The following is a 131156-nucleotide window of genomic DNA, read 5'->3' on the forward strand; positions in this document are numbered from 1 at the left end:
CTCCTCTCTCGGTGTCCCTTTCCCGGTGTCCCCCTCCTCTCCCGGTCTCTCCCCCTCCCCCTGCCGGGCCGGGCCATGGCCCAGGCCCGCCCCAGGCCCCGGGCGGGGCCGCCCCCTCCCCGGCCCCGGGCGTCCCGCCGCGGTCTCGCCTCCGCCCGGCTCTCGCTGTGGCTGTGGCGCTGCCGGGCGGGCATCGGTGCCCGGGGCTGGGGCGGCATCGCCACCCTTTGGCTCCGCCTGTCCCGAGCCCGGCCCCGGCCCCGGCCCCGGCCCCGACGCGGAGTCCGGCTCCGCCCTCGGCTCCGCCCTCGGCGCCGGCCCCGGCTCCTCCCGGGGCCCGCGGAGGACACACGGGGCGCGGCCGCTCCCGCCGCCTCCGCTGCGGCTTCCCCGGCCCGAGCTCCGCCGCTCGGCAGCGCGGCCGCCGACCCCGAGCCGCCGGTGTTCCGTTCGGATGGGGATGCCCGGGCCGGGGCGGTCGGGGGGCGGTCGGGAGCCGTGTCTGGCCCCGGGCCGAGCGCTGACGGCCGCGTGTCGCCCGCAGGGAAGGCGCAGGAGGCCCTGCAGGAGCGGTACCGGGTGGGTTCGCTGCTGGGCAGCGGCGGCTTCGGCAGCGTCTTCTCGGGCACGCGGCTCGCGGACGGCGCCCCGGTGAGTGGCGGGGCCGGCGGAGGAGGAGGAGGGTGCAGGAGGAGGAGGAGGGTGCAGGAGGAGGAGGGCGGAGGAGGAGGAGAAGGAGGGTGCAGGAGGAGGAGGGCGGAGGAGGAGGAGAAGGAGGGTGCAGGAGGAGGAGGGCGGAGGAGGAGGAGAAGGAGGGTGCAGGAGGAGGGCGGAGGAGGAGAAGGCCGGGGTGCGGCGGGGCGGGCGGTGAGCTCAGCCCGCTGCTGCCCCTTGCTCGCAGGTGGCCATCAAATGCGTGCCGCGGGACCGCGTCCGGCACTGGGGCGAGCTGGTGAGTGAGCGGGGCCAGCGGCAGAGCCGGGGCGTGCCGGGCGGCGAGGAGCCGGGACCCGGCGGGGTGGGAGCCGCCGGGAGCCCCGGAGGGAGAGCGGGCGGGGGCTGAGCGGGGGGCGCAGAGCGTCCCGGGCTGGGTGAGGGGTCCCAGAGCCCTGGCACGGCCTCAGCCCCGCTGACGGCACCGTGCTCCTCCCGCAGCCCGACGGCGCCCGTGCGCCCCTGGAGATCGTGCTGCTGGACAAGGTGTCCACTGGGTTCCGTGGTGTCATCCGGCTCCTGGAGTGGGTTGAGCTGCCCAGCAGCTTCTTGCTGGTGCTGGAGCGTCCGGAGCGGTGTCAGGACCTGTCGGGTTTGCTGGCGGAGCGGAGGTTCCTGCCCGAGGAGGAGGCGCGGGGGCTGTTCGGCCAGGTGCTGGAGGCCGTGCGGCACTGCACCAGCTGCGGGGTCCTGCACCGGGACATCAAGCCCGAGAACATCGTGCTCGACCTGGCCACCGGGCAGCTGAAACTGATCGACTTTGGCTGCGGCGCCTTCCTCCAGGACACAGCCTACACTCAGTTTGCAGGTGAGCCCTCCCAGGGGATGCTCCTGGGCATCTCATGGCCCAGCCTGGGTGTGGCACCGGGGCTTCCCCTCATTGTTGCCGGGATGGGATTAATTCTTAAGCCAAGTTGCTTTTGGGTGGGGCTGGGAGGGGGCAGTTCCCAGCCCTGCTGCCAGCCTTCAGCACCCACTCTGCCCTGGGCTGGGGCTGGAGCGGGGGCAGCCAGCCCAACAAAATCTCCCGTGGGGGTAGCAGAGAAGGGGGTCAGACCCCGTGCACCGGCCGGTTTGGTGTGCAGGTGAGGAAGGGCCTGGACTATTCTGCTGCCCTGGTTTGCCTTGGCTTATTGATGTTTCTTGGGGCGCTGGAGGCAGGGAGGAGAGTGGGGTTTCACCACCACTGGGCGGGTTTTTCATTTGCATGTCATGGTTGGGCCTCCCCAGGGCTTCCACTGCCCTTTTCCAACACCAGCGGCCTCTTTTCCAACCCCAAGTTTGTACACAAGTCACAGGTGCTGGCAGGAGGGCAGCGGGTCACCCCATGTGCCACTGGTGCAGCCCCTGCGTGCCCAGGGATGCTGGGGCGAGGCTCTGGGAGCAGCAGCATCCCCTGATGGACTCGGTCTGTGTTCCACAGGAACCCTGTTGTACAGCCCACCCGAGTGGATCCACCACCAACGCTACCACGGCGAGGCAGCGACGATCTGGTCCCTGGGCCTCCTGCTGTACCACCTGGTGGTGGGGAAGCACCCGTTCAGGAGGGGCCAGGAGATCATCTGGGGGCGGATCCTGTTCCCACGACGGCTCTCTCCAGGTGGATCCTCATCTCTGCAGCACGGGGGGAATTGCAGTACTGGGAGACAGCAGCGGGCTCAGGAGCATCCCGCTCTGGCAGCTCTGAGCAGGTGGCACATGTCCTGCTCTCCTGCTGCCCTCCAAAGCACAGAATGCATGGGCAAGTTTAGGCACAGCTCTGGGCACAGCCAGCATGGCCTGGGCACGGGAACGGGGGGCAAAGCGGGTGGGATCCTTCTGCAGCTGACTGGTGGTTTCTGCTTTCTGTGCCCAGAATGCCAGGATGTTCTGAAGAGGTGCTTGTCCATGCAGCCCTTGGCCAGGCCGTCCTTGGAAGAGCTCTTCCGTGACCCTTGGCTGCAGGGTGTTCATGTGCCCTAGAGGATGGCAGAGAGCCACGGGCACAGTGTGATCCAGGGGCCTGGCAGGGAACAGCCCCACCCATCTCTTGGCAATCAGTGGCAAAGCAAAGCAGACTCTTTTGTCCTGCCTGTAGCTGTGAGCAGGGAGCATCAGAAGGGAACACGCAGCTCTTGGGCTGCAGCTGAGCTGGAGGCCTGCTCTGGCAAACACTGGTGGCCACCATCCCCTCTGGTTTTGCTTGTCTGGTTCATTGATTGTCTGCTGGGGCCCTGGGCAGAACGCTGAGAGCCTGGTGTGGCCCCAGGGAAGGAGAAGGAGCCCCTGGAGAAGCTGTAGCAGGTGGGGCTGCTGCTGCTGGAGCCACCAAGGCCGAGCTCAAGGCCGACAACCTCTTCCTGGAGCTGGCCAGCGGCAGCTGAAGATGATGGCCTTTGATTGTGGCACCTTCTCCAAAGACACGCTCCACGGCCAGTGTGCAGGTGAGTCCAGAGCCAGGGGGATGCTGCCAGAGCTGGGCATGGCACGGCCTGGCCGGGCACCAAAGGTTCCCCCTTTGCTGGGGCGGCTGCAGGGAATTCTTCAGTGGCTGCCAAGCTGCTTTTGGGCTCTGGGCAGCTGCTGAGGAGGTGGCTGTGCCATGGCTGGCTGCAGGCTGGGCACATGTCCTGCCCTGCTGCTCTGCTCCCAAAGGCAGCAATGCTGGGCAGCTTTGGGCCCAGCTCTGAGCACGGCCAGCACGGCCTGGGCACTGTGGGCGGCTGGGACAAGGGGACAGGAGGCTTCAGCTGACGGGTGGGTTCTGGTTTCTCTCCTCACAGCCGGGCTCTGCCGATGCTGAGGCTGCTCCGGGCTCTGCCAGGGCTCTGCTGGGGCTCAGCCCCGGGCACGGCTGGGCCTGCTCTCCCCTCACAGGGCTCTGACAGCTTTGCATCAGACGAGCCCCTTGCGAGCACAGCGACGGAGCTTTCTGCTTTTGCAGGTGAGTGAGACTCTGGTGCAGGCCAAGAGATTGCAGTCAGGGACACACATCCCACTGGCAAGAACCCAAATTCTGCACAGTCCCAGCTGAACGCCTGGATCTGCACAGGGTGTTCTGTCTGTCCCACTCTTCCTTCCTTTTGGGCTGGAATTGTGCCATTGCACTTTCTTCCTCCTCTGGAAGTGCCACGAGTGGGCCCAACCTGGCGAGTGGGCCGTGTTCCTGAGGCAGTGCAGTCTGGAGCTGATGGATGAAGAATCGCCCTTCTCCAGTGCCAAAGCAGAGCAAAAAGCCCTGAGTGGGACTTGGTGTCTTTAAGAACCCCCTGACAATTTCCAAGGGAATGTACAGCTCATTGCAGGGTGAGAAGGAAGGGCATCTTCTCCATGAGTTGGGGTGGGACAGAGTTTAGATTGCCAGTCCTGCTCAGAGCTGGCAGGGCACAAGCAATTTCCTATTGCTTCAACCACAATTTAAAATAACAATGTTGGAAACAAAGCCCAAAATCTTTAACAAAGGACTGCTGAGGTCAGTAAGATGGATCAATGCCCTCAGCATATTTACAAATACCTGAGTTGTCTTTTTGAAAAGATCAGTTACCTCTTAATCTAGAGTTACAAAAGACTTTTCACTCCACATTTGGGTTTTGGTTTTATGTTTCATAATATTTTCTGGGTTTTTTCTTTTTTGTTTTTCTAATTATTTAAACAGAAAACATATCCTAAATGATGGAGCAGCACTGCTGAACATGGGGACATGCAGAGGGAGCAGAAGCAGCTGCCTTTGTCCCCCTGCAGCTCCAAGGCCCAATCTCTGAGCAGACAGGGCTGGCAGAGACTCGCAGGCTCCCTGTTTGCTGTGCTGCCCCACTTGTGAGCGGCCCAGCTCTGCGTGAGGCACAGGGAGAACAAGGGGCAGCTCCCTGCCAGCCCCGCAGCCCAGGCACCCCTCGGGCCCCGGGGCTTGGGGCACTGTCAGCACCCGCTGCTCCAGCGCCCGCTCCTGCTGGCACTGACAGCAACACCCAAACTGTGCCTGATCCCGAGGGAGCAGCAGCAGGGCCTGGATCTGATCCCTGGCTCTGGGGCAGGGCTGGACAAATGACCCCCACAGCAGCAGCAGCAGCAAATGGAGCTGACTTTCAGCACAGCCCCTGCCACTGTTCCCTCCCGTTGGCAGCGGTGTCACAGCAGCCTGGGGCACCTGGGAGCCCTCAGTGCCAGCAGGGACTGCAGATGGCAGCCCTGGGCTCCTGGAGGGTGTGCAAGGAGCAGAGGTGGGCACTCCCTGTCCATGTGGAGCTTCCAGGTGGAAAAGGCTGCTGTGAGCAGGCAGCTCCGAGGGCAGAGAAAGGAGGGTCTCGAGCACTGGATCTGTGCCAGTGCCACAGCCCTGGGCAGCAGCCACCGAGCCCCGGGGGCACAGAGGGCACAGCAAGAGGGACAAAAGCAGCCAAGGGCAGAGACTGGGAAGGGCGAGAGCTGGGAGCAGGAACAGCTGCTCCATTGCACTCTTGGAGAAAGCTCTTGGCTGTTTCAAAGCGCTGAAAGGCGTGAAGGGCACAGAGGAGGCCACAGCAAACAGTGCTCCTGTTTTCACAGCCTCCCCTCTCCGTGTGCCAGAAGGAATTGGATGAACTGTATTCTTCTCTCCGAGTCATCTCGTTCAGCATGAGCAGCTCAGCACCAGGAGCTGAAGGAGCTGAAGCCTTAGGCCACAAGAGCTGAGCCAGAGGAGACTTTTGACCAAAGTAATGCTGGTGCCATGGACCTGGCTGAATGCAGCAGACAGAATCCTGGAATGACAGAATCCTTCCTGTTGGAAAAGACCTCTGAGCTCATCGAGTCCAACCATTAACCCAGCACTGTCAAGCCCAGCACTAAACCACATCCCTGAAGTGCCAAGGCCTGGACAAGAGGCCCTGAGCCAAAGGTGACCTCTGGATGAACCTTCCAACCAAAGGTTATCTTTGTATCTGCTCATTACCGAAATATGCATGATCATTAGCGTTGATTGATGTATCCTCTCATTAGTGAAACATGTATTGACCTTTCTGTGTTTAGACACCAGACAAGGCCATGAAATCCAACATCTGGCCTTGTTTGGGGCTGTATGGTCAAAGGCAGCTGCCTTGGCTCCTCCTTGAGCCCTGGCCAGGCTTAGGAGGAAGCCAAGAGGAGGATGAAAGCAGATGTTCCCACACTAGAAGTGCTGTCAGTTTGTTTCTCCAGCACTGTCAAAGCTGGGCCCTCTCCCAGCGGGGTTGGAGCCTCAGCTGTGGCTGGAGGCAGCTGCAGGAATTCCCAGTGTCCGCGAGTGGCTCTCCAGTCCTTGGCTGGGACAGCTTCCCCCAGCTGATGGGTGGCTCTGGGTGATGCTAAAGTCTGAGGGGAACTGGGGTTGGATCTTGGTTAATCACTGCAGGCAATCTTTGGCAGGGATGATTGGGGGCATTGCTGAGCTGCTCCTGCTCTGATTCTTTGCTGCTTTGAGCTGTAGCAAATGACACAGTTCCTTCAGTTGGTGTCTGTGTCTTTGGTGCTGGCCCTGCCCACTGGTACAACAAAACTGGCGTAGTCTGGCTGGATCGCACCAAAATGTCACTTTTTAAATGTAAATGTAAGGAATCAGTCCTGTCCGAAATCCCAGATGGGAAGAGCTTCCCTGGAGTTCGCTGGCTCTGGAGTGGGCTGCAGTCGGAGCACCGTGCGAGCAGTGGGGCAGTCGGTTAAAAGGAGCTGAAGCGCTGGATGTCTTAAAATGCATCCCAAAATTGGATATGGAAAAAGGAAAAGAGCTTGTGGGTTTGGGAAGAGGAGGATGGATTTTGTTAACAGCGTATTGGAAGCAGCACCAACAGAAGGAACAATTGTTGTTGGAATGCTCCCACATGGAGCAATAGAAGAAGTTTTTAATCTTGAGCTCAAATGTCTTTGTGCAAGTGAACTAATAATAATATCCTAGTTTATATATATATAAAAGAATATTTATATTGTATATAAATAATAATGTGAAATAGTGCTGACAATACGAATTCTTTAGATGTAACACTATTATTATTATATAATACTACTATATAATTAGATGTAACACTAAATACCCTCCAGAAAATGGTTGGCCAGGACCCAAAGGTTACTGGTAAACTCTGTGAGATTGCATACAATGAATAAAGGAGGAAGGGATGGAATTGGCTGTTTTTATAGGGTTTGCTGATACTGTGATCTGGAATGCTTTGTCTGTTCCTGTGAAAAAGAGAGTGATGAAGACTGCTGGGTTTTTCATATCCCAGACTATGCACAAGCTGCAGGATTGGTTGAGCAGATGAAGGGGTTGTTAAAAGAGCAGCTGAAAAAATGCGGAGATGGGAACCCGTCCTGATGGAGAACCCATCTCCCAGATGTGCTCCATAGCCTTAACAATGGGCCCGCTGGGGAAATGGAAACCCCTGGGTGTGCCCGGCTGCACCCAGTCTGCAAATCCACCCATGGACAGGGAGACTTGGACTTCCTGGGAAATCGTTCTGGGTGCGATGGGCCCTGACAGGGCCACCCCAGAGGCTGCAGGGCTGGGCCTTCCTGCATTAGGATTAATTGGGATAAATCAGGAGCAAGGGAGAGTTATCAATGCAGGAATAGGAATTCAGATTCCTCCGGGACACTTTGGTTTGATAACTGCTTGCTGGAGCTTGGCCTTGCAAAGTGTTCATGTCATGGGAGGAGGAATTGATGCAGATTATCAAGGAGAAATCAAAGGAATTCTGGTAAACAATAGTGAACAAGATTGGATTATTTAACTCCATGACAGGCCAGCACAATTACTGATACTGCAGGTTTATAAACAATTGTGAAAAAAGGAGATCCACCTCAAATGACCACTGTTGGTGGAGAGAAAGGGTTTGGATCCAGCAGTCCTAATAATGGAGCCCGAGTGTGGGTCCAGAGGCCCAATGGCCCTCCCGAGGCAGCTGAAGGAACAGCTCCGGGGAAAGACAGCACTGTTTGAACCCTGGAACCCGGGCAGGAACGATGGGAATGTGTCCCTGCAGCCAAGTGTTCTGTGTGAGAACAAGGAGATGTTACAGGATATTGTTTCACAGATCCTGCCAGACCCAATCTCCCTGTTTGCCCCCACGGCCCCTCTGGAAAATGCTCTGATCCACGGGGCTCCATGTGAAGGCTGATGTGACTCTGAGTGACTTCCACATGGATTCCAGCCAGGAGCCTGGGTGCCCCTCAGGGACTGGGACCCGGCACCTCTCCAGCCGAAGGGGAAAGGGCCCCACCAAGCCTTGTTACCCCCAGACACGGCGGTAAAGCTGAACAGCAAAGGACCTTGGGGGCATTATTCTGGAATTAAAAAGGTGCCAGCTCCATGGACAATGGAATTATTGTTCCTAACCCCAATGAGACTGAGGAAAAAGAGTGATGCCTCCCTTTAGGGTGCTTCAGCAACAACTGCAAGGAAGAGTTATATGTTAAGAGAACATTTTCCACCCAAAGAGTGCCTTGGATTTCAGAAAGCCAAAGATTCTGGTTCACCCTGTGCCCCACGTGCGCTGCCTCGTCCTGTGGAGTTCACATTAACGAGCTGAATCGATTATTAGAAGAAGCAGTAAATGATACTGTTAAAATATCCAACAGCACATCCTGTGAGCTCCAACAAACACGAACGGGGGCTCTGCAGACCCGCATGGCCTTGGATTATCTGCCTGCTGGCCAAGGAGGAGCCTGGGCTATTCTAGGACAGGAATGCTGCACTGTTATCAGTGATGGGTTTGAAGTCCAACAGTCAGGAATCACCTCGATGGAAAGAGCAGTGGAAGAGTGGCAGAAAGAAGAAAATTCTCCTTGCTGGGATTGGCTTTGGGGCTGCCAAACTGGAGGCTGCTGCGAAATGCATTTGTGGCAGTCACTGTAATCACTGCAGTGTGAGCACTTGGTGTGTTATGATTCCATGTTAGAGCTGTTGTGACACTTTGTGCTGGGAAATGGAGCACTGAGACTTGTCTAAAAAGAGACACAGTCTCACGAAAAAGGGGGATTTGATAAAGAACAGAGAATAGCAACTAATGAGGCATGTTTTAAAAGGAATGTGAATTATAGCTCTGAGTGATGACCTTGAGCAGCACTTAATTGGAGAACAAGAGGTGATGCCTTTATGCCTGATACCTAAATCTAAGACTCCATTATTAGAAGAATTGTTATGAAGGTTGCAGTTCATGTCTAGGTCAAAGCACTGATTGAAATTCCAAGGCCTGAACACCAGGCCCTGAGTGAGGCCTGAACAACAGGCCCTGGGCCACAGCTGACCTCCCGATGAACATTCAAACCAAATGTTATATTTGTATCCCACTCATTAACTCATTAACAAAGTACTTTTAACAATATGTTCTATGTAACCAGGCATTGGTGAAACACAGATTTACCTTTCTGTATTTAGAAACCGGACATGAAATCCAACATCTGGCCTTATTTGGGGCTGTATGGTCAAAGGCAGCTGCCTTGGCTCCTCCTTGAGCCCTGGCCAGGCTTAGGAGGAAGCCAAGAGGAGGATGAAAGCAGATGTTCCCGCACTAGAAGTGCTGTCAGTCTGTTTCTCCAGCACTGTCAAAGCTGGGCCCTCTCCCAGCGGGGTTGGAGCCTCAGCTGTGGCTGGAGGCAGCTGCAGGAATTCCCAGTGTCCGCGAGTGGCTCTCCAGTCCTTGGCTGGGACAGCTTCCCCCAGCTGATGGGTGGCTCTGGGTGATGCTAAAGTCTGAGGGGAACTGGGGCTGCATCTTGGTTAATCACTGCAGGCAATCTTTGGCAGGGATGACTGGGGGCATTGCTGAGCTGCTCCTGCTGTGATTCTTTGCTAATGATTATGTGCTTTGCTGAGCTTATGCTTTTGTGACTTTTTGCAGATTTGCATTTTATAAATGGCACAACCCCTTCAGTTGGTGTCTGTGTCTTTGGTGCTGACCCTGCCCATCAGCAAAACAGGGCCCCATCCTGCCTGAGTGTTACCTGGGAAGAGAAAACCCCTCACTCCAAATGTCCCCCCTTCCTCCTTGTTCCCCCCACTTTATACACTGGCCATGATGTCCTGTGGTCTGGGATATGCCTGGGGTCAGTTGGGGTCAGCTGTCCTGGCTGTGACCCCTGCCAAGCTGCCCCGCACCCCCAGCCCCTCGCCAGCGTGGCCGGACGAGGGGCAGGAAAGGCCTTGGCTCTGTGCAAGCTGAGCAAGAACAAAACCATCTCAGTGTGAGCAACGCTGTGCTCAGCACCGAGCCCAACACAGCCCCAGAGAAAGGCCTGGCAAGGAAATTCCCTGTGGCCCAGGCCACAGCAGCACCCCATGGCCACCCAGCATCACCACGGCTCCACGGGTTCCTTTCCATGGCCCCGGCCCTGGCCACGGGACCTTGGGCTGGTGGCCACGGCAGCCGCCTGTGACCCAGGGCTGCGTGCCCGTGTCCATGGCAGCAGTGCCCGGCCACGGGCCCTGAGTGCAGGTGACCGTGCCAATGCCCATGGCAGCGGGGCCAAGCGTTGGTGTCCGTGGCACCCAAGTGAGGAACGGGTCCCTGTGGCCGCTGCCGTGGCACCTGAGGGCATCAGCGAGTGTCACTGCAATTGTAGCTGGCACCAGCCCGGCACCGCTCTGTCCTGAGGGCTGCCATGGCAGCCGAGGGCAGCCACAGCTCTGCGGGCAAGTGGCCACGGAGCCTGACTGCAGCAATGGGGCCTGGGGGGGTTTCCAAGGGCACTGGAACTGCTGAGGGTTGCCATGGCATCCAACCCCCTGGGATGTCACACAGCCACCCTGGGATGTCACAGCTCACTCTGTGATGTCACACCAATACCCTGTGATGTCACAGCACCACTCTGTGATGTCACACAGCCCCTTTCTGACATCACAGCTGCTCTGGGGTTCTGTGACACAGGCACAGAGGTGTTACCAAAACTTCAGTGAAACAAAACCTCCTCAGCACCACCGCAGCACGAAGCAGCAGCATTCTTTATTGGGCCGGATGCACGAGGGGAGAGCCCCTCCCAAAGCCGTGGGTGCCGAGTTCAGGAATGTTCCTGTTTGCAGACTGTGCTTCACAGACACATTCCCAGATTGTCCCACCAGAAACACACACACGATCATCATTGCCCCAAAATCATTGCAGATTTCCCCCACCCCTTTGCACATCCCTTCTTCTGCCCTGGGGGTCTCTTTGGGGGTCCCTGGGGGTCGCTGACCCCAAAGCCAGCCCTGACTGCCCGGTGAACTGGTGAAAGTTGGCACACCTGGGCTGGTTGCTGCCTACAGAATCAGCCTTGGGCGGGTCCATGGCCAGTGGCTTTTGGAGAAGAAGCATTGTATGAACCCACCAGGTGCAAACGGTTTTTCATCTGGCAAATTTCCCCCCCTTGGAGGGCTGTGAAGCTTCTCTTCCCTTCAAGCCTTCAGAAGCCTCACTCTGCTCCTTTACTCACATCCCATGAGTTCCTCAGCTGCTTTCACAGCCATGTTCTTTACACAGCTCAAAGCAAGTGTCATAAGCACAAGTAGTGCTGTGATCCCAGTTAGACTTTGCAAAAGTGACACCAGCCATCAGTCAGGGAAAATCCAAGTCCTCTAAATATTTTATCCAAACAGTTACTGTCTAACCCTCCCCTTAATTCCCTGCTGGATGCAGCAACCAATTTTATCCTCTCTACCTGATCATCCAACCCAGCATCACATTTGGAATGTGCACACAACAAGTGTTGCTGTTTCAGTTCAAGAATCCACACACTCCCTGTCCATGTAGCAGCAATAGGGCTAAAGCCAATCTGCTCTGGAAGGTCATTTTAGCTGGGGCTGCCAATTGTTCCTTTATTTCAGCAAACCCCAAATGAGCTGCATTCACTGAAGTTCCCATTTGCAGAGCCCAATGGTGTGGGGCTGGTCTGTTCCTAAAGGCAGATGTTTGCGGAGCAGGGATGGATTCTAAAATCCATCCCGCTGGAGTTCCCGCACTGGGATGTTTCCCAGTTCCATCCCCTTTAACCTTTCCCCACAGTCGGGTTCCCGGTGGTGACTCCTTGCACGAGGGACGGAACGTTCATACCCCCAGTGTCCGTGGTGCTCCTGATTCTCCCAGGGCAAACGTGTGCTCCAAATTCCATCCCTTCCCACCCATCCTGGGGCTCCTAAGTATCTGACCGTGTCCTGCTGACACTCTGTGCCTCTCCAAGGCTCCTTGTTTGTTGGCTCAGCCCACGTGTCCCTGAGAAAGGCAGAATCATTTCTACAAACACAGCCCAGCCTCAGAGCCTGGGCCACAGCCAGGAGCCACTGGACCTCAGCATTCCAAACAGCTCAAGTGTCTGTCCCAGGGCAATCCCACTTTTCCTTGGTCCTGGGATCCTTTGGCCTTGACCTTGTTAAATCTGGATATTTTATACCCACCTCTAAGGGGTCCTGTGGGAGGCCTGGGCTCCCTGCCCAGCCCAGACACCCCTGAACTGGCTGGAAACATTCCCAGTGTCCTGTCTGAGAGCCATTCCATACTGCTGGAATTTGACAGCCCCAGGGGGTATCAGTGCAATCTGTCAGCTGATCAATATTTCCTGAGGTAATTTCCAGATCCGCTTTGGAGATGTTACAATTCTCAGCAGTATTGGTCTGATGTGTCCATGGTAAGGAATATTCTCCTTCCATCCCTGTCCAGGTGCCCTGGGTGCTATTTCCTTCCCACACGCATTCCCAGATTTTTGTCAAATTGCTGACTGAAGCTCCCCATGGCACTGGATTTTCTGCAGAGGTTGGTGTTGGCAAACAAGCTGTTACAGGGGTTACATTCTGTCATCTGCCAACATCTCGCACTGACTTTGAAAACCGCATTTCCCTTCCCAGAAGTCAGGAACATCATTTCGATTATTATTATAAATACACAATTATTGATCATCTCCATCTAGATCCAATAAATAGTATCCCCTTAGAAAATCATATGCAATACCTAAAACAATAGGATTTATGTAAAACCCCAAACCCCACGGTGTCAGTCAGTCTTGTTTCTGCTGTGTTTAATGTGGGCTCGCTGGTTTTACCCACATGTGATGAAGCCCGAGTTGGATTCCTTCTACCTTGAGTGCAGGGTAGGTTACCAGGAGGACTTGAGATGGTCCCTTCCACTTTGGCTGGATTGTTCCAGAATTCCAGGTTCTGGTGCACACCACATCTCCTGGTTGGAAAGGATGTACAGGCGAGTCCAGCCCCAATGATCTGTTGAGAACCATGCACCTTTTAAGGCTTACAAGAGTTAGGCCCAGTGCTATTAAATATTCATTTCTGCAAAGCTTCTGAGCCTTCCCTTGTCTTGTTGGTGCCACATGGGAAAGCTTCTGGCCATCCAGAAAAAGGATCCACCAATGCCAAAGTGTGCCAGTCCCCCTTCTGCCTGGGCACTTCTGCAAAATCAGTTGGCCAAAATCACCTGGTGATTCCCATTTAACGAGCCCTGCAGGCAGCCTTCTTCCTTCAAAACCAATCCCATCTTTCTCAACAACTGATCTATCATTTTTTGCCATTTTGGTGCTTACTAGATGCCTTTGTAAACTGGCCACCAGATTCTCCATTTCCTCCTGTGTTTGCTGATGTTTTAGTTCCGTTCTACATTAATTGTGGAGCTACAATTACCTGCCCACACGGGGTTACCAATCACCTGCTGGGATTTTCCGTAGCTGCTGCTGCTGCTGGGGCTGACTGCCTGTCCTGATCACTGGAATCTGGTTGTTGTTGCAGAACATTCCAGTTTTTGCTAGGTATTAGTGCAAGGAGAGCTTTTTCAGCCCCCTCTTGAGCTGCTTGGTCAGCCAATGGATTCCCTGGATTACCTGGGGAGTCTCCAAACCCATGGGCTTTACAAGGGCATCAGGGCCACTTCTTTTGGCTTTGGCACACTCTGCAGTAGGTGACTGATTTCTTTTTGTGCTCACTGGAGACCTCTGTGCCCTTTCCTTCCATGTGGCTCCCTGGGCGTGTATTATTGCAAACCCAGAGTTCAAATCAGTCCAGATGTTCACCTTTTGTCCTTCAGGGATTTCTAGGCAAGGTCATTCATTCTGCTTTTTGTGCTGCTCTGTTCAAAGCTAAAGCCTGGCCTTCTAGGACCTGGCTCGAGGTTCCCACTGCACACCCAGCTGCCCGTTTCCCATCCACACCACGCTGCTCCCACCAGGGTGCAGGGCCAGTGCTGGCTCCTGCATGGGATTGCTCTCGAGGTCCCAGAGTCTGCCAGAACACACTTGTTCCATGCATCCCAGGCAGTCATGGCACAAAGACTCCAAGCCTTCTCTTAGAAGGGACTCCCAACACTTCCCTGTTCCAACCTTGGGGACCTTGAACCAAACCCTGCAAAGCTTTTGCTGCACCTTACAGGCAGGTCAACAGTTTACACCAGGAAAGGAAAAGGAAAAGGGAAAGGGAAAGGAAAAGCAAAAGGAAAAGGAAAAGGAAAAGGAAAAGGAAAAGGAAAAGGAAAAGGAAAAGGAAAAGGTGCCTTGATCTGAGCAGGGCTCTTTCTCTGATGTCCTTTGGAGCAGGGATCAAAGGCTCTCCCCAGAATCCTTCCGTGCTGCCTGCAGGTGCTGCCATCCCTCAGATGTGTTGGAATTCCAGAGGATGAGGCCACGGGGTGTCCCAATGGTGCCTTGGTTCCATGGCCCCGCAGTGTAACCATGGTGTCCTTGGCTCTGCAGTGGCACAATGGACCCTTCATTCCATGAGGCCCCACAGTGTGGCAATGGTCCCTTGAGTCCAGGAGGCCCCACAAGGTCCCAATGGTCCCTTGGTTCCATGGCCCCGCACTCTCACAATGCTCTCCTTGGCTGCACAAGGTCCCGCAGTGGCACAAGGGTTTCATTTTCTCCTGGATTTCTTTTAGCTTGCTTTCTTTCTTCATTCTTTCCTCTTTTTTCTTTCTTTTTCCTATTTTTTTGTTACTTTCTTCTTTTATTTTTTCTTGTGTCTTTCTTTTTTTCCTTTTCTCTTTCTTTTTTGCTTCTTTCCTCTTTTTTCTAAAGTTTTTGTTTCACATTACTTAGTCTTCCTTTCTTCTTTTTTTCTTCACTTTTTAAATTTTCTTCTTGATTTCTTTTTGTTTTCTTTCCTTCTTTTTTCTTTCCTTCATTATTTTACCTTTTTTCTTTTTCTTTTTTTTTTTTTGGTGCTTTTTGCTTTTCATCTTTCTTTCTTTTTTTTCTTTCTTTGGTTCTCTTGTACTTTTATTTTTTCTCGTGTCTTTCTGTCATTTTCTTTCTTCCTTGTTTTGTTCTTTCTTCCTTTTTTTGACTTTTCTTAACATTTATTTTCTTGTTGGTTTCATGTTTTCAGTCTTCCTTTTTTTCTTCCTTTCCTTCTTTCATTTTTATTACCTTTTTGCTTTTTTCTTTCTTTCTTCATTTTTCAATATTTTTCTTGGTTTTTTTACTGCTTCTTGCTGCTTTCTTCTTCATTTCTTTTTTTTTTCATTATTCTTCCTGGTCTCACATTATTGAGTCTTTCTTTCTTTTATCTATTACTTTCCTTTGCTTTTTAAATTTTCGTGTTGATTTCTTTTAGCTTGCTTTCTTCATTCTTCACTCTTTTATCTTTTTTTCTTTCTTTTAAATTTTTTTTATTACTTTGTGTCTTTCCTCTTTCTCTTTTGGCATTCTTTCTGTTCTTTTGGTTTTTTCTTGTGTCTTTCTGTTCTTTTTTTCTTTCTTCCTTGCTTCTTTCTTCTTTTTTTTCTTTTTCTTTTATTTTCCTGTTGGCTTCAGGTTATGTACTCTTGCTTTCTCTGTTTATTTCTTTGTTTCTTTCTTCTTTTCTTTTTTTCTTCACTTTTTTCATTTTCTTGTTAATTTTCTTTCTCTTTCTTTCTTTCTTTCTTTCTTTCTTTCTTTCTTTCTTTCCTATTTTCTTCCTTTCTTTCATTTTTATTATCTTTTTGCTTCCTTGCTTCATTTTTTAATGATTTTTCTTTCTTTTTTAATAATTTTTTCTTGTTGGTTTCCTGTTATTTAGTCTTGCTTTCTTTCTTTTTCTTTTCTTTTTTCACCACTTTCATTTTCTTTTTATATCTGTCTTTTGATTTTCTTCCTTTCTTCTTTTCTTTCTTTCATTTTTATTATATTTTTCTTGCTTCCTTTCTTCATTTTTAATGTTTTTTCTTTCTTTTTTTACTTTTTTATTATTTCTTGTTGATTTCTTTTTTCTTTCTTTCTTTTTTTCTTCTATTTTACTTTCCTTCCTTCCTTCCGAATTCCTTCCTTCTTTCCTTCCTTCCGAATTCCGAATTCTGAATTCCTTCCTTCCGAATTTCTTCCTTCCTTCCGAATTCCTTCCTTCCGAATTCCTTCCTTCCGAATTCCTTCCTTCCTTCTGAATTCCTTCCTTCCTTCCTTCCGAATTCCTTCTGAATTCCTTCTGAATTCCTTCCTTCCTTCCAAATTCCTTCCTTCCAAATTCCTTCCTTCCTTCCTTCCCACACAAGCCACTTCTCACCACATTAAACAGGTGCAAAGCAGCAGGATTCCCTCCTAACTGGGGTCCTCTCACCCACCCAAAATGTGGGGACTTCACCTCAGCCCCCCAAATTGCAGGGGGTTTACGGCACCTTCCCAAAATTCACTGCAACCTCCCAGAAGCCACCTAGAGGCCCCAAAATTGTAAAAAGCAGCAGGAGTCTCCCCAAAAGCAGCTCCTGGTTTTCCTCCCTGGAGTGCCCCACTCCAAGTGCCCAAACCACCCCATCCCTCCCAAACTTCAGCCCAGCCCAATGATGCCACCCCCATCCCATCCCATCCCATCCCATCCCATCCCATCCCATCCCATCCCATCCCATCCCATCCCACCCCTCCTGGACACCAATTCCCCTTCTGTGCTTCCTGACTCCCCACAGCCGGGCCTTGGGGCTGACGGATCGAGCCATTTGGGGCTGCCATCGACACATTGGGGCTGGCATTGAGTTGATTGCAGGCACCCGCTCAATCCCTCCATCCCAAATGGGAGCTTGGAACCTCTCCTCAGGCCTTGCTGTGCCCATGGGCTCACCTCAAGTCCCAAAATGAGAGCCAGGGCCCCACCGGCCATTCAGAACCTCTCAACATTGCCAGAAACAGCAGCATCCTTCCCAAAATGGGCTCCCCGCATCCCTGACAATAGGTCCCCCTTCCAAGGAACAGAGCTCCCCTCTCACAACCCCTCCCGAAGCACTGGGGGCACCCCAAAACTGCCTCAGGACCGGGACATACCCTGAGATCCCTTCAGGAATGTAGGATACCCCAGAACCCACTGAGGAACGGGGTCCCCCCGGCCTCATCATGCGCAGCCTTCAGCTGGCTCAGGCAGAGCCCATCCCGCCCTCAGCAGCCCCAGCCCAGCCCAGCCCAGCCCTCCTGGGCAGGAAGCCCCAATGGCCGAGCCGGCCTGGGACACTTGCAGGGATGCGGGGGCAGCCGCAGCTTCTGGGGCCAGCCTGGGCCAGGCCCTGAGCGCCCTGCCAGGGAACCATTGCTGCCCCACATCCCATCTCAGCCTGCCCTCGGGCAGCGGGAAGCCGTTCCCTGGGGCCCGGCCCCGCAGGCCCTTGGCAAGAGTCTCTCTCAGCCAGCAATTGCTGCTCCTCCCTGCTGCGGGGCCCAAGCTGCAAGTTGATTTTCTGCCGCTGGCCCCGGCCCAGCCCCGAGCCAGGGCCAGGACCTTGCCCTGGAGCTCTGCGGGTGCTGCCTTTGTGCGGCCGCAGCGCAGCGGCCGCAGCTCGGAGCTGCCCTTTGTGTCCCCGCCGGCAGCTGCCAGAGCTGGCGGGGCCGGGCCAGGGCCGGGCCAGCCCCGGCCTTCCCGGCTCTGGGACACAGCGGCGGCAGCCCCAGCCTTCCAGCCCTGCACACGCTCCCACACAAGCCTCCAGAGCCGCGGCCACGCAACGCAACTGACCGGCCGCTGACCCCCCAGCCTGGCCTGATGGCCATTCCTCTGCCCACACCTCGGCCAAGCTCCCCTTGGCCACCTCCTGAGCCACAGTGCCACACACAAGTGGCACATACAGCTACAGAGCTCTGCCCAGAGCTGGCAGGGAACGTTCATTCAACAGAAAAACCACCAAGAAAAAGAGAACTGCCCCCAGCAGAGCTGTTCCCTCCTGCAGTAGTTACACCTGCACACCCACAGCGCCTGAGACTGCAAGCAATGAGCATTCCCTGGGCACATGTGCAGCCCAAGCAGCTCGAGGACAGCCTTGCAGCAGGACTGCTCTCAGCTGAGCCAAAAAGGCCCCTCTGGCAGCTGCAGGGCCATTGCAAAGGGCAAGGGCCAGAGCCTGGGCCCACGGCGGAGGAAAGGGCTCTCAATTCCCTTGCCCTGGCACCTCAACCCTGTTCCCAGGCTGCTTCCCACACAGGATTGCTCTGCAGGACTGCGGAAAGCTGAGAGGCAGCTCTGGCTTCTCCACTTTTCCTGTGCTAAAGCTGCCTGGCAGAAGAAATGGAGGGACAGCTCTGGTGGCACAATCCCTCCCGGCCCAGGGCACAGTGCTGGGAAGGTCTTTCCGTGCCGAGGCTTTGCTGCGGCCAAGGAAAGCTCCTGGCTCAGGGTCACCTTTCCTGCTGGGCCAGAGCCCCCGAGTGGCCCAGCAGCAGCAGAGAATTCCAGCACAGCCCCGGCACGGGCAGGGCGGCCCTGGGCGGGCTGCGGGAGCCGGCAGCGCCTGAGCTCAGAGCAGCTGAGCCCGGGGGCTCTTGGCCAAGGCCGAGGCCCAGCGAGCATTTCTCAGCTCGCAGGGAGGCCTGGAAAGGTGCTGGGGGGGATCATTCACCCCCCAGGGCGGTCCCAGTGGCTCCCAGGATTTCCATGTCCGTGCTCCCAGCGCTGCTCCCAGCCCTGATCCCTGGGGATGGCAATGTCCCGCTCCCTTCCCGGGGCAGGCTCACACCTGAGCCAGGTGTGCAGGGCAGGACCTTGCCCTGAGCCCAAGCCCTGTCCCCCCTGCAGGATCTGCTTCCCATCGGCCTCTTCCTCCTGCGGCCCCAAGCCCAGCTCGGTGCTGAACGAAGGGCGCTGGGCCGGGGTCATCCCCCGGCGGGGGCTGCGCACCCCCTCTGCCCCCTCCCCAAATTCCCTCCCGGGGCAGCAGGGGCTGCCTCAGGAGCCCTGTGGGCAGGGAAAAGGGGGTGACACCGGCATGGGGGAGGTCACACATGCTCTGGGGGGACACACACAGCCCCTGGGGACCCCCCCCCTCACCTTCTCCTGCAGTGCCAGGAGGATGAACCCCAACATGGAACCCCCAACTCTAGGCAGCATCTTGGGGGTGGGGTCTGGTGGCAGCTTTGGGGTCTGGGGGAGAGGTCACATCTGCCCTAAAACCCCCTCCCATCCCCACAGCCACTCCCAGACCCCTCAAACCACCCCACAGCTCCTGGCCAGGAACCCCCCCAACCACTCCCTGCATCATAAATGACCCCAAGAACCACAAAATTCTCTCCGAGCCACACGGCCCAGCCAAGATCACCAGAAGTCTCTCAGAGACCACTCCAAAAGGCCCCTCCAAGCACCACAAATGCCCTCAAGAGACACAAAAGCCCCTCCCAGTCCCCCAAGGAGCCCCCAGACCCCCTCCAACCCCCCATGGCACTGACCAGGACAGGCTGGGGCACAGGAACATCCACAGCCAGGAGCAGCTTGGGCACTTCAGCAGCGATTTGGGCACTTGGGAGGTCACACCCCAAAGGGGAAGACCCAGGGCAGGGACTGGGACAGACAACCGGAATTCCTGGAGAACAGAGGGGCTCAGGTGCACACGTTCTGCCAGCACAACTACGAGATTGTGGCCCCTATCTGGCTTCACAGCCCCACAACCCTCAGATCCTCCCGAATATTCCCCTGAACAGCAAAGTCACCCCCAAATTCCGGTAAAATGGTGCCGCTTTAGACCTCTTTGTTTAATTTCTTTATTTTTACCCCAATTTTGGTTGTTTCAGCAGGATTAACACAGAAGTTACTTAGGCTGCAGAAGATCTCCAAGATCATCCAGGGTTGCTTGATACCACCAGTAGAAACAATTGGACAGAGCAGATGAAAATTTTAGGGTGTAAAGGTAAAAAAATCAGCTCATCCCAATGGATCTCCAATGTTGCTCTGAGTCCCGATGGATGTTCCTGCCCCTGCATTCACCCAGGTGCCTACAGGGATCCAGGAGAACGTGGAGAGCACCAGCCAGGGCTCTTCCCAACCTGGATCACAGGGAATGTGGGTCACCAGGGCTCTGCCAAACGTGGCTCATCTGATGGGAGATGGAGTTGGAGCAGAGGACAAAGCTCTTGCCACAGTCGGGGCACTCGCAGGGCTTCCCTTAGTGGTACCTCCGTTGGTGTCTGGTCAAGTGAGAGCTCTGTCTGAAGCTCTCCCCACACTGGGGACACTCGTAGGGCCTCTCCCCGGTGTGGATGCGCTGGTGGGTGACGAGGTCAGAGTTGTACCTGAAGCCCTTCCTGCAGTCGGGGTAGCGGAAGGGCCTCTCATCCGTGTGAATCCGCTGGTGCCGGAGGAGAGTGGAGCTGGTCTGAAACCTCTTCCCACACTCCCCACACTGCCCCACTGAGGCACTGACTTCCTCCTCACCTGCCTGGGGCTCCCGGGGCATCTTCCTCTTCCTCACAGCCTCCTCCTCCATCTGGTCAAGGGTTGGGAGTGGGAAATCCTGGTTTGGGGAAAACAAGGGATGAGTGTGTTGGGTTGGGGCTTCCTACTGCCCAAGTCCAGCTCTAGAAGTCACCGGTGTCCATAAAAACCAACAAAAAATTGACAGTGACTCCAAAAGAATCCTCCAGGAGTCCCCCCTTTCCAGTCTCCTCACTTTGGGTTCTGGGGGTCCCCCTTGTCAGGGCTGCTGGGGGTCCCGTGGGTCCTGGGGATCCCCCTCTCCGGGGTCCTGCTTAGGGATGCTGGGGGGCTTTGGGGGTCCCACAGGTCCCTATTTTCCTGATTCTGCTTTGGCTCCCAGAGGTCCCAGGGTCCCCTCTTCAGCCTCCCTCCACTCCAGGCACTGGGGGCTCCCCCCTCTCCTCACCACCCCCTTTCAGGGCTGAGGGGTCCCAGCCCCACCTCATCTCCAGGCCCCCCCACCCCTCCAGGCTCTTTGGGGTCCCCCAGCTCTGGTATCGTCCCTCTCTGCTCTCCTCACTCCAGGGGTCCCGTGTTCCAGCCCCCAGCTCTCCTGGGGATCCCCAAAGCCAACGTCCAACCCTGCAAGTACCGGGTGATCCTCACATGGACCCCCAAGGGGCAATTATGGCTCAGCTTTGGAGTCCTGCAAGACCCACATATCCCCTCTGGCCCAAAAAATCCCTCCTAGGGACATGCAAGGACATCTGGGGCTCGATTCCAGAATCTGCAAGCTCCAAACACCCTTCCAAAAAAACCCCTCCTGCTGACCCCCCGATAGATTTGGGGTGAGCTCCCCCTCCCCGCTCACCTGCAGGATGGGGGGGAAGATGCTACCGGGGCTGGGGGCGCTGCGGACACAGTGGGCGGGCGGTGGAACCTCGTGGTTCTCCTGCTCCTCCTCCTCCTCTCTCCCTCCTCTCCCTCCCGCTCCTCCGCCACTCCCACCCTGCCCCCCCTTTCCCACCCCCTCTGCCCCACGGCTGCCGCAGCACCGGCTGCTGTGTGGGGGGAGCCCCGATCAGCCCCAGGCATGGACAGGGGGGTTGGGGACCCCCCCAGTGCGGATCCCTCCCTTCCCCAGAGCCCCAGGGAATCGCTCCAGGCCTCGGGTGCTGGGGGACAGGGCTGGACCCCCATGGAACCGCTCTTCTTCTGCCCCAACTCCACCTTTCCCTCCCCTCTCCTCCCCTTTCTCAGCGTTCCCCCAATCCACAGCCCCATTCCAGCTCAATTTGGGTGTCCCAGCCCCCTCCCGCTTTGTTTGCGGCTCCCAGGCCCCCTATCGCCCCCCCCCCCTTCTGCACCTTCCCCATCCCCAATCCCCACCTCCCCTCCCCCGGCCTTGGTTTTGGGGGTTCCAGGCCCCTCCTGCTCACTTTGGGGGTTCCATTCCCCATTTCGCTCAATTTGGGGTCCCAGACCCGCCCCCCTTCTCACCGCTCACCCCGCGGCCGAGGGGGCTCCCAGCACCACCAGTGCCACCAGTGCGGCCCCAGCTGCCCCCACACGCCCCATGCCCAGCGCCGGGCGCTGCCCACAGCCCCAAAGCAGCCGCGCTGTGCCCTGGGGGGTCCCCAGAGCGGCCCCGCCCCGCACGGCACTGGGAGCACCAGTCCGGACCAGTGCGGAGCGCGGGCGGGCGGCATCAGCCGTGCCCGGGCAGGGCCGGGCCCCGCGGGGCTCCCGCCCGCACTCGGCCCCCGCCGGGACAGCGCGGGGGGGCCCGGCCTGGCCGCCCCCACCTCCCCCTCCCCAAATTCCGCTCCGGGGGGCGCTGGCGGCGGGGGGGGCTCAGCTGGGGCCAGAGCTGCCGGAGCCACGTGTCCCCCGCTGCCGGCACCACCCCCTCAGGATTAGGGGTGCCCCAAAACTCCCTCCGAGCTGCCGGATACCCCGCACGCCCCTCAGGAGTGGGGTCCCCCCGGCCTCATCATCCCCAACCTTCGGCTGCCTCAGCCCAGGCCCCATCCCGCCCATCCCCCTCCGCCACACTTCATCCCACCCCCCAATCCACATCCCACCCTTCCCGGGCCCCATCCCGCCCCATCCCATTTCTCCCGGCAGCCGCCACCGGGACCCCCAAAACCCCGCGTGCCGGGGGCTCCCCAATATCCCCCAAGGGGCATTTGCGACTCACATTTGGAGCCCTGTAAGATCCAAGCATCCGCCTCCCCCCCCGCCCCACCAAACCCCCTTCCCCCAGGAACCAACAAAGATATTTGGGGCTCGGTGCTGGAGTCCTCCAAGCTCCAAAAATCCCCTCTCCCAAAAATAACCCCAGTGACCGCCCAAGATATTTGGGGCGAGCTGTCCCTACCCGGTCACCTGCGGGATGGGGGGAGCGAGGCCGAGAGCTGCGGACACAGAGAGCGATGGATGCACGTGGAGGCTCCTCTTCCTGCCTCCTCTGTCCTGCCTCTTCCTCCCGCTCCTCCCCTTTTATCTCTCCTCTTCCTCCCGCCCCTCCCCTTTTATCTCTCCTCTTCCTGCCGCTCCTGCTCCACCATCCGCCCTCCCCCCTCGCTCTTCCTCGTCCTCTCCTGCCCCTCCCCCCTCCTCCCGTGGTTTGTGGCTCCCATCCCGGCTTTGTCTGGCATCAGCCCTGGGGCCGTCCCGTGCTCAGCAGCAGCAGCAGCAGCAGCATCCTGTGCTCTGGCAGCACTCGCTGCTCCTTAGGGAAGGCTTTGGCATTTCTGCCGGGCACAGACACTGAAGCTCACTCCGACCTGCCCCGCTCCCATTGCTGTCCCCTGGGTGCTGGGCAGCTGCTGTGCCAGGGCAGCCAGAGACACAAAGGAAGCCAAGTCCAGCCCAGCTGCCCGGGCTGATGCAGACGAGCCCCAGGGCTGAGCTCCTGCAGAGCCCCACAGAGCCCTGGGCTCCTCGCTGGGAACGGGCTGTGCTGCGGCTGCCACAGCGGCCACAGCGAGTCCTGGGGCTCCCCCGGCGCCGCTGCAGCAGCACCCAGGTTCCACCTCCTGTGCCAGGCCCTGGCCAGGGGCCATCAGATCCATGGGCTCCGTGCCGAGGGGGAACACAACAACAGTGGATCGGATGCAGCCCCCAAGGACCTCGAGCAAATCGTGCAGGAACATCCAGACCTGGACCTGATGTTTGCAAAGCTGCAGCCGGCAGAGTTCTGTGGCGCAGGAGAGCCGGCTCGGGGAGAGGAGACCTGCAAGGAGCTGCAGGAGAAACACCCTGAGCCTCAAAGGCTGCCACAGCCTGAATCTGTGCTGGGGAAAGTTCTTCCTGTTCGGGAAGAGATCCCGGGATGAGGCAAAAGCCAAGTTCATGGCTGGTGACACGATTGCCGTGCAGGGAGGGCAGAGGAGGGACTGCGGGCGGAGACTGGGAGCCCGGGAAGGAGGGAGGGGTGGGGAAGGTGTTTCTTTAGGATTTGTTTTAGTTCTCCTTGTCCTGGTGTGTTTGGTTTGGAAATAAATTCCATTAATTTCCCCAGCTTGGGTCTGTTGTGGCCCTGGCAGTGAGTAGTGAGTGAGCTCTCCCTGCCCCGATCCCAGCCCACGAGCCTTTCCTTCTGTGTTCTGTGTGTTGCAGCTGTGAGCAGAGTGCCAGAGCGGCTTTGGTGGCCCCGGGCACCCGGCCAGGGCCAGCCCAGCGCAGCGGTGCCTGCAATTCATTCCCTCGGCTGCAGTGCTGAGCGGCCGCAGGGTGGGTCCGGCTGCGCGGGCAGGCGGCTCCAGAAGCACCAACTGCGCCCCACGGGACAGGAGGAGGAGGCAGGGGGTGCTGGGGGAATCTCCTTCCTCCGAGCCGGCAGGGCCAGGCGGGAGAGACTGGAGAGAAGGAAACGGAGAGGAGGGACGAGGCTGGAGCTGTGGAGAGCTGCAGGGATCCGGGGCAGCCGGGAATTTTGTTTTCCAAATCTCTGGGGTGAAAGGAAGCGCTGTGAAATCCGTCATGGAAAAGAGAGGAGAAATAGCGATTGATGGAAACCGACACCCCTTGGGACTCAGTTTCTCCCTCTGCATTGCAAAAGCTGACAGACCCCAGCGCCGACGGACACCCGTCCCCGGCGTCACGGCCCAAGGGATCGGAGCTGCGGCTGGCGGGGCTGGAAGCTCCGTCCAGCAGCTCCGCTGCCGCCCCCAACCCTCGGGCTGGACCGTGGGGTCTGGGACACAGCCCCGTGCTGGGGGGCGGCAGCGGGAGCCGCGGGGCCCGGCCCGTGGGGGCGGCCGGGCTGGAAAAGTGCACGGGGCCCCAGCGCGGTGTCCCGGTCTTGTTCCTCACCTTAACACAATGTCTTCAACTCCCTGCGTGCCCTTCATTTAATCAGCATTTCCTAAATGCTGACCCATCCCATCATCAGCTCTACCCGGAACAGAATTTCCCAGGCCATTCCAAGTCCTTTATAGTTCTGAAAATACTGGGGCCAAGCCCTACCCGTGATTTCCCCCACCCCCGCCTCCATGCAGACCTTGTTGTCTGCCAGCACCAGGATAGTTCCCACTGCCCCAGGTCTGCGTTTAGCAAAGCCAACAGTACTTCTACCACTGCTTTCTGCAAGACCCCAATTGAGTCTTTACATTTCAACATAACCAGATGATGTCTACTTAGCATGAAATGTAGTTCCTGTCCAAGAGTTGCATGTCCCAAGCAATTTCTTAGCAGAATAAATTTTAAATCCTTTGGGTTTCAGTGTTTGGAAATCATCTGCTAGCGTGTATAGCAACTTCACTACATTCTTATTTTCATTATCTCTGTAGAGCTAAGGAATTCCGATTATGAAAGGCTCTATTCTGTAAGCTCATTAAAAGTTAATATCCACCACAACACTGTCTCTCTATTTCATTGGTTCTTTGTAATTGCTTAGCAAAGATAACAAGCACCAGACTTTTTAAGAGAGACACACTTTCTTACATAGAAAGACACAATCTTGTTGCCACCAAAGCACTCACACAGGTGAAAGTCACAATTTTCCTGCCTCTTCCTTCCTTTCCAAACCAGTGCAGCATGAGAGAAAGCAGCTGTTTCCCGAGGCCGATGGGTCACAGACAGGTAAGATGACATTGAGGCTTGTTCCTCAGAGGCAGTCAGCAAGCAGCAGATGATGATCTCAAGGATCCAGGTGACACCATCACCCTCTCAAGGGAGGAATCCTTTAAGCAAGCACATTGCTCATCACTTCCATCCTGCTTTGGTTTAATGAACCAGCTCTTCCTGGCAATGAGCAGCAAGGGGATCTAATTTGACTGTTGCTATCCTTTTACATTTTATTCAATCATTCCATCAGAACAGGCATTTTACTTTTGTTTCAGTTACTCCAGAGGACCTTGGCACAAAGCAAAATGAAGTCAAATGAGAAATAGCTAGCTTAAATTTATATACACCAGCAAATCATGCTGTGTTTCAACAAGTGTAAGAGAGACGTGGGACTTTCCTTCCCTCTGAGCAGCTGCAAGCATAAAAAAAGCAATGATGCAACGTTCATTAATAAAACTTTCTTAGAAATCTCTTCTTATGGACAGATTCAACATCTGCAGGAGATACCCAAAACACACTCATTGTGCTGCACTTCCCCTTTTCCATTCACGTGTTATATATACTGAAAATATGTTACCGAGTAGCTATGAACACACCATGCTCCCAGATTTTCCCTAAGTAAAACATGTATCTGTGTATGTTATAAACGATCAAACACAAGGGAGAAAAGCCTGGCACAGATACTGCAGCAAAGGAAATTCATCACATTACAGATCTCCCCTGATACTGAGATTGGCCAGGACTTTGATCAGTGATGGGAAGGAATTTCTCATCTTCCCATTTTACAGCACCTGAAGCAAGAAGGACCCAACACCTTAAGCGGTGTCCAAGATAGCACAGAAATTCAAACAGAGCCATTTACAAAGGGCAGCAACTCATCTGGCCAGTTCCCACCTCAGATAACTATCTGCAGAACCCAGAGCAACACAATACTCCAAGGAGCAGTGAGATAGCCAGAAGGTTCTCAGCTCAAGAAAATCAAGCAAGAACAGGATGTTCCTTAGCCTGGCTAACCCAGATAACATCTCCCAGCCATTAGCATGAGATGAAACAGAAAGAGAGAGGCTGAATCACTTGCAGTGTACAGATACTGCCCGAGGGAAATGTGACAGGTGACCTACAACATAAAAAATGCACTTAACTCTAACAACTAGGAAGTGAAGCTAAAAATGAGAAAAATTAGAAGCTGTTCTTGGATATGCAGTAAAAAGCACACTGACATCATAAACGGGAGAAGGAACACAAAAGCACCCAGCTGTTCAAAAGCTGTGCAGTTAAGGTACAAAGAAATCAATGTTTTTTTAAAGAAAAAATCCCTCACAAGGTGAATGAGCTCAGTAACACTCAAAACAATATTATTTGTTAGAAAAATCATCTGCTCCAGTGCCTGAAGCAAAAGGTTTGCCATTTATTCCATCATTCCTTCAAATCCAGGGATTAGTGGGAACTTCTTAACAAATTCCTGCCTTGCCTTATGGTCCTTCAGCTTCACCAGGGCCAAAGCTTGCTGCTCAGAGTCAGTACACGAATCCCTGTGGTGTTACCATCCTCTCCGAGTGAGAAAAGCACTCGAGATGGTGAACAAAGAGATGGGGCAGTTTCCTGATGCCTGAGAAGGATGTTCTTAAGATAAACAAAATTGCCCAATCAAAATTTATAAAGAAATGACATTTATTATGTGACCAAAATATTGGTTTTAAAAGCCACGATCGAGAAAAGCAGCTCTGAGCCCGGGGTCGGAGCTGGGTGAACACGCATAGATCTGATCTCTGTCGCACCAGACCTCCCAAGTTCACGGATGCTGCTTTGGCTGGTCCCTTCTTATACATTTTTTGGGCAGAGTCCGAATTAATTCTATTCTTCTCGTCATTTTAGCATATTCATGAAGTTTTCTTGTCCCGGAGTTGGGCTGCACAAAGCCTTTCCTGGATCCCAGGAATTGTCCATCCTGGGTGATGAGTGGGCCATTTCTGCTGATGAATGGGCCATCTCTGCTTCCTGGAACAGTTATTTTTAGTTCCCGGGATGTCCAATTCCTTATCAGATGAGATGTAGATATCAGAAGGTGGCAATCAAGTCGTTATGGTGCAAATGTCCCGGTGATAAGATCTAACCCCACCTGGGTGGAATCCTCACTTATTGTGAGAGAACTTCTTTTAGTGTTGTGAAATTTTTCTCTCAGCCGGGCTGCTGAAGGGATTTTGAAACTCGGTCTCTGTAGGGTCTGATTACACTCCAATTTTATACATAATAGCACAAATTACATACCTTATTTATAACGTTCTCAACTCAGTGGCACAAAGTCTGCTTTTGTTCAGACAGGAATGAAGAGGAAAAATGGCAGAAATTCATAACAGGGACGATGAGGAGAAACATTGGGCTGTGCACACATTCAGTCCAAGCAACATCAATGCCAGGTGTGGTTTAAAATTCACGTTTGTGCTTTATTAAAGCCACGCACTGTATTTATGGCTCTCAGTGAATTCTGTATCCAAAAGGGACACGTTAGCTGATTCAAAATTAGTTGGATTTCTTTCCTTCTCCTGTAGCAGTGCCAGTAGGAGAGGTAACAAAGGGAGTTCCCTGGCCTTCAGACATTGCACAGAAGTGGGATCCATAGATACAAACTCAGGCAGCCAAACTGCAGGTATTTCATTCAGGGCCTAAGACATGAAGCTAGGCTTCTTTTAATAAATCACGGGCAGGGATGAGCTCCTGACATTAATATTGCACTCCTCCCTCTTTCTGCTGAGACAGTCTGGCCAACACGAATATCCCTAATACAGATCCAGGGCTCTGGTATAACAGCCACCCCAAAAAGCCATAGTTCCAGCTACCTTTCCTTTCTTTGCATCATACCAGGAGGAATCAAAAGAATGAAACCTATTTCATTTATTATTACAGGTGAGAACCCCTCTAAGTACATAGGAAGAGAAGTAGTTTGTAACCTTGTTCTCCATCTAGAAGTAAAACAGGGGCTGGTGTGAGGCAACGAGGGCAACAGAGAAAATGCTGAAAAGAAACTGAGGAATGTGAAGCCAAATTTTCAAGCATTCCAGGCAATCACACCACTCAGGGACAGTCTACAGCTCAGCAAATCACATGCTGGAATTCAGTGGAGTATGGAGTAGGGCAATAGGGAACTGCTCAACAAAATAGGTGCTACAGCCTCTTGTGCTCAGGCTCTTAGCCCAAAGTATGTTCCAGCTCCAACTGAAGGGCATTCTGAACCAGAAGAGCACTGACCTTTTTGATTTTGGCAGTTCAGAGTTCTCAGACAGCAGAATGTCTGTGGCTCCTCTCATCATTATTTTTGCTGTTTTCACTACTGGCCATCAAGTTTCCTGCAGTAGCCATCCATGAACCCCGGATCACTACTACATTAATAACACAGAACATGGCTCTCAGAGTGCATTAGTGAGGTACCAAGAGAAAACCCAAATGATGATCCTCCTCACAGAAAAGGTAACAGACAAAAAAAATAAAAGTGTGAAAATACTTTTTAAAAGATGGCTGAAATTAGGCAAATTCTTAAAATTAAGTAAATGTCTGAAATGAAATTTAAGCAAATTTAACTGTTGCAAAGTATTCTGAATACACATACAGTACAATATACTAGAGTCCAAAATTAGAAAAACTTCTGGTCATGGAAATATGGGGTAAGGGATATGTTTATTTGGAACAATGAGTTCAGCAGAGGTCTCTTTGCTGCAAATATCTTGAATTTAATTCTTCTGCCTTGATACAATCTCCTGAGAAAATAAAAAAATAAAATAAAAATCCTACAGGAAAAACTTGTGTTGGATGCAATCTATTCACTCAGACCTGATACAAAAGTCTAATTTATTCTCTTGATTTATTGTCTCAAGGAGAATGAATTAATTATTCTTCCACTCAGAAGTCTATGGCATCAATCCTTGAGTTGAATCAGAGAAAATTCAATCTCTCATGAGTTCCCACTCCATTTACTTTTCTTGTAAGTGTTCTGTTTTGTTGAAGTGAAAGCTCCTCTGGACTCAGGCCCAGAGGGAAGCCAAAGCACAGGGGTTGAATTAAAACCTTTGGACAAGCTGAGATACATGAAGTCACACCAAAGTGAAATAGAAATATAGATTTTTTAACCTTTAGTAGAAATATATGCTAAGTGCTTTAAACATTGAAAAGCTGCAGCAGAGACCTTAAACACAGTTCTTACTGCAGCAGGGTTACCTTTTCACAGAATTCTTTACTTTAGACAAAATATGGATAGAATGACACTGTTCACATTTTTTAGATAGAGCATTCACGTAAACAATAAGAGCTGATAGAAACTGCATCCACAAATCTGTGTAATACCTGTGTAACACTGGTGTGAGGCTTACGACTGTTAGAATTAGACCAGGATCGGTTAAGAAAAGGAAAACTGGAATCGTGTGTTAATCTTATTGGTCAATTAACAAATATAATCCATAATTCTGTAAGAAAAAATATAGAGTCTAGAATATAGAGCATATAGAGTATAGAGCATATAGAATATATAGGGCATATAGAGCATATAGAAGAAGAAAGAAGAAGCTGTTTTTGCCTGTTGTTGCTGTTGCTGCTTGCCTTTATCATGTAACCCCCTTTGAACTCTGCCTTCAAGAAAGCTGTGAGACTATGAAATAAAGAACTCAGCAGAACAGCAGCCTCCTCTGCTCTCTCACCCTGGTCCGGGAAGGAAGGGTACCCCGTCCAAAGCTCAACAGCGCAGAGCCCCAAGGCTGCTGTGGGCAGCAGGGCCCAGGGGCCGTTCCCACCCGCAGCGCTCCTGTCCTGGGCTGGGCCTGCACAGGGGCTGGGGCACCATGGCTGGGGCAGCGGGGCACAGAGGGGCCACGGAGCCGCTGCCGGGGCTGACAGCAAGGCCAGGGACACACAGGGAATTTCTGGGCATTGCCTGCGCTGGGCAGGGCTGAGTGTGGGGAAGGCAGAGCTCAGCTGGCCTCGGTGGCTGCAGGAAAAGCCGAGAGCCCGAAGAGCCCCCGTGGCTGTGCTGGAGAGCAAGGCTGGAGGAGGGAAATGCGGGGCTGCTGCGGGATGGGGAGGGGGATTGAATTCCAGCAGGCACCGACGGGGGGCTGAGAGACTCAAGGGCTCCTTGGCTTGAGCCTGTCCTGGAAAGGTCTCTCAGCCCTCTGTGCCCATGAAGGGCTCCAAGGAGGAGCAGAGCTCATCTTGGCAGGACCCTCATGGAATGCCTGAGGGACAAATGCCAGTGCCTGCGCAGCCTTCCCAACGTCCCTGACACCAGAGGCCTTTTCCACATCCCTCAGTTCCAGGTCAGTGCCCAGAACACAGCACAGGCCTGTCCAGGTCCTGGGGGCGATTCCCAAGGGAGGCAGCTGTGATTTCTCCCCACAGACCCACCACTCCGGTGTCTCTCTGTGCAGCCCTTGGCTGTCCTGAGCACTTTCCCTGGAGCCTCCCTGCCCTGGACGTTTGTCTGCATGCAGTTCTCAGCACAGCCCAGCAAAGAATTCAGGTGCTTTCCCAGAGGACATTACTCTGGCAGTGAAGTGGCCTCAGGGCACTGTTTGTGCCCCTGGAATTGTGCCAGCCCCGAGTGCTGCTGATGGTGTTTGTGCTCACTCGGGTTCATCTCCCCACACCCACTCGATGCACTGCTGAAGGCTCCTCAGGACACAGCAAACACGGACTGCTGGCCTGGTCACTTGGTGTCCCTCCGTGCAGGGACAAACAACCTCCTGCAGGGGAGGGCAGAGGCCAGTGCTGGGATTGCTGGTGGCAGGGGCTGGTGTGGGACACTTGCCCTGGGCACCTTCCCAGGCTGTGCCCGGAACAAAGGCACAGCCCAGGCCCTGCTCTGCTGCTCCCTCAGGTCCATCCCAGGAGCTCTGGCAGTGCCAGGACACTGCTGCGTGCCCCCCCTGCACACTCCCCCCTGCCCCTGGGCACTGGGGTTTGCTTTGCCAGGGCATTCCTGGGGCACATTCCTGGCAGCAGCTCTGGAGGAGAGCGAAGCCTTCCTGCCCTGGCCCCAGGAGATGCCCTTTGCTGATGGAGCTGCTGTGCTGGAGCCCGGCTGTGTCCCAGCAGTGCCCGTGGCCTGTCCCTGCCTGTGCTCACAGCACGGACACGCAGCAGGACAGTGACCGAGCTGCCCGAGCACTCCGGCCTTGCACCCTCAGAAGGGCTGGGAAAGGGAGTGTGGAGCTGGGAAGAGCAGAGGTGGGAAGAGGCTGGGCCATTGTCCCTGGCCATGCTGCTGTGCTGGGAGTCTCTTCCCTCCAGCTCTGCCCACAGGCACTGCCCCTGCAGAGCCAGAGAAGGGCTGAGGAACAAACCTTGGACACAAAGGTCAGGACAGCCCCTTGTTTTTATTCAAATGCACAGGGAAGAAGCCTCCTGAAAGTCTTTGTGTTTCAAAAGAAAGGTAGATGTTCATGTAGAAATGCTAGGAGTAGTACTACAGTACTTTATAAAAAGCAGAATAACACCAGAAAAAGAATAAGAAAAAGCACCAATGAAAATATGGACAAAGAGGAAAAAAAAGGCCAAGACTGTAAAGTTACATTCTGAAGGTTCTGGAGCAGGAAAGAGAGAGTTTATTGCTTCTGAGAAGCATCCTAGTCATCATTTTCCTTGCACGGCAGAAGGAAATAGAAAGATTTTAACTTGTGAAAAGTATCCAGTCATCACTTTCCTCAGGGCATCCTTGAGCTCCTGGTTCCTCAGGCTGTAGGTGAGGGGGTTCAGGGCTGGAGGCACCACCGAGTACAGAACTGACACTGCCACATCCAGGGATGGGAGGAGATGGAGGGGGGCTTCAGGTGGGCAAACATAACAGTGCTGAGGAACAGAGAGAGCACGGCCAGGTGAGGGAGGCACGTGGAAAAGGCTTTGTGCCGGCCCTGCTCAGAGGGGATCCTCAGCACGGCCCTGAAGATCTGCACATAGGAGAAAACAATGAACACAAAACAGCCAAAGAGCAAACAGGCACTGACAGCGATGAGCCCAAGTTCCCTGAGGTGGGATTTGGAGCAGGAGAGCTTGAGGATGTGTGGGATTTCACAGAAGAACTGGCCCAGGGCATTGCCCTGGCCCAGGGGCAGGGAAAATGTATTGGCCGTGTGCATGAGAGCGTAGAGAAAGGCACTGGCCCAGGCAGCTGCTGCCATGTGGGCACAAGCTCTGCTGCCCAGGAGGGTCCTGTAGTGCAGGGCTTTGCAGATGGACACGTAGTGGTCGTAGCACATGATGGTGAGGAGGAAATCCTCTGCTGAGAGGAAGAACAGAAAGAAAAACACTTGAGCAGCACATGCTGAGTAGGAGATGTGGCTGGTGCCCCAGAGGGAATTGTGCATGGCCTTGGGGACAGTGGTGCAGATGGAGCCCAGGTCGGTGAGGGCCAGGCTGAGCAGGAAGAAGAACATGGGGCTGTGCAGGTGCTGGCCGCAGGCTCCGGCGCTGATGATGAGGCCGCTGCCCAGGAGGGCAGCCAGGGAGATGCCCAGGAAGAGGCAGAAGTGCAGGAGCTGCAGCTGCCGCGTGTCTGCCAATGCCAGCAGGAGGAAGGGGCTGATGGAGCTGCTGTTGCACATTCCTTCACTCTGGGCATTGTGGGCTGTTGGAAGAAGGCATTGACAAGCTGGGACAGATTCCCCTGAGTCAATCCTATGCTATTTTCTTAGGAATTCCCGCAAAACCACTTCTCCTCTTGTGACAGAACTTGGCTAAGCTTTTTGATTTCTGAGCTCAGGTTTGTGCTGCTGCCTCATCCTCAGCATTGCTCTCAGCCTGAACACTGGGGGCCCAGAGGGAAAACAGGGCTCCCTGTGCCCCAGTGCAGTCGGACCTGCTGGTCCCCACACAGGTGCCCTTTGCTCATTTCACCTCCCTCTATTTCAGGGTGATTGTACTTAAAATGGGCTTGAAAAATAAAGTGACTTTTTGAAGGCTCCAATTTCAAAACCATTGCTCTAAACCCTTCTCCCTTTCCCTGAGCAGCTGTGGTTGCTCTGGCTCTCTGCTGCCTGGAGTTGTGCCTCCTGGCAGCTGTTTCTCTGTGTCCAAGGCTTGTCCCTGCCAGTGCTGCCAGAGCCCAGCCCAGCCCTGGGGGCTCAGCCCTGCCCTGCAGAGCCCTCCCAGCACAGGGCACTGCCCAGGGGCATCTCCCTGGCAGCAGGGCCTGAAGGGCAGCTCAGACAAAGGGAGATGCTGCAAGCCAAGGTGCTGCTGGTGCTGTCTGCAGGCAGAGGAGTGGGAGGAGGCACTTCCTGAGGGAGATCTGAGGCAGAGCTGCTGATCCCCGGTGTGGCAGTGCAGGAGTCTCAGTGACACAGACAAACCTGAGAGCCCCTTTCCCTTCCCTTGAGGAGAAAGCTGACAGCAGCCCTGGCCATGCAGCACCACCTCCCCAGCAGGAGGAGTCTGCCCTGAGGGGGGTCGCTCCTTCCACCTCCAACCCCTCCCCAGAGCCCATGGGGAGCTGCCAGGCAGGCTGAGAGCTGCCCCTGGCAGGTGGCAGATGCCCTGGCCTGGCAAAGAGCCCTCAGGGCTGCAGGAGCTGCTCTGCAGGACAGCCCTGGGCACCCCTGGCTGCTGCCCACCTTCACAGCCTGCAGCCGGCCCTGGCAGCAGGAGCCGTCCTGCCCTGTCCCTCTGACGGTGCCCAGGGCAGCCCCGCTCTGCAGCACATCCTCCCCCAAGGCAGGAACGGCAGCAGAGCCATCCTCACAGCCATGGCAGCCGTGCCATGGGCCAGCTCTAGAGGATCCCTGCAGCCAGAGACTCACTGTGTCCCACGCTGGGAAGGTTTCTCCAGGAATGAGTTCAGAGCTGCCCTCCCAGCTGCTTTAGCCAGCTCTCTGCTCACTCCTCCCAGGTACCTGCAGGCAGTGCCCTCAGCCCTGCTGGGCTGGCAGAGGAGCTGCTCCTCAGCAGAGCTGCCTCTTTGAAGCTCTCCTTGGTTGCCAGGAGCTTGAGAGTTCCCTCTGTGCCAGGAGCCCAGCCCAGCTCAGCAGCACAGCAGCAGCACAAGGACTTTAATGACCCTCTCGGGCCTTTGGTGTTGTTCACATCAGACTCAGTCCCTCAGAGTGTCTTCAAAAAACTTCTCAAGAACTCAAAGTCCGATTCAAAGTCCAAAGTTTCTTTAACTTTTAATGGGTCCCAGTGAGGGACACGACTCACGTGAAAGTGTCCCCAGGTTCCAGTGAGAGCAGAACTCTGGAGGCAGCGATGGCAGGGGGGGACAAGCAAGGGAAAGGTGTCTCTGGTGCTGAGCAAAGCTGGCTGTGTTCCATGAGTGCAAAGGGCCAAGGCCTGAGCCCCAGCCCCTGGCAAGGCAGATCCTGTCCCTCCCTCAGTGCTCAGGGCTCTTGCCGGGGCACTGGGATGTGGGGATGGGCAGTGCCCAGGGCAGCACCATGGGGCGGCCCCTGCCAGGCTGCTGGGCAGGGACAAGGAGGCCCTGAGGCCCCAGGGCTGCAGGGGTCACTTGTCCCCTCCTGGCCTCAGGCCAGGGCCAGCAGCCGTGGCCAAAGGGCTGCACAAGTTGGCTCTGTCAGGGCCTTGCAGCTGCTGCCCATCCCTCTGCCCTCTGCAGCCCAGGCTGTCCCACGGTGTCCCTGCCCTGCGCCTCTGTCCCTGCAGGCTGTCCTCATCCCCCCGGCTGCCCCACCTGGCTGGCCCCTTCCTTTGCTGGCAGCTCTGCGTCCTGCCTGCCTCTGCCTGGGCACACAAAGCCTTGGGCTGCTCCAGACTCCTTCTGGGGGACGTGTTGCACCCCAGCCCTGCCTGGGAGGGAAATTCCTTTCTCCTGGTGTCCACTCTGGGCCTCCCCAGCTGCCCTGTCACAAAGGACCCTCGGTTCTTTGGGGCCAGCAGTGCCACAGTGGCCCCTTGGTTCCATGGAAAGCCACAGGGTCACAATGGTCCCCTTGGTGCCACCAGCCCTGCAGGGTCACAACGGCCCCTGGGTTCCACGAGGCCACGCAGGGTCACAGTGGTCTCCAGAGGAAGGGCAGCACTGAGCCCCAGGGTTTCAGGAGCAGAGGAGACACAGCCACCAGAGGCCAAGGCCAGCCACATCTGTCTGTCCTGGCAGGTTTGTCTGGGAGCAGCCCTTGGATATTGGGAATTCAGGAGGTGGAATCCCAATTTTGGCCGTTTGTGCCTGGACAGGCAGGACGAGTCTTTTCCATAAAAAGGAAGCACAAAGCCCCAGTGTTGGCGTGACCCAGCCCACCGCGGGGCTGGGGCTCCGTGATGCCAATCAGTCCCCTGGGGCTCCGTGATGCCAATCAGTCCCAGCCCCTCCCCTGGATCGAGTTCCCCGAAGAGTCAGACTCAGGGGGCGGCTCAGAAGCCTAAGCTGCACCCCCTGGGCGGTGCCCGGCTCCAAGCCGCCTCCCCCGGTTCGGGAAAATTCTCGGTTACTCGGTTGTTCATTGGTTCTCTGTTATAACTCCCGCCTCTCGGTTTCTCTCAGTGGTTCTTGTTAAATTGTATCCTCCCCCTGGCTTCTAACTCATTGGTTGTTTTCCCTTTCCCCAGGGTTTTCAAATTGCCTCTAAAACTGAGGACGAGCCCCGGGCAGAGCCGTCCTAGTCCCATCCCATCGATCCGATCAATCCCATCACATTAAACCTGCTGGAAGCCAGACCTGAACAGCCTCTCTCTTCCTTTGTGTCCGAGCTAACGTGAGCCGATCCATCGGCTCCTGCTGTGTTCCCTCTGCCGAGAAGCCAGCTAGCTAGCCCAGCCAGCAGCTCTTCTCCTGATGCCGAAGTCGCTTCAGCGACACGCAGAAGTAACGCAGCTGGACTGACTCTGACCTGGGGCACGCCAGAGTTGGTGCCTCAAGCACCCAAACACTGCGTTACCCCAGTGTTTGGAAGGTGGGTGAGATCTGGCCCTCAGGAGGCCAAGCCAGCCAGACTTGATGGTAATGGCAGCTTTTGTCTGGGAGCAGCCCTTGGATATCTGGAATTTGGGAGGTGGAATCCCAATTCTGGCCATGGGCACCTTGTTGGGAAGGATGGTTTTTTTCCAGAGGAAAGAAAAGCAAAAAGTTCAGGTGTTTTGGAAGAAGATGAGAGGTGGCCACCATGGGCAAGGACAGCCAGACCTGTCTCTCATGGAAGCTTTGGTCTTGGAACAAGCCTTGGATAACTGGAATTTTGGAGGTGGATTCTCAGTATCGGCCATGGGCACCTGGACATGAAAGATGTTTAATTCCACAGGAAGAAAAGCACAAAGCCCCAGTGTTTCAAAGGCAGATGAGAGGTGGTCCCTGGGAGGCCAAGCCAGGCAGAGCTGTCTGTCCTGGAAGGTTTCACCTGGGAACAATCCTTGGATATACAGAATTTTGGAAGTGGAAACCCAATTTTGACCACAGGCACCTGGACAGGAATGATGGTTCTTTTCCATTGTCAGGAAAGGGTGGAGCACCAATGTTTTGAAGGCAGATGAGAGGTAGCCCCCAGGAGGCCAAGGCCAGCCAGACCCATCTGTCCGGGCACCTTTTGTCACAGAGCAATCCTTTGATAGACGGAATTTGGGAGGCAGAGTCTCAATTTAGGCCATGGGCCCCTGGAGGAGAAGGACAGTTCTGTTCCATAGGAAGGAAAGCACGGAGCCCCAGCGCTGCAGGGCAGGTGAGAAGCAGCTCTGGCCATGCCAAGGTCAGCCAGAGCTGCCAGGCGGCCCCAGGAGCCCAAGGCAGCCAGAGCTGCTCCATGTTCCCTTGGTTCCACGGGGCCCAGCAGTGTCCCAATGGACTCCGTGATTCCATGAGGACCTGCAGGAGCACCATGGTCTCCTTGGATCCACAGGGCCTCTCAGAATCACACCGGCCCCTTGGTCCATGGGGCCCAGCAGTGCCCCGATGATCCCCTCGGATCCAATCCCACAATTACAGGGCTCCCAAGCAAAAACGCAGGAAAAGGAGGAACAGTTCTTTACTCTAAGAACTAAACAAGGCTGAGGGAGGAGAATGAATCCACCAGAAAGCCAAGCCCAGAGCTGTCCTGAAAATCAGTCCTGGCTGGGGTCGGGCTGGGGGTGGCCCCAGCCCCCAGACCCATTTGCTGAGGCCAGGTTTGCACCCCCATCCCCCACCCAAGGGGGCAGGAGGAGTTTTGGGGGTGTGGGGTAACCCCTGCTCAGGGGGAGTGAACACCACCCCCCTTACCCTGACTGGCTCAGGTGTGAAACCCCCAGCCCGGGAAGGCCACACACACAGGGGACAGTGTCACACTCGCCCCTCCCCAGGGGCGGTCTCTGTCCCTGTCACCCCTTGCTCTCCCCCCTTTTCTCTCTCACAGGCTGGGGGGCTTTGCCAAATGGGAGAATCATTTTTCTCTTCCTCCCTGCCACCTTTGTGACAGCTACACAGAGTTTTCCTTCCTTTCAATCATCTGTATTGGGCCGAATTGTCACTTTTCTTTTACAGGAACCTGCAGCAGCTGAGCTGGAGCTGTGCGGGAACCACTGGAGCTTTGAATTGCCACCATAACTGCTTGTGCTGTCGGTTCATTCATGGTTGGGGTTTGTTTGCGTTTTCATCACAAGGGACTTGTGGGAAGAGCAAACATTACTCAAAGCATTTTGTGTAGAGTTGAGTTTGATTTCTGCCAAATTTATTTGGTCTGGTGCCCAGGGGATGCTGGGGAGGGGTTTGGGGGGGTTATCCCTGTCCCTCTCAGCCCAGGGCATTCCCGAGGGGGTGTCCCTGTCCCTCTCAGCCCAGGGGATGCTCGGGGGTCTCTGTCCCCCTCACCCTGGGGGATGCTCAGGGGTCTCCATCCCTCTCACCCCAGGGAATGCTTGTGCGGGGCGGGGGACCAGGGGCTCTGTGTCCCTCTCACCGCTGAGTGTGCTCAGGGGGTGAGGGGCTCTCCGACCTTCTCACACCTGGGGAGGCCAGGGGTGTCCCTCTCACCCCTGGTGTGACCCCACCCAAGCATCATCGGGGTGAGAGGGACAGAGACACCCCCAAACCCCCACAAGCACCTCCCGAGAATCCCGAGGGGAGAAGGACAGAGACCCTCACTGGGCACCGAATGGGGTGAGAGGGACAGAGACAGTCTCAGTCCTCCTCTGCCAAATATCACCCTGAACCCAAAATTCCCCCCAAATACCAGTAAAATGGTGAGACTTTAGATGTCTGTCCTGGGTTGCAGTGTATTCTATTACCATCCCCATCAGCCGTTGAAATCAGGTGGGGCAGTGTTTCCTTGCCTCCTCCCCCCAGACTATCTTGCTGTTAATGGCCCATCATTGTCCTGCCGCATGACTCAGAGATAACTCCCTCTGGACTATCATCTGTTAATGAGCCCAATCAACACCTGGCCTTATGACTCATTACCCCATTGTGAGATGCTCCACCCAGAGGGAGGAACCAAGCATCCCAGCGTGGATATAAGCTGAGGCTGAACACCAGAGAGGCGGCCTTTCCACTGGATTTCCAGAGGACAGGAGCTACACAGCCACCACTGGACCTTCTGAGGAAGAGCAGACCCTCTTTTCTACAGGATCACCGCTTCAGAGGACTGCAGCCATAATTCTAGCAGACTGCTACCACCACCCTGCCTAACAGGGACTCAGGTTGTATCTTGACTCTGTCAGTTTGAACCAGTGTTTTTCTTTTAGTTTTTTTTTCTTTCCTTTTCTTTAAACTTCCCCATTAAATTGTTATTCTGACTTGGTGCCTCCCACTGGTTTGTTTTCAAACTAGTACATAATTTGGCGCCCAGTGTGGGGCAGCTCTGAGAGAAAGTCAGAATTACAATTTTGTGTTAACGGAAACCTATTCACCATGGTGCTCAGCTTGTCTACGTGGGTACTGTATCTTGCTCTCTATATTTTTCCTCACATGGGGAACTACCTGCCTGTAGTATTACTCCTGTTAAAACCAGGGAATGGTATGAGAATTGCTTTAATGGTTTATTATGTCTACAGCATAATAACCTGCGAGGCGATGAATACCATTCGGAGTATATACTCAGTTTTGTTTGGCTGTCCTAGTCTGGGCTCCTATGTCTGGGGTCTCCTCAACAATCGCACCCAGCCCCTGGTGGGAGGAGTAGAGAGTGGTTTCTTCCAGCCTTTCAGGCCAGGCACAGCAGTTTTTGAAAATATTGAATTCCCTCTGGATGTCAAAGACGGCATAAACTTGCTGTCAGTTCTGCTTTGTCTTCTCTGTACAGCCTGCACCATGTACACCATGCTTAGGATCAGAGCCATGGCACAGCATCCTCAGGATGAGGGAGGGAAAAAGAGCAGAGCAACAAACATCATGCCTACGCAGACTGACACAGAGGAGAAAGGAACCAAATGCAAAGCAACAGCGTCCATGTCTACTCAGACTGTCACCGAGGAGAAAGAACTCAGATGCAAGACAACGGCGTCCATGTCTACGCAGACTGACACAGAGGAGAAAGAAACCAAATGCAAAGCAACGGCGTCCATGTCTACGCAGACTGACACAGAGGAGAAAGAAACCAAATGCAAAGCAACAGCGTCCATGTCTACGCAGACTGACACCGAGGAGAAAGGACCCAGATGCAAGACAACGGCGTCCATGTCTACGCAGACTGACACCGAGGAGAAGGGAACCAAAAGCACTCTCAGTGTCCCCATGCAAACCGTCACCGAACCAGAACAGCCTAAACCAATTGCAGTTGCCCCCGTTCAGAAGAAGAAATCAAAAAGCAAATCAGCCCGCATTGTGACTGACGAGGATGCAGCAGGACCTTCGCACCCAGCAGAAGAGGCAGAGCCAGAGATCATCACTCGGTCGCTATCCCTGGGTGAGCTGCGTGACCTGCGGAGGGAATTCACCCGCCAGACGAACGAGTCTATCCTGACCTGGCTGCTCCGCATCTGGGACGCTGCAGCCAATGACACCATTCTGGACGGAAGTGAGGCCAGGCAGCTGGGATCTCTGTCCCGGGATGTGGTCATTGACCAGGGGATCGGGAGAACCCAAGAAACTCTCAGCCTCTGGCGGCGACTGCTTACAAGTGTAAGGGACAGGTACCTTTGTAAAGAAGACCTCCAGGTGCACCAAGGAAAATGGAGCACAATGGAACAAGGTATCCGGTGCCTGAGGGAATTGGCTGTGCTGGAGATCATTTTCTCAGAAGACGAGAGATTTCCTAAGAGCCCAGATGGTGTCCAGTGCACGTCACAGATGTGGTTGAGGTTCGCACGCCTTGGACCAGAGATATACTCCCGTTACCTGGCAACGCTGCAATGGAGGGAAGGCGAGGACAGGGTGGGCGTCTTGGTGAACAAACTGAGGATTTACGAGGACACCGTCACAGCCCCGTTTCGCACCCATGTCTCATCCGTGGAAACAAGTCTTTTGGCTGAGCAAGTCCGGAGCTTGATTGAAGAAGGCCATCAGAAACTGAAAAAGGAACTTAAGGAAGAGATTTACCCGATCTCGCCAGAACCAACAAGAGTCTCTGCCATTAGGAGCCGGCGTCCCCCAACCAGGGAGAGAGGATACACCCCACGAGGTAACCTCTGGTTTTTCCTTCAGGAACATGGAGAAGACATGAGTAAGTGGGATGGAAAACCCACCTCCTCCTTAGCAGCTCGGGTACGTGAACTAAAAAGAGGGACAACTACCACAAGAAGCGCATCTAGAGTCAATATTGCTCCGGTCTCTCGCACACAGAACTCCAGACGGTACCGGAATGATAATATGACCGATCCTCTTGAAGGGACCTCAGGAACGTATTCACCGGAAGGGAGCAACATGCAACATGACCAGGAATAGAGGGGCCCTGCCTCTAGCCAGGTAGAGGAAAGGGAGAATCGGGTCTTTTGGACTGTGTGGGTCCGATGGCCTGGCACATCTGACCCACAAAAATACACGGCTTTGGTTGACACCGGTGCTCAATGTACTCTGATGCCATCAAGGTATGTGGGAGCAGAACCCATTTCTATTTCTGGAGTGACAGGAGGATCCCAGCAGCTGACTGTACTGGAAGCTGAAGTGAGTTTAACTGGGAACGAGTGGCAGAAACACCCCATCGTGACGGGCCCGGAGGCCCCGTGCATTCTCGGCATAGACTATCTCAGAAATGGATATTTCAAGGACCCAAAAGGACATCGTTGGGCTTTTGGGATAGCTGCTGTGGAGACAGAAGATATCAGACAACTGAGTACACTGCCTGGCCTCTCAGATGACCCCTCTGCTGTGGGACTGCTGAAAGTTGAAGAACAACAGGTGCCAATCGCCACAGCAACAGTGCACCGCCGGCAATACCGCACCGACAGAGACTCTGTGGTTCCCATCCATGAGATGATTCGCAAACTGGAGAGCCAAGGGGTGGTCAGCAAGGCCCATTCACCTTTCAACAGCCCTATATGGCCAGTGCGTAAGTCCAGTGGAGAATGGAGGCTGACGGTGGATTACCGTGGCCTGAATGAGGTCACGCCACCATTGAGTGCCGCTGTGCCGGACATGTTGGAACTTCAGTACGAGCTGGAGTCCAAAGCAGCGAAGTGGTACTCTACTATTGACATTGCCAATGCGTTCTTCTCCATTCCTTTGGCAGCAGAATGCAGGCCCCAGTTTGCTTTTACCTGGAAGGGTGTGCAATACACCTGGAATCGACTGCCCCAGGGGTGGAAGCACAGTCCCACCATTTGCCACGGACTGATCCAGACTGCATTGGAAAAGGGTGAGGCTCCAGAACATCTGCAATACATCGATGACATCATTGTGTGGGGAAACACAGCAAAGGAAGTGTTTGAGAAAGGAGAGAAAATCATCCAGATTCTCCTGGAAGCTGGCTTTGCCATCAAAAGGAGCAAAGTCAAGGGACCTGCTCAAGAGATCCAGTTCCTGGGAGTAAAGTGGCAAGATGGACGGCGTCAGATTCCCACTGAGGTCATCAATAAGATCACTGCGATGTCTCCACCGACCAACAAGAAGGAAACACAAGCTTTCCTAGGCGCCATAGGTTTCTGGAGGATGCACATTCCCGAGTACAGCCAGATCGTGAGTCCTCTCTACCTGGTTACCCGCAAGAAGAATGATTTCCACTGGGGCCCTGAACAGCAGCAAGCCTTCGCCCAGATCAAGCAGGAAATCGCTCATGCGGTAGCCCTTGGCCCAGTCAGAACAGGACCAGAGGTGAAGAATGTGCTCTACTCTGCAGCCGGGAACAATGGTCTGTCCTGGAGCCTCTGGCAGAAGGTGCCTGGTGAGACTCGTGGCCGACCACTGGGATTCTGGAGCCGAAGCTACAGAGGGTCTGAAGCCAACTACACTCCCACAGAGAAGGAAATCTTGGCAGCCTATGAAGGAGTCCAAGCTGCCTCTGAGGTAATTGGCACTGAAGCACAGTTGCTTCTGGCACCCCGACTACCGGTGCTGGGTTGGATGTTCAAGGGAAAGGTTCCTTCCACGCATCACGCCACCGACACCACATGGAGCAAATGGATCGCCCTCATCACACAGCGTGCCCGTATTGGAAACCCGAATCGCCCTGGGATTCTAGAAATTATAACAAACTGGCCTGAAGGTGAGACTTTTGGATTATCTTCTGAAGAAGAGGAAGAGCAAGTGACTCGTGCTGAGGAAGCCCCACCATATAATGAGCTACCGGAGACTGAAAGACGTTATGCCCTCTTCACTGATGGTTCCTGCCGAATTGTAGGCGCTAACCGAAAGTGGAAAGCTGCAGTATGGAGCCCCACACGACGAGTTGCACAAGCTACTGAGGGACAAGGTGGATCGAGTCAGGTTGCAGAGCTTAAAGCCGTCCAGCTGGCTTTGGATATTGCTGAACGAGAGAAGTGGCCGAGGCTCTATCTCTACACCGACTCGTGGATGGTAGCTAATGCTCTGGGGGGATGGCTGGATCGCTGGAGAAAGGCCAACTGGCAGCGCAGAGGGAAACCCATCTGGGCCGCTGAGATTTGGCAGGACATCGCCACCCGAGTAGAGAAGCTGACCGTGAAGGTTCGACACGTGGATGCACATGTACCCAAGAGTCGGGCTAATGAAGAGCATCGCAACAACGAGCAGGTGGACCGAGCTGCTAAGGTGAAAGTATCTCAGGTGGATCTGGACTGGCAGCACAAGGGAGAATTATTCCTAGCTCGTTGGGCCCATGATGCCTCTGGTCATCAGGGGAGAGATGCAACATACCGATGGGCCCGTGACCGAGGGGTGGACCTTTCCATGGACAGCATCTCACAGGTCATCCACAGTTGTGAGACCTGTGCCGCAATCAAACAGGCCAAGCGGGTGAAGCCTCTGTGGTACGGTGGACGATGGTCAAAGTACAGGTATGGGGAAGCCTGGCAGGTTGATTACATCACCCTTCCCCAAACCCGCCAAGGCAAGCGCTACGTGTTGACCATGGTTGAAGCGACAACTGGATGGCTGGAGACCTACCCTGTGCCTCATGCTACAGCCCGGAACACCATCCTGGGCCTGGAAAAGCAAGTCCTGTGGAGACATGGCACCCCTGACAGGATCGAGTCGGACAACGGGACTCATTTTAAGAACAGCCTCATCAACACCTGGGCCAGAGAACACGGTATTGAATGGATATATCATATTCCTTATCATGCACCAGCTGCCGGAAAAGTTGAACGCTGCAATGGACTACTTAAAACCACCCTAAAGGCACTTGGTGGGGGTACCTTCAAAAATTGGGAAGTGAACTTAGCAAAGGCCACCTGGATGGTCAATACCCAAGGGTCCATCAATCGAGCTGGTCCCGCCGAGTCTGAACCCTTGCACACAGTGGATGGAGATAGAGTCCCTGCGGTACACCTGAGGGGTATTTTAGGAAAGACTGTTTGGATCAATCCCACCTCAGGCAAAGGCAAACCCATCCGTGGGATTGTCTTTGCTCAAGGACCTGGTTGCACTTGGTGGGTAATGCAAAAAGATGGGGAAACCCATTGTGTACCACAAGGAGACCTAATCTTAGGTGAGAACGGTGCGTAGGGTTTCATTGTGTGTATATATATATATATATATATATATGTATGTGTGTGTAGAGTTTAAAGAAGGTATTGATTTGGGATGATGTAGATGGTAATAGAATAAGGGGTGGATAATGTCCTGGATTGCAGTGTATTCTATTACCATCCCCATCAGCCGTTGAAATCAGGTGGGGCAGTGTTTCCTTGCCTCCTCCCCCCAGACTATCTTGCTGTTAATGGCCCATCATTGTCCTGCCGCATGACTCAGAGATAACTCCCTCTGGACTATCATCTGTTAATGAGCCCAATCAACACCTGGCCTTATGACTCATTACCCCATTGTGAGATGCTCCACCCAGAGGGAGGAACCAAGCATCCCAGCGTGGATATAAGCTGAGGTTGAACACCAGAGAGGAGGCCTTTCCACTGGATTTCCAGAGGACAGGAGCTACACAGCCACCACTGGACCTTCTGAGGAAGAGCAGACCCTCTTTTCTACAGGATCACCGCTTCAGAGGACTGCAGCCACCATTCTAGCAGACTGCTACCACCACCCTGCCTAACAGGGACTCAGGTTGTATCTTGACTCTGTCAGTTTGAACCAGTGTTTTTCTTTTAGTTTTTTTTTTCTTTCCTTTTCTTTAACTTCCCCATTAAATTGTTATTCTGACTTGGTGCCTCCCACTGGTTTGTTTTCAAACTAGTACACAGAGGGATGGAGAAAAATGCATTGGCAATGTCAATAGTGGCGTAGCACTTCGCTGCTTTGGACCCCAGCTCGTACTGGAGCTCCAACATGTCCGGCACGGCAGCGCTCAGCGGTGGAGTCACTTCATTCAGGGCACGATAGTCCACAGTCAATCTCCATTCTCCTTCAGATTTGCGCACTGGCCAGATGGGGCTGTTGAAGGGTGAGTGGGTCTTGCTGACCACCCCTTGGCTCTCCAGCTCACGGATCATCTTGTGGATGGGAATCACAGCATCTCGAGTTGTCCGGTACTGTCGGCGATGCACTGTCGAGGTGGCAATTGGTCCTCTTTGTTCTTCCACCTTCAGAAGGCCGACTGCAGACGGGTTCTCTGATAGCCCAGGCAAAGTGTTCAATTGCTTAATGCCCTCTGTCCCCACGGCAGCTATTCCAAAAGCCCACCTGAATCCCTTTGGGTCTCTAAAATACCCTTTCCGGAGGAAGTCTATGACCAAAATGCACGGGGCCTCTGGGCCAGTCACAATGAGATGTCTCTTCCACTCATTTCCAGTCAGGCTCACCTCAGCTTCCACCAAGGTCAAATTTTGTGATCCACCTGTTACACCAGAAATAGAAACAGATTCTACCACCACATGCTGCGATGGGATTATTGTACACTGCGCACCAGTGTCAACCAAGGCATCATACTTTTGTGGTTCTGATGTACCAGGCCAACGAATCCACAGAGTCCAAAAAACACGGTTTTCCCTGACCTCTATCTGGTTAGAGGCAGGGCCCCTCTATGCCTGGTTATCCTTCTTTCCCTGGGCCTGTATCTTAGAGGTTCCTTCATGGGAATTGGACATGCCATCGTCTTTTCCATCATTTCCTGCAGTTTGGCTACAGGCAACTGGAGCTACTTCCTTTTTGGTAGATCCTCCTTTCTGAGACTTGCGCTCCTTCAATTCACTCACTCGTGCTGCCAGAGCAGAAGTGGGTTGTCCACCCCACTTCCTCATGTTTTCCCCACTGTCACACAGGAAATTCCACAGCTCACTTCGTGGGATGTACCTTCTCTCTGGGGAACGTCCGCAGAGAAGGCACTCTTTAATCTCCTGGTGATTCCTTTCCATCTTATCTTCCATTTTCTGCATATGTGTTTCCACAGCTGCGATTCTTGCATGTGTTGGGCCATGCACAGAGTCTGCATATGCTTGGAGCTTCACTGCCATATCCTGCACGGTCTCATTTGCACCGTAGTCCAGTTTCATTATTGCTAAAGCAGAAGCGTATTCTGGTGGCCCAAGCTGTATGAGTTTTCGCCACATGTATGGAATAACTCTGGCCTGGTCTGGACTTCTCAATCCTGGGTCATTTGTGAAGACAACCTCTACCACCCCTAGTTCTCTCAGGCGCTGGATCCCTTGTTCTATGGTCTTCCACTGGGTTTGCTGCATGTAGAGATCATCTCCGCACATGTATCTTTCAGTTACGCCTGTCCAAAGACTGGTAGAGTCAGCCCCCCTTTTCATCACTTGGTCGATCACTGGATCATGTGACAGGGATCCCAAATGCCTCACTTCAGCACCGTCCAGCATCACATCATCACCTGCAGCATCCCAAATACGGACCATCCAACTGATTATGGATTCATCGGACCGTTGGGTGTAATCCTTTCTTAGGCTGTGAAGGTCCTTTATGGACATGGACTCAGTAATGGTTTCTGTGCCTGAGTCCATTGGTGGTTTTGAGGTTCCTTCCCCTGCATCTTTTGAGGTCCCTTCCCCTGCATCATCATCATCTTTCACTGGGTGATCAGTTTTGGTTGTGTGCTTTTTCCTTGTGACAGGAGCCACTGTCATTGGCTTTGACTCTCCATCTAGTTTGGGCTTGCTGTCTGGTTTATCTGCAGCCTGAGTGACTGGGTGTCATAGGTTAGCAAGCATAGTCCCGGAAGGGACGTCCTTGCTCAGGGGTGCTTACAGTTTCCTCTGGGAACTGACAGAACCTATCAGCGGCCAGTTTGAATATGGACAATTCTCTAAACCACTTAAAGTTGTGAACACCTCTGTGATCCACCTTTAAGAATAGGCAAACTCCCCCTCCAAGCTCTCTCTTGTTTCCGGCGCTGGGACAGGTGGCTGCGGGCCCCGTGTGGGGGCCAGCGGGCCCAGCCAGGCCCTGCTTGGGCCAGGCCGGGCCGGGCCACGGCCATCCTGAAGCCATGGACCTGTTCCAGCCGTGGAACCCCCCCCCACTGCCTTGCCGTGGGCAGCCGGAGCGGCTCGGCTCTCCCCCCTCTCCACTGCGATAAGAAAAATTCAACATTCCAGCTGCAAAGCTGCAAGGCCGAGGTGAGATTAACCCTTTTTATTGCTGTGAAGAGCTGAAAACCTGAGGGAAGAGAGAGAGGAGATGCTTAAAGCTGAAATTCTGTTGTGAAGCTATGATATATAAGAGTATCCTGTTGTAATTTCATGAAGATATGGGGGGTGGAGTGTTCAACTCGTAAGCAAAAGCACCTGCACTGAGATAGGCAGATGCTGACGCAGCTGTAATTTCATGAGAAGTTTGCACAGGGAGAGATGGACCAGATGAGGACTTTTGCTCCAAACGGGAAAGGAGAAACCTCAGTTCCTAGAAATGCTCCCAGAGACAGTCCTAACGATGAAGATGAGGAAGACCCTTTGCTCCCAGGGAAGGAGAAGGGCCTCTGTTTTTTGTTTCTGAATGGCTCAACCTTAAAATTGTACCCCAAAAACTTCAAGAGTGGACCCTTGAAAGCAGTTGCGGGAAAAGCTGCAAGTCGGGGGAAGGGACTCACATGCGAGCAGAGAGACTCCTCTTCCTAAATGGACTGAACAATATTTGGAAGTGGGCGGCTGGCTCGTTGTGATAATGTTTTCATAGCACGAGCAAGAAGAGACTTCTCTTTGTAAATGGACTGAACAAGGTTATTATGGAAGTGGTAACAGACTGAACATCTCAAGGGTTGTCTTTTTACATTGTCAGTGGGAGAAGGGAGGAAGGTGGGGGGAGGAGAGTTCTGAAGGTATGGTGTAATTTTTTTTCCCTCTTTTAGATTTGTTAATAAACTTCTTTATATTCTTTCAAGTTTGGGGCCTGCTTTGCGTTTCCCCTAATTCTTATCTCACAGCAGATAAACAGTAATGAGTATTTTGGACCAAACCACTACACTAAATTGGTGTTTCCGCCCGGTTACAAACCCAACCCGCGACACCAGGGCTCTGCCAAACGTGGCTCCTCTGATGGGAGATGGAGTTGGAGCAGAGGACAAAGCTCTTCCCGCAGTCGGGGCACTCGCAGGGCTTCCCTTAGCGGTGCCTCCGTTGGTGTCTGGTCAAGTGAGAGCTCCTGGAGAAGCTCTTCCCACACTGAGGACACTCGTAGGGCCTCTCCCCAGTGTGGATGCACTGGTGGACGAACAAGTGAGAGCTCTGTGAGAAGCTCTTCCCACACTGGGGACACTCGTAGGGCCTCTCCCCGGAGTGGATGCGCTGGTGGGTGACGAGGGTGAAGTTTCGGTTGAAGCCCTTCCTGCAGTCGGGGCAGCGGAAGGGCCTCTCATCCGTGTGAATCCGCTGGTGCCGGAGGAGAGTGGAGCTGGTCTGAAACCTCTTCCCACACTCAGGACACTCGTAGGGCCTCTCCCCGGTGTGGATGCGCTGGTGGGTGATGAGGTGGGAGTTTTGCTTGAAGCCCTTCCTGCATTCGGGGCAGCGGAAGGGCCTCCCCTCTGTGTGAATCCGCTGGTGCAGGAGGAGATGGGAGCTGGTCTGAAACCTCTTCCCACACTGGGGACACTCATAGGGCCTCTCCCCGGTGTGGATGCGCAGGTGGCGGATCAGGTCAGAGTTGTACCTGAAGCTCTTCCCACATTCCCCACACTTGTGGCGCTTCTCCCCATTGTGAAGCTGCTCATGAGCCACCAGCTCTGACCTCTGGCTGGATCTCCGGCCGCCTTCCCCGCACAGGGTGGGTCTTTCCTCCTCAGAGCACCCTGGGCTGCGTTTGCAGCCCCTCCTCCTGCGGGATCTCCGGGGCTTTTCCTCCCCGTTGGATTCCTGCGCCGTGGAGCCGCTCAAAACGGCCTCTTCCACCAGGTTCTGCTGCGGGGATTTGTCCTCCCTGGGCTCCGTGCTCAGCTCCTTGTCTGGGGAGGAAGGACAAGGAGAGGATGGGATTTGCCTCCGGGCCACAGGGAAGGGCAAGGAGATCCCCCCAGTCCGTCCCCGGCAGGACGGCGTCGGCAGCGGGGTTGTCCTGCAGCCGGGGGCGATGCTGGGCTGGGAGATGGAGCAGGAGAGAGGGGAAAGGGGCACTGACTTCCTCCTCACCTGCCTGGGGCTCCCGGGGCATCTTCCTCTTCCTCACAGCCTCCTCCTCCATCTGGCCAAGGGTTGGGAATGGGAAATCCTGGTCTGGGGAGAAACTAGGGATGAGCACTTTGACTTTACAGGTCCTTCTGCCAAGTCCATCTCTAGAAGTCACTGGGCACAGTGTGTCCATAAAAATCTGCTCTGAAAAAGCCTCTCAGGAGTTCCCTCTCTCTGGTCTCTCCCCTTTGGTGTTTGGGGGTCCCCTCTGTCCCAGCTGCTGGGGTCCCTCTTTCATTGGGATTCCTCCTCTCTCCTTGGTCTCTACCCTCCCCAGGCTGCTGGGAGTCCAGGAATCCAAAAGCTCCCCTCTTTGGTCTCCCCACTTAGGGATGCTGGGGGTTATGGGGTCCCCAGGTCCCTTCTCCCCTTATTCTCTGCTTCGGGGTGCAGGGGGTCCAAGGAGTCCCCCCTGCCCCTCTCCAGGCTGTTGAGGCTCCCGCGAATGGCGGCGCTCCCCCCTCTCTGGGCTCCCCACTTTGGGGCCCTGGGGGTCACAGGGGTTCGCTCCTCCAGACTGCCGGGGCTCCCCTGCTCCCGGTACTGCCCCTCTCTGCTCATCCCACTCTGGGGCTCCCGAGGTTCCCCCTCCGGCTCTCCCAAGGGGTCCCGCAGCCCCCTGGCTCCGGGCTGGAGGTGGCTGTGCCTGACCCGGGCAGACCCAACCCCCACCACGGGGCGTACCCCACATCCCCCTGCCCGCTGCCAGGGCTCTGCTGGCACCGCCACCGGGACCCCCAGAAACACCTCCTGGGGACCCCCAATGTCCTCACAAGGGGCATTTTCTGCTCAGCTTTGGAGTTCTTCATTCTCCAAACATCCCCCCAAAAAACCCAACCCAGGGAACCCCCCGGGATATCTGGGCTGAGCTCCCCCTCCCCGGGCACCTGCGGGATGGGGGGCGATGATCCCACGGGTGGGGGGCTGTGAATTCAGGGAGCGCTCAACCTCATGTGGGGAGTGACTGGGTCTGAACTGGGGGCAACTGGGTTCAACTGGAACCACACTGGAAGATAATGGGAACAGCTGTGCCCATGCTGGGGTCATACTGGGATCCTACTGGAACTGACTGGGCTCATACTGGGAGTATCTGAGAGGGACTGTGATCATACTGGAATCAGACTGCAAGGGACTGGAAAGGTACTGGACATGACTGGAACCATACTGGAGGTGACTGGGAGCAACAGAGACCATGCTGGGAGCAAATGGGATCGTATTTGGAGTAACTTGGAGTGACTGGATTCATACTGGGAACAACTGGGCCCACACTGGGAGTGACAGGGAGGCACTCTGGGCATGACTGGAATAATACTGGGAGTTATCTGGGAGTGACTGGGTGCAGCTGGGATCATACTGGGAATGACTGGAAGCAACTCGGAATCATACTGGCATTGAGAGGGAGCAGCTGGGATCACATTTGGGGACACTGGGACCATACTGGAAGTGACTGGAACCATACTGGCAGTGACTACGGGTCCTACTGGGATCATCCTGGGAGCCACTGGGATTACAGTGGGTGTGAATGGAACCTGACTGGGGGTTACTGGGAGCTGCTGGGCCCATGCTGGGAGGAAAATGTGGACACATTGGGAGCAACTGGGATCAACTGGAAGGTACTGGAACCATGCTGAGGGGACTGAGACCACAACTGGCATCATACTGGGAGCAACTAGGACTACACTTTGGGCAACTGCAAGAAACTGGGATCATGCTGGAAGACCCTGGAAGTAACTGGGAAAGACTGGGATCATTCTGCGGTAACTGGAACCTTACTGGAGCAACTGGGAGTGCCTGGGTATGACTACAAACATGCTGAGGGCAACTGGGATATACTGGGAGTGTCTGTAACCATACTGGGGGTGACTGGAACCACACTGGGAACAGCTGGGATCATGCTGGGGGGAAATGAGACCACGCTGGGGGCACCTGGGAGCAACTGGATCTATGCTGGGGGCAACTGGGCGTGACTGGGACTATTCTAGGGGCAACTGGGATCATACTGGGAGGAACTGGGAACAACTGGAACTATGCTGGGGGCAACTGGGATCATACCGGAATCACAGTGGGTCCATGCTGGGTGAGACTGGCATCATACTGAGGGTGACTGGAATCATACTGGGATTGACTGGGAGTGGCTGTGAACAACTGGAATCGTGCTGAAAGCAGCTGGGAAGAATTGGGAAGGAGTGGGAGCATGCTGGGGGTGACTGGGATATACTGGGAGAGACAGGGAGTCACAGGGATCATACTGGAGGCTACTGGGCTCATGCTGGCATTGACAGGGAGCTACTGGGATCACACTGGGGGCCACTGGCATCATACTGGGGGTGACTGGGATCATCCTGGGATTATAGTGGGTGTCAATGGGGGTTACTGGGAGCGACCAGGCCCATGCTGAGAGCCTACTGGGGATGCACTGGGAGGAACTGGGAATGATAGGATGCATGCTGGTGACAACTGGGATGTACTGGCAGTGACTGGGATAAATCTGGGGGCAACTGATCCATGCTGAGGTAACTGGGAGTGCCTGGGAATGACCACAAGAATATTCAGGGCAACTGGGATATACTGGGAGTGCCTGAGACCATGTGGGTGGTGACTGGGACCACACTGGGTGTGACTGGGAATGTGCTGGGGAAAACTGGGACCATGCTGGGGGCAACTGGGAGCAATTGTGAGTGACTGGGGCCCTGCTGGGAGAGACTGGCATCATACTGGGAGTGACTGGGACTATCCTGGGGCAACTGGGAGAACTGAGAACACACTGGACAAAAGTGGGAGGAACTGGGAGCAACTGAGACTGTGCTGGGGGCAAATTGCATCATAATGGGGAGTGACTGGGAGTGACTGGGTTCATACTGGGTGCAACAGGGAATCTGCAGGGAGTGAGGGGAAGTGACCAGGATCATACTGGGACTGACTGGGCTCATACTGGGACTGAGGAGGAAACTGGAACCACTCGGGGAGGGAACTGCGCTCATACTGGGAGCAGCCATTTCCCAGCCCCGGGACCCCCGAGCCCCTTTCCCAGCCCCGGGACCCCCGAGCCCCTTTCCAGCCCCGGCACCCCCGAGCCCCTTTCCCGGCCCCGGCACCCCCGAGCCCCTTTCCCGGCCGTGCCGCCCCTGCAGCCCCCAGACCCCCCCGCCGGGGTCCCGCCAATCCCAGGGGTCCCCCCTCTCGGGCTCCCCGCTTTGGCCTTCTGGGGCTCTCCTCTCTCCGGGGTCCCGCTTAGGGAAGCCGCGGCTCTCCCGGGGCTCCCCAAAACCGGTGTCCCCCCGCCCCCGCCGGCCCCGCGCCGTCCCCACGGGGCCCCGGCAGAGCTCGGAGGGCCCGGCCCGGGAAGCCCAACCCCCACCGCGGGGGGACCCGCATCCCCCCGCCCCCGCCGGGGCTCTGCCGCCACCGCCACCCCCAAAAATACCTCCCGGGATCCCCCGATATCCGCCCCCGCCGGGGCATCTGCGGCTCGCCTTTGGAGTCCCGCAAGCTCCAAACATCGCGCCGCCCGCCCCGACAGACAGCATGAAAGAGCGAGCCCCAAATCGATTCCCTGCGAGCTCCAAATATCCCTCCCCCCTCCAAAAACACCGCCCGGCATGTTTGGGCCGAGCTCCCCCTCCCCGGGCACCTGCGGGATGCGGGGCGGGCGATGCTCCCGGCCCGAGCGGCTGCGGATCCAGAGAGCGCTGCCCGCACCTGGAGCCTCCTCCGCCTGCTCCGGCTCCTCCTTCTTCCCCCCGTGCCTCCTCTTCCTCCTCCTCTGGCCCGCCTCCTCCTCCTCCTGCCCTTCCTCCGTGCCTGCGGCCGCGGCCCGGGAGCTCTCGGGGCAGCGGGGCCGGGCCGGGCCACGATGGGAAAGGGCTGGGTCACCCCAGAGCGAGCTGGGGCAGCGGAGCTTTGGGGCAACAGCGGCAAAGGGGTGCGAGAGGGGGGATCCGGGCAGGTGGGACAGCGGCAAAGGGCTTCCAGTGGGGTCCCCCAGTTAAGCCCAGCACCCCCAAAGCCCGTCCCAGCCCTCCCCGTTCCCTCCCCAGCCCCGGCTGAGTGCGGGGCTCAGCCCAGGAGCCGTCGCCGTTCGGGGCTCCCCCGAGTGCAGCAAACGGGAGAGTGCCCCCCGGGTGAAATGTTGGGGTTCGCTCTACCATCGGCGCTTTAAGATGCCCCGGTAAAGTCGGTGCCCACTGTAACTCCCGTTAAAAGGGCAACACCACTCCCGTTGATTCCGGCAGCGGAGCCCCGGGGGGGTTTGGGGGTCCCGGCAGGGTTTGGGGCCCCGGGAGGGTTTGAGGCTCCTGGGAGGGTTTGGGGGTCCCAGCAGGGTTTGGGGGTCCCGGCAGGGTTTGGGGGTACCTGGGTGGTGCCGATGATGGCGATGGGGACCCCGTGCTGGGTGTGAACATTCGCGAGGGGCTCCTGGGGGGATTTTGTGGGTCCCGGGGGTTTTTGGGGTCCCGGGGGTTTTTGGGGTTCCCGAGGGGAGTTTTCAGGGGTCTCAAAGTGGGGGTTTGGGCGATCACAAGGGGAATATTTGGGTGTCCCAAGGCTGTTTTGGGGTCCCTGCCGGTGATGGAGATGGGGACCCCGTGCCAGGTATAAACCTTCTCAAGAGGGTCCGGGGGGTGTTGGGAGGTCCCGTGGGAATTTTGGTGTCCTGAGAGGGTTTTGGGGGGGTCTGTATGGGGCTTTGCGGTCCTGGGGAGTTTTTGGAGAGTCCCGGGGATATTTTCGGGGTCCCAGGAGAGGTTGGGGTTCCCCGGGGGGGTTGTTGGGGATTCCCGGGAGGTTTTGGGGTACCTGGGCGATGCCGGTGACAGAGCTGGGGACCCCGTGCCGGGTATGAACCTTCTCGCTGCGCACGGGCAGCGTCAGCGTGTTCAGGGAGATCCTGGGGGGCCTGGGGGGTTCACCCCAAATCCCAGGGGACCCCAAATGCTGAGGGACCCCTGAACTCCCCTCACCGCTGGATCTGCTGCAGGCAGGGGGGCACCAGCACTCGGCCCCCACCCCCCACTCTGACGGGGGGGCTGCAGAAGAAATCTGGGGGGCACAGACAGGTGAATGGGAACACCTGGGACCATGGTGGGATCATAGTGGGATCATCCTGGGAGTGACTGGGATCATACTGAGTGTAACTGAAAGTGACTGGGATCATACTGGGAGTGACCTGGGCCCCACCCCAGGTGGAACTGGGGGAACTGGCCCAGCCGGGGCTCAGGGTTGTTCTCCCCCAGGGCTGCTGCCACCCCCGGCCCCAGAGAGCCGAGGGACAGGGGACAGCCGAGGGACAGGGGACAGCCAGGGAACACGGCCTGGCGCAGGGACACTGTGCTCCAGCACTCTGGGCTGTTGTGCCCGGGGCGTTGCCCTTGGGCTCCCAGGACAGGCAGAGGGGGCAGAATCCCCTCCAGGAGCTGTTGTTGGCTCGAAGCTTTGGTGTTGGACATTCTCAACCACTCAGTGATTTCATAGTCTCCTCTATGATGTCAGACCTCTGCCCAGTGATATCACAGCCTTATCTGCGATGTCACAGCTCACTCTATGATGTCACATAGCAACCCTGTGATGTCATAGCCACTCTGTGATCTCACACCACCTGTGATGTCACAGTCCTCTCTGTGATATCACACAGCTGCTCTGTGATGTCACAGCTGACTCTATGATGTCATACAGCCACCCTGTGATGTCACAGCCTGTTCTGGGATGTCACACGACCACTCTGTGATGTCACACCAGCACCCTGTGATGTCACAACCTGCTTTGTGATGTCACAAGTGCTCTGTGATGTCAGTCTGCTAGATGATATCTGACCTCTGCCCTGTGATGTCATAGCCCAATCTGTGATGCCACAGCACCACTCTGTGATGCCATAGAACCACTCTGTGATGTCACAAAGGTGCTCCATGATGTCACAGTAGACTCTATGATGTCATACAGCCACCCTGTGATGTCACAACCCACTCTGTGATGTCGCAGCCAACTCTGTGATGTCACACAGCCCCTTTCTGACATCACAGCTGCTCTGGGGGTCTGTGACACAGGCACAGAGGTGTTCCCAAAACTTCAGTGAAACAAAACCTCCTCAGCACCAGCGCAGCACGAAGCAGCAGCATTCTTTATTGGGCCGGATGCACGAGGGGAGAGCCCCTCCCAAAGCCGTGGGTGCCGAGTTCAGGAATGTTCCTGTTTGCAGACTGTGCTTCACAGACACATTCCCAGATTGTCCCACAAGAAACACACACACGATCATCATTGCCCCAAAATCATTGCAGATTTCCCCCACCCCTTTGCACATCCCTTCTTCTGCCCTGGGGGTCTCCTTGGGGGTCCCTGGTGGTCGCTGACCCCAAAGCCAGCCCTGACTGCCCGGTGAACTGGTGAAAGTTGGCACACCTGGGCTGGTTGCTGCCTACAGAATCAGCCTTGGGTGGGTCCATGGCCAGTGGCTTTTGGAGAAGAAGCATTGTATGAACCCACCAGGTGCAAACGGTTTTTCATCTGGCAAATCTCCCCCCCTTGGAGGGCTGTGAAGCTTCTCTTCCCTTCAAGCCTTCAGAAGCCTCACTCTGCTCCTTTACTCACATCCCACGAGTTCCTCAGCTGCTTTCACAGCCATGTTCTTTACACAGCTCAAAGCAAGTGTCCTAAGCACAAGTAGTGCCGTGATCCCAGTTAGACTTTGCAAAAGTGAGGCCAACCATCAGTCAGGGAAAATCCAAGTCCTCTAAATATTTTATCCAAACAGTTACTGTCTAACCCTCCCCTTAATTCCCTGCTGGATGCAGCAGCCGATTTTATCCTCTCTACCTGATCATCCAATCCAGCATCACATTTGGAATGTGCACACAACAAGTGTTGCTGTTTCAGTTCAAGAATCCACACACTCCCTGTCCATGTAGCAGCAATAGGGCTAAAGCCAATCTGCTCTGGAAGGTCATTTTAGCTGGGGCTGGCAATTGTTCCTTTATTTCAGCAAACCCCAAAGGAGCTGCATTCACTGAAGTTCCCATTTGCAGAGCCCAATGGTGTGGGGCTGGTCTGTTCCTAAAGGCAGATGTTTGCGGAGCAGGGATGGATTCTAAAATCCATCCCGCTGGAGTTCCCGCACTGGGATGTTTCCCAGTTCCATCCCCTTTAACCTTTCCCCACAGTCGGGTTCCCAGTGGTGACTCCTTGCACGAGGGACGGAACGTTCATACCCCCAGTGTCCATGGTGCTCCTGATTCTCCCAGGGGCAAACGTGTGCTCCAAATTCCATCCCTTCCCACCCATCCTGGGGCTCCTAAGGATCTGACCGTGTCCTGCTGACACTCTGTGCCTCTCCAAGGCTCCTTGTTTGTTGGCTCAGCCCAGGTGTCCCTGAGAAAGGCAGAATCATTTCTACAAACACAGCCCAGCCTCAGAGCCTGGGCCACAGCCAGGAGCCGCTGGACCTCAGCATTCCAAACAGCTCAAGTGTCTGTCCCAGGGCAATCCCACTTTTCCTTGGTCCTCAGATCCTTTGGCCTTGACCTTGTTAAATCTGGATATTTTATACCCACCTCTAAGGGGTCCTGTGGGAGGCCTGGGCTCCCTGCCCAGCCCAGACACCCCTGAACTGGCTGGAAACATTCCCAGTGTCCTGTCTGAGGGCCATTCCATACTGCTGGAATTTGACAGCCCCAGGGGGTATCAGTGCAATCTGTCAGCTGATCAATATTTCCTGAGGTAATTTCCAGATCCGCTTTGGAGATGTTACAATTCTCAGCAGTATTGGTCTGATGTGTCCATGGTAAGGAATATTCTCCTTCCATCCCTGTCCAGGTGCCCTGGGTGCTATTTCCTTCCCACACGCATTCCCAGATTTTTGTCAAATTGCTGACTGAAGCTCCCCACGGAACTGGATTTTCTGCAGAGGTTGGTGTTGGCAAACAAGCTGTTACAGGGGTTACATTCTGTCATCTGCCAACATCTTGCAGTGACTTTGAAAACCCCATTTCCCTTCCCAGAAGTCAGGAACATCATTTCGATTATTATTATAGATACACAATTATTGATCATTTTTATCCAGATCCAATAAATAGTATCCCCTTAGAAAATCATATTCAATACCTAAAACAATAGGATTTATGTAAAACCCCAAACCCCACGGTGTCAGTCAGTCTTGTTTCTGCTGTGTATAACGTGTGCTCACTGGTTTTACCCACATGTGATGAACCCCGAGTTGGATTCCTTCTACCTTGAGTGCAGGGTAGGTTACCAGGAGGACTTGAGATGGTCCCTTCCACTTTGGCTGGATTGTTCCAAAATTCCAGGTTCTGGTGCACACCGCATCTCCTGGTTGGAAAGGATGTACAGGCGAGTCCAGCCCCAATGATCTGTTGAGAACCATGCACCTTTTAAGGCTTACAAGAGTTAGTCCCAGTGCTATTAAATATTCATTTCAGCAAAGCTTCTGAGCCTTCCCTTGTCTTGTTGGTGCCACATGGGAAAGCTTCTGGCCATCCAGAAAAAGGATCCACCAATGCCAAAATGTGTCAGTCCCCTTCTGCCTGGGCACTTCTGCAAAATCAGTTGGCCAAAATCACCTGGTGATTCCCATTTAACGAGCCCTGCAGGCAGCCTTCTTCCTTCAAAACCAATCCCATCTTTCTCAACAACTGATCTATCATTTTTTGCCATTTTGGTGCTTACTAGATGCCTTTGTAAACTGGCCACCAGATTCTCCATTTCCTCATGTGTTTCCTGATGTTTTAGTTCCGTTCTACATTAATTGTGGAGCTACAATTACCTGCCCACACGGGGTTACCAATCACCTGCTGGGATTTTCCGTAGCTGCTGCTGCTGCTGGGGCTGACTGCCTGTCCTGATCACTGGAATCTGGTTGTTGTTGCAGAACATTCCAGTTTTTGCTAGGTATTAGTGCAAGGAGAGCTTTTGCAGCCCCCTCTTGAGCTGCTTGGTCAGCCAATGGATTCCCTGGATTACCTGGGGAGTCTCCAAACCCATGGGCTTTACAAGGGCATCAGGGCCACTTCTTTTGGCTTTGGCACACTCTGCAGTAGGGGACTGATTTCTTTTTGTGCTCACTGGAGACCTCTGTGCCCTTTCCTTCCACGTGGCTCCCTGGGCATGTATTATTCCAAACCCAGAGTTCAAATCAGTCCAGATGTTCACCCTTTGTCCTTCAGGGATTTCTAGGCAAGGTCATTCATTCTGCTTTTTGTGCTGCTCTGTTCAAAGCTAAAGCCTGGCCTTCTAGGACCTGGCTCGAGGTTCCCACTGCACACCCAGCTGCCCGTTTCCCATCCGCACCACGCTGCTCCCACCAGGGTGCAGGGCCAGTGCTGGCTCCTGCATGGGATTGCTCTCGAGGTCCCAGAGTCTGCCAGAACACACTTGTTCCATGCATCCCAGGCAGTCATGGCACAAAGACTCCAAGCCTTCTCTTAGAAGGGACTCGAACACTTCCCTCTTCCCACCTTGGGGACCTTGAACCAAACCCTGCAAAGCTTTTGCTGCACCTTACAGGCAGGTCAACAGTTTACACCAGGAAAGGAAAAGGGAAAGGGAAAGGAAAAGGAAACGGAAAGGGAAAGGAAAGGGAAAAGGAAAAGGAAAAGGAAAAGGAAAAGGAAAAGGAAAAGGAAAAGGAAAAGGAAAAGGAAAAGGAAAAGGAAAAGGAAAAGGAAAAGGAAAAGGAAAAGGAAAAGGAAAAGGTGCCTTGATCTGAGCAGAGCTCTCTCTCTGATTTCCTTTGGAGCAGGGATCAAAGGCTCTCCCCAGAATCCTTCCGTGCTGCCTGCAGGTGCTGCCATCCCTCAGATGTGTTGGAATTCCAGAGGATGAGGCCACGGGGTGTCCCAATGGTGCCTTGGTTCCATGGCCCCGCAGTGTAACCATGGTGTCCTTGGCTCTGCAGTGGCACAATGGACCCTTCATTCCATGAGGCCCCACAGTGTGGCAATGGTCCCTTGAGTCCAGGAGGCCCCACAAGGTCCCAATGGTCCCTTGGTTCCATGGCCCCGCACTCTCACAATGCTCTCCTTGGCTGCACAAGGTCCCGCAGTGGCACAAGGGTTTCATTTTCTCCTGGATTTCTTTTAGCTTGCTTTCTTTCTTCATTCTTTCCTCTTTTTTCTTTCTTTTTCCTATTTTTTTGTTACTTTCTTCTTTCTTCTTTTATTTTTTCTTGTGTCTTTCTTTTTTTCCTTTTCTCTTTCTTTTTTGCTTCTTTCCTCTTTTTTCTAAAGTTTTTTTGTTTCACATTACTTAGTCTTCCTTTCTTCTTTTTTTCTTCACTTTTTAAATTTTCTTCTTGATTTCTTTTTGTTTTCTTTCCTTCTTTTTTCTTTCCTTCATTTTTTTACCTTTTTTCTTTTTCTTTTTTTTTTTTTTTTTTTGTTGCTTTTTGGTTTTCATCTTTCTTTCTTTTTTTTCTTTCTTTGGTTCTCTTGTACTTTTATTTTTTCTCGTGTCTTTCTGTCATTTTCTTTCTTCCTTGTTTTGTTCTTTCTTCTTTTTTTTGACTTTTCTTAACATTTATTTTCTTGTTGGTTTCATGTTTTCAGTCTTCCTTTTTTTCTTCCTTTCCTTCTTTCATTTTTATTACCTTTTTGCTTTTTTCTTTCTTTCTTCATTTTTCAATATTTTTCTTGGTTTTTTTATTGCTTCTTGCTGCTTTCTTCTTCATTTCTTTTTTTTTTTCATTATTCTTCCTGGTCTCACATTATTGAGTCTTTCTTTCTTTTATCTATTACTTTCCTTTGCTTTTTAAATTTTCGTGTTGATTTCTTTTAGCTTACTTTCTTGATTCTTCACTCTTTTATCTTTTTTTCTTTCTTTTAAATTTTTTTTATTACTTTGTGTCTTTCCTCTTTCTCTTTTTGCTTTCTTTCTGTTCTTTTCTTTTTTTCTTGTGTCTTTCTGTTCTTTTTTTCTTTCTTCCTTGCTTCTTTCTTCTTTTTTTTCTTTTTCTTTTATTTTCCTGTTGGCTTCAGGTTACGTACTCTTGCTTTCTCTGTTTATTTCTTTGTTTCTTTCTTCTTTTCTTTTTTTCTTCACTTTTTTCATTTTCTTGTTAATTTTCTTTTCTTTCTCTTTCTTTCTTTCTTTCTTTCTTTCTTTCTTTCTTTCTTTCTTTCTTTCTTTCCTATTTTCTTCCTTTCTTTCATTTTTATTATCTTTTTGCTTCCTTGCTTCATTTTTTAATGATTTTTCTTTCTTTTTTAATAATTTTTTCTTGTTGGTTTCCTGTTATTTAGTCTTGCTTTCTTTCTTTTTCTTTTCTTTTTTCACCACTTTCATTTTCTTTTTATATCTGTCTTTTGATTTTCTTCCTTTCTTCTTTTCTTTCTTTCATTTTTATTATATTTTTCTTGCTTCCTTTCTTCATTTTTAATGTTTTTTCTTTCTTTTTTTACTTTTTTATTATTTCTTGTTGATTTCTTTTTTCTTTCTTTCTTTTTTTTCTTCTATTTTACTTTCCTTCCTTCCTTCCTTCCTTCCTTACTTCCTTCCTTCCTTCCAAATTCTGAATTCCGAATTCCGAATTCCGAATTCCTTCCGAATTCCTTCCGAATTCCTTCCTTCCTTCCAAATTCCTTCCAAATTCCTTCCTTCCTTCCTTCCCACACAAGCCACTTCTCACCACATTAAACAGGTGCAAAGCAGCAGGATTCCCTCCTAACTGGGGTCCTCTCACCCACCCAAAATGTGGGGACTTCACCTCAGCCCCCCAAATTGCAGGGGGTTTACGGCACCTTCCCCAAATTCACTGCAACCTCCCAGAAGCCACCTAGAGACCCCAAAATTGTAAAAAGCAGCAGGAGTCTCCCCAAAAGCAGCTCCTGGTTTTCCTCCCTGGAGTGCACCACTCCAAGTGCCCAAACCACCCCATCCCTCCCAAACTTCAGCCCACCCCAATGATGCCACCCCCATCCCATCCCATCCCACCCCATCCCACCCCATCCCATCCCATCCCACCCCTCCTGGACACCAATTCCCCTTCTGTGCTTCCTGACTCCCCACAGCCGGGCCTTGGGGCTGACGGATCGAGCCATTTGGGGCTGCCATCGACACATTGGGGCTGGCATTGAGTTGATTGCAGGCACCCGCTCAATCCCTCCATCCCAAATGGGAGCTTGGAACCTCTCCTCAGGCCTTGCTGTGCCCATGGGCTCACCTCAAGTCCCAAAATGAGAGCCAGGGCCCCACAGCCCATTCAGAACCTCTCAACATTGCCAGAAACAGCAGCATCCTTCCCAAAATGGGCTCCCCACATCCCTGACAATAGGTCCCCCTTCCAAGGAACAGAGCCCCCCTCTCACAACCCCTCCCGAAGCACTGGGGGCACCCCAAAACTGCCTCAGGAACGGGACATACCCTGAGATCCCTTCAGGAATGTGGGATACCCCAGAACCACTGAGGAACGGGGTCCGCCCGGCCTCATCATGCGCAGCCTTCAGCTGGCTCAGGCAGAGCCCATCCCGCCCTCAGCAGCCCCAGCCCAGCCCAGCCCAGCCCTCCTGGGCAGGAAGCCCCAATGGCCGAGCCGGCCTGGGACACTTGCAGGGATGCGGGGGCAGCCGCAGCTTCTGGGGCCAGCCTGGGCCAGGCCCTGAGCGCCCTGCCAGGGAACCATTGCTGCCCCACATCCCATCTCAGCCTGCCCTCGGGCAGCGGGAAGCCGTTCCCTGGGGCCCGGCCCCGCAGGCCCTTGGCAAGAGTCTCTCTCAGCCAGCAATTGCTGCTCCTCCCTGCTGCGGGGCCCAAGCTGCAAGTTGATTTTCTGCCGCTGGCCCCGGCCCAGCCCCGAGCCAGGGCCAGGCCCTTGCCCTGGAGCTCTGCGGGCGCTGCCTTTGTGCGGCCGCAGCGCAGCGGCCGCAGCTCGGAGCTGCCCTTTGTGTCCCCGCCGGCAGCTGCCAGAGCTGGCGGGGCCGGGCCAGGGCCGGGCCAGCCCCGGCCTTCCCGGCTCTGGGACACAGCGGCGGCAGCCCCAGCCTTCCAGCCCTGCACACGCTCCCACACAAGCCTCCAGAGCCGCGGCCACGCAACGCAACTGACCGGCCGCTGACCCCCCAGCCTGGCCTGATGGCCATTCCTCTGCCCACACCTCGGCCAAGCTCCCCTTGGCCACCTCCTGAGCCACAGTGCCACGGACAAGTGGCACATACAGCTACAGAGCTCTGCCCAGAGCTGGCAGGGAACGTTCATTCAACAGAAAAACCACCAAGAAAAAGAGAACTGCCCCCAGCAGAGCTGTTCCCTCCTGCAGTAGTTACACCTGCACACCCACAGCGCCTGAGACTGCAAGCAATGAGCATTCCCTGGGCACATGTGCAGCCCAAGCAGCTCGAGGACAGCCTTGCAGCAGGACTGCTCTCAGCTGAGCCAAAAAGGCCCCTCTGGCAGCTGCAGGGCCATTGCAAAGGGCAAGGGCCAGAGCCTGGGCCCACGGCAGAGGAAAGGGCTCTCAATTCCCCTGCCCTGGCACCTCAACCCTGTTCCCAGGCTGCTTCCCACACAGGATTGCTCTGCAGGACTGCGGAAAGCTGAGAGGCAGCTCTGGCTTCTCCACTTTTCCTGTGCTAAAGCTGCCTGGCAGAAGAAATGGAGGGACAGCTCTGGTGGCACAATCCCTCCCGGCCCAGGGCACAGCGCTGGGAAGGTCTTTCCGTGCCGAGGCTTTGCTGCGGCCAAGGAAAGCTCCTGGCTCAGGGTCACCTTTCCTGCTGGGCCAGAGCCCCCGAGTGGCCCAGCAGCAGCAGAGAATTCCAGCACAGCCCCGGCATGGGCAGGGCGGCCCTGGGCGGGCTGCGGGAGCCGGCAGCGCCTGAGCTCAGAGCAGCTGAGCCCGGGGGCTCTTGGCCAAGGCCGAGGCCCAGCGAGCATTTCTCAGCTCGCAGGGCGGCCTGGAAAGGTGCTGGGGGGGATCATTCACCCCCCAGGGCGGTCCCAGTGGCTCCCAGGATTTCCATGTCCGTGCTCCCAGCGCTGCTCCCAGCCCTGATCCCTGGGGATGGCAATGTCCCGCTCCCTTCCCGGGGCAGGCTCACACCTGAGCCAGGTGTGCAGGGCAGGACCTTGCCCTGAGCCCAAGCCCTGTCCCCCCTGCAGGATCTGCTTCCCATCGGCCTCTTCCTCCTGCGGCCCCAAGCCCAGCTCGGTGCTGAACGAAGGGCGCTGGGCCGGGGTCATCCCCCGGCGGGGGCTGCGCACCCCCTCTGCCCCCTCCCCAAATTCCCTCCCGGGGCAGCAGGGGCTGCCTCAGGAGCCCTGTGGGCAGGGAAAAGGGGGTGACACAGGCATGGGGGGGTCACACTCACTCTGGGGGGACACACACAGCCCCTGGGGACCCCCCCTCACCTTCTCCTGCAGCGCCAGGAGGATGAACCCCAACATGGAACCCCCAACTCTAGGCAGCATCTTGGGGGGGTGGGTTCTGGTGGCAGCTTTGGGGTCTGGGGGAGAGGTCACATCTGCCCTAAAACCCCCTCCCATCCCCACAGCCACTCCCAGACCCTTCAAACCACCCCACAGCTCCTGGCCAGGAACCCCCCCAACCACTCCCTGCATCATAAATGACCCCAAAAACCACAAAATTCTCTCCGAGTCACACGGCCCAGCCAAGATCACCAGAAGTCTCTCAGAGACCACTCCAAAAGGCCCCTCCAAGCACCACCAATGCCCTCAAGAGACACAAAAGCCCCTCCCAGTCCCCCAAGGAGCCCCCAGACCCCTCCCACCCCCCATGGCACCGACAAGGACAGGCTGGGGCACAGGAACATCCACAGCCCAGAGCAGCTCAGGCACTTCAGCAACGATTTGGGCACTTGGGAGGTCACTCTCCAAAGGGGGAGACACAGGCCAGGGACTGGGACAGACAACTGGAATTCCTGGAGAACAGAGGGGCTCAGGTGCACACGTTCTGCCAGCACAACTACGAGATTGTGGCCCCAATCTGCCTGGCTTCGTGGCCCCACAACCCTCAGATCCTCCCAAATATTCCCCTGAACAGCAAAGTCACCCCCAAATTCCGTAAAATGGTGCCGCTTTAGACCTCTTTGTTTAATTTCTTTTATTTTTACCCCAATTTTGGTTGTTTCAGTAGGATTAACACAGAAGTTACTTAGGCTGCAGAAGATCTCCAAGATCATCCAGGGTGGCTTGATACCACCAGAGAAAACAATTGGACAGAGCAGATGAAATTTTTTAGGGTGTAAAGGTAAAAAATCAGCTCTTCCCAATGAATCTCCAATGTTGATCTGAGTCCCGATGGATGTTCCTGCCCCTGCATTCACCCAGGTGCCTACAGGGATCCAGGAGAACGTGGAGAGCACCAGCCAGGGCTCTTCCCAACCTGGATCACAGGGAATGTGGGTCACCAGGGCTCTGCCAAACGTGGCTCATCTGATGGGAGATGGAGTTGGAGCAGAGGACAAAGCTCTTCCCACAGTCGGGGCACTCGCAGGGCTTCCCTTAGTGGTACCTCCGTTGGTGTTTGGTCAAGTGAGAGCTCTGTCTGAAGCTCTCCCCACACTCGGGACACTTGTAGGGCCTCTCCCCAGTGTGGATGCGCCTGTGGGTGACGAGTTGGGAGTTTTGTTTGAAGGCCTTCTTGCAGTCGGGGCAGTGGAAGGGCCTCTCATCCGTGTGAATCCGCTGGTGCAGGAGGAGACTGGAGCTGGTGTGAAACCTCTTCCCACACTCGGGACACTCGTAGGGCCTCTCCCCGGTGTGGATGCGCCGGTGGGTGACGAGGTCAGAGTTGTACCTGAAGCCCTTCCTGCAGTCAGGGCAGCGGAAGGGCCTCTCATCCGTGTGAATCCGCTGGTGCAGGAGGAGATTGGAGCTGGTGTGAAACCTCTTCCCACACTCCCCACACTCGTAGGGCCTCTCCCCGGTGTGGATCATCTGATGGCGGATCAGGTGGCAGCTCCACCTGAAGCTCTTCCCACATTCCCCACACTTGTGGGGCTTCTCCCCATCATGAAGCTGCTCATGAACCACCAGCTCTGACCTCTGGCTGGATCTCCGGCCGCCTTCCCCGCACAGGGTGGGTCTTTCCTCCTCAGAGCACCCTGGGCTGCGTTTGCAGCCCCTCCTCCTGCGGGATCTCCGGGGCTTTTCCTCCCCGTTGGATTCCTGCGCCGTGGAGCCGCTCAAAACGGCCTCTTCCACCAGGTTCTGCCGCGGGCATTTGTCCTCCCTGGGCTCTGTGCTCAGCTCCTTGTCTGGGGAGGAAGGACAAGGAGAGGATGGGATTTGCCTCCGTGCCACAGGGAAGGGGAAGGAGATCCCCCCAGTCCGTCCCCGGCAGGACGGCGTCGGCAGCGGGGTTGTCCTGCAGCCGGGGGCGATGCTGGGCTGGGAGATGGAGCAGGAGAGAGGGGAAAGGGGCACTGACTTCCTCCTCACCTGCCTGGGGCTCCCGGGGCATCTTCCTCTTCCTCACAGCCTCCTCCTCCATCTGGCCAAGGGCTGGGAATGGGAAATCCTGGTTTGGGGAGAAACAAGGGATGAGTGTCCTGGGTTGGGGCTTCCTCCTGCCCAAGTCCAGCTCTAGAAGTCACCGGTGTCCATAAAAACCAACAAAAAATTGACAGTGACTCCAGAAGAATCCTCCAGGAGTCCCCCCTTTCCAGTCTCCTCACTTTGGGTTCTGGGGGCCTCCCTTGTCAGGGCTGCTGGGGGTCCCGTGAGTCCTGGGGATCCCCCTCTCCGGGGTCCTGCTTAGGGATGCTGGGGGTTTCAGGGGTCCCACAGGTCCCTTTTTTCCTGATTCTGCTTTGGCTCCCAGAGGTCCCAGGGTCTCCCTCTTCAGCCTCCCTCCACTCCAGGCACTTGAGGCTCCCCTCTCTCCTTACCCCCCCTTTCAGGGCTGAGGGGTCCCAGCCCCACCTCATCTCCAGGCCCCCCCACCCCTCCAGGCTCTTGGGGGTCCCCCAGCTCTGGTATCGTCCCTCTCTGCTCTCCCCACTCCAGGGGTCCCGTGTTCCAGCCCCCAGCTCTCCTGGGGATCCCCAAAGCCAACGTCCAACCCTGCAAGTACCGGGTGATCCTCACATGGACCCCCAAGGGGCAATTATGGCTCAGCTTTGGAGTCCTGCAAGACCCACATATCCCCTCTGGCCCAAAAAATCCCTCCCAGGGACATGCAAGGACATCTGGGGCTCGATTCCAGAATCTGCAAGCTCCAAACACCCCTTCAAAAAAACCCCTCCTGCTGACCCCCCGATAGATTTGGGGTGAGCTCCCCCTTCCTGCTCACCTGCAGGATGGGGGGGAAGATGCTACCGGGGCTGGGGGTGCTGCGGACACAGTGGGCGGGCGGTGGAACCTCGTGGTTCTCCTGCTCCTCCTCCTCCTCTCTCCCTCCTCTCCCTCCCGCTCCTCCTCCACTCCCACCCTGCCCCCCCTTTCCCACCCCCTCTGCCCCACGGCTGCCGCAGCACCGGCTGCTGTGTGGGGGGAGCCCCGATCAGCCCCAGGCATGGACAGGGGGGTTGGGGACCCCCCCAGTGCGGATCCCTCCCTTCCCCAGAGCCCCAGGGAATTGCTCCAGGGCTCAGGTGCTGGGGGACAGGGCTGGACCCCCATGGAACCGCTCTTCTTCTGCCCCAACTCCACCTTTCCCTCCCCTCTCCTCCCCTTTCTCAGCGTTCCCCCAATCCACAGCCCCATTCCAGCTCAATTTGGGTGTCCCAGCCCCCTCCCGCTTTGTTTGCGGCTCCCAGCCCCCTATCGCCCCCCCCCCCACCTTCTGCACCTTCCCCATCCCCAATCCCCACCGCCCCTCCCCCGGCCTTGGTTTTGGGGGTTCCATTCCCCATTTCGCTCAATTTGGGGTCCCAGACCCGCCCCCCTTCTCACCGCTCACCCCGCGGCCGGGGGGGCTCCCAGCACCACCAGTGCCACCAGTGCGGCCCCAGCTGCCCCCACACGCCCCATGCCCAGCGCCGGGCGCTGCCCACAGCCCCAAAGCAGCCGCGCTGTGCCCTGGGGGGTCCCCAGAGCGGCCCCGCCCCGCACGGCACTGGGAGCACCAGTCCGGACCAGTGCGGAGCGCGGGCGGGCGGCATCAGCCGTGCCCGGGCAGGGCCGGGCCCCGCGGGGCTCCCGCCCGCACTCGGCCCCCGCCGGGACAGCGCGGGGGGGCCCGGCCTGGCCGCCCCCACCTCCCCCTCCCCAAATTCCGCTCCGGGGGGCGCTGGCGGCGGGGGGGGCTCAGCTGGGGCCAGAGCTGCCGGAGCCACGTGTCCCCCGCTGCCGGCACCACCCCCTCAGGATTAGGGGTGCCCCAAAACTCCCTCCGAGCTGCCGGATACCCCGCACGCCCCTCAGGAGTGGGGTCCCCCCGGCCTCATCATCCCCAACCTTCGGCTGCCTCAGCCCAGGCCCCATCCCGCCCCATCCCATTTCTCCCGGCAGCCGCCACCGGGACCCCCAAAACCCCGCGTGCCGGGGGCTCCCCAATATCCCCCAAGGGGCATTTCCGACTCACATTTGGAGCCCTGTAAGATCCAAACATCCGCCTCACCCCCCGCCCCACCAAACCCCCTTCCCCCAGGAACCAACAAAGATATTTGGGGCTCGGTGCTGGAGTCCTCCAAACTCCAAAAATCCCCTCTCCCAAAAATATCCCCAGTGACTGCCCAAGATATTTGGGGCGAGCTGTCCCTACCCAGTCACCTGCGGGATGGGGGGAGCGAGGCCGAGAGCTGCGGACACAGAGAGCGATGGATGCACGTGGAGGCTCCTCTTCCTGCCTCCTCTGTCCTGCCTCTTCCTCCCGCTCCTCCCCTTTTATCTCTCCTCTTCCTCCCGCCCCTCCCCTTTTATCTCTCCTCTTCCTGCCGCTCCTGCTCCTCCATCCGCCCTCCCCCCTCGCTCTTCCTCGTCCTCTCCTGCCCCTCCCCCCCTCCTCCCGTTGTTTGTGGCTCCCATCCCGGCTTTGTCTGGCATCAGCCCTGGGGCCGTCCCGTGCTCAGCAGCAGCAGCAGCAGCAGCAGCAGCAGCATCCTGTGCTCTGGCAGCACTCGCTGCTCCTTAGGGAAGGCTTTGGCATTTCTGCCGGGCACAGACACTGAAGCTCACCCCGACCTGCCCCGCTCCCATTGCTGTCCCCTGGGCGCTGGGCAGCTGCTGTGCCAGGGCAGCCAGAGACACAAAGGAAGCCAAGTCCAGCCCAGCTGCCCGGGCTGATGCAGACGAGCCCCAGGGCCGAGGTCCTGCAGAGCCCCACGGAGCCCTGGGCTCCTCGCTGGGAACGGGCTGTGCTGCGGCTGCCACAGTGGCCACAGCGAGTCCTGGGGCTCCCCCGGCGCCGCTGCAGCAGCACCCAGGTTCCACCTCCTGTGCCAGGCCCTGGCCAGGGGCCATCAGATCCATGGGCTCCGTGCCGAGGGGGAACACAACAACAGTGGATCGGATGCAGCCCCCAAGGACCTCGAGCAAATCGTGCAGGAACATCCAGACCTGGACCTGACGTTTGCAAAGCTGCAGCCGGCAGAGTTCTGTGGCGCAGGAGAGCCGGCACGGGGAGAGGAGACCTGCAAGGAGCTGCAGGAGAAACACCCTGAGCCTCAAAGGCCGCCACAGCCTGAATCTGTGCTGGGGAAAGTTCTTCCTGTCCGGGAAGAGATCCCGGGATGAGGCAAAAGCCAAGTTCATGGCTGGTGACACGATTGCCGTGCAGGGAGGGCAGAGGAGGGACTGCGGGCGGAGACTGGGAGCCCGGGAAGGAGGGAGGGGTGGGGAAGGTGTTTCTTTAGGATTTGTTTTAGTTCTCCTTGTCCTGGTGTGATTGGTTTGGAAATAAATTCCATTAATTTCCCCAGCTTGGGTCTGTTGTGGCCCTGGCAGTGAGCAGTGAGTGAGCTCTCCCTGCCCCGATCCCAGCCCACGAGCCTTTCCTTCAGTGCTCTGTGTGCTGCAGCTGTGAGCAGAGTGCCAGAGCGGCTTTGGTGGCCCCGGGCACCCGGCCAGGGCCAGCCCAGCGCAGCGGTGCCTGCAATTCATTCCCTCGGCTGCAGCGCTGAGCGGCTGCAGGGCGGGTCCGGCTGCGCGGGCAGGCGGCTCCAGAAGCACCAACTGCGCCCCACGGGACAGGAGGAGGAGGCAGGGGGTGCCGGGGGAATCTCCTTCCTCCGAGCCGGCAGGGCCAGGCGGGAGAGACTGGAGAGAAGGAAACGGAGAGGAGGGACGAGGCTGGAGCTGTGGAGAGCTGCAGGGATCCGGGGCAGCTGGGAATTTTGTTTTCCAAATCTCTGGGGCGAAAGGAAGCGCTGTGAAATCCGTCATGGAAAAGAGAGGAGAAATAGCGATTGATGGAAACCGACACCCCTTGGGACTCAGTTTCTCCCTCTGGACTGCAAAAGCTGACAGACCCCGAGTGCCGACGGACACCCGTCCCCGGCGTCACGGCCCAAGGGATCGGAGCTGTGGCTGGCGGGGCTGGAAGCTCTGTCCAGCAGCTCCGCTGCCGCCCCCAACCCTCGGGCTGGACCGTGGGGTCTGGGACACAGCCCCGTGCTGGGGGGCGGCAGCGGGAGCCGCGGGGCCCGGCCCGTGGGGGCGGCCGGGCTGGAAAAGTGCGCGGGGCCCCAGCGCGGTGTCCCGGTCTTGTTCCTCACCTTAACACAATGTCTTCAACTCCCTGCGTGCCCTTCATTTAATCAGCATTTCCTAAATGCTGACCCATCCCATCATCAGCTCTACCCGGAACAGAATTTCCCAGGCCATTCCAAGTCCTTTATAGTTCTGAAAATACTGGGGCCAAGCCCTACCCGTGATTTCCCCCACCCCCGCCTCCATGCAGACCTTGTTGTCTGCCAGCACCAGGATAGTTCCCACTGCCCCAGGTCTGCGTTTAGCAAAGCCAACAGTACTTCTACCACTGCTTTCTGCAAGACCCCAATTGAGTCTTTACATTTCAACATAACCAGATGATGTCTACTTAGCATGAAATGTAGTTCCTGTCCAAGAGTTGCATGTCCCAAGCAATTTCTTAGCAGAATAAATTTTAAATCCTTTGGGTTTCAGTGTTTGGAAATCATCTGCTAGCGTATATAGCAACTTCACTGCATTCTTATTTTCATTATCTCTGTAGAGCTAAGGAATTCCAACTATGAGAGGCTCTATTCTGTAAGCTCATTAAAAGTTAATATCCACCACAACACTGTCTATTTTATTGGTTCTTTGCAATTGCTTAGCAAAGAAAATAAGCACCAGGCTTTTAAAGAGAGAGACACACTTTCTTACATAGAAAGACACAATCTTGTTGCCACCAAAGCACTCACACAGGTGAAAGTCACAATTTTCCTGCCTCTTCCTTCCTTTCCAAACCAGTGCAGCATGAGAGAAAGCAGCTGTTTCCCGAGGCTGATGGGTCACAGACAGGTAAGGTGACATTGAGGCTTGTTCCTCAGAGGCAGTCAGCAAGCAGCAGATGATGATCTCAAGGATCCAGGTGACACCATCACCCTCTCAAGGGAGGAATCCTTTAAGCAAGCACATTGCTCATCACTTCCATCCTGCTTTGGTTTAATGAACCAGCTCTTCCTGGCAATGAGCAGCAAGAGGATCTAATTTGACTGTTGCTATCCTTTTACATTTTATTCAATCATTCCATCAGAACAGGCATTTTACTTTTGTTTCAGTTACTCCAGAGGACCTTGGCACAAAGCAAAATGAAGTCAAATGAGAAATAGCTAGCTTAAATTTATATACACCAACAAATCATGCTGTGTTTCAACAAGTGTAAGAGAGACGTGGGACTTTCCTTTCCTCTGAGCAGCTTCAAGCATAAAAAAAGCAATGATGCAACTTTCATTAATAAAACTTTCTTAGAAATCTCTTCTTATGGACAGATTCAACATCTGCAGGAGATACCCAAAACACACTCATTGTGCTGCACTTCCCCTTTTCCATTCACGTGTTATATATACTGAAAATATGTTACCGAGTAGCTATGAACACACCATGCTCCCAGATTTTCCCTAAGTAAAACATGTATCTGTGTATGTTATAAACGATCAAACACAAGGGAGAAAAGCCTGGCACAGATACTGCAGCAAAGGAAATTCATCACATTACAGATCTCCCCTGATACTGAGATTGGCCAGGACTTTGATCAGTGATGGGAAGGAATTTCTCATCTTCCCATTTTACAGCACCTGAGGCAAGAAGGACCCAACGCCTTAAGGGGTGTCCAAGATAGCACAGAAATTTAAACAGAGCCATTTACAAAGGGCAGCAACTCATCTGACCAGTTCACACCTCAGATAACTATCTGCAGAACCCAGAGCAACACAATACTCCAAGGAGCAGTGAGATAGCCAGAAGGTTCTCAGCTCAAGAAAATCAAGCAAGAACAGGATGTTCCTTAGCCTGGCTAACCCAGATAACATCTCCCAGCCATTAGCATGAGATGAAACAGAAAGAGAGAGGCTGAATCACTTGCAGTGTACAGATACTGCCCGAGGGAAATGTGACAGGTGACCTACAACATAAAAAATGCACTTAACTCTAACAACTAGGAAGTGAAGCTAAAAATGAGAAAAATTAAAAGCTGTTCTTGGATATGCAGTAAAAAGCACACTGACATCATAAACGGGAGAAGGAACACAAAAGCACCCAGCTGTTCAAAAGCTGTGCAGTTAAGGTACAAAGAAATCAATGGTTTTTTAAAGAAAAAATCCCTCACAAGGTGAATGAGCTCAGTAACACTCAAAACAATATTATTTGTTAGAAAAATCATCTGCTCCAGTGCCTGAAGCAAAAGGTTTGCCATTTATTCCATCATTCCTTCAAATCCAGGGATTAGTGAGAACTTCTTAACAAATTCCTGCCTTGCCTTATGGTCCTTCAGCTTCACCAGGGCCAAAGCTTGCTGCTCAGAGTCAGTACACAAATCCCTGTGGTGTTACCATCCTCTCTGAGTGAGAAAAGCACTCGAGATGGTGAACAAAGAGATGGGGCAGTTTCCTGATGCCTGAGAAGGATGTTCTTAAGATAAACAAAATTGCCCAATCAAAATTTATAAAGAAATGACATTTATTATGCGACCAAAATATTGGTTTTAAAAGCCACGATCGAGAAAAGCAGCTCCGAGCCCGGGGTCGGAGCTGGGTGAACACGCATAGATCTGATCTCTGTCGCACCAGACCTCCCAAGTTCACGGATGCTGCTTTGGCTGGTCCCTTCTTATACATTTTTTGGGCAGAGTCCGAATTAATTCTATTCTTCTCGTCATTTTAGCATATTCATGAAGTTTTCTTGTCCCGGAGTTGGGCTGCACAAAGCCTTTCCTGGATCCCAGGAATTGTCCATCCTGGGTGATGAGTGGGCCATTTCTGCTGATGAATGGGCCATCTCTGCTTCCTGGAACAGTTATTTTTAGTTCCCGGGATGTCCGATTCCTTATCAGATGAGATGTAGATATCAGAAGGTGGCAATCAAGTCGTTATGGTGCAAATGTCCCGGTGATAAGATCTAACCCCACCTGGGTGGAATCCTCACTTATTGTGAGAGAACTTCTTTTAGTGTTGTGAAATTTTTCTCTCAGCCGGGCTGCTCAAGGGATTTTGAAACTCGGTCTCTGTAGGGTCTGATTACACTCCAATTTTATACATAATAGCACAAATTACATACCTTATTTATAACATTCTCAACTCAGTGGCACAAAGTCTGCTTTTGTTCAGACAGGAATGAAGAGGAAAAATGGCAGAAATTCATAACAGGGACGATGAGGAGAAACATTGGGCTGTGCACACATTCAGTCCAAGCAACATCAATGCCAGGTGTGGTTTAAAATTCACGTTTGTGCTTTATTAAAGCCACGCACTGTATTTATGGCTCTCAGTGAATTCTGTATCCAAAAGGGACACGTTAGATGATTCAAAATTAGTTGGATTTCTTTCCTTCTCCTGTAGCAGTGCCAGTAGGAGAGATAACAAAGGCAGTTCCCTGGCCTTCAGACATTGCACAGAAGTGGGATCCATAGATACAAACTCAGGCAGCCGAACTGCAGGTATTTCATTCAGGGCCTAAGACATGAAGCTAGGCTTCTTTTAATAAATCACGGGCAGGGATGAGCTCCTGACATTAATATTGCACTCCTCCCTCTTTCTGCTGAGACAGTCTGGCCAACACGAATATCCCTAATACAGATCCAGGGCTCTGGTATAACAGCCACCCCAAAAAGCCATAGTTCCAGCTACCTTTCCTTTCTTTGCATCATACCAGGAGGAATCAAAAGGAATGAAACCTATTTCATTTATTATTACAGGTGAGAACCCCTCTAAGTACATAGAAAGAGAAGTTGTAGTTTGTAACCTTGTTCTCCATCTAGAAGTAAAACAAGGGATGGTGTGAGGCAACGAGGGGAACAGAGAAAATGCTGAAAAGAAACTGAGGGATTTGAAGCCAAATTTTCAAGCATTCCAGGCAATCACACCACTCAGGGACAGTCTACAGCTCAGCAAATCACATGCTGGAATGCAGTGGAGTATGGAGTAGGGCAATAGGGAACTGCTCAACAAAATAGGTGCTACAGCCTCTTGTGCTCAGGCTCTTAGCCCAAAGTATGTTCCAGCTCCAACTGAAGGGCATTCTGAACCAGAAGAGCACTGACCTTTTTGATTTTGGCAGTTCACAGTTCTCAGACAGCAGAACGTCTGTGGTTCCTCTCATCATTATTTTTGCTGTTTTCACTACTGGCCATCAAGTTTCCTGCAGTAGCCATCCATGAACCCCGGATCACTACTACATTAATAACACAGAACATGGCTCTCAGAGTGCATTAGTGAGGTACCAAGAGAAAACCCAAATGATGATCCTCCTCACTGAAAAGGTAACAGACAAAAAAAATAAAAGTGTGAAAATACTTTTTAAAAGATGGCTGAAATGAGGCAAATTCTTAAAATTAAGTAAATGTCTGAAATGAAATTTAAGCAAATTTAACTGTTGCAAAGTATTCTGAATACACATACAGTACAATATACTAGAGTCCAAAATTAGAAAAACATCTGGTCATGGAAATATGGGGTAAGGGATATGTTTATTTGGAACAATGAGTTCAGCAGAGGTCTCTTTGCTACAAATATCTTGAATTTAATTCTTCTGCCTTGATACAATCTCCTGAGAAAATAAAAAAATAAAATAAAAATCCTATAGGAAAAACTTATGTTGGATGCAATCTATTCACTCAGACCTGATACAAAAGTCTAATTTATTCTCTTGATTTATTGTCTTAAGGAGAATGAATTAATTATTCTTCCACTCAGAAGTCTATGGCATCAATCCTGGAGTTGAATCAGAGAAAATTCAATCTCTCATGAGTTCCCACTCCATTTACTTTTCTTGTAAGTGTTCTGTTTTGTTGAAGTGAAAGCTCCTCTGGACTCAGGCCCAGAGGGAAGCCAAAGCACAGGGGTTGAATTAAAACCTTTGGACAAGCTGAGATACATGAAGTCACACCAAAGTGAAATAGAAATACAGATTTTTTAACCTTTAGTAGAAATATATGCTAAGTGCCTTAAACATTGAAAAGCTGCAGCAGAGACCTTAAACACAGTTCTTACTGCAGCAGTGTTACCTTTTCACAGAATTCTTTACTTTAGACAAAATATGGATAGAATGACACTGTTCACATTTTTTAGATAGAGCATTCACGTAAACAATAAGAGCTGATAGAAACTGCATCCACAAATCTGTGTAATACCTGTGTAACACTGGTGTGAGGCTTACGACTGTTAGAATTAGACCAGGATCGGTTAAGAAAAGGAAAACTGGAATCGTGTGTTAATCTTATTGGTCAATTAACAAATCTAATCCACACTTCTGTAAGACAAAATATAGAGTCTAGAGCATATAGAGCATATAGAGTATAGAGCATATAGAGCATATAGAAGAAGAAGAAGAAGCTGTTTTTACCTGTTGTTGCTGTTGCTGCTTGCCTTTATCATGTAACCCCCTTTGAACTCTGCCTTCAAGAAAGCTGTGAGACTATGAAATACAGAACTCAGCAGAACAGCAGCCTCCTCTGCTCTCTCACCCTGGTCCGGGAAGGAAGGGTACCCCGTCCAAAGCTCAACAGCGCAGAGCCCCAAGGCTGCTGTGGGCAGCAGGGCCCAGGGGCCGTTCCCACCCGCAGCGCTCCTGTCCTGGGCTGGGCCTGCACAGGGGCTGGGGCACCATGGCTGGGGCAGCGGGGCACAGAGGGGCCACGGAGCCGCTGCCGGGGCTGACAGCAAGGCCAGGGACACACAGGGAATTTCTGGGCATTGCCTGCGCTGGGCAGGGCTGAGTGTGGGGAAGGCAGAGCTCAGCTGGCCTCGGTGGCTGCAGGAAAAGCCGAGAGCCCGAAGAGCCCCCGTGGCTGTGCTGGAGAGCAAGGCTGGAGGAGGGAAATGCGGGGCTGCTGCAGGATGGGGAGGGGGATTGAATTCCAGCAGGCACCGACGGGGGGCTGAGAGACTCAAGGGCTCCTTGGCCTGAGCCTGTCCTGGAAAGGTCTCTCAGCCCTCTGTGCCCATGAAGGGCTCCAAGGAGGAGCAGAGCTCATCTTGGCAGGACCCTCATGGAATCCCTGAGGGACAAATGCCAGTGCCTGCGCAGCCTTCCCAACGTCCCTGACACCAGAGGCCTTTTCCACATCCCTCGGTTCCAGGTCAGTGCCCAGAACACAGCACAGGCCTGTCCAGGTCCTGGGGGCGATTCCCAAGGGAGGCAGCTGTGATTTCTCCCCACAGACCCACCACTCCGGTGTCTCTCTGTGCAGCCCTTGGCTGTCCTGAGCACTTTCCCTGGAGCCTCCCTGCCCTGGACGTTTGTCTGCATGCAGTTCTCAGCACAGCCCAGCAAAGAATTCAGGTGCTTTCCCAGAGGACATTACTCTGGCAGTGAAGTGGCCTCAGGGCACTGTTTGTGCCCCTGGAATTGTGCCAGCCCCGAGTGCTGCTGATGGTGTTTGTGCTCACTCGGGTTCATCTCCCCACACCCACTCGATGCACTGCTGAAGGCTCCTCAGGACACAGCAAACACGGACTGCTGGCCTGGTCACTTGGTGTCCCTCCGTGCAGGGACAAACAACCTCCTGCAGGGGAGGGCAGAGGCCAGTGCTGGGATTGCTGGTGGCAGGGGCTGGTGTGGGACACTTGCCCTGGGCACCTTCCCAGGCTGTGCCCGGAACAAAGGCACAGCCCAGGCCCTGCTCTGCTGCTCCCTCAGGTCCATCCCAGGAGCTCTGGCAGTGCCAGGACACTGCTGCCTGCCCCCCCTGCACACTCCCCCCTGCCCCTGGGCACTGGGGTTTGCTTTGCCAGGGCATTCCTGGGGCACATTCCTGACAACAGCTCTGGAGGAGAGCGAAGCCTTCCTGCCCTGGCCCCAGGAGATGCCCTTTGCTGATGGAGCTGCTGTGCTGGAGCCCGGCTGTGTCCCAGCAGTGCCCGTGGCCTGTCCCTGCCTGTGCTCACAGCACGGACACGCAGCAGGACAGTGACCGAGCTGCCCGAGCACTCCGGCCTTGCACCCTCAGAAGGGCTGGGAAAGGGAGTGTGGAGCTGGGAAGAGCAGAGGTGGGAAGAGGCTGGGCCATTGTCCCTGGCCATGCTGCTGTGCTGGGAGTCTCTTCCCTCCAGCTCTGCCCACAGGCACTGCCCCTGCAGAGCCAGAGAAGGGCTGAGGAACAAACCTTGGACACAAAGGTCAGGGCAGCCCCTTGTTTATATTCAAATGCACAGGGAAGAAGCCTCCTGAAAGTCTTTGTGTTTCAAAAGAAAGGTAGATGTTCATGTAGAAATGCTAGGAGTAGTACTACAGTACTTTATAAAAAGCAGAATAACACCAGAAAAAGAATAAGAAAAAGCACCAATGAAAATATGGACAAAGAGGAAAAAAAAGGCCAAGATTGTAAAGAGTTACATTCTGAAGGTTCTGGAGCAGGAAAGAGAGAGTTTATTGCTTCTGAGAAGTATCCTAGTCATCATTTTCCTCGCATGGCAGAAGAAAATAGAAAGATTTTAACTTGTGAAAAGTATCCATTTTCCTCAGGGCATACCTGAGCTCCTGATTCCTCAGGCTGTAGATGAGGGGGTTCAGGGCTGGAGGTACCACCGAGTACAGAACTGACACTGCCACATCCAGGGATGGGAGGAGATGGAGGGGGGCTTCAGGCAGGAAAACATAACAGAGCTGAGGAACAGGGAGAGCACGGCCAGGTGAGGGAGGCACGTGGAAAAGGCTTTGTGCCGGCCCTGCTCAGAGGGGATCCTCAGCACAGCCCTGAAGATCTGCACATAGGAGAAAACCATGAACACAAAACAGCCAAAGAGCAAACAGGCACTGACAGCAATGAGCCCAAGTTCCCTGAGGTGGGATTTGGAGCAGGAGAGCTTGAGGATGTGTGGGATTTCACAGAAGAACTGGCCCAGGGCATTGCCCTGGCCCAGGGGCAGGGAAAATGTATTGGCCATGTGCAGGAGAGCGTAGAGAAAGGCACTGGCCCAGGCAGCTGCTGCCATGTGGGCACAAGCTCTGCTGCCCAGGAGGGTCCCGTAGTGCAGGGCTTTGCAGATGGACACGTAGCGCTCGTAGCACATGATGGTGAGGAGGAAATCCTCTGCTGAGAGGAAGAACAGAAAGAAAAACACTTGAGCAGCACATGCTGAGTAGGAGATGTGGCTGGTGCCCCAGAGGGAATTGTGCATGGCCTTGGGGACAGTGGTGCAGATGGAGCCCAGGTCGGTGAGGGCCAGGCTGAGCAGGAAGAAGAACATGGGGCTGTGCAGGTGCTGGCCGCAGGCTCCGGCGCTGATGATGAGGCCGCTGCCCAGGAGGGCAGCCAGGGAGATGCCCAGGAAGAGGCAGAAGTGCAGGAGCTGCAGCTGCCGCGTGTCTGCCAATGCCAGCAGGAGGAAGGGGCTGATGGAGCTGCTGTTGGACACTCGCCGTGTCTGGCCATGGGGACCTGTTCATGGAGAAAAGTCAGTGACAGCTTAAGGGAAACGTCTCTCAGCAAAATCAAAGACATGCCCCACAAATCCTTCTCCTGTCACACACTGACACCTTATGGGGATTCAGAGTGTGGCCACAGAGAAGGGCTTTGGCTGGCGTGGGGCCTTGCGAGAGACGGGGCGGGCCGGGGCCATGTCTGGCAGGAGGCGAGACAAAGAGCAAGAGGCGAGACAAAGAGTAGGATAGTTAATGGGAGATTGGGCGAGGAGATGGTAATCTGTAGCCCTTGGAGATGTAAAACATAGAACCTTAGCAGCTGAAGTTTGTAGCTGCTGAACTGCTGGTTTGAACAGTATATAAAGATGGGACTTGTGCGATAGAATTTGGCTTTGCATGCAGCCGGCCAAGTCCGTGTTCGATCACCAACAACACCCTTCTGTTTTTCTAGCAGATCTTCCTTCAGCTCCAGCCGCAGCCCTGGTTGGTGCTGGCTGAGTGTGACATGAGTTTCAGGGCAGTTGCTCCGGGGGTTTTTATAATTCAGCCTTGCTGTGCAGAAGTGGGAGGGGGACAGGGACCTGTCCTGGTGTTCCACTTTGAAAGCCCAGCTAACACAAGGGCACTCCCAGGGCCCAAGAACAGGAATGGCAAAAGCTGTTAAAGTGTTCTAGAGGTTTTTATAGCTCCTCTTCATCTCCCCTGCTGACTGTTTTTGGATGTCAGAAACACTCAGCATTTCTGCTGCCCTCGGGGAGAATAGAGCGAGTTCTGTGAGGCAAGGTGGTGAGTGGAGAGTGAGGGGAGGTCACTCTGTCACTCTGTCCTGTTCCAAGATCCTCTGGCCTTTCACCCTCTTCAGACAGAGGATAATCACCCTCCCATATTTCCCTTAAAAACCATCCCAATGCTGCTGAGAGCAGATCGATCCACCACAGCCCATCAAATGTCCATCCCCTTCTCGAGCTCTCAGCCCCACACTGGTAGCCAAATACACACATGGCTCGTTTCACCAACCCAAGAGCCCTTTCTCCATCATAAAACTTTTGTGTCTCACTGTGGGGCTTTCAGGTAACACCAAGATGCTACACGACCTGTTTGTGCCCTGGAGGCAAGCTCAGAGCTTAGGGGGAATCCTCAAGAAGAAAGCCAAGTGTCCTAATGATGGCATTGGATGTAGGGAGATGGAGCTCCTTCCCTGGCTGCATTGCCCACAGCCGGGCTCTGGGGCCAGCGTCACCCTGAGCCAGCTGTGCCCCCTCCCAGAGCCCCCAGGGCCGGGCAGCTGCTCCCAGCCCTGTGCTCTGCAGAGGGAACTGGGCCCGGGGCTGCAGAGCTGCCCCACGGCTCTGCTGCAGCTCTGCCTGCCCAGGAGGGGCTTCACGCCTTGGACCCCCGGCCCTGAGGGCAGAGGCTTGGCTGAGGGAGAGAGGAGGGGAGGGGGCTTGTTCAGAGGGAGGGGCTGCACTCGAGGGCATCCTGTGGAGGTCTCTAAGCTCTCCCTGCCACAACATTTCTGCCTTTTGTTTTCTCTCATTGCCTGATCTTCTCTCTGCTTGCTGAAGATCTTCCTCCCGGAGGTGTTTCCCTGTGCCTGACCTCTTCCTGCCAGCACTCACAGACCCCATATCTCTGTGCACTCTCCTTGGCCCTACAGAAACCTGCCTGTGTGCAGGGCACTGGCTGGGGACAGGTTCTGTTTGCAGCTGGGAGAAAGGACAGCTCAGACTGAGCCCGGTGGGTCCAGCAAAGGTGATGCCGGTGCGGTGCATGGGCAGAGGAGTGTCTTGAAAGCACTTTAGGAAACTCCTGCAGAGCACTCAAGTTACAGTTCCGATGCCTTAGGGACTCTTAAAAATGATGAATGCCTTTATCACTTCCCCCCTCCCATTCCCCAAGAGTAGGAGACTGAAAACAGTCTCAGGAAATTTCATCCCTATAGAAAGGATTGTGTTGGAAATACTACTGGACTGAGCTGAAGGCCTGAGCATGTCCTCATGTTCTACACCAGAGATACTCAGAGAATGCACTTCCTGAATCCACAGTCAGTGGCATGTTCCAGCTTGAGGAGATCACTCCTGGAACTGCAGCTGCACTGTCCTGCAGCCAGAGGCTTCCTGTGTCAAGGGCTGGGAATGATTCTCCCCCGGTCACTTCTCAGCATCTTCCCAGCCCTAACTGATGGAACCCCTCTGTGCCTCTGTGCTGTGCCCGCGCTGGCTGCAGGCAGTGCCCCAGCCGCCGGAAAGGCAGATCCTGTCCCTCCCTCATTGCTCGGGACTCTTCCCGGGGCACTGGGATGTGGGCATGTGCAATGCCAAGGACAGGACCATGGGGTGGCCCCTGCCATGCTGCTGAGCAGGAAAAAAGAGGCAATGAGGCCCCAGGGCTGCAAGGGTCACTTGTCTCCCAACTGGCCTCAGGGGCAGGGCCAGCAGCCCTGGCCAAAGTGCTCCAGAAGTTGCCTCTGTCAGGGCCTTTCAGCTTCTGCACACCCCTCTTCCCTCTCCGGCCCAGGCTGTCCCACGGTGTCCCTGCCCTGCGCCTCTGTCCCTGCAGGCTGTCCTCATCCCCCCGGCTGCCCCACCTGGCTGGCCCCTTCCTTTGCTGGCAGCTCTGTGTCCTGCCTGCCTCTGCCTGGGCACACAGAGCCTTGGGCTGCTCCAGACTCCTTCTGGGGGACGTGTTGCACCACTGCACTGCCCGGGGAGAGAAATTCCTTTCTCCTGGTGTCCAGTTTGGACCTCCCCAGCTGCCCTTTGCATTAATTCTTTCTTTTGCCGGCTGTTCTCTACTGTGTCAAAAGGATCCACCATCTCTGAAACCACCCTTCAAGCCCTCCCAGGACTCTCCTCCGCTGTCCTCAGTCTCCACTCCACTGAGCACAGAGCTCCTTTGTCCCTGTGTAGTGATCATGTGCTTGAGGCCACGGGCACCTGGACAAGAAGGTCAGTTCTTTTCTACAGCAAGGAAACCACAGAAGCCCAGTGTTTTGAAGGCAGATGAGAGGCAGCCACCAGAGGCCAAGGCAAGCCAGACCTGTGTGTCCTTGCAGCTTCTGTCTGAAAGCAACCCTTGGACATATGGGGAGTTTTGGAGGTGGAATTCCATTTCAGCTGTGGGTGCCTGGACCGGAATGACAGTTCTTCTCGCCAGGAAGGAAAGGGCAGAGCCCCAGTGTTTCAAAGGCTGATTAGTGGTGGCTCAAGGAGGCCAAGGCCAGCCAGACCTGTTTGTCTTGGCAGCTTTTGTCTTGGAGCAATCCTTGGATAGATGGAATTTGGGAGGCCAAATCCCACTTTTGTCCATGGACGTCTGACCCATAAGGACAGTTTTTTTCCACTGGCAGAAAAGTGAGGAGCCCCAGTGTTTCAAAGGCAGATGAGAGCTGGCCCTCAGGAAGCCAAGGGAAGCTGGACATTCCTGGCAGCTTTTGTCTGGGAGCTATTCCTTGGATAGATGGAATTTCAGAGGTGGATTCCCAATTTTGGCCATGGATGGCTGGACTTGAAAGATGGTTTTTTCCATGGGAAGAAAAGCACAGCCCCCCTGTGTTTTGAAGGCAGATGTGAGGTGGCCCCTAAGAGGCCAAGGCCAGCCTGAGCTGTCTGTCCTGGCAGGTTTCACATGGGAACAATCCTCGGATAGAATCCAATTTGGAGGTAGCATCCTAATTTCAGCCATGGGTCCCTGGAGGAGGACATTTCTTTCCCACAGAAAGGAAAGCACGGAACTCCAGCGTTTCAGGGGCAGAGGAGAAGCAACCCTCAACATGCCAAGGTCAGTTGGACCAGGCAGGTGGCCCCCAGGAGGCCGAGCCAACCAGACCTGTTCCACGCTCTTTGCAGCCTTGGGGCCCTGCAGCATCACAATTTTGTTCCCCTGAGGCCCAGCAATATCACAGTGGTCTCCTTGGCTCTGCAGCGGCACAAAGGCCCCTTGCTTCCATGAGGCCTTGCTGTGTCAAAACGGTTTCCTTGGTTCCATGGGGCTGCAAAATAACACAATGGCCCACTGGTTCCATGAAGTCACAGAGTGTCACAGCGGTCTCCATGATTCCATAAGGTCCTGCAGGGTCACAGTGGCTCCTTGGTTCTATTGGGCTTCCCAGGATCACAATGGCCCCTTGGTTCCACAAGGCCTGGCTGTGTCCCACTGGCCTTTTGCTTCCATGAGACCTTGCAGTGTCACAATGGTTTCCTTGGTTCTATCAGGCCCTGTGGTGTCACAATGGCCCCTTGATTCCATTGGGCCTCTTACTGTTACATAGTTCTTAGTTCCGTGACGCCCTGTAGTGTCACAGTGGTCTCCTTGGCTCCATGGTGCCACGCAGTGTCACAACGGCCCCTTGGTTCTCTGAGGCCCGGCTGTGTCACAATGGCCCCTGGCTCCCATGAGGCCCTGTGATGTCACAATGGTCTCATTGGTTCCACGAGGCCCTGCAGTTCCACAATGGCCCTTTGGTCTCACAAGGCCTTGGAGTGCCATAATAGTCTCAGCGGGTTCCCCCGCTGCTTCACAATGGCCTCCTTGGTTCCATGATGCCCCGTAGCGTAACAATGGTATCCTTGCTTCCACACAGTCAGAATGGCCCCGGGGCCTCCTGGAGCCCCACAGTGTCACTACGATCCCCTTGATTCCACCAGGCCCTGCCGTGCTACAATGACCCCTTGGTTATACAAGGCCCTGCAGTGTCACAATGGCCCCTTGCTTCTGAAGTGTGCAAGAGCCTAATACTAAGAGAAAGGCTCCAAAAAACGCTGCGTCATTATCACTGCTCAACACCTGAAAGGCTTCAAAAGTGCTTCGTCATTAGGGCTGCTTATCATAATCACTTTTGAACGCCTGGAAACTACGTGCCGTACGGGCCGTGCATAGCCCGCCTTGAGGCCCATAAAAAGGAAGGCAAAACTGGTGCAAAATGTGGAGGTGAAAGCAAAAGGTAGAATCCCCGCCCTTTGCCTTTCCCCCCACCACCACCATCGCCTGCTGCCAGACACCCTGAGGCCTCCGGGAGCCGACGCCGCCCGCCTGGGGAGCACCCCCCAATCCTTCACCCCTGCACTGAAATCCCGAGGGAGTTGTGCAACCCCTAGCCCTGCTCCTTCGTCCCAGGCGCACCGAGGTTCAGCTGCAAGCATCGAGCCTGCATCTCGGAGGATGGGCCGCCGCTTTCCAGCCAAACTGCTCCAGACATCAGAAGAGGCAGATAGGACCCTTCAAACAACAGGAAAAAAAAGGCAAAAACCTCTCCACTTCCCCCACCCTGTCTCAGCAGCAACAAAGGTAGCACAGTGTGGTGCTGACTTATCCTATGCTTTTTAGAGTAACCTTGGCTTTTCTAACTTTTCTCTACTTTTCTCCTTCTTTCTCTTTGCCTCTCTTACCATTAGATAAACAGATACCCATTTTTTTGGCACCAACATTTAATCTCGTTTGGTTTTAATCTGGTCTTTGGGAATATTTTGAACCTTCAAAGTTCTTTCCTTTTATACTCAGAGATTTTGTTTTCTTTGCCCTTCTGGGTGTAAATCAGATAGTAACAAAGTGTCATAATGGTCTCCACAGTTCCATGAGGCGCCACAATGTCCCAATGGACTTTTGGTTCCATGAACTTTCAAACTGTCAGCAACAGTCTCCTTGGGTCCGCAGTGTCACAATGGACCCTTGGCTCCATGAGGCTCCGTAGCGTAACATGGACGCCTTGATTGCATGAGGTTGTGGAGTGTCACAAGGATCTCCTTGGTTCTGCGGCCCTGCTGTGTGACAATGGGCCTGTGCTTCCATGAAGTTCTGTACTGTCAACCATGATCTCCTTGCTTGCACAGTGTCATAACTGACCCTTGGTTCCATCAGGTGCCTGGCCTCCAACAGCCTCTAAGAGACCCTCATGACCCCTCAATGTCCCTCACAGTTCCCCATGGCCCCTCATGGCAGCTCACAGTCCCTCACAGCCCCTCACAGTTCATGGCCACTCATGACCCTTCACAGCCCCCAACAATCTCTCATGGCCCCTCACAGCACCTCAGGGCCCCTCATGGCCCCTCACGACTCCTCATGACCCTTCACAGCCCCTAACAAACCCTCAAGGCACCTCACAGCCCTTCACAGCCCCTCAAAACCTCTTGGAGATCTTCTGCAGCCTAAGTAATTTCTGTGTTAATCCCACTGAAACAACCAAAAGTGGAGTAAAAATAAAGAAATTAAGCAAAGAGGTCTAAAGCTGCTTAATTTTACTGGAATTTGGGGGTGAATTTGGGGTTCAGGGGAATATTTGGGAGGATCTGAGTGTTGTGGAGCCACGAAGCCAGGCAGACTGGGACCACAGTCTCACAGTTGTGCTGGCAAAACTTGTCCACCTGAGCCCATCTGTTCTCCAGGAATTCCAGTTGTCTGTCTCAGTCCCTGCCCTGAGTCTCCCCCTTTGGGGTGTGGCCTCCAAAGTGCCCAAATCGCTGCTGAAGTGCCGGAGCTGCTCTGGGCTGTGGATGTTCCTGTCCCCCACCCTGTCCTGGTCGGTGCCATGGGGTGTGGGAGGGGGTCTGGGGGCGCCTTGGGGGACTGGGATGGGCTTTTATGGCCCTTGGAGCGGTTTGAGGTGCTGAGACAGGGTTTGGGGGCTTTTGGGGCAGTCTGTGTGGGAGTTTTGGGGTGTTGGCAGGGCTGTGTGGCTTGGAGAGAATTTGGGTGGGTGTTGGGGGAGATGGGTTGGGAATTCTGTGGCTTTTGGGGCCATTGCTATTGCAGGGAGTGGTTGGGGGAGTCCTGGCCAGGAGCTGTGGGGTGGTTTGAGGGGTCTGGGAGTGGCTGTGGAGCTGGGAGGGGGTTTTAGGGCAGATGTGACCTCCTCCCCAGATAGCCAAACTCGCCCCCAGACCCCACCCCCAAGATGCTGCCCGGGGCTGGGGTTCCATGTTGGGGTTCATCCTCCTGGCGCTGCAGGAGAAGGTGAGGGGGGGGTCCCCAGGGGCTGTGTGTGTCCCCCCAGAGTGAGTGTGACCCCCCCCCCCATGCCGGTGTCACCGCCTTTTCCCCGCCCACAGGGCTCCTGAGCCAGCCCCTGCTGCCCCGGGAGGGAATTTGGGGAGGGGGCAGAGGGGGTGCGTAGCCCCCGCCGGGGGATGACCCCGGCCCAGCGCCCTTCGTTCAGCACCGAGCTGGGCTTGGGGCCGCAGGAGGAAGAGGCCGATGGGAAGCAGATCCTGCAGGGGGGACAGGGCTTGGGCTCAGGGCAAGGTCCTGCCCTGCACACCTGGCTCAGGTGTGAGCCTGCCCCGGGAAGGGAGCGGGACATTGCCATCCCCAGGGATCAGGGCTGGGAGCAGCGCTGGGAGCACGGACATGGAAATCCTGGGAGCCACTGGGACCGCCCTGGGGGGTGAATGATCCCCCCCAGCACCTTTCCAGGCCGCCCTGCGAGCTGAGAAATGCTCGCTGGGCCTCGGCCTTGGCCAAGAGCCCCCGGGCTCAGCTGCTCTGAGCTCAGGCGCTGCCGGCTCCCGCAGCCCGCCCAGGGCCGCCCTGCCCATGCCGGGGCTGTGCTGGAATTCTCTGCTGCTGCTGGGCCACTCGGGGGCTCTGGCCCAGCAGGAAAGGTGACCCTGAGCCAGGAGCTTTCCTTGGCCGCAGCAAAGCCTCGGCACGGAAAGACCTTCCCAGCGCTGTGCCCTGGACCGGGAGGGATTGTGCCACCACAGCTGTCCCTCCATTTCTTCTGCCAGGCAGCTTTAGCACATGGAAAGTGGAGAAGCCAGAGCTGCCTCTCAGCTTTCCACAGCGCCCGCAGAGCTCCAGGGCAAGGGCCTGGCCCTGGCTCGGGGCTGGGCCGGGGCCAGCGGCAGAAAATCAACTTGCAGCTTGGGCCCCGCAGCAGGGAGGAGCAGCAATTGCTGGCTGAGAGAGACTCTTGCCAAGGGCCTGCGGGGCCCGGCCCCAGGGAACGGCTTCCCGCTGCCCGAGGGCAGGCTGAGATGGGATGTGGGGCAGCAATGGTTCCCTGGCAGGGCGCTCAGGGCCTGGCCCAGGCTGGCCCCAGAAGCTGCGGCTGCCCCCGCATCCCTGCAAGTGTCCCAGGCCGGCTCGGCCATTGGGGCTTCCTGCCCAGGAGGGCTGGGCTGGGCTGGGCTGGGGCTGCTGAGGGCGGGATGGGCTCTGCCTGAGCCAGCTGAAGGCTGCGCATGATGAGGCCGGGGGGACCCCGTTCCTCAGTGGGTTCTGGGGTATCCCACATTCCTGAAGGGATCTCAGGGTATGTCCCGTTCCTGAGGCAGTTTTGGGGTGCTCCCAGTGCTTAGGGAGGGGTTGTGAGAGGGGGGCTCTGTTCCTTGGAAGGGGGACCTATTGTCAGGGAGCCAGGGAGCCTATTTTGGGAAGGATGCTGCTGTTTCTGGCAATGTTGAGAGGTTCTGAATGGGCTCCTTTTAGGACTTGAGGTGAGCTCATAAGAACAGCAAGGGCTGAGGAGAGGTTCCAAGCTCCCATTTGGGATGGAGGGATTGAGCGGGTGCCTCCAATCAACTCAATGCCAGCCCCAATGTGTCGATGGCAGCCCCAAATGGCTCGATCCATCAGCCCCAAGGCCCGGCTGTGGGGAGTCAGGAAGCACAGAAGGGGAATTGGTGTCCAGGAGGGGTGGGGTGGGATGGGATGGGGTGGGATGGGGTGGGATGGGATGGGATGGGATGGGATGGGATGGGATGGGATGGGATGGGATGGGATGGGATGGGTGGGGGTGGCATCATTGAGGTGGGATGAAATTTGGGAGGAATGGGGTGGTTTTGGCACTTGCAGTGGGGCATTTCAGGGAGGGAAAGCAGGAGCTGCTTTTGGGGAGGCTCCTGCTGCTTTTTTGCAGTTTTGGGGCCTCTAAGTGGCTTCTGGGAGGTTGCAGTGAATTTGGGGAAGGTGCCGTAAACCCCCTGCAATTTGAGGGGCTGAGGTGAAGTCCCCACATTTTGGGAGGGTGAGGGGGTCCCAATTGGGAGGGGGTCCTGCTGCTTTGCACCCCTTCAATGGGGCGAGAATTGGCTTGTGAGGGAAGGGAGGAAGGAAGGAAGGAATTCGGAAGGAAGGAATTCAGAAGGAAGGAATTCGGAAGGAAGGAATTCGGAAGGAAGGAATTCGGAAGGAAGGAAGGAAGGAAGGAAGGAAGGGAGGGAGGGAGGGAGGGAGGGAGGGAGGGAGGGAGGAAGGAAGGAAGGAAGGAAGGAAGGAAGGAAGGAAGGAAGGAAGGAAGGAAGGAAGGAAGGAAGGAAGGAAGGAAGGAAGGAAGGAAGGAAGGAAGGAAGGAAGGAAGGAAGGAAGGAAGGAAGGAAGGAAGGAAGGAAGGAAGGAAGGAAGGAAGGAAGGAAGGAAGGAAGGAAGGAAGGAAGGAAGGAAGGAAGGAAGGAAGGAAGGAAGGAAGGAAGGAAGGAAGGAAGGAAGGAAGGAAACAATGTAAGCACTGAATGAAACAAAAACAAAGGTAAATAACTGATTTGTCTTTTGAAAAATATCAATTCTCTCTGAATCCAAAGTTGCAGAAGACTTTTCACTCCACATTTGGGTTTTGTTTTCATCTCATACTTTTTATGGTTCTTTTCTTTCTTCTCTTGTTTTTAATAGATAACACCTGCTAGGAAAGGAATGCAGAGCAAAATGAGACCCATTTCTGGCAGGCAATGAAAGTGTGGGCTCCTGGTGTGGTTCCTTTTGTGTGGATCCCTCATCTCTGCGGCACGGGGGGAATAGCAGTGCTGGGAGACAGCAGCGGGCTCAGGAGCATCCCGCTGTGGCAGCTCTGAGCAGGTGGCACATGTCCTGCTCTCCTGCTGCCCTCCAAAGCACAGAATGCATGGGCAAGTTTAGGCACAGCTCTGGGCACAGCCAGCATGGCCTGGGCACGGGAACGGGGGGCAAAGCGGGTGGGATCCTTCTGCAGCTGCCTGGGGGTTTCTGCTTTCTGTGCCCAGAGTGCCAGGATGTTCTGAAGAGGTGCTTGTCCATGCAGCCCTTGGCCAGGCCGTCCTTGGAAGAGCTCTTCCGTGACCCTTGGCTGCAGGGTGTTCATGTGCCCTAGAGGATGGCAGAGAGCCACGGGCACAGTGTGATCCAGGGGCCTGGCAGGGAACAGCCCCACCCATCTCTTGGCAATCAGTGGCAAAGCAAAGCAGACTCTTTTGTCCTGCCTGTAGCTCTGAGCAGGGAGCATCAGAAGGGAACACGCAGTTCTTGGGCTGCAGCTGAGCTGGAGGCCTGCTCTGGCAAGCCCTGGTGGCCACCATCCCCCCTGGTTTTGCTTGTCTGGTTCACTGATGGCTGGGGCCCTGGGCAGAACGCTGAGAGCCTGGTGTGGCCCCAGGGAAGGAGAAGGAGCCCCTGGAGAAGCTGTAGCAGGTGGGGCTGCTGCTGCTGGAGCCACCAAGGCCGAGCTCAAGGCCGACAACCTCTTCCTGGAGCTGGCCAGCGGCAGCTGAAGATGATGGCCTTTGATTGTGGCACCTTCTCCAAAGACACGCTCCACGGCCAGTGTGCAGGTGAGTCCAGAGCCAGGGGGATGCTGCCAGAGCTGGGCATGGCACGGCCTGGCCGGGCACCAAAGGTTCCCCCTTTGCTGGGGCACCTGCAGCCAATCCTTCAGTGGCTGCCAATACATGTGTGTCAGTACAAAGCTCTCAAGGGACTGATTAAAGCAGATAATTGGAGACCATGACTGCACAAACCTCTCAGAGACTCAAGTGTGGAAAAAGGAAAGTACCTTAGAAAAACCAGAAGTACCTTGAAGCACTAATGAACTGTTGTTAATGACCAAGGCTCTCAAGGGACTGATTGAAGGAGATAATTGGAGACTGTGACTTCACAAACCTTTCAGAGAGTCAGTGTCAAAAAGAGGTACTTTAATTACCCTGGAGTATCTGAAAGCATTAATGAGCCCCACTGAATATTGTTACTGACAAAGAATCTCCAGGGACTCATTAGAGCAGAGAATTGGGGGCCAGGATTGCACAAAGCTCTCAGAGGCTCCCAGGCAAAAGCCAAAGTCCTTTGAAAACCCTGCAATCCCTGGGAGCATTGAGGAGCCCCCAGGGCCATTCCTGACCAAGGCTCCCCAGGGACTCCTTCCAGCAGATCCCTGAGGCCACTGGGATGTGGGGGGATGCTGAGGGCAGGACAAGGGGCTGACAGTGCCCAGCCTTGCTGGGGCTGTGCCAGGAGGCCCCAGGGCCTCAGGACAAGGTATCTCCTCCCAGCCCTTGGTGGCCCAGACGCTGCTGTGCCCCAGGGCACCAAGGCTTGGCTTCTCCTGGGCACTGCCAGCCCTGCCAGGGCCCTTGGCCATGTCCAGCACAGCTTGTCCTGCGCTGTCCCACAGCTGCTGCTGTGTCCCTGCAGGCTGCACACTCCCATCTCGCTGCCCCGCCAGCTCTGCCCTGCCACTGCCAGCCCAGCCTGAGCTATGCCCAGCCTCACCCTCTGTGCCTTGGGCACACACACATGCCCTGAGCTCATCCTCCCTCTGGGTGCTTCTGCTGCCCCAGCGCTGCCCTGGGAGGGACATTTCCTCCTCCTCATGCCCAGTGTCCCTGCCCAGCTGCTCTGTGGGGCAGTGCGTGTCTCTGCTGCTGTTCCCTCCCTCGCTCCCAGGAAAGCTGCACCATGTGGGGCACGGCCCTTCCAGCAGCCTCCCAGCCCCTCAGCCTTGTTGGGCCCTTTCCCCTGAGCAGACAGCAGCAGCATCTCCGTGCTCTGCCCAGCATGCTCCTTTCGCCACCAAACTGCGGGAAAATAGAAACTGTCCAACACCATCTTTGAAGTGTCAGAGAATCAGGCCCTGTGGAACCAACGAGCCCTTGGGACACAGGAGGATCTCGTGTAACCCAGGGTCAGTTCTGCCACTGCAGATCCAAAGAGATCCTTGTGACACTGTGGGGCCTTGTGGAACCCTTCTGCCCTGGTCTCTGCACCAAGGAGACCCTTGTGCCACTGCGGGACCTTGTGCAGCCAAGGAGAGCATTGTGAGAGTGCGGGGCCATGGAACCAAGGCACCATTGGGACCTTGTGGGGCCTCCTGGACTCAAGGGACCATTGCCACACTGTGGGGCCTCATGGAATGAAGGGTCCATTGTGCCACTGCAGAGCCAAGGACACCATGGTTACACTGCGGGGCCATGGAACCAAGGCACCATTGGGACACCCCGTGGCCTCATCCTCTGGAATTCCAACACATCTGAGGGATGGCAGCACCTGCAGGCAGCACGGAAGGATTCTGGGGAGAGCCTTTGATCCCTGCTCCAAAGGAAATCAGAGAAAGAGCCCTGCTCAGATCAAGGCACCTTTTCCTTTTCCTTTTCCTTTTCCTTTTCCTTTTCCTTTTGCTTTTCCTTTTCCATTCCCTTTTCCTTTCCCTTTCCCTGTTCCTTTTCCTTTTCCTTTTCCTTTTCTTTTTCCTTTTCCTTTTCCTTTCCTGGTGTAAACTGTTGACCTGCCTGTAAGGTGCAGCAAAAGCTTTGCAGGGTTTGGTTCAAGGTCCCCAAGGTGGGAACAGGGAAGTGTTGGAGTCCCTTCTAAGAGAAGGCTTGGAGTCTTTGTGCCATGACTGCCTGGGATGCATGGAACAAGTGTGTTCTGGCAGACTCTGGGACCTCGAGAGCAATCCCATGCAGGAGCCAGCACTGGCCCTGCACCCTGGTGGGAGCAGCGTGGTGCGGATGGGAAATGGGCAGCTGGGTGTGCAGTGGCAACCTCGAGCCAGGTCCTAGAAGGCCAGGCTTTAGCTTTGAACAGAGCAGCACAAAAAGCAGAATGAATGACCTTGCCTAGAAATCCCTGAAGGACAAAGGGTGAACTTCTGGACTGATTTGAACTCTGGGTTTGCAATAATACACGCCCAGGGAGCCACATGGAAGGAAAGGGCACAGAGGTCTCCAGTGAGCACAAAAAGAAATCAGTCACCTACTGCAGAGTGTGCCAAAGCCAAAAGAAGTGGCCCTGATGCCCTTGTAAAGCCCATGGGTTTGGAGACTCCCCAGGTAATCCAGGGAATCCATTGGCTGACCAAACAGCTCAAGAGGGGGCTGCAAAAGCTCTCCTTGCACTAATACCTAGCAAAAACTGGAATGTTCTGCAACAACAACCAGATTCCAGTGATCAGGACAGGCAATCAGCCCCAGCAGCAGCAGCAGCTACGGAAAATCCCAGCAGGTGATTGGTAACCCCGTGTGGGCAGGTAATTGTAGCTCCACAATTAATGTAGAACGGAACTAAAACATCAGCAAACACAGGAGGAAATGGAGAATCTGGTGGCCAGTTTACAAAGGCATCTAGTAAGCACCAAAATGGCAAAAAATGATAGATCAGTTGTTGAGAAAGATGGGATTGGTTTTGAAGGAAGAAGGCTGCCTCCAGGGCTCGTTAAATGGGAATCACCAGGTGATTTTGGCCAACTGATTTTGCAGAAGTGCCCAGGCAGAAGGGGCACTGGCACATTTTGGCATTGGTGGATCCTTTTTCTGGATGGCCAGAAGCTTTCCCATGTGGCACCAACAAGCCAAGGGAAGTCTCAGAAGCTTTGCAGAAATGAATATTTCATAGCACTGGGACTAACTCTTGTAAGCCTTAAAAGGTGCATGGTTCTCAACAGATCATTGGGGCTGGACTCGCCTGTACATCCTTTCCAACCAGGAGATGCGGTGTGCACCAGAACCTGGAATTTTGGAACAATCCAGCCAAAGTGGAAGGGACCATCTCAAGTCCTCCTGGTAACCTACCCTGCACTCAAGGTAGAAGGAATCCAACTCGGGGTTCATCACATGTGGGTAAAACCAGCGAGCACACATTAAACACAGCAGAAACAAGACTGACTGACACCATGGAGTTTGGGGTTTTACATAAATCCTATTGTTTCAGGTATTGAATATGATTTTCTAAGGGGATACTATTTATTGGATCTAGATGAAGATGATCAATAATTGTGCATTTATAATAATAATAGAAACGATGTTCCTGACTTCTGGGAAGGGAAATGGGGTTTTCAAAGTCAGTGCAAGATGTTGGCAGATAACAGAATGTAACCCCTGTAACAGCTTGTTTGCCAACACCAAACTCTGCAGAAAATCCAGCTCTGTGGGGAGCTTCAGTCAGCAATTTGACAAAAATCTGGGAACGCGTGTGGGAAGGAAATAGCACCCAGGGCACCTGGACAGGGATGGAAGGAGAATATTCCTTACCATGGACACCTCAGAACAATAGTGCTGAGAATTGTAACGTTTCCAAAGCGGATCTGGAAATTACCTCAGGAAATATTGATCAGCTGACAGATTGCACTGATACCCCCTGGGGCTGTCAAATTCCAGCAGTATGGAATCACCCTCAGACAGGACTCTGGGAATGTTTCCAGCCAGTTCAGGGGTGTCTGGGCTGGGCAGGGAGCCCAGGCCTCCCACAGGACCCCTTAGAGGTGGGTATAAAATATCCAGATTTAACAAGGTCAAGGCCAAAGGATCCCAGGACCAAGGAAAAGTGGGATTGCCCTGGGACAGACACTTGAGCTGTTTGGAATGCTGAGGTCCAGCGGCTCCTGGCTGTGGCCCAGGCTCTGAGGCTGGGCTGTGTTTGTAGAAATGATTCTGCCTTTCTCAGGGACACGTGGGCTGAGCCAACAAACAAGGAGCCTTGGAGAGGCACAGAGTGTCAGCAGGACACGGTCAGATCCTTAGGAGCCCCAGGATGGGTGGGAAGGGATGGAATTTGGAGCACACGTTTGCCCTGGGAGAATCAGGAGCACCATGGACACTGGGGGTATGAACGTTCCGTCCCTCGTGCAAGGAGTCACCACCGGGAACCCGACTGTGGGGAAAGGTTAAAGGGGATGGAACTGGGAAACATCCCAGTGCGGGAACTCCAGCGGGATGGATTTTAGAATCCATCTCTGCTCCGCAAAGATCTGCCTTTAGGAACAGACCAGCCCCACACCATTGGGCTCTGCCAATGGGAACTTCAGTGAATGCAGCTCCTTTGGGGTTTGCTGAAATAAAGGAACAATTGCCAGCCCCAGCTAAAATGACCTTCCAGAGCAGATTGGCTTTAGCCCTATTGCTGCTACATGGACAGGGAATGTGTGGATTCTTGAACTGAAACAGCAACACTTGTTGTGTGCACATTCCAAATGTGATGCTGGATTGGATGATCGGGTAGAGAGGATAAAATCAGTTGCTGCATCCAGCAGGGAATTAAGGGGAGAGTTCAACAGTAACTGGTTGGATAAAATTGTTAGAGGACTTGGATTTTCCCTGACTGATGGTTGGCGTCACTTTTGCAAAGTCTAACTGGGACCACAGCACTACTTGTGCTTATGACACTTGCTTTGAGCTGTGTAAAGAACATGGTTGTGAAAGCAGCTGAGGAACTCGTGGGATGTGAGTAAAGGAGCAGAGTGAGGCTTCTGAAGGCTTGAAGGGAAGAGAAGCTTCACAGCCCTCCAAGGGGGGGAAATTTGCCAGATGAAAAACCATTTGCACCTGGTGGGTTCATACAATGCTTCTTCTCCAAAAGCCACTGGCCATGGACCCGCCCAAGGCTGATTCTGTGGGCAGCAACCAGCCCAGGTGTGCCAACTTTCACCAGTTCACCGGGCAGTCAGGGCTGGCTTTGGGGTCAGCGACCACCAGGGACCCCCAAGGAGACCCCCAGGGCAGAAGAAGGGATGTGCAAAGGGGTGGGGGAAATCTGCAATGATTTTGGGGCAATGATGATCGTGTGTGTGTTTCTTGTGGGACAATCTGGGAATGTGTCTGTGAAGCACAGTCTGCAAACAGGAACATTCCTGAACTCGGCACACACGACTTTGGGAGGGGCTCTCCCCTCGTGCATCCGGCCCAATAAAGAATGCTGCTGCTTCGTGCTGCGCTGGTGCTGAGGAGGTTTTGTTTCACTGAAGTTTTGGTAACACCTCTGTGCCTGTGTCACAGACCCACAGAGCAGCTGTGATGTCAGAAAGGGGCTGTGTGACATCACAGAGTGGGCTGTGACTTCACAGGGTATTGGTGTGACATCACAGAGAGGGCTGGGCCATCCCAGAACAGGCTGTGACATCACAGAGTGGGTTGTGACATCATAGGGTGGCTGTATGACATCATAGTCAGCTGTGACATCATGGAGCAGGTCTGTGACATCACAGAGTGGTGCTGTGACATGAAAAAGTGGGCTGTGACATCACAGCTTGGGCTCTGAAATCACAAGGCAGAGGTCAGATATCATCTAGCAGACTATGACATCACAGAGCAATTGTGACATCATAGAGGAGGCTGTGACATCACAGTGCAGAGTTGTGACATCACAGAGTGGCCATGTGACATGACAGAACAGGCTGTGACATCACAGAGCAATTGTGACATCACAGGGTGGCTTTATGACATCATAGAGTCAGCTGTGACATCATGGAGCAGCTCTGTGACATCATAGAGAGGACTGTGACATCACAGTTTGGTGGTGTGACATCACAGAGTGGCTATGACATCACAGGGTGGCTATGTGACATCACAGACTGAGCTGTGACATCAGAGATATGGCTGTGATATCACAGGGCAGAGGTCTGACATCATAGAGCAGGCTATGACATCACTGAGTGGTTGTGACATCCCAGGGTGGCTGTGTGACATCCCAGGGGGTTGGATGCCATGGCAACCCTCAGCAGTTCCAGTTCCCTTGGAAACCCCCCCAGGCCCCATTGCTGCAGTCAGGCTCCGTGGCCACTTGCCCGCAGAGCTGTGGCTGCCCTCGGCTGCCATGGCAGCCCTCAGGACAGAGCGGTGCCGGGCTGGTGCCAGCTACAATTGCAGTGACACTCGCTGATGCCCTCAGGTGCCACGGCAGCGGCCACAGGGACCCGTTCCTCACTTTGGTGCCACGGACACCAACGCTTGGCCCCGCTGCCATGGGCATTGGCACGGTCACCTGCACTCAGGGCCCGTGGCCGGGCACTGCTGCCATGGACACGGGCACGCAGCCCTGGGCCACAGGCGGCTGCCGTGGCCACCAGCCCAAGGTCCCGTGGCCAGGGCCGGGGCCATGGAAAGGAACCCGTGGAGCCGTGGTGATGCTGGGTGGCCATGGGGTGCTGCTGTGGCCTGGGCCACAGGGAATTTCCTTGCCAGCCCTTTCTCTGGGGCTGTGTTGGGCTCTGTGCTGAGCACAGCGTTGCTCACACTGAGATGGTTTTGTTCTTGCTCAGCTTGCACAGAGCCAAGGCCTTTCCTGCCCCTCGTCCGGCCACGCTGGCGAGGGGCTGGGGGTGCGGGGCAGCTTGGCAGGGATCACAGGCAGGACAGCTGACCCCAACTGACCCCAGGCATATCCCAGACCACAGGACATCATGGCCAGGGTATAAAGTGGGGGGAACAAGGAGGAAGGGGGGACATTTGGAGTGAGGGTTTTTGTCTTCCCAGGTAACACTCAGGCAGGACGGGGCCCTGCTTTGCTGGTGGGCAGGGTCAGCACCAAAGACACAGACACCAACTGAAGGAATTGTGCAATTTATAGAATGCAAAACTGCAGAGAATTACAAAAGTGTCGCCATGACCGCCACTGACCACTGCCCGGGCCAGCTCCTGCGGTGTGCGACAGGAGTGGGAGCAGCTGGAGGCTCTCGGCTTTAAAGCTGCTCCTCAGGAGTTCAGCTCTGCCCAGGGGAGCTGAAGCTCCAGGCACGGTGGCTGTCAGCAGTCCCGACGAGGGAGAGGATAAAAAGCAGCAAGGAGGCTTGCCACACGGGATAATGCAACTTTATCGGACGCAACTCCCAGGAGACAAGCCTCGAGCAACTCCAGGGAACCCCTTATAAAGGGAGGTGTTACAATGGGGATGGCTTAACTGGGGACCAATAGAAATCTCTAAGGGAGGGATATGGACGAGGATAGACATTTCCTTGGGCCAATAGCCCCAAGGGGAGGGGGGGAAAGGGATCACATGCCCCAATGGGGCATCGAGGTTTAGGGGATTTCCAAAGGGGGAGGTATCCAGAGGGGTAGGGTCTCGGGGGATTGACGGGGACCATATAAGGGTAAATTGGGAGGTTTCAGATGATGGACACTGAACCTTCGGGAACAACAGGAGGGGTTTGGGTGATTGATAGGGAAAGAGCTAGAACAAGGGGAGGAGAACAACCATGTAGGGAGCACAGGGGGAGCGGCTTGGGTCTGGGGCAAACCAACTGGGAATAGGAGTGGGGAAGGTAGGGATGAACCATTGGGGTACAGGAAACTTATATAAAAATACAATAAAGGTATTGCATCACCACAGGTAGCATGAAAATTGTTACGAAGGGCGCATGAGTTGAGATAAGGATTGGGAGAGAAACATTCTAAGTTCAAAACAGGCTCAAACTTAAAGGCATAAAGTAAATTTATTATTAACAGAGTAGGATAATGAGGAATAAAATAAGCCTTTCAAACACCTTTTTTCCCCTCCATCCCCTCCCTCTTTCCCTCCGACAGTGCAGGGAGACAGGGCCTGGGAGTGTTTAAGCCAGTTCATCGCTCGAGATCTTTCTTCAGTTCCCTCAGGGAGGGGAGTCTCTTTCTTCTTCTCTGCTGTGGGCTCCTTCCCAGGGAGACAGTTCTCTGTGCACTTCTCCAGCGTGTTTCTAATTTCACGAGTATCAGTCCTGCCCAGCCTGCTGTAACGTGAGTCCCTCCCACGGGCAGAACAGCCTTCCCAAAACTGCAGGCGTGGGTCATCAGTGCATGGGGTGTAGTCTTTTAAGGATCAGCTGCTTCAGTTTGGAAGCAAGGGGCCTCTTTCTCTATCTCTGGAAGCAGGAGCCCTCTCTCCCTGTTCAGGTCTCCCCCTGGATTACAGCTTTTGTAGCATCCACCCGCTCCGGTGTGAGCACCTTTTCCCACGGGCTGGGAGTGGATCTCTGCATCCCCCCGTGGACTTCATGGATCCCAGGGAGACAGTTTGTTTTATCCCAGTCCTCACCACGGCTTGCAGAGAAAATCTCGACTCCGACGCTGGGAGCATCTCCTGCCCCTCTTTCTTTCCACTGACCTTGGTGCTGCCAAGTTGTCTTTCTCTGCATGTCCTCACTTCCTCCTCTTTCTACGACTAGGAGGAAAGAACTGCTGCTCGTAAATGATGTGTAAACATGTTAAGAATAACCTTTCTATGCAGGTATTAACTAGTTAACATTATAACTGGGGTCAAAGTTCCAAGATGCTAATATAGCTTGAGTTATAAGATACCTGTATAATCTGGATCATAACCTCCTGTACAATGTAATAGCTGGTACAGGTTAACTGCTGCTCCTGAGTGCCATTGCCAACAAATGTCCCCAGTTCCAGGGTTTCTGCAGGGTTTCGCAGCACGGAGCAGTTGATTTGGTCTCGGTCGTGCCCCGGGGAATCGTTTGCCGTGTTTGCCCTGCCGGCCCCGCGGCCCCGCTGCCCCTGCGCGGGCGGTCGCAGCCGCCGCGGCGCCGGCGCCGTTCAGCGCCTCTCTTCATGCGGGGCGCTGAGAAGGAGAAGCCGCCGCCGCCGCCCCGGCCTTTCTGCTCGCAGCGCGGCTGGCTGGCAGCGGCCAGGCGGGCAAAGCTCGCCCTTCATCTGTCCTCGATCACTCACTGGCCTTGGGGAGATCCTTGCTAAGTGCTGCCCGGGAAGCCTGTGAAAACAGCAGTAAATCTGATTTTACCACCCGTGTGCTGTAATGCAGCCTCCAAAAGGAGCGATGCTTTTCTGCACCTGTGCACACACGTGTCTAAAGCACGTGAATCCTCCATTGGTTCCACATTCATTCTGAGGCTTTGCACCCAACTGTTGATTTTTTCCCGATATTGGTTATTTTATCTTCAGTGGTTGTAAATCAAAGCCGATCAGAGGAAACAAGTAATACAAAATTAAAATAAAAACCCAAGAACACCCACTGACAACACTGCAGAAGATTTTTTTATAGTATAGCTTTTATTAAATCTTCTGTCAGTAGATATGTTCCTCCTAATTCCTTTATGCCTTTTGAACCACAGCTATTTATCATTATTCCTTTTTAGTATTTATTATGCTTTTTAAATCCCATGTATAACAGGTGGATGCAATCAGAAGTAGTTTTCTATCCCAAACAGACTGAAAAACTCACTTCTTCATCCCAAAGAGACTAAACCCGGTGTGTTTGGCGTCCCATCTCACACAGCCGGTCCCGGTATCTCCGCAGGGGATTTCTGCCCTGGGGCAGCCCCGTGGCCATGGTGACACCCTGAAACATAGATTTAAAAGAAACATAAAGATTTTAGTTATAGGCTAGCTGTGTTGAAATTGGTTAGAATAAGAAAGAATTTGAGCTGGACTAGAGTTAATTAAAATAGTTAAGAGAGCTAGATTTGAAATGGCTTTTAAGATGTTAGTAATTGATTATTAAATAATTGATGTTCTGTCATTTGTGTGTTTGTTTAGCTGTGCTTAGAACGAGGAACAGAAATATTGATCAGTTGGTGTAGGGAACAAGGACAATTCCCAATTTCCTCCCTCCGTGGGAACCTATTCAAAAGTCAGGCAAGAGGAAATTTGGAGGTCACTAAAGTAATTAAGATTGTTAAAGTTCAGAGAGGCAAAAAAGGTCCAAGTGAGGGAGATGAGCTTACTTCATCGATCTGGGACCACCGACCCAATTCGAGAGCAGCGACTCAATTCAGAGCACGCACTAGGCACGCTTAATGACATTAAAGCTCATTTCCATACGAAGCGGAGAATGGGAGGGGTCACTGTTATAAATATGTATTTGTATTTTGGATATTCATCACTTTTGTGGATGAATGAACTCGGTAACCGTTCATAGCTGGACACTGCGCATTAGGAAGCTGTTCCACGCCGCTGTCCGGCGCCAATAAAACATTCACTTTCTAACTCTAAACTGTCAGAGAGCTTTTGTCTGTCTCAGCTGGATATCGATATGAGATCGATATTCACATCTTGGTAAATCAAGCCCCGAGCACGGACACTGGGGCCGGTGTGCGAAGGCGTTTGGGACTGCACGGACGTTCTGTAGCAGCAATGTTTGTCTTTATTCTCTCTGTCTTTACTCTCTCTCTCTCTTTATTCTCTCTATCTTTACTCTCTCTCTCTTTAATCTCACTCTATTCTCTTTCTCCTTATCGTTTCTCTCTTTTCCCCTCTCTCTTTTTATTCCGTCTCTCTTTACTCTTTCTTTCTCTCTCTTTACTCTCTCTTCACTCTCTCTCTTTATTCTCTTTCTGAAGAAAATGAATACAAAAGCTGATTTTTTTAGCAATATAGTATTGAACATTTATTAGTCGAACAAAGGCAAATCACAGGGCTGGGGCGCTTAGCAATATTGCCTGAGGCGCCCTCCATTCATTTTACTGTGGACTTAAGGACTCTCTTAAACTGTTACATATTCATTAAGGCCAGAAAGTCATTTACACTTTACTCAGCTTTCCCCCCGTCCGGTCTCGGCCCCTTCCGCCAGCACGCCGCCGCCTCGGTGCTCGGATCTTGAAGAAGAGACACAAAGTCCCAACAGAACAAGCTCTGCTGTTGTTTTCTTTTTTTTCTTTTCTTTTTTTTCCCCCCCAGTTATTTTACTTTTAGTTTGTCTTTTTTTTTCTTTTTGCCTTTTTATTTCTTCTTCCATTTCATCGGGTTTTTCGCTATTTTCACCTAACTCAGCCTTTGTTCCCCTCCCGGAGGTTTGTGGTGAGATGCTGTTCCACCGTCTCTCCCCGGAAACCAACGAAATCAATTGAAATGATGATGAATTGTTGAACTCTTCCCGCTGCTGTTTCCAGAAGGCCCCGGGAGGAGCCGGGGGCGGGAGGGGGGTCCCGGTGCCGGGGGCAGTCACCGCTCGCCGGGCGGATCCCGGTGGCGCAGCTTGGGAGCCGCGGAAGTGCCCGAGGGAGCGCGGGGGCGGGGGAAGAGGGGGTGCGAGGGGGTATCGGTGCGGGATAAGGGGGCTCGGGGGGGTCTCAGCGCCGGGGATGGAGGTGCCGGGCGGTGCCCGTGCACGGGAGTGGGGGCTCAAACCTGGATATGGGGGTGCAAGGAGGTCCCGGTGCCGGGAATGGGGGTCAGGTGGTCCCGGTGCCGGTAACGGGGGGGATGGGGGCGTCCCCGGCCCGGAGATAGAGTTTCAGGGGGGTCCCGAGGCCCAGAAACGGTGGCTCAGGGGGTTTTCCTGGGACGGAGAATGTGAGTTCAGGGAAGTCCCCTTCCCGGGAATGGGGCTTCAGGGACGTCCTCGTGCCAGCTAAGGGGAACAGGGGGTCCCGGTGCTGGGCAGGGGGATGCAGGGAGTCACAGTATCCGGAAATGGGGATTCAGGGGGATTCGGGGAGGCCCCGGGGCCAGACAAGGGGGAACAGGGGGGTCCCGGTGCTAGGGAAGGGGATGCAGGGGGCTCACAATATCCGGGAATGGCGGTGGAGGGTGTTCTAGTGCCCGGAAATGGGAGCTCAGGGGGTTCCCGTGCCCGGGAATTGCGGCTCGGGGGTTCCCGTGCCGGGGTCCCACTCGCCCCTCGCCCCCCCAGGAGCGCCCCCGGCCCCAGCGCTGGAGCCACCGCGCTGCTCCGCTGGCCCCGCCCCCAGCCCGGCCCCGCCCCCAGAGCCGCCTCCGGCCCCGCCATTGGCACCGCTCTTTCCTGCTCACCAATGGCAGCTCGGGGTGCTCGTGACGTCACCGGTGGCCGGGCAGATCCCGGCGGCGCAGGGCGGGAGACGGAGAAGCCAAAGGGACCGAGGGAGCGCGGGGGGAGGGACGGGGCAATTCCAGGGAATTCCCCTGGATCCCCTCCTGGCATCCCCCGGACCCTCCTCGGCCGCGCCCTGCGGGACCCCCGGACCGAGCCGGGCTGAGCTCCCGGGCCCCGCGGCCAAACTCTGCCTGGAACCCGCTGGGTTCGGCCCGGAGCGGGGCAAGCACCGGGACCCGCGGATCCATTTTGTCCTGCGGCTGCGGGGCCCCAGCCCCGGCGGAGCAGGACTGGGCGCTGTGACCCCGATCCCTGACTCCCAATCTCCTTCTCTCCCTCTATCCTCTCCTGTCCCTTTCCTTTGGGTGATCATAAATCCCAGAGCGGCTGCAGAGCCCCGTGCCCAGTTCGGGTTTCCCAGGAAAGGGAGGCCTGGGGCTGAGGTGCCCCGGGATGGCCGGGAATGGGGGTCCGGGGGTCCCTGGGGTCAGGGAAACAGGGGATGCAGGGGCTGGGAGAGGAGGATACCCGGGACAGGGGGTGCAGGGGGGTGTTGGTGCAGGATGAGAGGTGCAGGGAGGTCCCAGTGCCCAGGAATGGGGATTCAAGGGGGTCTCAAGGTAAAGGAAAAGGGGGGCTCCCTAAAGACCCCTCCCGGAGGGGCATGAACTGGGTCAGGAGCTCTAGGAGAGTGAAAAAGGGGCGACCACGGTATAGGAGCAATTCTGGGAGGGGCTCAAGCGCTCCGAGAGGGGACACGACCCCCGGGGACCCCTCCTCACCTCCTCCCGCAGGTGGAGGCCGAGCCCCAGCCCTGGAGGACGAAGCCCAACACGAAGCCCCCGGCCCCCGTCAGCATCTTGGGGGGCATCCGGCGGCAGCTCCGGGGGCGGGAGGGGCAGGATCCGGGAAACGGCGGCGGCTGCTGGGAAGAGACCGGGAGAGACTGGGACAGACTGGGATGGACTGGGACAGACTGGGACACCGGGATACACCAGGACCAGGACCGGAACCCACTGGGACCAGAACTGGGTAACAGAGGTCCCACTGCGAGCAACAGGGACCACTGTGAGGGCGACTGGGAGAAACTGGGAGCGTGCTGAGTGCAGCTGGCAGCAGCTGGGAGCGGCTGGGAGCGTGCGGGAACAAACTGGGCGAACATGGAACACCCGGGGGACGCGGAACAGCCGAGGGACACGGGATGTCCACGGACCGTGGAAGGTCCAAGGAACGCTGAGCGTCGCTGCCACGGCTGCAAAAGCTTGAATGGAGTTTTTATCCCGTGACGTTGCCGGGGAGCAGCGGCAGCTCCGCGCCCCCAGCCCGGGGGTGGGAGCAGGGGAGCCGCGGGCAGCACCTTCGGGGCACAGCCGGGGGCTGGGGGGCTCCTCCCCGCAGTTCATTTTCTCTCCCCTCCGTTCACATTTTCTCCCCAGAATTGAAGTGTATCTCGCCCCAATTAAACTGTTCTCCCCAGTTAAGCCCTGAGGCCCCTCCCCGCACCCGGCTCTTCCTGGCAGGACCCGGCCGGGACCTTCTGGGAAAACCGGCGGGAAGACTTCAAAAATCATTGCTTCGATTGATTTCGTTGGTTTCCGGGGGAGAACCGATAGGACAGCATCTCACCACAAACCTCCGGGAGGGGAACAAAGGCTGTGTGGGTGAAGTAGAGAAAAAACCCGAAGTTGTGGTAGAAAAAAAAATTAAAAAAAAAAAAAAAGAAAGAAACTAAGAATAAAAGCAAAAAAAAAAAGAGAGTTGTTGCAGTGGGGATACTGCAACATGCATATATCAAACCAGGAGTCCCGTGGAAAAAGAAATATATAATGGACGGATTCTTGGTAGATGTTTCAGAGAGATGTTTATTTCTCCAGCCGCATGGCCGGGGCTCTGCCCAGGAACTGTTCCAGTCACCGGACCAAGGGTCCTTCTGCCTGCGCAGGGAACACAAACCAAGCAATGGGAACGAGGCTGAGCAGGGGCAGGGAACCCCCGTGTCTGTGCCCTCAGGGCCCCTCTCCCAGGGCTACACGGCGGGGAGGAGACCCCAACACCTCACCCGTTTTATTTTAATAAAAGGAGAATGAAAACAACTGGATAAACATAACAAGAACAGTTTCAAGACAAAACAAGCCACCCTCCTGAGTCTTTAAATGTCCAAACAGATTCTGTGGAACATCTTAGGGCTGACAGAAGGGAGACAGAACTCTCTGAGCATGCTTTGTGGGGAAACTGAGGCAGGAGAGGGTTTAATTTCTTCCCTCCCCCTTTTCATCCCCCACTCGGCATTGGAAAGGGATTTTTGGGGAAACAATTGGCAAAAGCATGGTTTTGTGAGGGAAACCATGGATGAAAAAACGGATTGGGAATACACTGGGGGTAATAGGACATAGGGTAAAAGGGAAAGGTGGGATTAGGAAAGGGAGACTGTAGGGGGGGCTTACAATGGAGATATTGTCTAACATGACTACGATTTTTAGCGTATATACTGCCTTTTACAGGAACACCATCAGGCCCAGTGACCTGCGATGCTTGTAACCCTTTTCTACCTAGTACAATTTTGAATTCCACCACCTCTCCATCTCCCAAGCTTGGGATGCATTTTTCAGGGTTATTCTTTCTAATAGCAGTTCTATGCACGAATATGTCTTGCTGGTTGTCACACCTTGTTATAAAACCAAAATTTTGCTTAACATTATACCATTTTACTATCCCTAAGATCTTAGCTACTACGATCTTTTCCTTTTTCCGAGTGGCTGCTGTTTTCTGTCTCGCTGCATCTTTGCTCTCTCTTTTGGTCGCTCTCACGTTGGAATTGTCAGGGCTGCTGGTGCCTGCGCGCTCTTCCCGGGGTCGCGTTCGGGGCTGCGCGAGCCGGGCCGGGCCGCGCCGCTCAGTTCTCCGTGTGTTGCCTCCTCTGGTCGCAGCTTCGCTGCCGCTGCCAGGCACTGCACCCACGTCTCGGCCGGGCCCCCGAGCGGCAGCCCCCCCGTGCCCTGCTCCAGTGCGCGTTTCGGCCGGGCGCGGCTCCGCTCCACCACCACTGCCGCTGCCTGCGTGCCGCCCCTCTCGGCCGGGCGTTCCCGGGGCTCGCTCCACCACGCGCTGCGCGGGGCCGGGCGGGCACCGCCGGGTCCCACCGCGCCTCGCTCTGCTGCCGACACTGCGGCTCCCGCGGCTCCGCCCGCACACGGGAACTGCCTCGCTGCTGCTCGCAGAGCGCTCGGTGCACGTGGCCTGGGCCGCACGGTCCCTGAGCCAGGCTTCCCTTCGCCAGGACACAGCTGACATTGCTCAACAGTCTCGGAAATTAAATAATATTCACGAAAATATTCTTCCATCTGCATATATTTTGACTCAAATATTAACTGTGTCCAAACGGTTTTCCAAAAGCCCTTGGTAAGAATTAAATCCCAAGAAACATAGAAAAAGTTCTTAAACAACCATGCCAGGAAGTGTTTCAGTTCTTTTTGAGCTTGAATCAAACTAAAATTTACAAATCATTGTTCAAGAATCTTTTTAAGTTTAAGATAAATGTCCATATGCGGCTCTGAGAGCCAAGAGACTTCCCACGGTTCCTCCATAGTTTAGACATGGAATAGCAAAGCAAAACCAAGAAGAGGAATCCAAAGTTTCCAGGGTTTACTCACACAAATCAGTCGCTTAGGGATCGGGGATCATTCTGCTCGCATTATCCACCATGATGTTGCAGTGGGGATACTGCAACATGCATATATCAAACCAGGAGTCCCGTGGAAAGGAAATATATAATGGACGGATTCTTGCTAGATGTTTCAGAGATGTTTATTTCTCCAGCCGCATGGCCGGGGCTCTGCCCAGGAACTGTTCCAGTCACCAGACCAAGGGTCCTTCTGCCCGCGCAGGGAACACAAACCAAGCAATGGGAACGAGGCTGAGCAGGGGCAGGGAACCCCCGTGTCTGTGCCCTCAGGGCCCCTTTGCCAGGGCTACATGGCGGGGGAGGAGACCCCAACAGGTGTGTGCTTGTGTTAAAGCCCCTCTTTTTACCCTTCCTGAGGCACTTTGTAAAGTGAGTGAGGATGCTTTTAGAGATGAGACTGGTGTTTAACTTCCCCAAAGTAAAATTGCAGTAACAGCTGCACTGCCAAGGGGGATCGTGGCCACTTACAGAGAAATACCAGTTTCTCTGCTCACTATAAAGGGAGATTTTTGAGGATCCTCTATTACCACAGGCCTGGGCCCTAGGGTGTATCACCGTGTCCCGCAGCCATAGGGAGGAAGAGGAGGAGAAGATCCAACAGGCAGGAATTGTGCAGCAAGATTGATTTCTTTAATTATTTTACTAACTCTTTTATAGACTTTTTTTTTCATGGTCTAATTGGACAAAGGACCAGCCACCCCTTGGGGGTGATTGGCTAAAATCCTAAAACATCCATTGTCAAAATATTTTTCTACTCTACCATAAACAAGACTTTTCAAGGTTGCAGGTGGCTTGGTTGTTTACATTCCCTGCTACCTCTTCTGTGAGAGAGAAAAATCTCTCACGGACTTAGAAAATAACAAGAAAATCCTCGCTAACAGCATTTTTGTACCTACAATCCTCCAAGGCAGGGTGATGTCTAAACACGGATACTGTAGGGAAGCTGGGGAAAATGGGGATTCCTGTGAATTTCTTCAGGCTTACAAGGAAAAACCCATCATCTCCTGTGTCTCTTTGCCTTCTCTGCTGTTGGCATGAATGCTTTATGGTATAGCTATATGGTATAGCTCTGTGCATTTCCCCAAGCCTCACCTGCCTCAAAGGACCCCCAGACATCCTGAAGCTGCAGTGACGATAACACTGGGGCAGAGCAGGTGCCCTTTAGTCTCTGGATCCCAACTCCTGCGTCATCTTTCCTTCTCCTGCAAGTTGTCTGAAAAAGAGATGTTTCATTATTTGGTTTCTGTAGTTTCAGGCCTCTCCTCTGGTTCCCAGGCTTCCACTGAATCACAGAATCCCTGGAACAGGCAGGTCAGATGTAATCAGAAGCTTTTCAGCTCTCCCTGATTCTGCCTGGCTTCTGCTCAATGCCACACACACTGATTTATCACATACTATAGCACAGCACCTGTTTGGTATCAGTACCTCCAGAACTAGTTTCCCAAACTCTCTGGTTTCTTTAAACCATGCAGGAAGCCCAGCACAATGCATAGAAAGGAAAGAAGAGCCTAGGCTGATTAGAGCTTTGAAGCCACAGACACCTTGTCCCTGTAGCAAGGGCAGCAGGACACAGGTTGCAGATGAACTCCTTTTATGAGGCTGCTAGAGCCAATAAGGTTGTAAGAAATGACTGTACGTGAGTGAAGATCATCTAGTGCTGTTCTGCTCAATAGAGAGACAAAACTAGAGACAAATGCTCTGGATTCACTTTCTGCTTTAGATCTTGTTCAAGCAGCTGCCTCCTCTCAGGGGCCTATTCCCTCATCTGTACGTGGGAATGTTTCCCTGTCCCCCAGAGGATGCTGTGGTTTCTAAACATGAAAAGCATCTGCTATAAAGAAAAATCTCCTGGAAGGGTAGAAGCAAATAGAAAGGGTAATAGAGATGGATGCCCTTCTGGGGCTGAAAAATGTGAAATGCAGCAGAAGCAGGAGGAGGTCTGTGGCCACTTGAGGTTGTTTTTCCTTGTCTCCCTCCCCTGCTGGACAGGAGGTGCTGCGAGCATTCAGTGATTCTTTGTTGGCATAGCAAAGTCTCCAGAAGGGAGCTGGGGAGAAATACCACTCCTTCCCCCCAGTGTTCTAAAGCTCTGGGCTACACGGTGCAACAAAGTTACCAAGAATCGCTCCCTTACATAACACAACTCCCGAATGTGAGACGGGGTTAGAGGCTGGTAACACCAGGGGGGTTCCCTTGGAGTCCCTAGGGATCACTTTCTCTGCCGCTCCTTCCTCTGCAGCGGGGGTCCCCTCACGCTCTTTCCCTGCCCCAGTGTGGGAGGCTGAGCCTGCTGGAGGTGCCCATCTGTCCCAGAGACATTTTCGGCATCTGCGCATCCCTGCACAGCTCCTGTAGACGCTGCTGTCCCCTGAATCCAGGCAGACTGGGCTGCATTTGCCTGCTGCCAGTGTGAGGGGAAGAAAGAGCAAGAGTTCATTAGGGCTTGACCTGAAATGACATTCTGGTGCTTCTGCTTTTTGTCACAGCTTTGGAACCTGAGCAGCATCTCCGTCCCTGACACCCACTGGCCCTTGGAATGCACACATGAGCCCACGTATCACTTCTGGTGAACCCAAGTGGCCGCGTCAGTTTGAAAGGGCAGCTGTTGTTTCACTGTTGCATTTCTTGGCTGGTTACAGTCCCTCCTACCTGTACTACAGCCTGTGCTTGAAGACACAAAACTGCCATGACGCCTTGAGGAAAGGCATCAAAAGCTTGACAAAGGCTGAAGGGAACACTCTGATTACCCCTTTTCCCAAGAGGGTTCTTTAGCTGAAGTTGCTAACCAGGACCAGACTTGACACCGCGGCGTGGGCTTGTGGTTGTTTTATTTCTCGAGCCCTCAGTCCTGCGTGGGACTCGGTAACCGGGTGCTGCAGAGGCTCCGGCAAGGCATCAAAGACGCCTGCCCCGCACCCAAGGGTGGCGCAAGATCTCCTCCAGCGCTGGCCTGTCCGCGGGGTGCTTGGACAAACACCAGCGGATCAGATGTTGGCACTCTGGGGAGAGAAGCCAGAAAGCGCCGGTCACTTGCAGAAGGCTCCTGCCCAGCTGCTCCCGGTGCCCACAAGGCCCGGGCCGTGCTGCGTGTGCTCAGAGCTGTGCCGGCCTCCCGGCTGACTCTGCCCTTTGCGGGACAGTGGCACGGCAGGACACGCGCCACCTCCTTCAGCCAAGCGGGCCACACCGACCCCGTCGTCACGGGCCGCCTCCTGCGGCCAGCCCTTGAGGGCAGATGGGCCTCCCGCGGAGCTGCGTGAGGGCCACGCTGGGCTGCGCGGTGCCATCTGCCAAAGCCTGCCTTCTTGAGGCCGGACACCAACCTGGAGAGACCTGCTGCCAGAAGAAGAGCTGCCCCGACACGATGTCACGGTCCTCCTGGAAGGGCATGTTCCCGCAGACCATGACATACAGCAGCACGCCCAGGGACCAGATGGTTGCCGAATGGCCGTGGTAGCAGCCAAGGCAGATCCACTCGGGTGGGCTGTACACGTGTGTTCCTAGGGGACACAGGCAGCGCTGTCCAGGCGCAGGCTGCTGGCTTCCAGAAGCAGGGGCTGCACCGGTGGCCACAACTTCCCCCCGAGGCCACCGGGCGTCCCCCAGCCAATTGGCCAAAGCCAGGAAACCATTCTGCAAGGCAAACAAGGCCAGCGGAGCAGCCCAAGTCCTTGCAGGCCTGCCAAGCCGAGCGGCCGGGGCCTGGCTTTGGCAGCCCCCCTCTGTGGGCAGGGCTGGCAGCCGGCTCCTGGGGCACAGCATCTGGCCCGTGCCAAAGGGCAGCCGGCAGCCGGCTGAATGCCGCACCCCGCAGCCCAGGAGGGAACGGGGCTGTGCAGTGCCGGGCACTGGGAGCGGGGCCCGGCCTGTGGGCTCACCGGCAAATCGCGTGAAGGCCTGCTCCTGGAGGAAGGTGCCGCAACCGAAGTCGATGAGCTTCAGGTCGCCGCTCTCCGGGTCCACGAGGAGATTCTCCGGCTTGATGTCCCGGTGCAGGACGCCGCAGGCGGTGCAGTGCCGCACGGCCTCCAGCACCTGGCAGAAAAGCCAGCGCGCCATCTCCTCGCACAGGAACCCCTGCTCCAGCAGGAAGGCCAGGAGATCCTGCGATGGCTCCGGACGCTCCATCACCAGCAGGAAGCTGTCAGGCAGCTCAAACCAGTCGAGGAGCTGGATGATGTTGTGGCAGCCAGAGCCCACCTTCTCCATGAGCACGATCTCCATGGGAACACGGGTGCCGTCGGGCTGTGAGGAGGAGACAGTGCCTCCAGCAGGCCTGATGCTGCCCTGTGCCTCCGCTGCCCCGCGCCTGGGATGCCCCAGTGCCCCCTTGGGCAGCCTCCCTGGTGCTTGGGCTTCCTCCCGCCCAGGGGATGCTTGGGGGGTGCCCCCCTGCCCGGCCCCACCACCGGTGTTCGGCATCCCCGGGCCCGCCGTGCTCCGGCTCGCACGCTGAGCCCACGCCCGCTCCCCCCGCCCTGCGCCGCCTCCCGCCCTCGGGGCCCGGCCTTATCCCTGCCCGCCGCGCCCCGCTCTGTCGCGGGGGCCCCGCTCACTCACCAGCTCGTACCACTGCAGGACGCTCTCCCGGGCCACGCGTTTGATGGCCACCTGCAAGCCCACGAGAGACGGGGCTGAGCTCAAGCCCTGCCCCGCCCCGCCCCTGGCCCTCCCCCCGCGCCCCGCCGTCCGGGCCACTTACCGGGCTCCCGTCTGAGAGGCGGATGCCCGAGAAAACGGTGCCGAAGCCACCGCTGCCCAGCTGCGGGCCCAGCTGGTACAGCTCCTGCAGCTTCTTCTTTTGCCCTGCGACCGAGACCGAGCCATCAGCCTTGCGCCCAGGGCCCCCCCGGCCAAGTGCCCGCGAGTGAAGCGGGCCGAGCCACCGCGGGCCACGTTGCTCTGACCTGCTTCCTGCTGCGCGCCGGGCAGCGGCCACCGCCTTGCAGCCGTCGGGCTGGCGAGCGGCAGAGCTGGGGCAGGGGAGCGCGCAGAGGCGGCTGCAGGAGCCGGAGGGCAGCGGGGCAGGGCGGCACCGTCGCTGTCCCCGGCATCGTGGGCTGGACTCTGCTGTTGAGGACTGCCGGGGCTACAGCCCGAGGACTCGCACAGGGGGGTGTCAGGAGCAGCTGCAAACCAGGGAGGGGTTTTTTGAAGCCGTGGCCTCAGAAGCACTGGAAACAGCCAGAGACTCTGCTGCTCTCAAGGGCCCTGGCCTGGCCTGGGGATGCCCCTCAAGAGCCCCGAGGGAGCCTCAGACAGCTCCTCAGAAGATCTCACCTGCTACCAGAAAGGCCTTCCTGGTAGTCGGTGGCCGTCTCGGAGCAGCTTCCTGGAGATGGAGGAACCTCCTGGGTCTCTTGAGGGACGTCTCCGCCACCAGGCACGGGCTGTTGCCAGCTGGCACAGCCGGCACAGCGTCCTGGGAGCTGTGGGCTGGCAACTGCTGGCTCCAGCTCACTTGCTGCTCCGCCACCTGCTCCTGAGAAGGCTCCCCTGGATCGGGCTGGGCTCCCACTTGGACTTCTGGGCTTTCCCTGGCCACGTCAGTTGTCAGGGTTGCGCCCGTATTGTTGAAGTCCGTGAGTCCAAGGGAGCTGGGAGACCTGTCCACAGGCTCTGCACCTTCTGCAGGCTGACAGGTCTCACTGAGTGTCTGCAGGGGATAGAGGCTGTCAGAGATAGCCGAGGCTCGTGGCAGGATGGAGGATCTCTGACAGCCTGAGCTTCTTGCCTGGATGGCGGGTCCCTCGTGGTGTGCCATCCTTGCAAGGCTTGAGGCTCTCCCAGGGATGGAGAATCTTGCTGGGAGCAGCCTCTTGAAGGGATGGAGGCTCCTGGAGGAGCTGGACGAGCCACAGCAGGGCAGGTGGCCTCGCTTCAGCAGCTCCTCCAGTTCTTTCCACAACGCCTGCCACATCCCAGAGTAGAGCGGCACCCATGTCCCATTGTGAGCCCAGAGCAGCAGCATCAGTTCCTGCAGCTCCTGGGCCACTGCCACGCAGGGGCCGCAGCTGCAGGGGCTGTCCAGGGGGCTCGCGGGAGCACGTGGCCGCTTGCGAGGGGTCGCCCGAGGCCTGGAGGACCTGGGAGCCGCAGGGGCTCCTCGCTTCCTCCGTGAGCCTCTGGGCTGCACCCCGGGGCGCTTGCGCCTCTTCAATGTCCGTGCCTGCCGCCTCCGTGGTTGCCAGTGGCCAACGGCCCACCAGACAGCCACAGTGGCCAGCAGCAGGACAAGCACAATCACCAGGACGCCACCGTCACACATGGCTCCGGCACGTCCCATCGCGACTGCACTGGCAGCTGCAGGTGCTGGCCTGTGTTACGTAGCGACTGCGTGGTGATGTCACAGTGCCGTGGGCCAGGACAGCCGTGTGACATCCCAGCCCTGCCTCTCGCCAGCGCTCAGCCCCTTTGTGCCATCACAGCCCTGTGCCCACCTCAGGGATCAGCAGAACCAGCTCATCTCTGGAGATGCACATGGCCAGAAAAAGCCTGGCAGTAAGAACAGGAGCTCAGCCTGCTGCAGGGAATCATTCCCTGCAGCAAGTGGCACATCAGGAAGAGTGCTGCTGCCACCAGTGTCAAGCCCATGGCTCCCAGGACACTGCAGCGGTACCAACTGGAAACACCCACTACTCTGTGCCTGAGAAGTTCTTCCAGAGATAAAGGGAGTTGAAGTTCCTGTGTCTCTGTGGAGCTCTCCTGAACTGGCTGTCGAAGGCAGGAAGAGTTTTCTGCAACAACTCACCAACTTCTGCGGTGCCTCTTTTCTAAATAAGTCAGGATTTCCCAAGGAGCGCTCATGGTCCTCCCAGTGCTCTGGTTTTGACAGGCATAGGGTTCCTTTTTTCCCAGTTGCTGGCACACGCTGGGTTCAGATTCACAATGGGAATGCTGTGGATCAAACAGGGGTGGTTTGATTTCTGCTGAGCAGGGCTTGCCCTCTTCAAGGACTTTGCAGTGTCCCTTGGTACAGTGCATGTTTTCCACTGGGAAGGGAGGGAGGAGTGTTGAAGACAGAGGCAAAGAACACATTAAACACCTGTGCTGTGTCCCTGTCCCTGTTTGTGAGGTGACCATCCATATCCTGGAAGGGGACAATGTTATTTCTACAATGTTTTTTTCCACTAATATGTTTAAAAACACTCTTTTTATTGTGCCCCACATTTCTTCCTCTCCAGCTGAGCTTTCACTGCACCAAAGTTCTCCCTACAGTGGCAAGAGACATCTCTGTGGAAGGAATGAGAAGGAGGTGTCTTTACAAACTATCTGTGGGCCTGATGGTAGATAAAGCCAGATACTGATAGGTGAAAGAAGCAAAGCGAGGAACCACAAATTCCATAGGAATTCCACTAATTGACACAGACTGTTACTCACTCAAGACTCTGCTAATCCCTGGATTTAGAGAAAAAGAACAGAGACACGAGGAAAAGAATGAGGGTGGGGGGTACACATTAGAAAGGGGGTTTTTATTAAGCCATTTGGGAAGTCTGTACCTCTCAAGTACCTCAGCCAGTGGGGAAGGAGAGAGGGAAATGCAGCTGGGAAATTAGGAGAAAAAGGAAGCTGCATCCTCTAACAATTTGAGAGATCCCATGGGAAATGCCCATGACTTCTCCCTTTATTCGAATAAAACAGGACTGCTCTGTCTCTTGTTTGGACATAAACCTGTGGTGTTTGTGGATTAATTTTCCTGACATCTGTATTCTTCTGCTGACCTTGCTTCCACTGGGCACACGGCTTTCTTTTCCATCCTCTTTCCCAGAGATGCCTTCTGCCTCGTCTGCTTGGCTTCCGACATTTGGGAATCGCCTGCTCCTGCGCCCTTAGGAGGTGATGTTTCAAAATTGACCAGCACTGATGGACCCCAGCACCTGCAAAAACATTGTCCCTGGAGACCCTGCTTACCAGTTCCCTGAGCAGTCTGAAGTCTGCTCTCCTCATGCCCCGAGCTGAGGTTTTGCTGGCCCTTTTCCTCTTGTCAGAGGTTGGAAACTCGATTTATCTGTGGTCACTGTGGCCAAGACGGCCGCCAGTCCCCACTTGGCTCAGGGCACGTGGGACTCAGACGGCGGCCTGGCTCCAGGGGGGCTGAGCTGGAGAGTTCTGGGCTGTGGGGGGCTCCCCCCTTACCTGGGAGGAGGCTCCCTGGGGAGGAAGAAGGGTCTGGCATGAGCCACAAGGCCCCTGGCCAAGGGACGGTAGCGGGGGACATGTCCGTAGCAGATGCTGTCTGGCAGGAGCTGTGGCAAGGAGTGGGTGTGGGGCTGGGGGTGTCACAGAGCTCAGGGAGGGTGTTCCCGCAGCCCAGCAGGCAGAAAGCCCCTGGCTCACAGCAGGAGCCAAGTTCCAGGTCACCAGGAACAGCCTCCTCCCTCACCAGTGCTTCCAGCCTCCCACAAACGTTGGTTATGCTCATGGGTGCTGCCAAGGTTCCCTATGGGAACAGGGCTGGACACCCTAAAAAGGGGGGTCAACACCCCAGAGGCAAAGCCAGCGCAGGGGGGAATGAGTGGGATGAGTGTGAGAGGACCACCTCTACCCCTCCCATCCCGCACCAGGGAGCAGGGACCTTCCTGGGACAGCTCCAGGAGGATATTCAGGACCATCCTTTCCTGGGACAGGGGTGCCAAGGAGATCCAGGAGGGATCAGTGTCCAGCTCTGTGTCCTGGGACACCCTGCACCCTGTTCCCCACAGCCCTGATTTTCAGGAAGGAGCCACAGGAGCCTCCTGGCCATTGATGGATTTTTCTTTCAGGAATTCACTGTGGAGCTCGTTTCTCTTTTTTTTCCTCTTTCTGAGCTCCTGTAAACACGGCATAGAGCTGGAAGGGGCGGGGCGAAGAAGACCCAGCTGGGGAAGTCTTGAGGGGTTCTGTGTCTCTGGCACCCTGCTTTCCTCCTCTCCCTTTCGTAGAGGTGCGGGCTGGGAACGGAGCATCTTCCCCGGGTGGCCGCGGTGCCCCGGATCCCTGCCCTGAGTGGAGGGACAACACCGGGCGTCTCTGGCCTGCCCCACGCAGCCAGGGTGTCCCACAGAGCTCCTCCACACCCCTGCTCTTGGCCGCCAGGGGCCTAATTAGTGACGTATTAACGAGGGACGAACTAAGGGCGCTAATTAGGGAGGGGAGGGCGGGGAGGGGGCGTGGCCAGGGCCTCAGCGGCGCCGAGGGGGCGTGGTCTGAGCGGGGGCGGGGCCAGCGCTGAGGGGAAAAGGGCGGGAAAAGGCTCGGTGCTGCTGAGGGGAAGCGTCGGGAAGGAGGGGACAGAGGCATGTTGTTGGGAAAAAGGGAGACACAAGAGCTCTTGGGGGCCTGAAACCACTAACAGTGGTGGAGGGGAGCCCAACACACTCCTCCTATGTATCCCTATCCTTTACACAGGGAAAGCCGTGGCTAAAATCCAGGAAAAACAGTGCTGTGGATCCAAGGAATCAGAAGCAGGATCTGTGTGGAGGGTGCCCCTCACGGGAGGCACATGAATCGAACTGAGCGAGGCTGGGGCAGGAGGGTCACGCCCAGCAGAGAAGGGGGACCCTCTGTCCATGCCAAGGCCCAGGGCAGCCCTGTCCCGGGAAGCGCGCAGGGAGCGGATCCTTGAGCTGCTGCACGTTCGCGCTGCCCTCGCTCAGCCGGGAGCCCCCTCATTGCCCAGGGGGAGCTGGTGGCAGTGGGGAGTGGGAGAGGGAAAGATCTGTCCTACGCCTCCATGGACTCCGATGCCGTGTTCATGGGCTGCGCCAAATGGCTGCCCTGTTGGGAACAGAACCAGAGACCTCCATCAACATCCTGATTTACTGCTCCAGAAAAAGAAAAATCCCAAACATTAATTCCAAGGGGGATAATTGAATATCTCCTCGGCATCTGGAGATCTATTACCTGAATCCAGTCATGAGTTTCCTTCAGGTCTCCTCCCTCGGGACCAGTTAAACAGGAGGTGGGGTTAAACCCTTCCCCCCTACTTAATTCTAAATCCTCCTGTTCCATGAGAGGCTCTTTTGGTCAACAAAGCCTCAACTTGATGTGAAGCTTAAGGGTTAGAGAGCCTCCTGCCGTCCTCAGTTACCATGAAAGCCGTGGCTGCACAATTTTGCAAACAATGGGACCACCCCTCGCCGAGGGGTCTAACATTTCAGAAGAATGGGCCATCGGTTTTCAAGTACCGCCCCGTGGTGTTCTTGCACGAGAACTCCTCTGGCGTGGTCCTGTTCAACATCTACATAAAATGCAAATACTTCTTCCCTGTCTGGAAGGGCTAGGGCAGGAGCCTCAGTTCATCTGCTTTTTAACACTTTAAAATTCTGCCAGGTTCTCACCTGGCAGGATAGCAGTGTTATAGGGAGACATCCGCGGCTCCAAAAGACCTGCCTTTAACAGGGACTCAGTAACAGGCTGTAACCCCTTCCTTCCCTCCTGAAAGAGGGTATTGCTTTTTAAACACCACTTGTCCTGGTGGCTTCAAAGTGATTTGGAGAGGTTCTAGATCGAATTTTCCACATTTCCCTGGAACTACCCACACTTCTGGGTTTACTTCAGCATAGGCCTTCTCCAGCATTTGACAGACAGTTACAGCAGTGGTAGCTTCCTTATCACCTTTCACAATATTAATTTACATTCCCAGTTTAGCCATCAAATCCCTTCCCAGTAAATTACAATCACAATCAGGAACAAACAGAAATTCATGCCTTTCAAACCTATCCCCCACATTTACCAATAGTGGTTGAATAAAATGCACCTGCTCCTCTATCCCACTTGGTCCCTGAATAATCAAAGAACTTATTGACAGTTTCCCTCCTTAGGCCTAAAGTTGCGAGTGGATCGAGAGGTCCCGTGTGTCCCAGGGAGCTGACTTGCTCTCTGTCCACACCTGCCCTGCCTGTTAGCAAGGGCCCCAGTGTGGTGAGTCCCTGGTACAATGGCAGCCCCTGACACCCCTAACAATCCATTTCCATCAAACGGTGGCTCTGCGGTCACTCCCGCGTCCAGTGTCCTTCTGCCCTGCAGATGGCACTGATCCCTTCCCCATCGCGGTTTCGATCGGCTCTGCTCTGTGCTGCCCACCCCGTCCCCTGGATCCTGGGGGTCCCCTTGATCCCTGAGGTTTATAACCCAAATCCTCCACCCTGGCCCCACAAGCCAGTCTGGTGCAGGGTCATCTGCTGGATCCCTGCCACCTGTGTCCTAGGATCTCTTGGTGTCTTGTACTGGGTTCCCTCCACTTATGCCAGGGTGGGACTGTAGGAACAATATCTCCTTGTTTTTCCTGCCCTGGAAGCTGGGGATACAAGGGACCTCCTACTTTGTGGCACTGTCTGCCATTCCCAGGGCCACACAGAGATACCCAGGGACATGCTGGAATGATACTTCCTTGCTCCATGGCGGCTCCCAGTGTCTTTCAGTGGCATCAGTAGGAGCTAAAGATGGCCTGGATGCGCTCCCCAGCTGGGGGTTTGTAGGTGCTCCCTCACCCTGGGCCACCCATCTTCATTGAGGGTGTCCCCAGCACTGTGGCACTGCCAGTATGTCCTGTCATCCATGCTGGAAGCCAGCTCGTGGATGGAGACCACCATGGGGCCCCAGGATGTCCGGAAGTTGCCAGGAAGAGGGAGTGGGCTCCGGGCTGGGTGGTGGGATGCCCGACCCCACTGCCACAGCCCCTCTGGCTCTCACCTAAAGGTTTCAGGGTTCTCCTCTGCCACCACCTCCAGCACCCTGAGCAGCATGGAGCCACCTGGGACCCTTTCTGAGGTGGAGTGGTGGAAGTATTTTCCCTGAACTGTGTTGGCAGAAGAGGAGGGCAAGGATGTGCAGAGCCATCTGTCCCAAGGTCATGGCTGTGGGGACAAGAGGACAGCCGGGGCACATGGTGGGATGGCACCTGGCACCACCTTGCCCATCCAGGGCACCCTGAGAGCCAGCAGTGCCAAGCCTGCAGTGCCTGGTCCTCTGAGACCAAGTGCGTGGTCCTCCCTTTCCCTTCCCAGCCCCTCATCTCCTCCCCTCCCTGCCTTGCTGGGCTCTCCTCACTGCCTCCTCTTTGACCTCCTGGAGCAGCTGCTTATGGATGGACCCTCGGTGGCGACCCCCGGACAGGTCCATGGCAGGACGCTGGGGTTTGGCACCTTGTTGGGATTTGTCCCTCCAGGCACTGAAGCAACTGGAAGACCAGTTGTTGCAGGGGCCACTGGAAGGACAGGTGTGGCCACCATGTTTGCACTGGGGGCGGGAGGTCACTGGGATCCCATGTCCTGTCCTCAGTCTTTCTCCCAGCTTTCCGTGGGTGGCTGACATTCAGCTCAGCCCTCCGTGGCTGTGCAGCCCACCAGGGCCAGCAGGACCTCGATGCCCAAAGCCATGGCAAGCATCCTCTCAGGACAGGCTGACCCACTCAGGATGGCAGAATCCTGTGGGAGTTGGGCTCTCTGGGCATCCTCTCTGCTTTTAGCTGTTGCCAGTGTCCTTGTCCCACAGACCCTGGCTCTGCCAAGTACCACCGGCTTCTCTGGGTGCTGAAGGGTGTCCAACGGGGGAGGCAGAGTGGTGCAAGGGACAGTGATCTTCCATTTGGAATTGCTGGATATTGTTCTGGGCCCAGCCTGGACCAGAACAATATCCATGAGGCTGTGGCATTGGATGGGATTCATCCCAGTATGTCCCAGCAGGAACCCTCTAAATCCTCTACCCAAGCTCCTGAAAGCCCAAGGAGGTCCATGCTGGCTCAATGCTCTCCAGCTGTATGCGACTTGACAGCAAGGGCTTGGACTTTCCAGGAAACTCCAGCCCTCTTAATCTGATCTTGATTACAGGAAAAATGGTGGAGAAGGTCATACTTGGCACTACTGGGAAGTGATGGAAGGACAATGCCAGTGTCAGCCATGGGCAGCGTGAGATAACAGAGGGAAATTCTGGTCTACCTGACTGATTATCCTGCTGCCATAAGGTCACCTGTCTCATGGGTGATGGGAAGGCATTGTAGGTTGTATTTCAGGATTTTAAGAGGAGTTTTGATCCTATCCCTCACAGAATCCTTCTGGAGCAGGTGTCCAGATGTGAGATGAGCAGGGACAGGGTGTGCTGGGTGAAGAACTGGCTGATGTACTGGTTTTCAATGGGATAGGATCCATTTTCTTCCCAGAAAGTGGGACAGAGTTGGATTTGGATTCAGGATGGGAATGTGGTGGATAGCACGTGGGTGGTTTGGATGTTGCTGAGCAGGGCTTGCCCTCCCCAAGGACTTTACAGTGTCCCTTTGAACAATCCATGTCCCATGCTCTGCCAGCAAGGACGTGACACCATCATTGTTCCCCTCCTCATCCCTGTGTCCTACTTAGACAAGAATCTTCCACCCACTCGGCTCCAGAGGGCCCTCAAGTGCCCACAGGGAGCCCCTTTCTTCCTCCTGTGGCACTGGAGAGCACTGGGGTGAGGCAGGGCTGTGACGGCACAAAGGGGCTGAGCGCTGGCGAGAGGCAGGGCTGGGATGTCACACGGCTGTCCTGGCCCACGGCACTGTGACATCACCACGCAGTCGCTACGTAACACAGGCCAGCACCTGCAGCTGCCAGTGCAGTCGCGATGGGACGTGCCGGAGCCATGTGTGACGGTGGCGTCCTGGTGATTGTGCTTGTCCTGCTGCTGGCCACTGTGGCTGTCTGGTGGGCCGTTGGCCACTGGCAACCACGGAGGCGGCAGGCACGGACATTGAAGAGGCGCAAGCGCCCCGGGGTGCAGCCCAGAGGCTCACGGAGGAAGCGAGGAGCCCCTGCGGCTCCCAGGTCCTCCAGGCCTCGGGCGACCCCTCGCAAGCGGCCACGTGCTCCCGCGAGCCCCCTGGACAGCCCCTGCAGCTGCGGCCCCTGCGTGGCAGTGGCCCAGGAGCTGCAGGAACTGATGCTGCTGCTCTGGGCTCACAATGGGACATGGGTGCCGCTCTACTCTGGGATGTGGCAGGCGTTGTGGAAAGAACTGGAGGAGCTGCTGAAGCGAGGCCACCTGCCCTGCTGTGGCTCGTCCAGCTCCTCCAGGAGCCTCCATCCCTTCAAGAGGCTGCTCCCAGCAAGATTCTCCATCCCTGGGAGAGCCTCAAGCCTTGCAAGGATGGCACACCACGAGGGACCCGCCATCCAGGCAAGAAGCTCAGGCTGTCAGAGATCCTCCATCCTGCCACGAGCCTCGGCTATCTCTGACAGCCTCTATCCCCTGCAGACACTCAGTGAGACCTGTCAGCCTGCAGAAGGTGCAGAGCCTGTGGACAGGTCTCCCAGCTCCCTTGGACTCACGGACTTCAACAATACGGGCGCAACCCTGACAACTGACGTGGCCAGGGAAAGCCCAGAAGTCCAAGTGGGAGCCCAGCCCGATCCAGGGGAGCCTTCTCAGGAGCAGGTGGCGGAGCAGCAAGTGAGCTGGAGCCAGCAGTTGCCAGCCCACAGCTCCCAGGACGCTGTGCCGGCTGTGCCAGCTGGCAACAGCCCGTGCCTGGTGGCGGAGACGTCCCTCAAGAGACCCAGGAGGTTCCTCCATCTCCAGGAAGCTGCTCCGAGACGGCCACCGACTACCAGGAAGGCCTTTCTGGTAGCAGGTGAGATCTTCTGAGGAGCTGTCTGAGGCTCCCTCGGGGCTCTTGAGGGGCATCCCCAGGCCAGGCCAGGGCCCTTGAGAGCAGCAGAGTCTCTGGCTGTTTCCAGTGCTTCTGAGGCCACGGCTTCAAAAAACCCCTCCCTGGTTTGCAGCTGCTCCTGACACCCCCCTGTGCGAGTCCTCGGGCTGTAGCCCCGGCAGTCCTCAACAGCAGAGTCCAGCCCACGATGCCGGGGACAGCGACGGTGCCGCCCTGCCCCGCTGCCCTCCGGCTCCTGCAGCCGCCTCTGCGCGCTCCCCTGCCCCAGCTCTGCCGCTCGCCAGCCCGACGGCTGCAAGGCGGTGGCCGCTGCCCGGCGCGCAGCAGGAAGCAGGTCAGAGCAACGTGGCCCGCGGTGGCTCGGCCCGCTTCACTCGCGGGCACTTGGCCGGGGGGGCCCTGGGCGCAAGGCTGATGGCTCGGTCTCGGTCGCAGGGCAAAAGAAGAAGCTGCAGGAGCTGTACCAGCTGGGCCCGCAGCTGGGCAGCGGTGGCTTCGGCACCGTTTTCTCGGGCATCCGCCTCTCAGACGGGAGCCCGGTAAGTGGCCCGGACGGCGGGGCGCGGGGGGAGGGCCAGGGGCGGGGCGGGGCAGGGCTTGAGCTCAGCCCCGTCTCTCGTGGGCTTGCAGGTGGCCATCAAACGCGTGGCCCGGGAGAGCGTCCTGCAGTGGTACGAGCTGGTGAGTGAGCGGGGCCCCCGCGACAGAGCGGGGCGCGGCGGGCAGGGATAAGGCCGGGCCCCGAGGGCGGGAGGCGGCGCAGGGCGGGGGGAGCGGGCGTGGGCTCAGCGTGCGAGCCGGAGCACGGCGGGCCCGGGGATGCCGAACACCGGTGGTGGGGCCGGGCAGGGGGGCACCCCCCAAGCATCCCCTGGGCGGGAGGAAGCCCAAGCACCAGGGAGGCTGCCCAAGGGGGCACTGGGGCATCCCAGGCGCGGGGCAGCGGAGGCACAGGGCAGCATCAGGCCTGCTGGAGGCACTGTCTCCTCCTCACAGCCCGACGGCACCCGTGTTCCCATGGAGATCGTGCTCATGGAGAAGGTGGGCTCTGGCTGCCACAACATCATCCAGCTCCTCGACTGGTTTGAGCTGCCTGACAGCTTCCTGCTGGTGATGGAGCGTCCGGAGCCATCGCAGGATCTCCTGGCCTTCCTGCTGGAGCAGGGGTTCCTGTGCGAGGAGATGGCGCGCTGGCTTTTCTGCCAGGTGCTGGAGGCCGTGCGGCACTGCACCGCCTGCGGCGTCCTGCACCGGGACATCAAGCCGGAGAATCTCCTCGTGGACCCGGAGAGCGGCGACCTGAAGCTCATCGACTTCGGTTGCGGCACCTTCCTCCAGGAGCAGGCCTTCACGCGATTTGCCGGTGAGCCCACAGGCCGGGCCCCGCTCCCAGTGCCCGGCACTGCACAGCCCCGTTCCCTCCTGGGCTGCGGGGTGCGGCATTCAGCCGGCTGCCGGCTGCCCTTTGGCACGGGCCAGATGCTGTGCCCCAGGAGCCGGCTGCCAGCCCTGCCCACAGAGGGGGGCTGCCAAAGCCAGGCCCCGGCCGCTCGGCTTGGCAGGCCTGCAAGGACTTGGGCTGCTCCGCTGGCCTTGTTTGCCTTGCAGAATGGTTTCCTGGCTTTGGCCAATTGGCTGGGGGACGCCCGGTGGCCTCGGGGGGAAGTTGTGGCCACCGGTGCAGCCCCTGCTTCTGGAAGCCAGCAGCCTGCGCCTGGACAGCGCTGCCTGTGTCCCCTAGGAACACACGTGTACAGCCCACCCGAGTGGATCTGCCTTGGCTGCTACCACGGCCATTCGGCAACCATCTGGTCCCTGGGCGTGCTGCTGTATGTCATGGTCTGCGGGAACATGCCCTTCCAGGAGGACCGTGACATCGTGTCGGGGCAGCTCTTCTTCTGGCAGCAGGTCTCTCCAGGTTGGTGTCCGGCCTCAAGAAGGCAGGCTTTGGCAGATGGCACCGCGCAGCCCAGCGTGGCCCTCACGCAGCTCCGCGGGAGGCCCATCTGCCCTCAAGGGCTGGCCGCAGGAGGCGGCCCGTGACGACGGGGTCGGTGTGGCCCGCTTGGCTGAAGGAGGTGGCGCGTGTCCTGCCGTGCCACTGTCCCGCAAAGGGCAGAGTCAGCCGGGAGGCCGGCACAGCTCTGAGCACACGCAGCACGGCCCGGGCCTTGTGGGCACCGGGAGCAGCTGGGCAGGAGCCTTCTGCAAGTGACCGGCGCTTTCTGGCTTCTCTCCCCAGAGTGCCAACATCTGATCCGCTGGTGTTTGTCCAAGCACCCCGCGGACAGGCCAGCGCTGGAGGAGATCTTGCGCCACCCTTGGGTGCGGGGCAGGCGTCTTTGATGCCTTGCCGGAGCCTCTGCAGCACCCGGTTACCGAGTCCCACGCAGGACTGAGGGCTCGAGAAATAAAACAACCACAAGCCCACGCCGCGGTGTCAAGTCTGGTCCTGGTTAGCAACTTCAGCTAAAGAACCCTCTTGGGAAAAGGGGTAATCAGAGTGTTCCCTTCAGCCTTTGTCAAGCTTTTGATGCCTTTCCTCAAGGCGTCATGGCAGTTTTGTGTCTTCAAGCACAGGCTGTAGTACAGGTAGGAGGGACTGTAACCAGCCAAGAAATGCAACAGTGAAACAACAGCTGCCCTTTCAAACTGACGCGGCCACTTGGGTTCACCAGAAGTGATACGTGGGCTCATGTGTGCATTCCAAGGGCCAGTGGGTGTCAGGGACGGAGATGCTGCTCAGGTTCCAAAGCTGTGACAAAAAGCAGAAGCACCAGAATGTCATTTCAGGTCAAGCCCTAATGAACTCTTGCTCTTTCTTCCCCTCACACTGGCAGCAGGCAAATGCAGCCCAGTCTGCCTGGATTCAGGGGACAGCAGCGTCTACAGGAGCTGTGCAGGGATGCGCAGATGCCGAAAATGTCTCTGGGACAGATGGGCACCTCCAGCAGGCTCAGCCTCCCACACTGGGGCAGGGAAAGAGCGTGAGGGGACCCCCGCTGCAGAGGAAGGAGCGGCAGAGAAAGTGATCCCTAGGGACTCCAAGGGAACCCCCCTGGTGTTACCAGCCTCTAACCCCGTCTCACATTCGGGAGTTGTGTTATGTAAGGGAGCGATTCTTGGTAACTTTGTTGCACCGTGTAGCCCAGAGCTTTAGAACACTGGGGGGAAGGAGTGGTATTTCTCCCCAGCTCCCTTCTGGAGACTTTGCTATGCCAACAAAGAATCACTGAATGCTCGTAGCACCTCCTGTCCAGCAAGGGAGGGTTCTCCCTGCACTTGTGCACCCCAATACGGTATATTTTTGTCAGGTCTGAATTTTCCCTTCTCCTCCTTCAGGATGAGAAAAAAGCCTGACGCTGTCTCTTAGCTTTCCTGCTCATGCACAACTGAAAGCTCTTGACCTCCTGGACTTGCTCCCATGGTGTTGGGCCCATTGTGCCCCTCCCAAATATCTTCCTCTACCCTAAAAACAACTGATGGAGATGGAAAGTGCAGTAACCAGTCTCGTTACAGGAACAGGCCCGGGTGCCAGCTACAAATCTGTGCTACCTTCTGTCTACTGCCGTGACCTACCGAAACAGGGGTCGGTAAAAAAAAGGGTTTTTTCATAAAGAGCGCCTGCTCTTTCATTTTTCTTTTCTTTTCTGAGGGCTGCCAACCCTCTTGTGCCCTGAATGGCTCTCCAAGTCTCTACCCAAAGTCCTGACCCAAGCTGTGATGCTTCCAGCCAGGATCCCACCATGAGGGGATGGCGAGAGTCCTGTGTGTCAGCCCTGGTCTGGAGGCTGAGCTGGGGGTTACAATTATCCCTTTTCCGATGGCCTGTGAGCGGTGACTGCCAATTCTCCAAGGGCCATGGCACGTTTCCTCCGGGAGCGGGAGGTCCATTGTTACAAAGCTTCCTTTTTTACAGAGGAAACATCTTCAGTTTCATTTTCTGCCTGAAGTGGAAGAAGAAACATGACTTACAGCTACTATTGTAAATAAACCAAAAGCATTTCAGACAGATTTGTTAAGTAGAAGTTTCTACTCCTCAAGGCATAGCCCCACTCTTTTTACAAGGTTTCCATTGAATGCAGTGTGCAATCTGCTCAAGTAGGAACTGCTGGGTGATGCTTATTGAGATGTATTTTTTCTTTAGGATGCGACTGTCTCCAAACTGGAGGCTATTTAACAAATGGTAAGTAAATTGGTGTTGTCTCATTTAAGGTATGGAATGGCAGAGTGATGCAAAGAACTGGTAGAAGCAGGATATGCTGTTCGCCAACCAGAAAAAGAAAATGTGACTCTTCTTCACTGGGCAGCAGCAAACAACAGACAGGAGCTGGTGAAGTAAGCCGGGAGGCCCTGTGACAGTAACACAGCGTATTCTGCCACTGTTACCTATAATCACTTTGTTGCTTTTGTACTTGAAGACAGAGGAATGTATTGCCTGAGAAGAAAAGGGCAGACAGCCCAGTTTCTTTAGACGTGAAATCATGTAGTACATGAAATCATGAAAAGTTCCCGGGTTTGGTTTTTTTTAACAAAGTGTCCTGTTTTAAAAGTTAAATGTCTGCTAAGGAAGTGGGAACCTTCCTGGAATGGCAAGAAGACCGCTCTCTCCAAATCATTGTAACTTCGAAAATTATGGGACTGAAAAAATGCAGGAAAGGAGTAGCAGTTCTTTAGTACAGAATATGCACAGAACAAACCGCAGCACACGCCCAGGAGGCTCCCCCGCCCAGGGCCGGGTTTGCCCTTTGCTGCAGTTACGGCCACGCCCGGCAGGGGCCGCTGGCGGCTGCGGCGGGCGCGGGGCGGGGCCGGGATCCCGCGCGGCCGGCGGGGGGCGGGGCCGGGGGCACTCGCGGCCGGCAGGGGGCGCTCCGCTGCACGCTTGGCCCCTCAGCGGGGCGGGGGCGGCGGCGGCTCGGACACAACGGAGCAAAGGGAGCGATTCCCCGGGCACTCAGGGGACGGCGGACACAGCCCCGGCTCCAGGCGGCACACCGTGCACCGTCTGTGCATTCCCGAGCGGCAAGCAGGCAGGGAAAGCAGGCACATTCGATCACATTGCCGAATTGCAGCCTAGCAAAGTCCCGAAGCCGAATGCACAAAAGCTCCCGCAGCAACCACGCAAGCGACTGCCCCGATCCGCCGGCGGAAGGGAAGCAGGCAGTTTTACACCGCAGTCACTGAATTCCAGGATGCCCGTAAGTCTCGCGCAGAGCGTACCCCTTTTGCACGATGTGCGACTGCCTGGGCAGCCTTTAAAAACGCGTGCCCTAAAGCAAAGCCCTCCATCCTCCCCAAGGTTTCCCGGCTGCCAAATCCTAAAGATACGGTGACAATCTTTTTGGCACAAAAGATCATGGGATAGATACCTTGTGGTTAGGAATCCCCACCCAAGCCGGTGTCCTTCCAGGGAGTTGGAGAGAGAGGGAAGGTCCTCCCCGACCCTCCTTTTCTCCAGGCTGAGCCCCCCCATCTCCCTCAGCCGCTTCTCCTCAGACTTGTGCTCCAGAGCCTGCCCCAGCTCAATTCCCTTTTCTGGACACGCTCCAGCACCTCAAAGTCTTCCTTGCAGTGAGGGACCCAAAACTGACCCCACGATTCGAGGTGGGGCCTCAGCGGTGCCCAAAACAGGGGACAGTCACTGCCCTGGTCCTGCTGGCCGCACTGTTGCTGACCCAGGCCAGGATGCCAATGTCCTTCTTGGCCACCTGGGCACACCTGGGCTCGTGTTCAGCAGCTCTTGGCCACCACCCCCAGGTCTTTTTCTGCGGGGCCATTGGAAATTGCACAGAACGGTCAGTGCAATGGGGGGAGTTTAGTAACAACTCCAGGCAGCCCAGTCTGATTTAGGGACTCTGTGGCTGCTTTGCTAACAAGTCAAGGCGGCCCAGTTCCCTTTAAGGGCTCTGTGGCCGCCTAAAGTAACCAGCCCGTAGCGCTGCAGGGGGATGTTGCGAGCCAAGTGCAGGTGTAAACTATGTCCTTGGACACCAATTCCCGCTCTTGCAGAACGTTTGGGTTTCTGCGGTGATCCCTCCTGCCCGGTGGCCGAAGCGCCTTCTGCGCGCCCGCGTTGCCGGCCGTGCTGGCGGCGCAGCCGCGGAGGAACGGCCGCTCCGCGCGGGCCCCGCGGCCGCCGCTGCCCAGGGCACGGCCGAGCGCTCCGCGCGCGCAGCGGGACAGGGGGCGGAGCCTGCGTCGCTCGCGCTGCTCGGCCCGCGGGCGGAGCGCGCGCCACCAATGGGGAGCCGCGGGACGGGCGGGGCTGGGCGGGGATTGGCCGGGGCCAGGGGCGGGGGCGGGGCCCGGAGGGGCCGGGGGCGCTGAGGGGCCGTGGGGGCGGCAGAGCGGGAGCGGCGGCGGCGGCGGCGGGGCGGGCGCGGGGAGCGGGCTGTGCTGGGGGAGTGACCCCCGGCGAGGGAGTGACCGGCCCCCGGCGGGGGACTGACAGAGCCCCGGTGAAGGAGTGGCCGCGGGCGTGTGGGTGGGTGCGTTCCTTCCTTGCCGTGGGTGGGATCGGGCCTGGAAGGGAGCCAGCCGTGTGGGCAAAGGGGAGCGGCGAGCCGCCTTCCCCTCACACCGCTTCTGAAAAGAAGCCTACGGGCTACTAGAGGGAGTGGCCTTCAAATGGGACAGTGGGGATTCGGATTGCATATCAATTTTTCTTTTTTTTTGCTGTTGGGGTGGTCAGGCGTTGGCACAGGTTGCCCAGGGAGGTGGTGGTTGCAGAGGGTACGGTCAGGCTCAGTCAATGTGCAGAGAATGGATCAGGGTGGGGCGATGAGGCACAGCGAGCCGGGAAGTCAGTCCGTAGTCCAGATTATAGGATGGTGATCTTTACCATAAGAAGTGTCTGATCAGACCGTAAGAAAGCTGTAGTGCATGTTGCACAGAGAGAATCAGGTGTTGCCGAGTAAGTCATTCTCCATTCCCACTGAATTTTTGCTTGGATAGGATTCTGTCTTGTTCTCTGTGGTGTAAATGACATATATGGAGCAAGGAGTCTGGGCAAAAGCATCCAATTGACAAGGTCCAGTACAGGTAATGTTATAGCAGTAGCAATTTGTCAAACTGAGAAAGGCAGTTAAGTTTACAGGACTTTATTTCCAGAGGTTTATGAGAATGTGGTGAAACTTGTTTTTTCCTTCTGCCTGTATGTGTAAGTAATGAGCCCTATATTATCTGTGCACTTAAAAGAAATTTCCAGTTAGCAGGAAGTTTAAGGGATTACTTTGATATCATTGCAGTGCTCCAAGCAGTGTCCCACTAATGTCACCCTTGAAAACTGGAATGTGAAGGACCAACAGCTTGCTCATCTTCATGCCTGGGTCACTTTGTTGCATGCATGGCAGTGCTGTTAAATTTGTTTCTTCCAGAATAAGAAAAAAATTTTAAAAAATTGGAGGATTGTTGGGGGTATGTATTGGATTAATTTTTGTCCTGATATTTCCTATTTATTGCTACTCTGTGGTCAATGTCACCTCTGAAGTTTGAAGATCACCTATGAAATCTCTGTAATATGCTGGGAATTTCAAATATAGAAGTGTCAATATTTGCAAAATATTGGGTTAAATAGAATCGAATGGGAAAACACAGCCAAAGCTGCTGGTAATTACTTGGAGCAGTAACCAAGTTGTTTGGTTGGATTATTGTAGGAAAAGAAGTTACAAATGCTCCCTTGAGGAGGGTACAAGAGGCTGAGCGACTCCCAGACTGCCTTAGATCTGCCTAAGGAAAAGAATCCATGGCAGTGTTGTGGTGTATAACCTTTATGGATTGTCAGCATTCCATTTCCAGATGGAATGGAGTGGGGAGAGGGGAACTTGCAATACCTCTGGGAAGGGAGGATGCCTTCCCACCTGGGAAAGCTCTGTCACAAATGGCATTGCTGAGCTCAGGGCTCCATCTCTGCAGCATAAGGGTGGTTGCAAAGGAATGGGATTGCTCGGTTCCAGTTTCACTCTGACCGTGTGAATGTCAACAGGACAATGTGCTGTTGCCTCGTGGTGGCAGCCAAACTATTTCCTGCTCTTCCTTAGCAGTCTAAGGTTCTGATCATGTGTTAACCGAGAGCTGCACTGCCTCAGTTGGTTCTATTCCATAATGCAGAGCCTTCACTCAAGGTCAGAAGTGATGTGCAGTTGAAGATAAAACTGTAATAGCATATTTTTTCTGCTTGATTTCCTACAGGATAAAGTCTCAATGTGTGTATCAAATCAAAAGCTGGCTTTACTTTTAGATGATGGATACAGACCTATGTTATGGCTACTGGGCAGGTAATGAAGCGATTTTTTTTAAATTATGTTATCCAAACTTTAAAAATGTATTTTCCATTAAAAATGCAAAAAATTTTTGCCATCCAAGGTAATGTAAAATACGTGTTTTATCATCTTCCTGTAGTACAAATCAAAACAACAAAAACTATCTAGGAAGTGTCTGTTGCACCAGCTGCATCTCGATAAAGTAGCCTGGAAAGATTGGAGAATCAGTACAAGAATAAACCAAAGGAAAGGTCTTCTGAGCAGAGGAAGTGAAAACAGGAAACAGATGAGTTCCAAAGGGAAAATATAAAAGACAGAAACAATTGCCAATGTTTTTGCAAAAATAAAAAAGGACAAAGATGTGTGGTTGCATCTTGTAGCTAGAGGATCTGGAGAATTGTACTGTATATTTTAAAATTCTAATCTGGACAGAGACGATGTGCAATCCAGGTTAGGAACTAATAAGAGTTGTAAGAGTTATCAGGCATAGTCACGATAAGAGTTGTGAGAATGAGCTTCAACAAACTCTGTGTCCACTATAAAAGAGTTCCAGAAGAGATGATGTACTCATAGCTGGCATAGAGCAGTCAAGTTATGAAGCCTTTCTTGTTTAAGCAGGAGATAGAAAAGAGGAGGCCGCCAGTAAGGAACTCCCAGAAGCCAGAGGCAGAGCAGCAATTGTCCTGGAGCCACCAGTTCCCAACCAAGGTTCCAAGAACGATGTGACAGTACCAGAGGAGAAGACTTTTGGTGTGGTATTGGAAAAAATGCTCCAGCAGCAACGGCAGATGTTCCCATCTGCAGGGCACTAATTAGAGCCCTCAGCAATGGAGAAGAAGGATGAGGATGAATTCCACAGGTCGGATACTCCTGGCAGGAGGCTTGACTGTACCTGGTGCCTCCGTGAGAGCTGCAGGACTGGAGACGGAGGAAGCCCTTTGGACAGGACTCGCTGCTCCCTCCGAGCGGCGGCTCTCAGCAGAACCGGCTCATTGCTGAGGATGCACGTGGCCAGGAAGAGCCTTGCAGAGGAATAGGAGGCCGGCTCATTGCAGTCAGGGAATGGCTGACGGGTGTTTCCCAGCAGAACTTTCCTGGAGGTGCCAGTTCCAGTCCGTGACTCGCACGATGCTGTAGCGCTGCCATAGGAGAAGGCCTTTGGCACGGTGCTAGAGAAGATCCTCGAGCAGCAAAGGCAGGTGTTGGCAGTTCCAGGGAATTCCCTGATGTCAGCAGTGGAGGAGCAGGATGAGGAAGATCTCCACACTTGGGCTACTTGTGGCAAGAGCCTCCATCCCTGCCCGAGCCTCGGTGAGAGCTGCCGGAGCACAGACGGAGGAAGGCCTTTGGACAGGTGCAAGGTAGGAATGATGCACGGTCCCCAGTCGTGGTGTGAGCAGAAACATTTCTTCCCAGCATCTCTAGCTTGTAGAATAGTTTCAGTCTCAGGTTGGAATAGCGTGAGCCTGGCAAGCCAATAGTCTAAATGTTCAGATGTCTGCTACCCAATACTAGACCTGAACTCAAGTCTCTCCTAACAACATCAGGCTTTTCCCTAAGCCAAGTGCTGGAAGGAGAATTTCTTCTGCAAAACTCCTGTGCTTCTGCTGCTTGTTCCATTTTAGAAAGTTTCCTGCATCGGCCCTGCCTTGATTGAATAGTCCTTTCTCTTCTGACGAGGAGATCCAGGTTCTCCTCTTACAAGTTGTCTTTGTTTTCTTTGCCCCCAGACAGGAGTCGCTGCTCCCCCAGAGCCACGTCGATCTGCAGAACCTGCTTGTGGCTGAGGATGCAGATGGGCAGGAAAGGGCTGGAAGTAAAAATTGGAGCCAGGCCGTGTCCAACATTTTCCTGGAGAAAAGCATCCCAGCAGCAAGAGTCCTGGAGCTGCCAGGTGCCAGTCCATGAGTCCAAGGATGCTGCGGCACTGCCAAAGGTGAAGAGGCTCAGAGAGGTGCCAGACAAGATCCTCGAGCAGCAAAGGCAGGTGTTGGATGTTCCAGGGAATTCCCTGATGTCAGCAGTGGAGGAGCAGGATGAGGAAGCTGTCCACCCTTCCCCCTCGTCCTCCTTGTCCTCGACCGCCTCATCTACGTCCTCCTCCTCCTCCTCCTCCGCCTCCTCCTCCTGCCCCTCCCCCTCTTCCTCCCCCTCCTATTCCTCCTCCTTCTCCTCCTCGTCCTTGTCCTCCTCCTCTTCCTCCTCCTCCTCCTCCTTGTCCTCATCTTCATCGTCGTCATCGTCCTCCTTCTCCCTCTCCTTCTCCTCCTCCTCCTTGTCCTCCTCTTCCTCCTCCTCCTCCTTGTCCTCGTCTTCGTCGTCGTCCTCTTCCTCCTCCTCCTCCTAGTCCTCGTCTTCGTCGTCCTCATTGTCCTCGTCCCCCTGCTCCTCCTCCTCTTCCTCCTCCTCCTCCCCCCCCGTTCCTCTTCCTCCTCCACCTCCTACTTGTCCTCCTTGTCGTCCTCGTCATCGTCTTTGTCCTCGTCGTCCTCGTTCTCCTCCTCTTCCTCCTCTTCGTCCTCCTCCTCCTCCTTCGCCTCCTCCTCCTTGTCCACGTCGTCCTTGTCCTCGTCCTCGTCCTCCTTCTCCTTCTCCTCCTCCTCCTCCTTGTCCTCGTCATCATCGTCCTCGTCGTGCTCGACGTCCTCGTTCTCCTCCTCCTCCTCCTCCTCCTCCTCCTTGCCCTTGTCTTCGTTGTCGTTGTCGTCGTCATCCTCCTCCTCCTCCTCCTCCTTGTCCTCGTCCTCCTCGTTCTCGTCATCCTCGTCCTCCTCGTCCTCCTCCTTCTCCTCCTTGTCCTCGTCCTCGTCTTCGTCGTCCTCAACGTCCTCATTCTCCTTCTCCTCCTCCTCCTCCTCCTCCTTCTCCTCCTTGTCCTTGTCTTCGTCATCCTCGACGTCCTCGTTCTCCTCCTCCTCCTCCTCCTCCTCCTCCTCCTCCTCCTCCTCCTCCTCCTCATCCTCCTTCTCATCCTCCTCCTCCTCGTCCTCCTCCGCCTTATCGTCGTCTTCGTCGTCGTCGTCGTCATCCTCCTCCTCCTCTTCCTCCTCCTTGTCGTCCTCCTCCTCGTTCTCATCATCCTCGTTCTCCTCCTCCTCCTCCTCCTCCTTACCCTCGTCTTCGTTGTCATTGTCGTCGTCATCCTCCTCCTCCTCCTCCTCCTTGTCCTCGTCCTCCTCGTTCTCGTCGTCCTCGTCCTCGTCCTCCTCGTCCTCCTCCTCCTTGTCCTCGTCCTCGTCGTCCTCATCGTCCTCGACGACCTCGTTCTCCTCCTCCTCCACCTCCTCCTCCTGCTCCTCCTCCTCCTCCTTGTCCTCGTCCTCGTCGTCCTCGTTCTCCTCGTCCTCCTCCTCCTCCTCCTTCTCCTCCTTGTCCTCGTCTTCATCATCCTCGACCTCCTCCTCCTCCTCCTCCTCCTCCTCCTCCTTGTACTCGTCTTCGTCATCCTCGTCGTCCTCGTCGTCCTCGTTCTCCTCCTCCTCCTCCTCCTCCTCCACGTCCTCGTCCTCCTCCTCCTCCTCCTCCTCGTCCTCGTCCTCGTCCTCCTCCTTCTCCTCCTCTTGTCCTCGTCTTCGTCGTCGTTGTCCTCGTCCTCGTTCTCCTCCTCCTCCTCCTCCCCGTTCTCCT

The 131156-nt window shown here is 55.1% G+C and overlaps 2 protein-coding genes and 2 pseudogenes across 4 annotated transcripts; 1 reads left to right on the forward strand and 3 right to left on the reverse strand.

The window, feature by feature from the left end:
• Positions 1-31927: 31927 nt before the first annotated feature.
• LOC309585742 (olfactory receptor 14J1-like) lies at positions 31928-32895 on the reverse strand (annotated as a pseudogene). The gene has a single exon. The product of its transcript is annotated as an olfactory receptor 14J1-like (transcript).
• Positions 32896-36050: 3155 nt separating this feature from the next.
• Positions 36051-98497, reverse strand: LOC309585743 (olfactory receptor 14J1-like; annotated as a pseudogene). The gene is made up of 3 exons: positions 98440-98497; positions 77391-78299; positions 36051-36132 (listed from the first exon to the last, which is right to left on the reverse strand). The product of its transcript is annotated as an olfactory receptor 14J1-like (transcript).
• A 9040-nt stretch (positions 98498-107537) lies between these two features.
• LOC309585744 (serine/threonine-protein kinase pim-1-like) lies at positions 107538-109407 on the reverse strand (the record flags this gene model as incomplete). Its single annotated transcript, XM_082303624.1, has 5 exons — positions 109345-109407; positions 109203-109253; positions 108521-108887; positions 107966-108142; positions 107538-107641 (listed from the first exon to the last, which is right to left on the reverse strand). Exons 3-5 carry the CDS (start codon positions 108864-108866, stop codon positions 107538-107540), a joined length of 627 nt encoding a protein of 208 aa, XP_082159750.1. The 5' UTR covers positions 108867-108887; positions 109203-109253; positions 109345-109407.
• A 10334-nt stretch (positions 109408-119741) lies between these two features.
• LOC309585746 (serine/threonine-protein kinase pim-1-like) lies at positions 119742-121611 on the forward strand (the record flags this gene model as incomplete). Its single annotated transcript, XM_082303625.1, has 5 exons — positions 119742-119804; positions 119896-119946; positions 120262-120628; positions 121007-121183; positions 121508-121611. The coding sequence occupies exons 3-5, from the start codon at positions 120283-120285 to the stop codon at positions 121609-121611; spliced, it is 627 nt and encodes a 208-aa protein (XP_082159751.1). The 5' UTR covers positions 119742-119804; positions 119896-119946; positions 120262-120282.
• Between the last annotated feature and the right edge of the window lie 9545 nt (positions 121612-131156).

This window comes from Coloeus monedula, assembly GCF_965178545.1.
Source record: "Coloeus monedula genome assembly, contig: HAP1_SCAFFOLD_212, whole genome shotgun sequence".
Classification (NCBI taxonomy): domain Eukaryota; kingdom Metazoa; phylum Chordata; class Aves; order Passeriformes; family Corvidae; genus Coloeus; species Coloeus monedula.